This window comes from Rattus norvegicus, chromosome 13, assembly GCF_021556685.1.
Source record: "Rattus norvegicus strain SHRSP/BbbUtx chromosome 13, alternate assembly SHRSP_T2T, whole genome shotgun sequence".
NCBI lineage: Eukaryota > Metazoa > Chordata > Mammalia > Rodentia > Muridae > Rattus > Rattus norvegicus.
This window is the reverse complement of record NC_141546.1, coordinates 81,115,011-81,252,701: the sequence shown is the minus strand read 5'-3', so window position 1 is coordinate 81,252,701 and position 137,691 is coordinate 81,115,011. Positions and strand designations below refer to the sequence as shown.

At 44.3% G+C, this 137,691-nt stretch overlaps 2 protein-coding genes across 7 annotated transcripts; both read right to left on the bottom strand.

The window, feature by feature from the left end:
* Nucleotides 1–55,571: 55,571 nt before the first annotated feature.
* LOC148001743 (uncharacterized) lies at nucleotides 55,572–65,585 on the bottom strand. Of its 2 annotated transcripts, none has more exons than XM_087581988.1 (4): nucleotides 65,444–65,585; nucleotides 63,156–63,256; nucleotides 61,702–61,796; nucleotides 55,572–55,815 (listed from the first exon to the last, which is right to left on the bottom strand). In XM_087581988.1, exons 1-4 carry the CDS (start codon nucleotides 65,583–65,585, stop codon nucleotides 55,653–55,655), a joined length of 501 nt encoding a protein of 166 aa, XP_087438114.1. In that variant the 3' UTR covers nucleotides 55,572–55,652. The 2 variants fall into 2 exon arrangements, with proteins under 2 accessions (XP_087438114.1, XP_087438115.1); XM_087581989.1 differs by lacking the exon at nucleotides 55,572–55,815 and adding an exon at nucleotides 61,036–61,465.
* Nucleotides 61,036–122,949, bottom strand: Ildr2 (immunoglobulin-like domain containing receptor 2). Of its 5 annotated transcripts, NM_001447355.1 has the most exon segments (10): nucleotides 61,036–67,135; nucleotides 68,196–68,892; nucleotides 69,765–69,978; nucleotides 73,935–74,048; nucleotides 82,074–82,250; nucleotides 83,256–83,402; nucleotides 86,491–86,547; nucleotides 105,026–105,145; nucleotides 106,009–106,341; nucleotides 122,556–122,746. In NM_001447355.1, coding segments are annotated over 10 exon segments (1,941 nt in total). In that variant the 5' UTR covers nucleotides 122,602–122,746; the 3' UTR covers nucleotides 61,036–67,099.
* Nucleotides 122,950–137,691: the final 14,742 nt, after the last annotated feature.

The following is a 137,691-nucleotide window of genomic DNA, read 5'->3' as shown; positions in this document are numbered from 1 at the left end:
GGCTCTTCCAGAAGGAAGAGCTCAGGCCCCGGAGTTCAAGCAATAGCCAATGTATCCTCTTGTCCTTATTTTTGGCGGAGCGCTCACCACCTATTGTGACTTTTAGTTGTCCGTCTATCTCGTTGTCTGCCTCCTGCAACGAAAACGAAAGTTCCCAGAAGGCAGGACTTGTGTTACTCAAGTTCTGAACATTCACTATTTACTGAGCAAATAAAATAATTCCCAAGCAGGACACGCAAAGCTCCTAGGGGAGGTGACAGGAGAAGTCTCGGCGGCTAATTAGCCTGACCCACAGAGGAAAAACCGCAAAGATAACCATTTCAAACCAAGTTCAAATGGAAGGACCCACAGGCTAGCTTGTCCTCTGACCTATGCATGCTCAAATTCACACGCGAATATGCACATATGTATAAATGCTACACTTAGAAGCCATAGATATGTTCAGTTTAAAACGTTTTAAAGCCTAATTTAAAATTTCCTACTTGTGTCTCCCCTCCCCCTTTCACTTCGAGACAGGGTTTTTCTGTGTAACAGCTCGGACTGTCTTGAAACTCCCTGTGTAGACCAGGCTGGCCTCGAACTCAGTGACCCACCTGGCTTTGCCTCCCGAGTGCTGGTACTAAAGACATGTGTCACCATGCCCAGCTTATGTTCTGTTCTTGAAACATGTTCTCTTTGTAGCCCCGGTTGCCCTGGGACTCTATAAAGACTAGAGTTTTATTTTGCCTTAAAATTCATACTTTTAATGACAGCATATTTTTTAAGATTTTAAGTTTAGGTAGATGTCTTTGCGAGTGTATGCCAGAGGAGGGCTCTAGAGTTTACAGGTGGCTATGAGCATCTGTGGAGCATGTTAAATGCTGCACAGATAAGATGTATGCAATGACTTGTTTCCTGACTATTAAACTGTTTTTTCTGTATTAAAAGAAATAGTATAAGAAGTATCTTTATGCAGATTCTCCTCGTTTGTAATTAGGACAGAATCCTGTAAGAGAATCACGGGATCAGATGGCAGGAATCTTTATGAATGGCTTTTCCTTACGGTCAAGTGCCTCCCAATTTTTAAAATAATCCTCCAAATAGTCAAAAGTCAGCCCCAATTTAAACCCAGCAGCCTTCCATGAGCTTGCAGAAATGGTTGGGCTGCCCACTTCCCCCCCCCCCACCGTGCATGGCAGGTACCCATTCCTTCTATTAGGGTGCGTGATTGGGGGCGGATAATATTACTCTTACTACTGGCTGCCTTCTGCAATGTATTTCCATAGGCCAGCACAATACAAAGGAATATTCACACCGAAGTGTGTTTTTCATGGCAGCTTTTAATTTACTATTATTTATTTACTTGTTCACATGCGTATGTGTGTAGGGATTCGAGGGCCAGAGCCCATGTGTGAGGTCAAAGAACAACTTGCAGGACTCAGTTCTGCCCTTCTGCCATGTAAGCTCCAGCCACTGAACTCATGTGATCTGGCTTGGTGACGCTACCCACCGAGCCATTTCACCACCTGATTTCTATACCTATTTTACTTACGCATTTATAAAAGTTTTATCTCTTCTGATTTCTCAGCATCGTTTTGTTTTGGGGTTGCTTTGGCACTTTTGTTTTTGGAAGAATACAACAAGAGATCTGTTCATAACAAGATTTTTAAGTGTGCACCACTGTGTGTACAACAGTGTACAGAAGATCTCTAGAGTCTACGTATCCATCTTGCTGGACTGAAACTATGTTTATCAGTTCCCCATTTCTCCTCTCCCAGTCCCTGTAAACCTTTGACTATGAATTTGATTATTTTAAATTCCTCCTATGAGTGAAGCTGTGGCATATATGTCTTTTTTTATGCTGTGTCTTTGTGTCCTGAAGATGTAACTGTGTGTCACACTTTGTAGAATATACATATATATATATTCTATATATATAATATATACAATACATTACACACACACACACACACACACACACACACACACACACCAGACTCTTAGGCTAGGCCACATCCTAACTTCTGTAACTCTTGTAAGTAGTTAATTTTAGGCTAGGCCACACTGTAAAAGTAACTTTTATTCACCTGATGAAAATGTCTCTGAGGCTTACTGCCTCCATCTGCTAACCTAGGCCTAACCCGGAAGCTTCTAATCTAGGCCTAGAATGTTTTCAGCCTCTGAGATTTACTGCTGAATGAGCTCGCCCTTTCTAGTCTTTCTGAGCTCTGACTGGCTGGTTCAGCTCAGCCGCTCTGGCTCAAGCCCATCTCCAAGCTGACTGATTCTGCCTGGCTTCTTTCTCATGACCTCTCCTGAATTTCCCTCCTTGGCCTTGTACTAACTTTGGCAATGTGCTGTAATCTTTTTGCTTCTTATTCTCTGGTTCGTTTTATGCAGTTAAATCAACTTAAACTTATCCCTGTCAGGCTTACAAATGCATGGGACTCAGCATTATTTGGCTTTGACAATTACTGGGGGGGAAACCCCTAATCTACTCCTCTAACTGCAGGCCTGGATACTTCCCCAGCAGTGCTCCCTAAATACCTGCTGTTTCTCCTGGTCCTGTGCTCATGGCCCATCTCCTCTCATGGTGGTTTCCTCCTCTCTCCTGTGTCCTTCTTCTCACTTTCTCTGCAACTCCCAAGCACATAAACTCAAAACCTCTAATCCATTTTTATTCAACCGATAGTTTTAAATAAAAGAACAAGGTTTGCACAACAAAAGCTGGTAAATATGATAATTTATTTGCAGGCAACTAGAACTTTGGGTACAGAATTTAGCATTACAACACATAGCAACAGACCAGGCCTCAACAGTTCCCATTTTTTGTCTAAATAAAAAGGCTCTTTCCCTTATAATAATAAACAATATACAATAGGAATAATTATGAAACCATCATGAAAATTATTAGGTAAGAGTTACATTTAAAATGTTTCTATTTAGCAACTATGGAGACATGGTCTATTATCTATCCTATCCTGGTGAGTTTATAGTTCTGTATCTAAATCAATTTTCTATCCTATCTTGCATTAACAACCTAAAAACGTCTTCTTAGACCTAGAACATCTTCTTAAATCCTAAACAGCTTGGGTTGAGGCTATCTAGTCTCAATCAGAGATTTGAGAAGGAAAAAATATTATCTGAGTATGCAGGAAACGCAGGGATACAACTTCCAAAAATCACAGAAATGAGAGAGACACTGACTGCCTGGACAGTCCCCAACATTCTCTAAAACATTGGAGCATCTTCTTCAGTCTTCTGGCCCAGAATATCTGACAGAGCTTTTGAGAAGCAGAAATTATGAAGGACTTGCTTGTCTTGGCAGAACTTGGCAGTGGACTTCCTGTGTCTGTTTGTCCTGGACATCATTTTGTGATGTTAGGGCGTTTTCTTTGCCTGGTGGCTTGCCTGACACAGTGACGCCATTTCCAACCAGAGGGCCTTCAGTACTCCTTATCTTCTTCCAAGTCAAATGCGGTGTTGCCAGGATCTGTCATGTCTCAATGTTAAAAAGACTTAAATTAATAAAAAAAAACTTTAAATACCATATTCTGTGAGTCTCTGAGGTTTGTAAAGACCATTTGTCTATTAATAGCATACCTGAACAAGCAAACGTCGCCTGTTTCTAGCTATTTATTATTTGTTTAACCCACGATATATATTTCTGTGATAATTCAAACTAGTATCTAACATGACCATTAGTTTGACTGACTGACCATTAATTTGCATTTCTCAACCATCCCTAACAGTTTGCAATAGCATCTATTAAAAGGATTGGGATTAAAACCTTACATTTTTCAAGTGATCTGCATAGGCATAACTCCATATAATATAGTTGAAACATACATATATTACGTTGTAACAAAATTAATCTAAAATTTTGCATCACTAAACAAAGATTCATAACAATAAAAAACCTTAAACCTGTATCAATATACAATAATCCATATCAATGTAAACAAGAATAGCTTCATTTGAGAATAGCAATAGCTCTAAGTTGAAGAGTAGATTCAATGATCTACCCTTTATTCTATGATTTCTATATGATAATTCTATGTTCCCCCTGTTTTTCTCAACCCCCTTCCTTTTCTCTAAGAAAGAAAGAAGGATAGAGAAAAGGAAAGGAAAGATAGAAATTCTTGAGTCTAAGCTCCCTATTTTGTTTCCTCCCATCCAAGACCATAACTGTTTGTAATCATTCCCTAAAACGACAACATATCCATAATTCATAATGACCAAAACTACCCATTCCAACTTAAGGGACTGGGACAATGGTCTTCCTGCTGATGTTAGACATAGAATTCTTTTTGGGGGACTCAAGAAAATTAGAAAAAATGGTCAGTCTTAAAAAAGCTAGCAGTAGGGGTTGGGGATTTAGCTCAGTGGTAGAGCACTTGCCTAGCAAGCGCAAGGCCCTGGGTTCGGTCCCCAGCTCCAAAAAAAAAAAAAAAAAAAGAAAGAAAGCTAGCAGTAGCATTTGTTGTCCAGAAAGTGCAGGGCTTAGCTGAAGTCCTCACTGGATCAGTCTATCATTCTGGATCAAGTAAACTAGCTGTTTTGACGTTGTTCTGAAAGCAAGTCTTTAGAGGAAATAGCACTGCTGTAATCTGACGTAGGGCCAGGCAGGAAGCTGGAACAGCAAGTCTCAGCACCTCAGTATCCCCGAGGGTGAGTCTTGTGAAGGCTGCACTCTTGGCCTTCCATTCTGCAACATGCAAACTTTTACAGAATACTTGTACAGAATGTGCCGTGCCCACAGATCAGTTAAAGATGATTTTCTGCTCCTTGTTTGAACAGGAGAAAGACTTTGGTCTTTTCTAGTTTGGATTGTAACTGACATTGCAATAAATCTCCATCTATGCCATAAAAAAGGATAGCAAAGATTTGCTGGCCATGTATAGCTGAAGTTATGGCTGGAGACATTTATACGTCCAAATCAGTTTCTGATTTGTTCCTTTTAAGGGACCAGCATGTACATTGACTGTCTGGGGCCTTTAGATTTTCTTCTTGTCTGTAGTCAGGGTCCTGAGGAGGTCTTCCTCTGTCATATCTGATTTTTGTCAATTTGGAAGGAGCACATAGCTTTTCTTTTTCTGTGGAAATATAGATATAACCTCTCCCCCAGCATAACAAAATTCCTGTTTTCCACTCTGAGGTTAGGACATCTTTGAAGTAAACAGGCTGGTTTGGTTCAGCAGTTTTTCCCATAGTCAATGTCTCTCAGCAGCTCTAATTTTTGTTTGCTAGCATTCAAAAAATTAAAGTTAACAAAGCATTCCGGGGGTCTTTGTTATCCCTTTTTGCAAATTAAGCATCTCTTTTAAAGTACTATTGGATCTCACTACAATGCTTGTCCTGTAGGAATATGTAGTATACCTATAATACGTTTTATACCAAAATATGTAAAACAAACAAACAAACAAACAAAAACTTCATTTTATCAGATACATATGCTAGAACGTTGCCAGTCTTAATTTGCACAGACATCCCCACAATGGCCATAACTTCTAATGAATGTGTAATTACAGAATCTGCCTCTTCAGAAGTTAAAGCAGTTTCCACGGAAACCTGAATAAGTGTCTACAATATAGTGCACATGTTTCAGTTTACCAAACGCTGTGAAAGGAAACACATCCATCTGCCAAATTTCATTTCGTTGGGTGCCTTAGGGTTACTCCCTGCAGGTTATGGAGTTTGGTTATCTGTAGAACAAGTTGGTTGTGGCTTTACAATCTCCTTGGCTTGCTGCCAAGTGATAGAAAATTCTTTTGTAAACCTGTTAACATGGGTTTTTTAAATTGAATTCTGTAGCCTCTAGCATACTTCCTACAGCTGACCAATTTCATCTTTACCTGTGCTAGAAGATCTTGTAGACCTGCATGGGATCTGATATGTGTTGTATAATGGATGGTTTCTATTTCTGACCACGCATTTAGCTTAATAAACAATGATCTCAATTTGGAATCATCCTGAATAAGCTTAACAATTTCTATATGCAAAACAACTCTGCATATTCAGGGTCATTTAATGTGGTAAGAGAGTCTTAAAGACCTAGTAACCAGCGACAGGCCCAATGTGGGTTCCAGCTCAAGGGGAGGCCCCAAGACCTGACACCATTACTGAAGCTATGGGGCGCTCACAAAAAGGAACCTAACATGACTGCCCTCCAAAAGACCCAACAAGCAGCTGAAAGAGTCAGATGCAGATATGTGCACCCAACCAACGAACAGAAGCTGCTGACCCCTCCAGTTGAATTAGGTGAAAGCTGGAGGAAGCTGAGGAGGAGGGTGACCCTGTAGGAGGACCAGCAGTCTCAATTAACCTGGACCTCCTAGATCAGACACTGGATCACCAACCAGGCAGCATATACTAGCTGACATGAGGCCTCTAACACATATACAGCAGAGGACTCCCAGGTCTGGGTTCAGTCAGAGAAAATGTACCTAATCCTCAGGAGACTGGAGGCCCCAAGAAGTTTAGAGGTCTGACGGGGTAAGTGTAAAAATAAATAAATGAATAAATAAATAAATAAATATCTTATAACAACATAAAATGCATACAACTCTGATTTTTGAACTAAATTATAAGGACTCTCAGCCACCTTATATTTTCTGACTTATATCCTGCCTTTTCCAGTTTATTTATATCAATGTAAAATCTAGGGGCTCCAGAAATTGGCGTTCCCTCTTATTATATGAGGGAGAATCTAATTAGTTCTTTTTATAAACTAAAGTCACTTGCTTTGGGGGTATTTATTGTTAATTACTCCTAGCTCTTTGCCAGTTCTTATCTTGTGCCCATAATGAGGCAATCACTGAGTTAGTAAAAGGTACCACAATCTCAGCTGGATCTGTCCCAGCTAATTGACAAAGTCTCGTTTTTCCTTTTAGAATCCGTTCAGAGACCTTTTCTATATAGGACTTTAAATTTCTTTAACTCCCTTTGTGTGCTAAAAAAAAAAATGATTCCTATAAGTTATAATCTTCACTCTGCATAGGAATTCCTGTGGGAGAATGAGTGAAAGACAAAAGTAACTAAAATACAGGCCATCTTTGGGTCAATACAATCTACGTGGACATTTTGTAATTTCTTTTCTATTAGAGTCAGTTCCTTTTCAGTTTCAGCTAAAAATCTTCCTGGACTATTAAATTCTTTATTACCTTGAGGGTTTGAAATAAATTACTCAGCTCTTGAGTGGTTCAACCAATTGTAGGCTGAAGCCAGTTAATATCACCAGTAATTTTTAAAATCATTAAGAATATAATTAATAGAATATCCTCTTTATATTTTTTCAGTAGCAATTTGTAATCCCCAGTAAGGCAATTTTTTTTGCTTCGTTAAACATTTGTTCAAAGGTATCTCTATTTGAATCAGCCAGCAAAATATCATCCATACAATGGTAAATTATGGATTGAAGAAATTGTTAACAAATTATTTCCAATGGCTGTTGTATAAAATATTGGCATAAGGTAGGACTATTCTTGTTTTATTGTTAGGAGCAGCTCAATTTTTGTTAAGTGGTTTAATTGACTTTTAAGCAGCTCTCTTTATCCTATCAGACCTTGCATTTTTTTCACTGTCTTTCAGAAATACACTGCCTTAGTGGAGAGGCTCACGGTTTCCTTGAGCCTTTAGTTAGTTTTCCAAAATTAAGGAATTGCCTCGTATATCTTTGGATGACCTACATTCATGAGTCGTATTTCTGTTCCTTCCCCATTGTCTGCCTTTCACAGGAAAATTTCTCCCAGAATCATTACCATTGTAGAAGGATTTATCCTTAGGAATCATTTGGTTACCGTTACTTAGGGAATGACTTGATCTTTCACAGCCGCAGCAATGGGTACGGTGCTTTTCTTTATCTCCTGTAATTGTTTGTCCAGCCTTAATTGGATTGTGAGCGTTTGTTTCTGTGCCTGCAGTAGTTTTAATCCATTTATAAAGAGGTGCAGATCTTGCTTTTAATGGTCTAATAACCTTTTCGCATTTGTCATTAGCATTTTCGAAAGCTAAAGATTTAATTAAGATTTCTTTAGCATTTGGATCTGATATTGCTCTATTTAGAGCTATGGTTAGTCTTTGTAAAAAGCCCATGAAAGTTTCATTTGAACCCTGGGTTATCTTTGTAAATGAATTCAGCTCACCCCTGTTGTTCAACCTTGTCCCAAGCATTTAAAGCTACTGTATGACAGTGGTCCAGGACAGCATCCTCAGGGGCAATCTGTACTCCTTACTCAGAGTCCGGGCCTTCACCTAGTAACGGATCCTTGACAACATCAGTGCCTCTAGTCCTATTGCGCTGCTCCATAATTGACACCTCATCTTCCCATCCTGTCAGCTACTGTAACTGAGGGCCAGGCTCTAGAATGGCTGTCATCAGATCTCGCCAATCTTTTGGAATGAGTCAGTGTGGCCCAGTTGTTAAGTATCTGACATGTGGTAAAAGCCGTAGCTCATTAACCCTTTTAAATCCTATGCCTCTATAGGTTGCCATTCGAATTCTTGATAACCCTGTGAATTTCTTCATCTTCTTCCAATTCCCTTATCAAGGCTGGGAAAATCATTTTAGTTTTTTTTTTTTTTTAACAGAAATAGACTGCCCTTTCTAAGTCTTGTTTTAAGGTGATGCTCTGTGTTTTGGGCCTCCTTTCTCTATCTCCATCTTAGTATAGACTTCAATTTTATTTAAAATCTTTTGTAAATTTTCTTCTAAGACTTCTCTCCCATTTTTATTACTTTCCTTTTCTTGTATCTTCATTATCTTAACCTCCCCCTCAATTTTCCTTATACATTCAGTGTACTCCTCAATTTTGTTCACAAATGTGTCGAATTTTTTCTCTAATGTCTGCCTTCATATTTCACCCCTTTCCTGTCTCTTAGAAATATGAACGGTCTTTATATTCTTTTTTTTTTCTTTTTCTTTTTTTCGGAGCTGGGGACTGAACCCAGGGCCTTACGGTTGCTAGGCAAGCGCTCTACCACTTAGCTAAATCCCCAACCCCAGTCTTTATATTCTGATTTATAATTTTCAGTTTTCTCCCCTCTATTGTTTTGACATTGGTTTCATTCTGTTTCATGAAATATTTAATCCTTTTTCTAAGGCTTGTGGGTTTATTGAGGCCCTGTTTTTGGAAAAGACATAGCAAACTAAAATGCTTATTAGGATAAGAGTGAGGCTTAACATTGAATAACTATAACTAGCAAGGTGACAATCTCCTCTAGATCCGTCCCTTTTGAACTGGTCAAAATAGTATTAAAGTCCAAAAGGTCTTGGTTGTGTTTTTCATCTTTACGTGTCTATTTCTTTTTAAAATAACAACTTCCAACCCTATTAATTGATTCGGTATTTTGTGTGCCTTTGCTTGTTCAACTGAGGACACCAAGGTGGTTTCTGATTCTTTTACTCGTAAGGAGGAGCTGGTTGTAGAAAAAACCCTTGTGGTTTTTATGCTCCTGAGATGGTTTTGTCTTCTGTCTCCTGTGCATATCCTGTGATGGCCTTTTCTCTATTGGAAAAATGGTGTGCGTCCAGCTCCAAGCCTTGGGTGTGGCTGGATCAGGATGTGGACGTAAACTGCAACCCGCAGCTTGCTTACCAATTCACGGCTTCAGCCCCTCAGTGTGGGCAGTGGGGATAGGCTGCCCAGTGTCCTGCCTAGATGTGGGTACATGGGAAGGAGAGCGAGGGCAGGTTGGGGTGCCAAGCTCCAGATCTCTGTGCCAGTGAGAAACTTGCATTGACAGCCAGCCTCAATGCTGCATTTGGAGCTGTGTCCCAGCATGCATTTGCACCTTGTACTGGGAGGGATCCTCCTGGACGCTCTCTGTAGCATGAACTCCGTGAGACCATGCAGCCTTTGGGAGTACCACACCTCCCAGGTTGCTGCATTTGGTTGGTTCCAAGAAGTGTCTGTCTTTTGTCCTGCAGTAGCTTCAAAGCTGGGTTTTCAGGGAAGGGCTGTGCCTCTCTACCCAGTAACTTGTCTCAGATAGTTTGGTTCTATGCCCCACATAAGGTGTGCCAAAATGTACTTGAACCAATTTAAACTTATCCCTGTCAGGCTTACAAATGCATGAGACTCAGCCTATGGTTATTTTATTTGGCTTTGACAATTACTGGAGTAACCCTTAATCTCCTTTCTCACTGCTGGCCTGGATACTTCCCCAGCCAGGCTCCCTAACTACTTGCTGTTTCTCCTGGTGGTGTGCTCATGGCCCATCTCCTCTCATGGTGGTTTCCTCCTCTTTCCAGTGTCCTTCTTTTCCTCACTTTCTCTGAGACCCCCAACCATGTAAACTCAAAATCAGCCTACCTCTAATCCCTTCAGTAATTGGCTGAGCCATCTTTATTTAATCAAAGAGTTTTAAATTAAGTAACAAGGTTTGCACAACAAAAGCTGGTAACAGGAGAATTCATTTGTAGGCAGCTAGAACTCTGGGTATAGAATTTAGCATTACAATACATAGCAACAGACCTAGCCTCAGCAGTTCTGTCTTCAACTGTGTCTACCTTGCTCTCTCTTCAATCTGTCTTTGTAAACAACTCTTCTGTAAAACTGCCTCCTCTTTCTCCCTGCACTGCTCTCTCTCCAGTAGCTTCTCTTCTCATGAGGGTTGGGCATATCCTATTCTGTCAAATCTTTCTCTGATTGGTCACTTTGTCTGCCACTCAATAGACATCACTTTCAAACATGGGTGCTTCCCTCCACAAACTAACTTTATCCTCATTGTTTGGAATTAAAGGTGTGTGCTAAGGCCTGAGCCGTACCACAACAAGAAACAGATTTTTTTTTTCAGTAAATAACACAATCTTGTGCTAGGCAAGCGCTCTACCACTGAGCTAAATCCCCAGCCCCACAGTGTGATTGAGCATCCTGAAATACCACGTCCTAGCTATTGAAACTATTGTTAAGTAGCTTCTCTTAAGCTAGGCCACACCCTAACTATTGTAAGGAGTACCCTCTCTCTCTGAGCACTCCATTTCTTCAGCTGTTTTGGCTAAATGCCCAGATTGTTAAACCATATGCTACTTCTATAATTAAATGTTGCAGAATTTCCAGCTTCCCACCTAGCTACACCATTTTTACATTTACACCAAAAGACCGAGATTCCAGTTTCTCCACATTCTCACCAACACTTGCCTTGTGATTGCCATTGGTGGACTGGTGAGCTGGTCCAGCTCTGGAGTCTAACAATGATAATTCTCTCTCTAAGAAAGGCTGCTTGGTTTCTTTAGACCTGGTTAGGAACCATTGACTCCTTTACAGTTCCTGGCACAGGAGAAACAAAACTCCCCATTTTCCACACATCACCGCTAAGTGCGTGGACTGTTTCCATTTCAGACATCGGCATCTCTGCTATATAGAAGAACCTCGACCAATCAGCTGTGATGTTAACTGTCATTTGAAAGACTTACATGGTATGCTGCAGCATGCATGGCACATGCACGTGTCAACTAAACATATGGTGTCTATACATAAGGTTACATAGTGTTATTTAGGGACTCATACTCAATATAAATGCCTGGTAAAAGTCAAATGTATTAGAGGACTTTTGTATAATGTTCTTTACCGTCTGACTGCATCAAACAATCGAGTCTAATATAGTTGAAAGTTATAGATTTGAGTTATATTGGCCCCTAGTAAAATTTATGGTTTACAAGTTGAGAGACATATCAACAATAAAGAAAGAGGTCAGAGGAGGGGTTGTTTTGGTTTTGTCTGGGGTTTGTTTGGGTTTCATCTTGGACCTTATTGGCAGTCTGGTGATGCCTTTGAAGTCACTCTAAGAATAATTTTTTGTTGTTGTTGTTGTTCTTTTTTTCGGAGCTGGGGACCGAACCCAGGGTCTTGTGCTTCCTAGGTAAGCGCTCTACCACTGAGCTAAATCCCCAGCCCCAAGAATAATGTTTTTAAATGCCTACATACATGTGTTTACACTTAACACAGTTCTATTGAAACAAGTTCTGCCTGCAGACCCTTTAGAAACCATGTGCCTTATGAAGCGTGCAGACACTTGGCTTGAACTGCCTAGGCTACTTGCCAGCATCCCAAGTGGCTTGGATACTGGAACCCTGACTAAGGGCAGGGAGGGAATGACAAAAGGACAAACACATGTAAAGTCTGGGTCATGATGATTCCCATACTGTCGAAGGCTAGAAGTCCAAAATCAAGAGGCTAGCAAATTTGGTTTCTGTGAGAGCTCTGTTCTCTGCTTATAGATTTATCTTCTTCCTGGGCCTGTCTATATTTGTATATAAGTATATATGTATGTATATATACACATACATGCGTGTATATATACACATACTATATGTGTATATGTGTATCCATCTATGCATCTATGCACATATATGTGCATGCATATATGCATATGTACACATATAAACATATATACACACATACATATATACATACATATACGTGTGTATGTGTATGCATACATACATATTTTCACGTGTGTGTGTGTGTGTGTGTGTGTGTGTGTGTGTGTGTGTGATTGCTCTTTTAAGGACCCTGTGCTGGTTGGATTTTTGTCAACTTACAACAAACCTAGACAAATGTAGGAAGAGGACCCTCCGTTGAAAACTGCTTCCTTCAGATTGTCTACAGGCATATCTGTATGGTATTTTCTTGGTTAATGATCAATATAGGAGGGAGGTCCCAGCTTGTCATGGGCAGTGCATCCTGGGCAGGTGGTTCTGGGGGATAGAAGAAAGCAGACTGAGCAAGCCATGAGGAGCAAGCCAGTCAGCAGCATTCCTCTGTGGCCTCTGCTTCATTTCCTGAGGAGATGCGGGGTCTTTGTGCTCACAGATAAGCACTAGTAGAACCTGTAATCTTAAGCACACAGGGTTGTTCTCTCAAGGAAGGAATGCAAAACCTGTTATCCATCCAGAAGGCTTGGAGCAGACATGTTTGCCAGCCTGGTGACCGATGCTTTACTGTGTGGCCAGAGACTCTTCCAGCTCCAAACCTTCCCTAGACTCTTTTCGTAAATTTGTTTTTCTCAGTAAATCTGTAGAACCTTCCTTCGTGGATTTTACAGAGTTTCAATGTAGTCATGTCTGATCTGTATTTAGTGTACTTTGTTCCTCAAAGAGATTTATGTACGCTTTGTTGTGAACACAGGCTTGACTTAGTTATCAGCAGGATAAATTTTTACCTAATTTGTGCTGTGCTTAAATGTGCCTAAAATAAATTACTAGGGGGTCAAACTCTCCCGCTAGCCCAAGTGTAATAGATGAATTGAGAACAGACCGATGCCTCCATAATTGTGAGACAAAGTAATATTTGGTGTTTGGTGCAGTGTCAGAAAGCTGATTAATATACCGACTGTAATACCCTTCGGTCTCCCTAGACAGTTTCTATCTGGTGAAGTCAATCTCAGAAGTGGCTTTCTGTCCGGCTTCTCACTATGGGAGGGAGCCTGGCAGCCAACATCTCCTTGGTCCTACCTGGTAGTAAAAACACCACCATCTGCAACGAAGCAGAACAGATGGCTTAAAGAGCTCCAGGTAAAGGTAAAGTTGTCCCCGGATGTGATCGTGGAAGGTATTTATGCGGCCTTTTAAAAAACCTGTTTCAAGTGTGAGCTATTAAACTGCACCTGTTGGGAAAGAGCCCTTTTCTGCCTCTGCAACCTTTGCAGCGAGCTAAAACTGGGATTTGGAGGAAGCAGAAAACTCTATAAGCCCTGCTCGACACGTGGCTGGGAGCTACAAGGTGCTACGCCTACGCATGCTCTGTGTGGTGATGGTCACGCATTCAGAAGATGTTCCGCGCTGTGGCAGGGAGTTGGGGGATGACCGGGCTTTGAAACTGGCACGGGAAATGCTCGTGATGTGGGGAGACTCTGCTGGGAGCAGAATGAGCTTCTAAAATGACCTCCCAGAGAAGGGGGGAGGGGGGGAGGCCTTGTTGGCCCAGAAAGATGAACTGCTATCTGGTGTTCCCAAGGAAAATCTGACCTTGGGGAAGGAACGTGGTAAATGAGTTTTACAAGATTTGGTCAAGGCTTATCGGCTGAAATCAGGGAGGCAGTTTGCTGCCTGGAGTCACAGCTCTGATTACCCGGAACAGCATTACCATCTACCTGCTCCGTCATTTACTGTGTCCTTGGGAGCTAGAGTCAGTCTTACATCTCATGTTGCCTTACTGCCTAATTTCTTTTCTTTTCCTTTCTTTTCCTTCTTTCTTTCTTCCTTTCTCTCTCTCTCTCTCTCTCTCTCTCTCTCTCTCTCTCTCTTTCTTTCTTTAAATCGTGTTGTTTCTGTAAAGATGTCTTCTTGTCTGTCTGTTACTTTCTTCCTTCTGTTATCCTGCCCATGTTATTTCGTTAGAGTTCTGGAATGCAGCGGAGGGAGAAGAGCATGGTGTTAAAGACTCAAGTCCAGGGATATTTTAGCTGAGGTTTGAGTCCAACTCTTCCCATCCTCACTTAATCACTCCCTCTCAGTAACCACATCTGCAAAGTGGAGATGTAATACTGCTTGCCTAGGGTTGTTGTAAGAAATTATTCTGACAGATAGCATTCATGAAAGTTCTTGAAAATAAGAACCAACATGTGGTACCGGTCAGATAGCTCAGTTGGTAAAGAGGCTTGCCACCAGGCCTGTGGACCTAGGTTCGATTCCTGAGCCCCACACGATGGAAGGAGAAAACAGACTCCCTCGAGTTGCCCTGCGCCTCTACACAAACGCAAGAGTACGCATGTTCGCGCACACAGGTACATAGGCAATAAATCAGGTAATAGAAAAGGAATCGTTATGTAACCCCCTACTCTTTTATTCTAACGTTCTGCTGAAAATTTTCTGCGATGTTTTATGTGGTTTATTTACTGCCTGCCAAAAAGAAAAACCTGTCCTGGGCGGGAGTGAAGGGGTTAACAGGTACTTCCTAAAAGGGCAAGCTGACTCAGACTTTGTTTCCTGGTCCACAGTCCAGTGCTGGGGTGAACAAACTTCAGGGACACAGCTCCGACTGGGCTAGCTGCTGTCTACCCTGCAGCCACCAGAGGGCAATGCTTCCTCACTTTTGCTCCAGGATGCTCAGCCACTAGCCAGAATCGTAGATCGTTCTCCGGAGCCAAAATGGCTCTAATGGCCACCAGGCATCCCAGCTAGACTCTAGGAAGCCCTGGCCTTTGGACTAACACACCAGGCAATCCAAAAATGAGGGTTTTTTTTTCAGTCTGTCCAAAAGTAACCTTTCTGAACTTTAACTCAAAAGTGAATTCTACAGGAAGAAATTGAACAATTTGGAATAGGCTTTAGTTGACTGAGTGATGAAGTCAGGGGAAGCCTTGCATATGTCGTCCCTCGTGATGGTGGGAAATAGCAGAAGCCTTTGAGAGGGCTCTTTCTCACCAGGCCCATGAATGATGAATGCTAACAGGTACTGAATGCCTGCCTAAAACACTGTTCCCTTTAACTCCAACTGTACCGCCCTGGGTGTAAACTTCTTTTCTCTTCATGCCATAGATGAGAAGACTGATGCTCATAAAATTTAGTTGCCCAGGATTACAGAATGACTGACAGAAGTAAGGTGGGGACACTCAGTCCGAATGACACTTTGACATTTTAACCAAGCCAATAATGGTTCATATCTGCCAAGAACTACACTGAACTCTGTCAGGGACAGGATTCCTACACACATCAAAACTGGGAATGAAGTCCTTTGTATAAGGTAAAATCATATTACATGTAACTAATATACATCCATATACATCCACATAATAAGCTTTAAATCTGGATTCCTTGTAAGGTGTAACATAATCAAAATATTATGTAAGTAGTTTTCCTACTATGTTGTTTAGGGGGGGTAAATAAAAAAATAAGAGAATGCCTTTGTTAAGTGCAGTTTTTTTGACATCCCTCTCCTACCCGTGTTTGTGTGTGTGTGTGTGTGTGTGTGTGTGTGTGTGTGTGTGTGTGTGTGTGTTAGAAAAAGAATGCTCCCTTCCCCCAATAAACTCCTATGTTTAAATGTTTATTCTTTAGGGAGAGGTGATACTTGGAAGGGATTAGGAGATCACAGCAGGAGGTGTGACCTTATTGGAGGAAGTGTTCCCCTAGGGATGGACTTTGAGGGTTCAAGGACCCAAGCCAGGCCTAGTGTCTCTCTCCTTCTGCTGCCTGCAGATCCTGATGTAGAACTCTTAGCCACCTCTCCAGCACCATGTCTGCCTGCATGCTGCCCTGCATCACTCCCTGCCACGAAGACAATGAACTAACCCTCTGAAACTGCAAGCCAGCCCTAGTTAAATGGTTTTCTAAGAATTGACATGGTCATGGTGCCTCTTCACAGCAGAAGAACTCTGACCAAGGTTCTGTGTGTGTGTGTGTGTGTGTGTGTGTGTGTGTGTGTGTGTGTGTGTGTCTGTCTGTCTGTGTGTCTGTCTGTCTGTCTGTCTGTCTGTCTGCCTGCCTGCCTGCCTGTATGTGAATGTGTATGTTTGTGTGTCTATGTGTGTCAGTGTGTATGAGTGTGTGTAAGAGTCTGTGTGTGTATATGAGTGTGTATTGTAAGAGTGTATGTGTTTGTCTGTATTCATGCCTGTGTGTGTGTGTGTCTGTCTGTCTGTCTGTCTGCCTGTATGTGAATGTGTATGTTTGTGTGTCTATGTGTGTCAGTGTGTATGAGTGTGTGTAAGAGTCTGTGTGTGTGTATGAGTGTGTATTGTAAGAGTGCATGTGTTTGTCTGTATTCATGCCTGTGTGTGTGTGTGTGTGTGTGTGTGTGTGTGTGTGTGTGTTCTTGCCTGCATGGTTGCAGAAAGTGTATTTAGAGCTCATAGGTCGATCTCAGATGTTTTCCCTCAGGACCCTCCCACATTGTTCTTAAAAACAGATTCTCAGTGAGACCAGAAGCTGCAAATGAAGTTGTGCTGCCGGGCTAATGAGCCCTGTGCTCCTCCTGCCTCTGCGTCCCCAGTGCTGAGATGACAAGCACAGGCCGTCATTTATATGAGTTCTGGGGATCAAACTCAGGTCATCCTTACTCAGCCAGCACTTCACATGCCAAACTACCTTCCCAGCGCATTTTAAAATTAATTTTTCAGCTCAGCACATACAGCAACAGGCTTCATTGTGACGTTTTTCCTACATCCATGTCATTATATTTTGCTTTCAATTGCTCCCTCCATCATTGCCTTCCAGGAGTCTGTCCCCTGCCTGAATCTGCTTCCTCCGTAAGTGTTCCCTTCTGCCTTCTAAACACCTGTATTTATTACAGTCCCCATCTTAGAGCTCTTCCCCCCACCCCAATCCCCTTTCTAGTTTGGTGACTTACACGCATGGATACAAAGGCAAACACACATAATTTTAAAATGAGGCCCTGCGTATAAGATTGAACATGTGGTCCCTGTCTTCTGAGTCTGCCTTATTTCACTGTACAGAAGGATTTCCCGTTCCATTCCTCTTGCTGGGCATGTCATGATTTCATTTTTCTTTACAGTGCAGAAAACGCTATTGTGTACATGGACCACATTTTCTTTATTCATTCATTGATGATGGATATCAAAGCAGATTCAATTTCCTGGCTATTGTGAACAGTGCAGCTGTAAGCACAAATGTACAAGTGTCTCTGTGATGTATGGACTCAGCCCTTCTGGCATACGCCCCAGGGTAGTATAGCCATGTCAGGTGGCCCGTCTGTTTCCAGTTTTCAATTTCCAAAAATTGCCAAGATGACTGCACAGTGTACATTCCCATCATCAGTGAATAGGGCTTCCTTTCCCCCTACATCCTCGCCAGCACTTGTAGTCAGCTGTTTTGTTATGGTTCCGTTTGGTTCGGTTTGGTTCGGTTCGGTTTGGTTGATTTAGAATAGCCATTCCGACCAGGGCGAGACGGAATCAAGCAGTTTTAACTGTATTTCCCTGACATCTAAGGATGTTGAACCCTTTTTAAAGTACACAATTGGCCTTTTGAAAGTATATAATCTTTTCAGGGCTGCCGGTTCAGAGTATCAATCCATCCTAGACTGACTCACTTGGGTGGGGGTGGGGGTTGGTTCTCGCAGTTTTTTCTCTAGGGGGCGCTAATCCCCTTCGGATGTGTAGCTGGCAAAGACCCCATCTGGAAACGTTTAGCCCTAATGAACACTGCTGCAGACTGTCTTCACTCTGCTGAACCTTTTTAATTTCATAGCAAGCCGTTTGTCGATGCCCAGGTTTGGAGTCCTCGCGTACGCCGATATCTTGAGCTGCTTTATCTGTGGTTTCCTGTAGCACAGCGGTTCTCTACCTTCCTAATGAGGTGCCTCTTTAATACAGCGCCTCACATTGCGAGGACCCTGAGCCATAAAATTGTATTCACTGCTAACTGATAACTGTAATGTTGCTACTGCTATGAATCATAATGTAAACATCTGATATGTGAGGTCTGATATGCAATCCCTGTAAATGGGTTGTTCAACCCCCAAAGGGGTCGTGACCCCCAAGTTGATAACTATTGGTTAACAGCTTCAAAATTCCAGACCTTTAGGCTATTGTTTCATTGTTCATAGATTTTTGGAAGGCTGAGATATGGGTGTTTCACTCTCCTATAATCCAAATCCTGTTTTCCCAGCATCACTTATTACACAGGTTATCTTTCCTCAAATATATGTTTAATTGTTTTTGTCAAAAATTAGGTTGCCCAAGGCTGAAGAAATGGCTCAGTAGTTCAGAGCAGTCAGAGGACCTGGGTTGGATCCCCAGCACTCACATGGCAGCTTACAATTGTCTGTAACCCCTGTTCTCAGGGATCTGACGCCTTCTGGCTTCCAAGGCACGCACACGATGCATAGCAGGTCTAGGCCAAACCCTCAGGCACATCCAAGTCAGTTTAAAAAGCAGGTTGTTACAGCTGTGTGGCTTCTCGCAGAGTCCTCCGTTCTGCTCTATTGTTTTGCGTGGTTTTGTGCCAATGCCGGGATGGTTTTGGCTCTGAGATGTGATTTGAGAGCAGAGGCAACCCCTCCAGTCCTGGTCTCTCTGCTAAGGGTTGTCTTTGCTGCTTTAGGTACCTGGTGTTCCCACAGCAATATTGCGATTGTCATCTCTAATTCTGTGAAGGTCGTCAATGGGATTTGACGGGGACCATACGAATTGTGTGAACCAGTTTGTTACCTCACCTACTTCATTAACTCTATTCCCAGGAATTGTGTTTTTAGCTTATCGTGAATAGAATTTCTTTCTTCCTGATTTCTGTCTCTCATATTGGAACATTATTGGGACATAGAAAAGCTACTCATTTTGTGTGTGTTGCTTTTGTATCATCCTACTAAAACTGATTGTAGATCTAAGCGTTTTCTAACTGTGTCTTTAGACCAATATCCCTGATTAATGCAGACACAGAAATTATCAATAAAGATCTTTCTTGCAAACCAAACTCAAGAACACATTAAAATCATATACCAGGACTCAGGAGTGAACCTACTACTACTATTTTGCAAATGGAAACAATATCAAATTGCCCTCTAAATTTATATTTCTCTTTCTAAAAACATTTATTTATTTGATGTACGTGACTACTCTCACTGTAGCTGTCTTCAGACACACCAGAAGAGGGCATCGGATCCCAGTACAGATGGTTGTGAGCCACCATGTGGTTGCTGGGATTTGAACTCAGGACCTCTGGAAGAGCAGTCAGTGCTCTTAACCACTGACCCATCTCTCCAGCCCGAAGCTGTTGTTTTATGGTCTGTCACATGACACATCCTGGATAACATTAAATATGATATTTAGAAGAGTGTGTGTTTGTAGCTGGTGGGCAGAATCCTTGTAGATGTCTGGTAGGTTCACTTTGCCTAGATGTAATTATCTCTGGGGTATTGGTTTTCTTCCCGAATGATCCATCCACAGTGATGGTGATGTGTTTAAGGCCGTATTGGTATTGGACTGGAGTTTATCTTTCCCTTCAGACTTATTGGAAATTTCTTAGATATTTTCATACAATCACTAATGCCTGTGGCTGAAGCCACACCTCCATCATTAGATAAAGAGCCTCCTGTGTCCTCTTCATACAGACTACATAGTTGTTTGTAGTTTTTAAAAACCCATTTAATCACTCTACATCTTTTAATTGGAGATTTTTATTCACTTACATTTAAGCTAACTATAGATAGCTTATGTATTATTATTGCCAGTTTATTATTGCTCTCTGGTGTATTTATAGTTATTTTCCCTCCCCCTTTGTAGAGTTTCCGTTTGAGGCTAAGTGATTTCTCTCTAGTTGTGTTTTTATTTTTATTTTTAAAAATTTGTGTGTGTGTGTGTGTGTGTGTGTGTGTGTGTGTTCTCTTGCAAGTATGTTAGTGCAACATTTTGTGCCAAAAGATGTCTACAGAGTCCGGACAAGGCAGTCAGATCTCCGAAACTGGAGTTAAAGATGGTTGTGAGCTGTCATGTGGTTATTGGGAATGGGATTTTGGACCTCTGGGAGAGCAGTCAGTGCTCTTAACCCCTGAGCCATCTCTCCAGCTCCTAGTAGCATGTTTTGATTACGGGTTTTTTACCTTGTAGATTTTTAAAAATTTATTTATTTCATGTTTGTGAGTACACTGTCACTGTCTTCAGACACACCAGAAGAGAACATTGGATCCTAATGCAGATGGTTATGAGCCACCATGTGGTTGCTGGGAATTGGGTCCTCTGGGAGAGCAGTCAGTGCTCTTAACTGCTGAGCCATCTCTTTAGCCCCTACCTTACAGATGTTTAATATTAATTCTACATATATTTTTATGTCTTAAACATATTATTTATATTCCTTTTTGATCTTCATTCTAAAGATATAATATATAGGAAGGTAGAGATGTTAACGTTAGCGGATTTCAGGGGCAAGAACTTAGTTTTGTGAGGGCTAAAATTGTTTACTTATAATAATATTTACCTTTTTAACTCTGCTTTTCTGAGACCAAAAGCTGTTGGTTTCTGGTAATAAACTCTTGCTGGCAGCAGCAGGGAATTAAGAAAAAAGGAACCTCCTGCTGGCCAGGCAAGAGGCTTGTAGCTTGGTAACCCTTCATGAACCAGAGAGAAAAGAAAATGGAGAAAGGGAGACTTCAAGCACACACATATACACACACCCTGGTGGGCCCCACCACCCGTCTCATCAACCTCACAAGTGTCTTTGCATACTTACATATGTACACACATACCTACACATGCATGTAGCAGCAAACAGACATATACATGTATACACTTAGTGACTGGGGCAAAGCCCCCCAAGCCACACTTTGATCCTTCTCTCTGGCCTTCTTAAACCTTCTTAGACTAAAGTTTTTTTTAATCTATCTTATAGGTAAGTTTTTAAAAAAATTACCTCACAGATAAAATGTTACACAAGGGGGAGTTACAGAAGGATGTCAGTAGTAAGTTCAAAGCAGTGCTTCATTCTGTAAGCTCATTGTAAGTTCAAAACAACAGTTTCCCATGGCCTTGCTTTACCATAGCTCACACATGTGGCTTCATCCTTGGACCTGACCGAGAATTAATGGTTTTCCGTTGTTGTTGTAAATCTGCCCGATCTTATCTGCTTTCTTATCCTAGTGCAATTAGTTTGTGACACATGGACACATGTAGGTTTACTGAGCCCTATTTTCAGCTTTTCACAGAGCTGGAAGTTACTTGTATACATTTAGGAATTCTATAAAATCATTATCAGGAATTATGAAATCATCAATTTGTCTGCACAGCATTACTACATGATAGGATATCTTTATCGATCTGCAGAAAATCTAATAGGGTAGGCTAATGCCCAGGAATCATTAGGCTATGTAATAGTCACGGGAAGGGCATATCAGCAGCAAGAATCAATCCTAGGATAAAAATCTCTGAAGCCCTGCAATTCAGAGCTTACCCCTTGCAATATAGATTCCTAAAGCTGTGGTTGGTATAGTATCAATATATCAACACTAGAGGGCACCCCAAAACTATATTTTGCAGCAATCATTAGTTGACGTTTTTCAGGACGGACTGACTGGGTTTTAGAATGATTTCTACTTATTGATTTAGACATTTTTAAAGAGGATGTATCTGGGTTGCCAAGATGGCTCCGTGGGTAGAGGGTTTTACTGCCAAACCTGAGCACCTGAGTTCCACCCTGGGACCACATGATGGAAGGAGAGAACCTACTCCCTGAGATTGTCCCCAGGTCTTCACACACACACACACACACACACACACACACACACACACACACACACACACACATGCACGCATGCACACACACAGACACACACACAGAGTAAGTGAATGCAAAAAATAAAATGAAGATTTTCAAATATGAAATATTAATAATTAATATTTCAAATATTAAAAAGTGATGACTTTATTTTCAACCCAAATATCAGACGCTTCAACGTGAGTAGCTGTGCAATGAGAGTAGCTGATCACTAAGGCAGCTTATTTGAAACAAGATCTTCAGATGATTGTGAACGGCTCTCAGTCTGAGAATACAGACACCTCTCAACCACTCACTTTTGCATTAAAACTTTTTCTTAGCTGTGCGGTGTTGCTTTGAGACACCCACAACACACTGTTATCCTTCAGAATTCCTATAAACAGCAAAAAGAGCGTGCTACTAGGCCAGTGCTGCTGGACTTACACATGGCTGCGGCTCCTGCAGAGGCCGAGGCTCCAGTCTCAAAGACCTGGAGCTGTTCTCTGCCCAGTAACAGCTGCCAGAGAAGGTGGGAGACTCGAGGAAGGGCTGGCATCATCTCACAGCCGCACTTCACAGAGGCTATTATTATCAATTACTGACAGGAAAGGGGAACAGAAATGGGAAGTAAGGGATCCGGGCCAGAGATGGTACGATTAGACTTTTTTTATTCCCAAAGACAAGTTTTCTCCCTTCCTATTTGTACTTGGAATCGGCACATCACTGCTCGCAGTGTTTCTTAAGTCCTTTTGCCTCTGGTCGTTGTTCTATCATCTTAAGTTTGTTGGAACATTTTCAGCTTTTGGAAATGGCCCAGAAATGTAAAGTGCTGAGTAGAGGCCGGATGTGACGTTCCCATTTCCCCTGAGGAGGGTTTTCCCCACACTGATACTGGCGAGTCAGATGTGCTAGCACTTTGATGATTCGGGACACTTGGATATCTTTTTTGACTCCTACAATTTGTGCTGTTTTATAGATAAGAAAGCTGACATGAAGGTAGATTAGGTGACCTCCCTGTGGTGACACCAAATAGTAAGAGACAGATGTGGTCCTGACATCCAGCCACCTGGCTCTAGCGCCGCTTTAGCGGGCTCCACTTTCACCGGAGGGTGAGGGGTTCTACCCCTGGCGTCTAGTCAATCTCCTCAGACCTGTCTCTCCCCTTTCCTAAGTTTATACATCTGAGAAAGGTGCCTTGGAAAAGAAATAAGACACAGGGCCACGACCTGAGCCACAAGCCGTGCAGAGCAAGGAGGGCTGAGGGCCGAGAGCTTCCTCTGCTCTTCAAACAAAGGCTGGGTGTGGGAGACAGATGAAAAATTCACAGTAAAAAGGAAGGAAGCAATAGAGAAACTCTATTTCTTATTTGTTATTTGGAAACCACTCCCCCAGCTCTAAACAAATTAAAAGTGGGATCGTTAAGAATAACAAGGGCGTTACTCACAAAATGTATATTTTTTAGATTACAAAGACTCCGGGCTTCAGAATCAAGTACATCAAACCTCCAATGCCCTCTCCTCTATCTTGATCATGGAGAGATTACCCCTCGCCTTTCTAACCTCACTTCCCTGCTTTGTGTAAAGTGAATAAGCCAGGGGGTCTGCTGTGTGCTGAGTTTCTCCCACAGTGTCTATTACACACAAATACTCCCTGGAAAAACACAGAAGAAAATCAAGAGGGAGTAAGACAGGGGGACACGAAAAATGTCCAATGAGAGGTTGCTTTAATAGAAAACTATGTCTGCGCCATAGTGTATTATTTAGCAGCAATTTTATATGTTTTCTTGAATTTTGCTATTTTGTATTTTTGATAAATATACATATTCTTTTTTTTTTTGATTCTTTTTTTTCGGAGCTAGGGACCGAACTCAGGGCCTTGCGCTTCCTAGGCAAGCGCTCTACCACTGAGCTAAATCCCCAACCCCATACATATTCTTGATTATATAAATTAATGAGTTATCCTTTAAAAAATAGCCTGCAAAATCCCATGATCATCAAGAGGAATACCTCTCTCCCACAGTAGAGGAAGCACACCATGCCTAGTGTGTGAACCCCACACCGAAGAGCACTGTCTGTCCTTACTAACCTTGGTCTGTGGAAGGCTCAGTAGAGCCAGGAGAGGAGGAGCGGCTTTTTGGAACAGGTGACATTTGGTATGAATTTGAGCACAGAGTGTAAATAAGTAGAAATAAAATGAGCAGTTGGTGAATTAATCTCTGATTATCCTTTGGTCAGATCTAAGAAAAGGGTCTGTGGTTAGAGTGCCTAAGACAGAAAATAGTATTTGTGAGCCCTGAGGGGTAATTCAGGAGCAGTTCATGAAAAGAGCCATTCAGTGTGAATAGTTACAGTTACGACTTATAGAAACTTCAGAATATTTGAGAGCTTAACCAGTACACACAGTCTGGTATTGTAGAACTCTGTCCTGACATGGTCATTACTCCTGAAGTCAGGGCAACTTTGATTACCATGCCAGACCCTCACAACATTAGGTTTGTTAACATTTCATTGTGGAAGGGCCACATGAGGCCCCACAACTTTCGAGATATAAACATGATTAACAACTGTGGGAGGGGGAGGAGCTGTTCTTTGATGAGATCAACCTACGAGTTGCTCATGATCCCTAAGAAACCCTGAGAAACTCATTGGTTCATCAAGCTAGACTTGCATGAAATCATTTTCTTTTTTTAAAAATTTATTTACGTATATATATTTGTGTGTGTGTGTGTGTGTGTGTGTGTGTGTATGAGTGAGTGAGTCTGTATGTGCATGTTTCTGTGTGTGTGTGTCTGTGTATGTTTGTATATTTGTGTGTGTGTGTTTGTGTGTGTCTGTGTCATGCATATGCATGTGTGCCACAATGTGCATGCAGAGGCCAGAGGACAATCTACATAGTTCATTTTCTCTTTCTCCCATGTGGCTCCCTAGAATTGAGCTTGGGTCTTTACGCTTGGCAGTAAGCACATTTCCTTGCTGGTCCATCTCACTGGCCCTGGGGTGGAATCAGTTCTTTGGTTGGTTGTGTTCCTCCCTGTAGTGAAAAAAAAAAAAGCATTTGTCTGCATGGAGTGATACCGTAAGCCTGTGATCCATTGTGAACTGTTGGGCTAGGAAAATAAAGTGTACGTTGGGTAGATTCCATTGTAGCTCAGTGGTCCTCAGTGTAGACGACAGGCTGTTGGCATCTGTTTTCCATTAATAATGGATTCGTTCAGTGGATTCTCAGAAGCTGCACAGTGTCCCTGTTATCTTTAAAAGGAAGAATAGAAGATAAGGCTAAGTCCCAGAGAGAACTATGCCTTCTGGGAATTCCGAGCCTCTTGGTGACTGAGCTTTTTCTAATTGGTGATGTGGTGAGTGCTAAGAAAGCTGCTAATGGGCACCACTCAGCACCCGAGGGGTGAACTCATGAGGCCGCAAGTGCTACAGCAGCAACGGCATGGCAGACAACCCCATCCCAGCGTCTCATCTCTCCTGCCCCTCCTGCCTCACAAGATGGCTTTGCTATAACTAGGAGATAAACCAAACTTACAGGCACAGATAATCAGACCGGTATTATGATTACTATACTTAAAAAACCCTCTTATTGATTCCTTGTGAATTTCCCAGTCATCTCTGTAGAGAGAATATCTCGTGTATTTTGTGGTTGCATCACTTGTCAATGAAAAGGTATGGCCCATGGCTTAGGCAGGAAATAGAAGGTGGGACACCCAGGAGGAGAAAGAATTCTGGGATAGAGACAGGCTCGGTAAGATCTGCCTGCGAAGATGTGAGGAGACAGACGCATGGTTCCTGAGCACAGGTGACCACCCAGGTGGAAGAATGTGGGTGAAAATAAGTGGGTTATCTTAAGTTATGATTCTAGTCAGAGAAGAGCCTTGCTCTATGGCCAAGGTATTTGTAAATATGTTTTGAGTTTGAGCTTTATTTCTGAGAGCATGAGGCTGGGAGGAAGAGCCAGGCCTAACTATAACACATCTCTCCTGTCCCTTTATTTCTGCCTTTCGCCCTTGCAACCTCTCCACAAAACAAAACAAAACATTGCTGTGGAAGCTGCTATATGTCAGGTGTTACACAGTATATCCTGTCTGTCCATACCCCGTCTGTCCAAACAGCTTTGCCTGCAGATGCTCATTGTGTGGTTCAAGGCTTCTGGCTTTTGCTACTCAATGCTGGACCCTCACCGGGGACTCCTTTTGGATATCCTTTTAATGCTCAGTGTCATGGAGAACTTGCAGCTTTGGATATGCAGGGCTGGCCCCTTTACATGCTCCAGCAGTTCATGGATGGCGTAGCTGTTGGTGTGAGCCAACTCAGAGTCCTGGTTCTGGGCCTGGGTGGAGCTGAGCTGGCCAGCCCTCTAGCTCTCCTGCACCTGAGCCACTAGGGCTGGTTCTTCCACTTTGTCCAGGTGAGAGGCAGGGACGCTTCTGATTCTAAGTCCTGGGACCAGCTCACCTGCATGCCACAGGTGTGTGTGTGTGTGTGTGTGTGTGTGTGTGTGTGTGTGTGTGTGTTTTGCAAAGAGTGTTTAATATACTTTATTTAATTTTAATTTTTAAGTAGTTTGACAAGTGTAGTTCATCAGTTGGCTTTCATGAGTTGGCAAAGCATTGGGGCCAGAATTAGGTGTTGGATATTTATGGGAAAAGTCGGTTTGGCATTATCTAATGTGAATAGGCTTTCTAAGAAAGGAAATAAATAACTTTTATGTAGCCACTTAAACAATGAAGAAAACTTAAACAATCTAGTTCCACTACACTTGTTAGGTTAGTGAAAATTTTCTTAAGATCTATCACTGTCTTCATCTCCCTCAGCCTAGGACCAATCCTTATTGAATAGTTGTTTTGGGAAAGATAGTATATATATTTATGTGTGTGTGTGTGTGTGTGTGTGTGTGTGAAATATATATATCTATAATATATATTATATCTATATATTATAATTTTCATACATTTACAACTTTCACACACACACATAGGCACACATGCACACACATACCATTTTAAGGGTGCAAATGCTTTAATGTATCTTCTTTAACTTCCTGAAGAAGCACCTGCCCTTTTCTCACCCCTAAGAAAAACTAAACCAAGCACCAGGCTGATTTGGCTTCCAAGTTAACAACTGCTCAGCCACATTCCATAACTCAGTTTTCTACCCCCAGGACAATCAGGACTCATTTACCATAAAGTGGTTTCCTTTTGTATTAGCTCGAGGCTGGAGGTGGAGAGGCCCTGGCAGAAGGACAGAAGGCTGTAAGGTGACTGGTGAAGCTGTCTGTGTATCCGTGATCTTTGAATTCACTCTGCCAATGGGATAACTGACAGCCGGGTTTGAGGAACTGATCCCCATCACGTTCTGTCCTCCAGCTTGAGGGCAGGGACAGAAAACAAACCATTGATATAGCTGAAATTAACTAGGAATTTATACATTAATCTCCGGAGCATTACATCGATATCATTAGTCACTATTATTCACTCCTGGCCTTGTTTTCCAGACGATGCCATTGTTTGGGGAGGTTGCACAGCCTTCGGAGCAGGTGAATCTCTGAGGTGGCCTGGGATGCAGTGAGGTGGGGTTGGGAGGGAGGTGTATCCTCCTTTCTGTCCTCTCTCTGCTTTGTAGTCTAGCGGCCTCATGCTTCTTCTTGCTTCTGTTTTTAATCATTGGTTTTAGAATTATCTATTTTACTCGGTGCATATGAATGTCCTGACTGCATGAAGTATGGCAGTCCTGTTAGATCCCCTGGAAATGGGGTTCCAGATGGTTGTGAGTCACCTTGTGGGATCTGGGACTCATACCTGGGTCTCTTACAAGTGCTCTTAACCTCTGAGCCATCTTTCCAGTCCCCAGCCTCATGCTTCTGGTGCCACAGTAGAGAGCTCTTCTGGCCACCATGCAACTCCTGAAATGTGAATGCAAATAAACCCTCTGTCCCTTGCTTGTCAGAGCAACAAGAAAACTAATTTAATAGATCCCGAAATCTCTTGTTTTAAGAATGAGGCAAATGAGGCTTAGAGTCAGTTTCTCAGCCGGTTACTGGTAAATAGGTATCTCGGTCTGCAGTTACGCGGTGTGGTGTCTTCTGCTGATACACCAGATATTCTGCAGGGTCTTGGAGTGATGGTGGGATGAAGAAAGGAAACCACACCTGGAGTAACAATTTAGCAAGGACAGTCTGCTTCCTCTTTCACAGAGCACAAGGTCTGAGAAATCATTGGTGAGATCATCAACTCACCAATGAAGAGTTCACCACTCCCCTCTGAGCCACCTCAAAGCTCGGAGTTGGCCTCTGCTCCTGGCCCATGAGCATCCAGCAGGAGCAGGAGCTAAAGCTGTGTTAATGGGAGGGGCTCCATACCATCGGTTGGGTCTATGTACAGCACCCAAGCCTGGACCCCATATTCATCATAGACCCACTGTATCAGCAAAAGGCTCAATGGGGAAGGAACCTGGCCATTGTATGATTGTGCGTATGTGAGAGAGAGAAAGGGGGGTAGAGGTAGGGGTAGGGGAAGAGGGAGAAGGAGACAGAGAGAGTCCTGTGTTGGGCATCAATGTGAAGCATGGGGCTCTTCATGGCAATTTTAATGAATCCATCTACTTGCCTTTTCATGATTTCTTGGTTTCTAATCTTGTAATTTTGCTTTCTCTGGGATCCAGACCAACCAGCTAATCCACTGTCTACTGCTCAGGAGTGAAGGCGGATTCTATGTCTCCTTCCACACAAGGTAAGCAGTGCACAGGTCTGCCTACCAGGAGTAATTAATTCCCAGACAAACTATCTTGGGTCCAGGGCTGAGTGTTCTCCCTCTATCAACTGGATGTAGCTTTCATCCATGAAGTAAAATGAACGACAGATGTCAGTGCATCAGATCGGGTGACTCTGAGATTGAGGATGTTCAACTGATTTCTATTCTTTTGACATTTCTAGGTTAGATTTAAGTGCTGGATTTTTCTTGTACCAGAAGTTGGCTCTGTGTTGTGAACATCCTCACTCAGTGAGTTTGACCATTTCTTCTTGGCTTGTTTAAGGACAGTTTCTGTGCCGTATCCAGTATATACTGTTTTCACAGCAGAGGGCAGAGAGAGATGCTAGAGGCTCCAAGAACCAGGCGTGCACATTTAGAATTGCTAGTTAGTCCAAACGCACGCATCCCACTTGCTTCCATTATCCCAAGCAAGTCACCTGGTCAAGGTGGTAGGTGGGTATGTAATCAGTATTCTTGTTGTTGTTGTCATTTATTATTATTACCACACACAGTTTCTAGGAAAAACATAATTCATGAGATAATCAAATGATTTCAGCTGCCAGCTGCTATTTTTTTATTCGTAAAGTACATTCATTATAGTACCTAGTGTGCCCACATGGTTATTAGAACTTAACTTTTTCCCATGCCATGGTATATCACAAGGAGGCAGAGCACTAGAGGGGCTACAAATGATCATGCCAGACTGGATGGAGAAAAGTCCACGAGGCCTTAACACTCCACCGAGAACTAAGCTACTGAAGAAATCTCAGAGCAGGACAGGTCTTCCTTAGGGAAGAGCACACGAATTGGTTGTTCAATGACAAGTAGTCAGCTCTAAAACATACACACAGATAACATTATACACACGGAACAGACTATGTTTAGGAATATATACATATGTACATATATATACGCACGCAAGAACAAGTAGTGAAAAAAGAGGGTATGAATTTGAAGAAGAATGGGGAAGGACTATATGACAGGCTTTGGAGGGAGAAAAGGGATTAGAGAAATGTAATCAAATTATAATCTCAAAAAGGAAAAACAGGCTACTAAAAAAAAAGTCACCTGGTCAAGTTGGTAATTGGGTATGTAATCAGTTTTTATTGTTACTACTACTACTGCTACTACTGCTGCTGCTACTACTACTGCTGCTGCTGCTGCTGATACTACTGCTACTGCTACTACTACTACTACTACTACTACTACTACTACTGCTACTACTACTCCTGCTGCTGCTGCTGCTACTACTACTGCTTGTACTAAGTTGGAAGGCTATGGCTGTAGTTCCATTCCGTGAATGAAGAAGCATAGAGAAAACAAAAATCACGCACTAAGCTCTCATGGCGACGCACCAGTCTTGATTCGTGCTGGGGAGTCGGGGCAGAGTCGAAGCTCGGGCTTACAAGAGAGAAGCCGCAATGTTCTTAGGCTGAAGGGGCAGCTGAACACTGTAGAGACAGTGCCAGCAATGACAAGGGCAGAGACCACGGGGGCAGCAGGGAGCATGTGAGCCACCTATGCCCTGGAGTTGCTCAAGCCCCTAGTGGCCCCCAAAGTGAGGTTTCCAGTGAAGGGAGGGAAGATAAGGGGGCAGAAGGTGTTATTATTTGAACATGATAAATGTGACCTCGCTTATATTCATAAAAAAAATAAAATCTGCCACATAACAAAATGACCAGTATGCATGTCCCACCTTGGCCCGGGGGCTGTTTGGGTCACTGTCAATGTGACCCAAAGTAATCTGTAGATGGTAACGTGTTTTTGCAGTGTGAAAACGTTGCACACTCCTGCTAATTCAAAACCTGATCAAATTTTACCATCGAAACCATGCCCAATATGCAAATGTGTCAGTTTCTTCTTGGCTTTAAATGCTGGGCAGAAATCTTATGGTTGCTGTAGGAAGAAAAATGGAGGGACATGTTTTTAATCCCATCCTCCGAGAGACAGAAGCAGGCAGATCTCTGCATTGGAGGCTAGCCTGGTCTACAGAGCAAGTTATAGACAGCCATGGCTACAGGCTACCCAGAGAAACCCTGTCTTGAAAAAAACAAACGAACAAAAAACCAAACCAAACAAAAACAGGCTCTCCATTAAGCAGCAGGATCAGAACTTCAAGGCGCAAGGACACTCACTGACTATGTCCTGTACAATCTATGGTGTGGCAGTTCTTTGAGTCAAAAGCTGTTTGTTGTTCCTTAGCTGGGACAGTCATGAGCCACACCAACTTTGTCAAGCTGGTGCGTGTTTATAATCTACATTGGTCTTTAAGTAGCTCCTCTCTAGTTTTCCCAAAAGAGAACACTGAGGAGAGGGGAGACGATAAGCCTTAGTCTGGCAAATGAAAGCCTGGTTTTGAAACATCTATGGCATGCCTGTGTACCTTTTTCAAAACCTCACCAACGATGTCACACTCTCGCACCAGCCATAATTTCAAGCGTGGTACCTCCATGGTGATGGTTCGGGCTCTCGTTGCCATGGTGATTTTTTTTCTGCGGTCTAAATCACTTCAGTCAGTGGCTCTCTTAATTGCCATCGCCAGTTCTTGAATCTGGGCTTTTGTTATGTCATCAGGACCTAGTACTGCACCTGATTAATTACAGGTGGTGAGTGTACTGAATTAACGCCTCTATCGAAGGAGACAGCCCCTTCTGCCTCCCGGCTTCATCCTGTGGGTCATAACCCCTTCTTGTCTCTCTTGATTTACTGGACGTTGTTAAATCACAGAAGCAAATGCAACACTCGTTTTAGAAAACAGAAGCAATAAAAATGCCTACAAAGTTAAAAAGTAAATATTTCTCTCCCTACTAAAATCAGTGCTTAGCGGATTAATGATTTAAGCATAAAATACTTCAAACCCCAGGAATTTATTGTCTGTGGTGAAGAAGTTGTTCTAAGCTAGAAACAAAATCTGAACTCTTAAAAAATATAATCAATGCATTTGTTCATCTAGACTTTCAAAAGCTACATGGGAAAATGCAACAGAGTCAAAAGACTGAGGACAGACTGGAATGTCGTGTGTATAAAATAGAGTGACATAGTGTCAAACTTCAGTTCTCAAAGAGCCTTTACAAGTCACTGTGAAAAGGATGCTCGGTCCAGGAGGAGACTGGCTCAAGGCCTCTGTCGGAGAAGGAGGAGCATGATCTCACTCACGGTCCATCAAATGAAACTGTGAACAAAAGGATTTTTCCTTGCTTCTCAGATTGACAAACACAGCTGTATGATAGCATCCAATGCCACAAAGCTGAAGGGGGGAAAGCGAATGCTCTCACAGATTGCTGGGGGGGGGGGGATGGATACTGGTGTGGCCACTCTGGGGAATTCGGCCATGCGTGTCAGAGTTTAAGATTCATGTATCCTCCTACAGAAGTTTACCTGGTAGATATAGTTGCGTATGATTAGCCAAAACATATTCACAAGAATGCGTTTGCTTTACTGCTTTTGAGAAGGTGAAACGCTGGAAACACCCAGCGCTCACTAGCGGGGACAAGTTGTCGAGCAGAAAGTTCAGAGGGTGGACTCACCGTGTCTCTGTGGGGACGGGGAGTCGGCTCTTAATCTCCTAGAGGCAAAGGAATCATCCCCAGTATGGTGACGAGGAACAGAGAAACAGATGTACAACTGAGGTGGCTGTGGACATTGCAACGGCTTCTGAAAGGAGCGACAGGAAGCAGTCATCAGAGACACAGAAGCTGGTGTAGAGAAAGAAAACAGCCTTCATGTTGGATCTCTCATTCATTAATATCTCATACACGCCTCCATGTGAGCATTTCGGAATCGGCCAGCAGGTTTCCTTCCCTCTGCTGCAGTAGCCAGAGATATTCTTTGCATTCGTCTTTTCTCTCTGTGTATATAATAGAGATGCAAATTTGTAGCTTTGATTATGCATAATTATCATTTTCATTGCTATGAAATGGAACTATCTATAGTTCTGGAAATTGCTTTTCCTGGTTTACACCATTCACATCTCTCCATGTAAAGACATCATAAAAAGACATAGTAAGAATATGCCACAGCTTATTCACCTTTCTTCTGTTCTTTCTAAATTCTCACCTCTGCAATAAATTCCACAATAACCACGTTTTGCGTAACTTATTTGTGTATTTATATATTTCAACCTACATCAGTATTATGTTGAATCCCAATGTGGAACCCTAGTTAAAAACATAGATAATGCAACCCAAGGAGATCCAGTTAAACCATATACATCATCAAAAGTTTCAACTCTTACATCATCTTGTATCTTACATCTTTTAACCTCACATTGCATAACACAGGTTACATTAAAAATACAGATTCAGTAGCTTAGGCCAGCCATTCATCCATGACAAGGGCAGGAGATTTTGGGGTATGTAATATAACCTAACTTTCCTTTTGTAACGATGTTTAAATTAATATTATTGGTGTCTGTGATGATTTGAATAAGAATGACCCCCATAGTCTCATATGTTTGAATACTTGGTCCCCAGTTAGTGTTACTATTTGGGAAGGATTAGGTGTGACCTTGTTGGAAGAGGTGTATTAGTGGGAGTGAACGTCAAGGTTTCAAATCCCCATGCCAGGCCAAGTGTCTCTGTCTCTCTCTCTCTCTCTCTCTCTCTCTCTCTCTCTCTCTCTCTCTCTCTCTCTCTCTCTCTCTCTCTCTCCCTGTCCTGTCCAAGGATCAGGATGTAGCTCCTTCCAACCACTTTCCCTAGCACCATGCCTTCCTGCTACCACCTCACTTCCTACCATTATGGTCATGGACTACCCTTCTAAAGCTGCAAGCAACCCCCCAATTAAATACCTTTCCTCTATAAGCTGTCTTGATTTTGGTGTTTCTTCACAGAAATACAACAGTCACTAGGACAATGCCTTGTTTGTATCCGTAATATCTTCCTGTATAAGCCAACATGTTCACCATTTAAAAAAAAAGCCTGACTTTCTTCAAAAATCAAAACAGTTAGTCAGAGGATGAATGTAACATGATGAAGGGCCCGTGTCCTCAGAAGCAGGAGAGGGAAAGGGGGTTGGGAGGGGTGGGGAGTAGGTCCAGATTCTTCACTTCTCAATCAGGGAGCATTTGTTCCTACAATCTCCAAAACAATCCCGGCTGCAGTTGAGCTCCAGTTGTGTGAAATAGCAGCTGATGGCAACCTTAACATGAAGTTTCTGGATATGTCAGGTGATACAGACTCATATAGTGTTTTGCCACGGCTGACTCACATGTTGTTTTGCTAAGGCAAGACCCATGGGAGGACACGGGATGATTGAAGAGAATAGAAATGGAACTCAATGGACAGTGATGGGATAGAGATTTTTAGGGTGAGGATTGGTGGAATTTCAAATCCTGAGCCTGGGAGAGCTCAGGAATTGGGGGTTCTCCTTTTCAGGGATTGGTGGCTATTGCTCAGATGTTTCGCCTAAAATCAACATAATCTTGAAAGGGTCCTGCCAAGGGTCTGGGATGACCTTTGTGACCGTTCGAAGGCTAGAAATGCTATTATGACAGTTGGGGAGGTCTGAGGAAGGGGGCTGGCCATTTCCCTGCCTTGAAGGTTGACAAAATATTCAGAGTTTACAAAGGGAGTCCATGACAGGGAGAGCCTTGTCTGCCACTTAAAAGATGTGAATAGCCAATGGTATCATCTTGGATTTAAGGTTGACACCATCAGAGTTTGGGATTTTAGGGTTTGAAGGGGTTTTGCTTTTGTCTTAAGATGGGAATCTCACTACAGGTCTTAGAAGTCCTGATTTCAAGTGATCCTCCTGCCTCAGCCTCTCAAGTAGCTTTGATGACAAATATACCTTACCGTGGCAAGGTAGGATTGGTGGTCGTATAAGACAGGGAAAGGGAGATTTGAAACAGACCACACACAGGGGAAAAAAATCTGAAAATGTAGGCAGAGACTGAGGCATCTACCAGCCAAGGACTGCTGTAGGTTGCCAACAGCCGCCAGAAGCTTCGAGATATGGCACAAAGTCTTCCTGAAAGCCTCCAGGAAGAGCCAAAAACCATGAGCAGCTTGACCTTGGGTTTCTGATCTCCCAGGCTGTGAACATAGCAAGTTTCTGTTGTTTTAAGTCACCTAATTTGCAGTAATTATTAGCTATGGCAGCCCCAGTGAGCCAATCTAGTGGGGAAGGCATGGGAAGACACACCTCTGGTCGTAGGCTCAACTTCTGCTCAACCCCAACAGCAAGGAACACTGAAGAAGCAGCCCCTTAAGGAGAAAGGCACACAGTGGTCTGCAGTGGGGCACCCTGAGCACCAGCCCCATGATGAAATAAAAATTCATTGTCAATGACATTAAACAAGTGGATGCCGGGAACCATAAGGCTTAGCCGATCACCTGCTGTGATGACGTGCTAAAGGTGCGGACCCTGGAGTCTAAAACCAATTCCTTTGCCAAGGATTTTGCTATGTCACAATGGCAAAGAGCACATAGATGTTGCCATACTAAGCGTGCGCTCATTTTGTTCACAGAACAGCAGGCTGGCTGCATTTGCAGACTGGTTTACTTCCACGGCATCAGAGGGTGAAAGACCTTGGGCTGACAGGAACTCTCACTGGCTACTGTGTAACTGTTTGAATTATGGATGTGAATTATATTGCAAAAAAAAAAAAAAAAAAAGCTGTTTGCATGAGTGTCTACAAGTAACTTCTGGGAGCCCGCCCCCAGTTGGTTCTGATTGGTAAATAAAGATGCCAACAGCTGGCGAGGACAGAAAGAGGAGGGATTTTAGGATTTTACAGGCTTGGGATTGGGAGCGGGGTGAGACGGAGGAGATCAACCATGCTGGGAGAGAATGGAGGAGAAAAGAGCCGCCATGCCCGAGAAGAGTACAGGACAAAGAGGCATGGCCACCATGTGAAGGAGAGGGACGGGAGAGCGCAACCCAAAGGGCTGCCCAACTGGGTCCAGGGCAGCCAAGATAGAATGTAGAAGTTAGTTAAGTAGTAACTTGGAATTATCGGCGAGAGGTAGATTCTAACAGCAGTGGAGGTTAGACTACTGTGCTGTTTAAGGTATATTAAAATAAGAAGGCTGTGTGTATGCGTCTTTCATTCAGGTACATAAACCTTTGGGGCGGGTAGCGTCCCTGTGCCGGGATTTATTATCTGGATTATTATTACTACACTACTGTAATACTTTCTCCTTGCAGAAATGAGTCAAGAATGGTACCCTACAGTATGCTGTCTCCACTCTGTGCTATCTCCATGGAAAAAGCTCTTTTTTACAGATCACCTGTCCTGAGGAACTCAGCATACCCCTGGGATCACGCCCCATCGCCATGGCTGAACACAGCACCTGGAGCATCAGGCACCAGTGAGGGTACAAACTAACGACCACACCACACAAGGCATGCAGGGTCAGGCTGCACTCAAGCAGTCTGCCTGGCTCGCAACCGATTGGGCACATGTTCAGATTCACTTCCTGTGCACATGGGCAATCAGGACCACCAACTACCAGGCCTTGAACCAAGCAATGGGCATGCGATTCTTTTTGCCCATCTTGTGACGCGGGCGCAGAGGGTCTTCTGGGTGATGGGGCATAAGGAAGGCTGCTTTCTCTTCAATCACCACAGATGTTTACAGACAAATGCTATTCTCATTCTGTACTGTCTGTCCTTAGTCTTTAACAGTCTTTATGTTCAGAGCAGTTTTCGGAGTTCCCTCTTTTGCTCATATACAGGTAACCCCCACACTGTCACCCTGTCCCAGCAGAGCTGCCCATTTATTGCAACGATCCTACAATCCATGGCCCACAGTCTACATTAGTGGACATTCATTCTTCACATTCAATTCTGTGGGTCTGGGCAAATGTATAATGGTAAAATCCACCATTGTCTTACAAAATGCTTTCCCTGCCTTGAACGTCTTCTGTGTCTGGCCATCTATTTCTCCTTCCAGACTAACGACGCCTGGCAATTACTGGTACAGACATCTTTGTACGCTTGCCTTTTCCTAGAATGTCCTGTTAAGCTTGACTCCTACTGTATGTAGCTTCCAGATTGGCTTCTTTTTCTTACACCGTTGATGTGCCCTCTATGTCTTAATTACTTAAGCTCTACCCATTTACCTACTGACAGCATCCTGGATGCCTCTGGGTTCTGGCAATTATGAACAAAACTGCTATAAACATCCGTGTGCAGATTTCTGTGTGAATATGTTTTCATCTCATTTGGGTAAACACCAAGGGATGTGATTGCTGGATCATATGGTAAAAGTATGTTTAGTTTCGTAAGAAACAGCCAAGCCACCCCCCAAAGTGGCTACATTATCATACATTTCTAAAATGATGTATGTAATCATTTTACCAGGAAGTACCTACATGAGGTATGCTTTGAGTAACTCCAGAAAACCTCTCTGCTCAGCCAAATTCTTCCCTCTTGTCAGACGAGGCCTCTCCTGCACTTCCTGTGCCAACTTCCCATAAGCCTTTGAATTCTTGTCAAAATGAAAGGCTTGTGTGGTTGGTAATCATTTCCATGGTCATCAGTTATGTATATCTTGAACAGAAATAAACAGTGTAAGAGTATCTTGGAGCAGATGGAGGAAAGGTTAGTAATAAGAAGAAAGTGTATAGGAATTAATGTAATAAGAATAACAGTGTATGTAGCTGGTCTGTATTCTACTTCTCCATGGAGTATCATCAGTCGGAACACATGTAGTCCATCTAGTAAGTGAGAAAAGCGTTCATCAGACGCTTTCTGCTTAGGCATGAAGACCTGAGTTCAGATCCCTAGCAACTGTGAAAGCCAGATATGGCTGTATGCATTTACAGCACAGTCCTCGGGCTGGAGCGGGGAGGGGGACAGATCCCACGAAGGTGGATTCTGGAGGCTTTTTGTCCAACCAGTTCAGGGGAAACGATGAATCTCAGACTCAATGAGAGACCTCGTCTCAGAAAATGAGATAAAGAAGTGACTGGGGACAACTTAGCATCAACTTCTAGCTTCCAAACATCATGCCCACAAAAGGAAGTGTACCCCTCAGCACACACATGCATATGAATATAGAACACATGCATGCACTCGTGCACGCACACACACACACACACACACACACACACACACACACAGAGCAGGAAGGGAGAGGGAGTTGGAGCTGGAGACAGAGGCACTGAACTAGAACATGGGATTTGAAGGTGAGGAGAAATACACATGCCCTTGAGAAGCTCACCACCCAAGCATGTGCAAACACAATTCAGTCTAACACGGTAAGTACTATAATCACAAAACCACTTTCCCTTGATTCTCAAATAGTCTGTCTGGTTGTCACTCACTGTGTCAAGTCATGTGTTGCGATCTTTGATGCAGAAAACAACAGTTTGCTGTGAGGAGGCACTGCTGCTCCGTGGAAGCGGAGAGGCGACTCTGACAGATCGAGCCTGCGGGGCCTGGGACGTGTTCACAGAAGAGATCAGCCTGGGACTCAATGCCATATGAGATGGGAGAATACTTTTTCTCTCCAATTTAGCCTCAGAGCTGAGGACGTTATAGTGAAAGTCAAACTAGAAAGAGAGAAATAATAGCCCAGCATGGTGGTACACATCATTAATCCCAGCCCAGGAAAAGTAGAGATGGGCAGATCTTGGCAAGCTTGAGACCAGCCTGGTTTATACAGCAAGCTACAAGCTGGACAAGACTAAAGAGTGAGACTCTGTCTGGGGGGTGATGTTTAATATGCTATATGAACATGGAAACTTTCAGGAAATAAGGGGAAGCCTTAAGAAAACAAATATGTTCCTTTTATGGCTAGATTTGATGACAAGTAGACAGTTGAGAAATATAACTGGAAAAGGAGATGGGATGATTTGACTGACCAACCAAGAGACTTAGCAAAGCCTGTATGTTCAGGTTCCTCTTTGTGTACACATATGTCCATGTCTGTGCACATTTGTGTGTGTATGTGTGTGCCTGTGTATGCATGTGTGTTTGTGTGCATGCATATACATATGCCTGTGTGTGCATGGGTGTACATGTGTGTGTACCCGTGTGTATTGGTCCTCTTTAGATCACTGTGATGGGACATCTGAGATAAATAACTTAAAATAAGAGAAACTTTGGTTGGGTTCATGTTTCAGAACTTGTAGTTCACAGTGGGCCCTGTGGCCTTGTAGCTAGGGGATTTTATAGTTTTACAATACCAGACATGAATTCCTTCCTGAGTATAGGCCTCAAATCCAATCAGAAAATAACGGGTTATCCCAGTACTCTTCATACCATGTATACCAGTGGCCAGTGTCACCTGGCAGGTCGGTATTACAGCATCCTGGATCCAGCACTACGTAAGACCATTGACATGTTTTCTTCCTCATTAGCCTGTGGCACTTGCTGGCACTAGAAAGCTAAATAGCAGGGAGGACGTTTCCAGTAAGGACCAGATTGATTTCTCCATGTCTTACAACCGAAGTGTGTGATGTCTTCAGCAACAGGGGCTTTGGTCATCTAGCCATACTGGACAACTAAGTACAATGGCAAGAGCCTAAGCCATTTTGGGAGCATCTAGGGTCTCTCTTAACAATAATTCATAGGGAGATATCTCATGTCTGCTGGCACTGAAACTTTCAGTTAATATCCCATGTCTTCTGGGAGCAGCACTGTCTATTCCTGTTCATCTACTGAGGATGCCATGAGACCAGTTGTTCCAAACACCTGCCATGACGATTTCCTCTGGAATGATAGACTATAACCTTGAATTGTATGCTAAAATAAACCATTTTCCCCTTACATTAATTTTGCCTGAGTATATTATCACAGTGACAGAAAAGATTTCTAACTTCCCTAAGTTCACTGAATTGTAAAGTGGCAAATATGGGATTTAAGCATACTGAACATCTCAGAACTATACACTACCCCCTCGTGCTGGCATGAGAGGGAGAGACATGTGCTGGGATTCCTGGGACTCAACTGAACGGAGCCACTGAGGTGAGGTGGAAGTTTCTTGCAGGCTTAGATTTTTCAAAACCTACTTTTTTTTTCCACGTGGAGAGATTTAATGAGAGAAGAGGAGAGGAGAGGAAAGGCTGGCCATAAGCACGTGGAGGGAAGGGGTGGGGGATGAGGAGAGAGGGGACAGGGACAAAGAGGGCACAAAAGCAGAGAAGAACAACAAAGAGAAAGCAAGAGGGAAAGGAATAAGAGTCAAAACCTACTTTCAATATGGGTTCTTAAATGCTTTAACCTCCCTTCTAGCCCACCACTCGCCAAAGGGAGTGGAAAGTAAAGCTTGATAGGGCAAAGGAGGATGTGGGCCTGTTTAGAAATATTTCTTTTGAGCAAATTCATTCTGTGTTATCAGGATATCAGCAGTTCAGTTCACACAAATCAGCAGTGTCAGCTCGGTCCACTTGTTTTTGTTTTTTTTTTTTCCGGAGCTGGGGACCGAACCCAGGGCCTAGCTCGGTCCACTTGTAAACACCATTCACAAACCAGCAATAGCAGGTTGATCCAGAAGAAACCAAGATGTTCTGCCAACTTGCCTAAGTCAGCCACTGGAACACCACCAGAAATTTTTTGATGCATTTCTCTCTACAAGGTCAGGACAAACTATGACCAACAAAGGTTGGTAAGTCATACCAATACCACTCAGTGTTGTCAGCAAAGACCAGCATCAGCAAAGCCAAAACGATAACCAACGAAGAATGGCAAGGCATATCAATACCATCCAGCACCGTCCACTGTCTGTTGGGCTATATTTATAACCTTTCTAAACATCGAGTTCTTTCAAGCATCTGCTCTAGCAAAACATCACATGTCTTTTTTCCAGGCTTCCTCTAGAAAAACACCACATGTTTGTTCTTAGCAAAACATCTTCCCACGTGTCTGTTTCAGCAAAAACATCCTCTCCTAAGACCATTTCCAGAAAAACATCACATGGCACAACTGAGTCTCCAGAAATTTCCACTTCAGTTTCTGGTTGTGTCATGGGATGCAGACACATGTGGTGTTTTGCTGAGGCAAGACGTGTGGGAGAACTTGTGATGTTTAGAGAGAATATAAATACAACTCAACAAACAGTGACAATTTGCTTGTGTAGCTAGCTTTGCAACGCCTTGTTGGTCTCACATCTTCGATGATCTTTACTTCACTTGAGAGAGGCAGGATAGAGAACTTCTAGTGTCCTCGGCTGGTTCTGGTCATTCCTGCTGACTCATGCTGGTTTGGCAGAGGCCTGGCTGTTTCTGCTGGATTGTGTGCTGCCACTGCTGATTCATGTTTGGTGTCCTCGAACTACTGAATTACTGCTGGTATCCTGAAAAATGGAGATTGGAATCATCCTAAAGAACTACTTCTAAACAGGTCCACCTCCCCTTGTCCTATTTACCACATTTTCTCCCCTACCTCTGAATGGTGGACTAGAACTGGGGTCAAAGCATTTGATAACCCCTACTAAAGTAGGTTTTGAGAAAACCTAAGCTTACTGTGAGGCCACAAAGAGAGACAGGGAAAAGATGTGAAAGAACAGATCTTTGGTGGGATAATATGGATTATTCTATTTTACAATCACTCACATGTCAAAACTCCTAAGTTCTTCCTTTTTAAAATATTATGTTTAAACGTGTGTGTGTGTGTGTGTGTGTGTGTGTGTGTGTGTGTGTGTGTACACGCACACATGCGCATGAATGTAGTTGCCCACAAAGGCCAGAAGAGGACATTGGACCTTTGGAGCTAGAGTGATAGATGAGCTGCCCATCTTGGATGTAGAAGACCGAACAGGGGACTCTACAAAAGCAGTGCCCATTCTTAGCCACAGAGCCCTCTCTCCAGCCCCATAATTCTCAAGTTATTCCTAAGGTTATTTTTTTTAAATCGCCTACTTTCCATTTTCTAATTTCTTTGTCCTGCCTCCTAACAATTAAACCTGATGTTAATTGTTTTTCGTAAAGAGAAGGTATTTTTTATAATGCAGGCACAGAACTGCTACCATAATGTTCTTCAGTGAGGCAGAATTGTCGCTTCTGACTCTTTAAGGTCAATACTCTAAACTCTGCGGGAAGAAGAGACAGTTGAGGAAGAAGAGGAAAAGCACCCGGGCAAGCAAAGGCTATGCTGATGGCTGCTCTGAGCATTTAATTACTGTTAATCTCAGGACTAAAAGAAGTTCAAATTCTGTATGTCTGATAGAAGCTAACTGGATAGTTCCCTAATGTTCTGTGCCTGAGTTTCCCTGTCGGAAACATCCACAGTGGCATAAACTCTTCCCTTCATCTTAGGCTAAGGTCCTAGCCATGACCCACATTAACCTGGAGCCATTCGATATTCTGGGACGATCATGAAGGACTGAGACCTTCATCTCCATGCCTCCAACCGTAAACAAATTTGAAACCTTTTCTTATCCACACAATGACAAACAAGAAAGTTGCCCAGCCGGGGAGCCACCCCCCTGGCAGATCGGCGAGGTGAGCGTTTGATGACTCATCATCACCATCACTGCTGCTGGCTGTTTCTTATCTCCCTCATCCTGCCTGGACCAACTTCCTTTGCCCTCAATGGCACTGTCCCAATTTGCTTTTCATATTCAAGGCCTGATTTCTCAAAATGTCACAGAGCTGACTTACAAAAGGGAAACAGTTTTAGAAACCTTTGTGATCAGTCCCAGCACACGGAAACCTACATCTCTAAAGCACAAAGGCCAGGAGCAGCAAGGGTTTTTATTTGGCTGTCTTCTGCCCTGGTTCCCTGCAGAGCTGCCCAGATTCATCAGTCACAGACAACACACCTGTGTCACCAAACATAGTCACTGGCTCACATTGGCTCACATTGGCTCACCGGTACTGCATGCTTGTAATTTGGGTCACTTCAATGTGAAGCGCCTCTTTATTGGTACCAGTGAAAAATTTTCAGGAATATTAATTTTTCTTCTGACAAACACAAAATCTCTCTGTGTTCCTTCTCTTCCCCCATGGCTATGCATATATCTCTTTCCCAGACCGAGACAGGCTTACATAGCTCCAGCACTGGGAGGATGAAACAGGAAAATTGGTAATTGCAGACCTGCCTAGGCTACTTGGATGGCCAGCCTAGGCCATGTAATGAGAGCCTCCCCCTCAAAAAACCTGTCTTGCCTTGGAATCGTTTCCAGCATTCCACAACTCAAAAGAAAAAGAAATCAGCAACAGGAACATAAACGCCCGTGTAAGGGAAAAGTGTTTATGTGTATGTGTGAGTGTGTGAGATGGTGTATGTCTGGATATGTGTGTTGTCAGCGTGTATGAGTGTGTGTGGGCATGTGTAGAAGTGAGTAACTTTGTGAATATGTGTTCATGAACATGTCTAAGTGTGTGCATGAATGTGTGTCTAAGGGTGAGTCTGTGAGAGTATATGTGCGTGTGTAAATGTAAGTGTGCAAATGTGTGTGTATGAGTACATGAGTGTACATGAGTGTGTCTGCAATTGTATGCAAATGAGTAAATGTATATTAGTATGTGAGGGTGAGTGTGTAAATGTGGGTATGTGAGCATGAGAGCTTGTGTTATTTGTGTGATTGTGTGTATGTGGGAGTATAAATGTGGTTGAATCTGAATGTGAGATTTTTGTATGCGAGTGTGTGAACATGTGAGAGAAAAAGCATGTGCAAGTATGATTTTGTCTAAGTTTGAGTATGTGTGAGGGTGTCCGTGTGTGAGTATGAATGTGAAAGTGTGTTTGAATCTGAAAGTCAGAGTTGGTGACTGTATGAGTGTGAATGTGCATATATGTGTGTTTGAATTTGTGAATGTGTATATACAATAGTGTAAATGTGTGAGTTTGTATGTGTTTAGGTGTGTAAATGTGTGAGCTTGCATGTGTTTTGGTGTGTATATCAGTGAGTGTGCATGAACGATTTGGGGTGTATGAATGTATCTGAGTGTGTGAATGTGTGTAACTGAGATTGTGAGTGCAAGTTTGTGGGTGTGAATTGTGAATATGTGGGGTTTGGGAGTGTGCTCTGAGTACATTTGTGATGTGAAATAGTGAGAAATCTGAGTGTGTAAGTGAGCAAGTGTGTGAGTAGGTGCATGGATGTGGGTGTGTGAGTATGTGGAAGTGTGGGTATGTGATTGAGTGTGAATGTGGGTCAGTGTCGAGCATATGTGAATGTGTGTGAGTGTATGTGTGTGACTGACTGAATATCTGAGAGACTGTAAACTATGAGAGTCGTTTGTGTCTGTGGAAATGTATAGGTGTGTCTAACAGAAGATGTTCTCGAATGTAAAAGTGTGAGTGTGTTTATGTGTGTAAGTCAGAGATGAGTAAAAGTGTATGTGTGTCTGGGTATCCATGAGTGTGCAGGCATATGTATCTGGACATATGTGAGTGTGCAAGTGTGAATGTAGGCAAGTGGTAAGAGTGTGAGCATGTGAAAGTGTGAACATGGGGACGTGAGTGTGCATTTGTACGAGTATTGTGTGTGTATGAATGGGAACATGTGAGCATCTTTAGCAGTGCAGATGTGAGCTCAGAGGCGGGTGTCATTGTGAGAGCCTGTGAGAACGAGTGTGAGTCTGAATGTGCATAAGTGTGTGAGAAAGTGCAAGCATATGAGTTTGAGTGTTTGAGGGTAAGAAACAATGAACGAGTTTATGTGAGTGTGTTAGCAAGTAAGTGTGTGTGATTGTGAATCTGATATTGTATCTGATTGGATGTATGCATATATATGTTCAGGTTTCTGGAGAACTTTAGTGGGTGAATGTGGGTAGGTGTGTATGGTATAGAATGTGTCAGGATATGCAGTGTACCCAAGTGTGTGTAAGTGTTGGAATGTGAGCATAAGTGTGAGAATATATATGGGGAAATGTATATGTGTTAAAATTCATTGTATGTGTCCAAACATGTCAGTGTGTCTGTGTATGAATGTGCCAAGTTTGACAGTTGAATGTGTGTGAATGTGAGAGTGTGTGTCTAAACGTGTAAGAGTATATGTGCATACATCTGAGTTTATGGCCTGTCTCTGATTGCATGAATGTGCATACATGTTTGCATGTGTGTGCTAGTGCATGAACATGTGTGTGCATGAGTGTGGAGGCCCAAGGTTGACATCCTGGGTTGTTTTCCACTTTAGGTGAGAGGCAGGATCTCCACTGAACGTGGCGCTCACAGATAAGACTAAGCCAGCCATCAGCTTCCTCTCGCTGTTGTGTGTGCCAGTCTACAGCTAGTTTTATGACCTGCGTATGCATTCTCTCCTCCTGCGCTCAGTTTCCTGCACTTCAGAAAATCCCACCACAGTGTCACCAGTCATGCGAGGCAGAGACCTCAGAGTCACAGCTTTTCTCTTCCCTTCCCTCTCCAGCAATTTAAGAAATCAGCCAGCCTACTCGTTCTGCCAAAATGTTCACATTCTCCCCAGCATCTCTTCCTCTACTGCCGCCATCTCAGCCATGATCTCACACAGCAGGGCTGCTCCCTCCTTCCACTGCTGGCTTCCTGCAATCTGTTCTCCATACAGGACTCAGAGGGTCTTTTTGAAACACAGGCCACAGCAGTCATCTGTTTGAATCTTTCTAGCAGTTTCTAGCTTCATAAAGGACAAATATCTTATGGGTTTAATTATAGGAAGAGCTACATTATTGTAACGAAGGCCTCAAAGTACTGGAGTTTAAATAAGATAATTTATTTCTCACCTAACAGTCCAGCCTGGTATTCTATTTTTATTTCTGTTGCTATGATAAAATACTGTGACAACAAGCAGCCTAAGGGAGGAAAGGGGGTTTTTTTTGGCTTACAATTCTAAGCTACGGTCCACCATTTTTTGGGGAGTTCAAGCAGCTAGTCACATCACATCTGCAGTCAAGGGCAGAGTGCGCACAGGTGTCCTCGTTAGCCTGCTCACTTGCTGCTAGCATTCTCTAGTCATTCACATGTTTAATTTATTTTTATTTTATGTGTATGGGTGTTTCCCTGCATGTATGCCTGGCGATATGTGCATGTAGTACCCACAGATGCCAGAAGAGGATATCAGATCCTCCGGAACTGGCATTATAGACAGTCATGAGCTGCCGTGTGGGTGCTAGGAATCGAACCCATGGCATCTTCGAGAACAGCACCCATCTTAGCCACTGAGCCATCTCTCTGGCCCAATTTTCTTTACTTTTAGGCAGCTCAGCACCCAGCCCATGCAATAGTGTTGCGCACTGTGGGCAGGTCTCTCCACCTAATCTAGACAATCCTCGAGTGAGGCTATCCTGTCGCATGGTTCTAAGTTGTGTTGTGTTGACAGTTAGAATGAACCATCACACATGGCAGAATAATTCTGTATTGTCACGTGGGAGTGAGGTCCCTCCCATCTTGACCTCCGTTCCTCTGCCTTGCACACTGTCTTTATTTGAATGCTTGTCACTCCAGGCAGGAGTAAGACAAAAGTTAAACACAATTGCCCTTCAGTAAAATGAGGGTCTTCTTACACGCATCTTTCCTGCTCACATTCCACTGGTAATAGCTTTTGTCATGTGCTTTCACCCCACCGCAAGGAACTCTGGGAAATTCAGTGTCTAAGTACCCAAATAAGTCCTTTACCAAGGAAAGAGAAGGATTGATTTGGGGAGAGTGGCCAGCAATCATCACCATTGTTCCAACAGAGCCCAATTACCTAGACCCCAAAATTCCCCTGGCAGAGCTTATGTCTTTCTTCTTCCCTGACTCTAAGGTATGGTGGCTTCCCTTCTGTTCCTAACACAGCTAAAGTCATGCTTACTGCAAGCGTCTTACTTGCTCTCTCCCTGGAAGGCTGCCTGGTGGTCCTTAATAGTCCTCATTTTTTTCCTTTAAATAACAGCTTGAAAATGCCCCCTCCCTAAAGAGGTCTTCTCTGGCCTGCCTCCTAATGCCATCCTCTTCCTTGTGAGCCAATGTCTTTTTTTGTCACCTCACTTTGTTTTTTATTGGCACTGGATTTCTTATGAAACCATCCATTTATTAGCTAGCTACTCACCAGGGGCTGAGGTCTGCATGGCAGGTTTTATTTGACCAATTCTTCTTCATGGCAGTTACCTGAGTGCCAAGAACACTGCACAGACATGGTGACTGCCCAACAAATACTTGTGAAGACAAGTTGAACAAAAGGATTTGAACGAATATATCCACATCTTGTCCTCGGACTATTTTATCATAGATGAAAAAAATCAGACTTTCCCTCAACACCTCCTGATTTCACTTGTCTCGTTGTTCCAGTCTCTAGATCTCTCTTTGGATCTGATTCTGGTCCCACCCTCCGTCCGTGGACCGGCAGACTCTTCATATCTCTCACCATTGGCAGCTTTGTGCTATGTCAAAAGGGATGCAAGGTTCTACGTTTCTTTAATTGGTGGTTCATTTGCTGTGACAGCCTTTCATATTAGCTTCTATAACCTCTGTATCTGCTTACGTGGCATGGATTTAGTGTAAGGTGGTCAACGGAACTAAGAATCAGATGTAGATGCTACCTCCAGTTCTACTCAGTGCTAAAAGAAAAATAGTAAACTACGCTTGGGAGAGCCATTCCCCCGCTTGTGGTATTGATTTTTCTCATCTGTAAACCAGAGATGGCCGCTCTCTCAGCTTGGCTCAGAGGACAATGCATAAGGATATTCTATGGAGCAACCTTAAAATCCTATTGAAATAAAAGGTAGAGCCAAGAGTAATTGGGCAGATCCGGGGGCATCCTCTAAAGCTCATCGCTGTACAACGGAGCATCCTGACCCCCTCTATTGTTTGAGGCTGAGTATAGATGCCTCCTCAAAGAAGCTGTGAAAGAAAAAAAAACCTTTAGTGCTAAATGAGAAGACAGAAGCCTCCCTAAGAGGGGGACTGTTTAAATGCTGTTACAATCAGTTTAACCCAAGCGTTTCATCCTGACAGTCTCTCGAAAATCCCTGAGAGTGTGGCATTCACAGCAAACAAAACCTTAAAAAAAAATCTCTTCATGTACCTCTCAAAGATGGCAGCATGAATGGTGTTTATGCATCAAAGCACCCTGCTCTTCATCTCCCAAATCCCCTAATCCGAGGCCTCACCCTCACTCTCCCATACTCTGATGTTTCTGAGTCAGATCAAGTCAGACCAGAGACCTCTGAGAGACCCTTTGCCCATTGTCGTTTGACGCCATAGCTGGGGGGGAGGTGTGAGCTGACTGCTCCCCGGGTGGGGGAGGGGTGTGAGCTGGCTGCTCCCCGGGTGGGGGGGAGGTGTGAGCTGGCTGCTCCCCGGGTGGGGGAGGGGTGTGAGCTGGCTGCTCCCCGGGTGTGGGGTGTGAGCTGGCTGCTCCCCGTCCTTTTTACCTACCGAGATTTGTTGCCTTTTATATGAAAGGAAACCAAAACCAAGTCTCAGAGATGATAGGGAAGAGCAGACTCCATGTCTACCTGAGACTGGGTTTTTGTTGTTCTTTGTTTTGGTTGTTGTTCTTTTTTGTTTTGTTTTGGTTTTTTTTTGTTTTGTTTTGTTTTGTTCTGTTCTGTTTTGCAGTGCCTCAGTAGTGCCTCTCCTCTATCTGGGCATGGTATCTTCCGTGTGGTTCTGAGTTGTCCAACCCTGATGTCTTGAGTGGACAGCTTCTACTCTTCTGTGGTTCTTTTGAGATTGGGAATTTAGGGATAGTAGTTACAAGTCTAGGTGCTGATTTAAACACACACACACACACACACACACACACACATACACCCCACACCACACATACCACACACACACATACCACACACACACACACCACACATATCACACACACACCACACATACACACACACAAACACCACACATACCACACATACACACACACACACACCACACACATACCACACACACCACACATACCACACACACACACACCACATACCACACACACACCATACACACACACACACCACACACAAACACACACACACACACCATACACACACATACACCATACACACACACGCACCACACACACACACATACACCATACACACACACACACATACACACACACATATGCATACACATGCACACACATGCAAAGAAAGGGAGCAGGAGAGAGGGAGGGAGGGAAAGGAAGAGGGAGAGAGAGAATGCACGGGCAAGCTGGCTTTTTATTTCCAAATCAGTTCCACTAAGAATCTCCATAGCTATAAATTCTCAGTTGGGGTGAGAAGCCAAGATGGTTGCTGATACTGCCTCAGGCATTGCCCTGCCATCACAGAACCTCTTGTTTGTAAGAGACTGGTAGGTAAAACTAAGACCCACATCCTGCCCTCTTATGTCACTGAGAAAGCAAACTCTCTTGGCAAGTTCCTTTGAAAACTTTTGAGAACTCTGCCTAGCACGTGCCTAGGATGAAAAGCCTGAGTGTCTGCCATCATCTGTAGTGGCTGAGGTGACCTAGCTGGAAATGTGTCTGGCGATTACCCCCTCTGAGTGCGATTCTGTCAGCCTGTCTAACACCAGGCCTCTGGGATGTTATAGGACATCTTCATGTGGTTTTAGTTGTGCTAGCGTGTGAGAATCTGCTGTGCGCTCCGTACCACCACAGCATGAGATGATTAGTTTCAATTGTGAACTTGACATAATCTAGAATCGTCTGGGAAGGGGCTCTAAATGAGCACTGTCCAGATCAGGTTGGCCCAGGGGCACGCCATCCTGGAAGTTTCTTACTTGGGTTGAGTGATATGGGAAGATTCACATGAATGTGGACAACATCATTTCATAGTCTAGGCCCACATACTAACTACACAAGAGTGAAAGGTGGGCTGGCAAGCAAGTGTGTGCGCACGCATGTCTCTCTGCTCCCGAGTGAAGATGAGAGATGAGTAGATAATTTTTAAATCCCGCTCCTTGACTTCCCTGCTGTGGTAGATTATCCCCTGAAGTTGTCTGCTAAAATAAACCCTTTCTCCCTGCAAACCAAACAAACAAACAAACAAACAAACAGAAAACTTCTTGGTTTATTTTCTCTTTATAACAGCAACAGAAATGAAACTAGAACAAAAATAAGATTACTTTTCAAATAGTGAAGCAAATAAACAAAAAAAGCGTTTTTAACTTGTGTGTTGAACTTGGTGACAGAACACACACTAATGGGGAAATGGCACCGAAACTTTTAGCTGAATCTGGTGGTACAGGACACCCAAACTGAACAGTTCAAGATAATGCTCAAAGAGGGCACAGAAGGAAGTCTGAAGTGAAAGGATAACACACACACACACACACACACACACACACACACACACACACACACACACACAAAACAACAACAAAAAAAAACAAACCAAAACAACAACAAAAGCAAAGAAAAAAGAAAAAAACCCAACAATAGTGTTCACTCGCTATACGTGGCCCTCATGGTGCAGCACAGCAAGGACTAGGAAGAGAAGAAAACTGGATGTAGAAACTGTTGCTGGGGCTGGAGAGATGGCTTAAGAGCACTGACTGCTCTTCCAGAGGTCCTGAGTTCAATTCCCAGCAATCACATGGTGGCTCACAACCATCTGTAATGAGATCTGATGCCCTCTTCTGGTGTGTCTGAAGACAACTACAGTGTACTTATATATAATAAATAAATAAATCTTTAAAAAGAAAAGAAAAGAAGAAAACTGTTGCTAGGCAGTAAGTTCAGGTCACAGAGAACCTGTGTGCACCCTAAGTCACTTACTGTGCCAGACAGGCTGCAGAGGCCCAGACAATGACAAATCAGACTTAAATCTTTGCCAGATTATGTACTGTCAGTCAAACCACTGGTTATTTGAGTTTTCTGTTTTCTATGTAGAAAACACTTTCAATGTTGAATGTCATTGGTGAGGGAAGTTAGGATATGACATGGCTGTGTGTGAGGTTAGGGCCTGCCCTCCTGGATGATGGATGTGGTATTCAAGTTTCTCACCCGCATTGAGGGCCTAGTTACCCATCACGTTAGGGGCATCCGGGGACTGAGCCTACCATGGAACTGCTCCCCATTGCTGCCCTCCTTCTGCTATAAGCTAGTGCTAAGGAGTTGTCGACCTTGAGGTGCTCACAGTGCCCCTCAAGCCTTCCATTTTAAAGCATGGGGTATACTTGATGATACTAAAATGCTATTCCCCTTAAGTTAAAAGAAAAAGTAAAGCATTCGACTTCATTTTGAACATCCTCGAGAAGCTGGCAACATGCATTAAGTGCTTTTGAGTGAGAGGTGCTTTTGCTGGGAGGAAGGACAGTTTGTCAGTTCTCAACGCCATCTCACTGGCGCTGTGCATAGAGCCCTCCAACGCCTGGAGAAGAAGAACCAAGGGACGACTCCCCGGATGGTTCTGAGTGCCTTGCCTTTGCCTCATTCCGAAAGCCCACGTTATTTCTCAGCTATTCGAGTCCGGAGAGTTACCATGGGGAAACGTGTGTTCGTGCTTTTCCCATGGAGATTGCCTTGAGCACAGAGTTCATTTTTCTTGAGGGGATCCTCTCTTAATAAGTGGCCTTTTCCTACAAGAATTGACTGCTGTGGATTTGCAAAAAAAAATCTGTCTGAAATGCTGTTTGAATTTCTAGATCAAATGCTCGAATGTAAAGAAAATGTAATCTTATGGAGAGTGTGGGTCAGGTTAATTTGAGGCTTTGCTTACAGGAAGGAAATGAAAGAGTCTTCGTTATTGCTGTTTGCAACAGGGCTTCTCTGTGTAGCCTTGGCTGTCCTGGGACTCACTCTGTAGACCAGGCTGGCCTCAAATTTAGAGACCACCTAACTCTGCCTCTCGAGTGTTGGGATTAAAGACCTGCACCCCCACCACCTGTCAGATCTTTCCTTGTTTAATTTAAAAGTTGCATCTATTTTAGAAGTTATAGAAGTGATTATATATATGTAATATATGTAATACATATTTCACAAATTAAGTCATATGCGAGTTCAGTTATATTTTACAAGCTAAGCCACATATGTGAGTTGTTACAATTTATTAAGACATATATGTGAATTCAGTTATAATTTACGAGTTAAATCATATATGTGAGTTCAGTCCAATGGGAGGGAACTCACTGAAGGACAAATCCATTCCCACTCTAGGAGTTCCCATAACCATGTTAGAAAACAAAGCTTTGGTCTAAAGCTGAGACACATAGGAAGAATTCTGCCCAACTGTTCCGTCCACATGAACAAAGGAAAGCACGGGGTGTGAGTTGTCTCTGAGAATTAAAAATAGAAGGATCTGGAGCCAGAAAGGGGGAGGTGGGGCGCAGGGTCACTCAGTTTGACACTGGGAATGTAGCACAACAAACTTCATATTCTCGTGAACTCAGGATGTCTTTCCTACTTGTGCTGAAAAGACAACACAGGTTGGTAACTATCTTAGTCATTTGAGGTTTCTGTAAAAAAAAATAATAATCACAGATTCTACAGCCTAAACTTTGTAAATTTGTTTCCCACAGTTTTAGAACCTGGGAAGTCCAGGGTGAAGGTGTTACTTCATTCACTCCTGGTGAAGCATTTCTTCCTGGATTATAGATGGATGTTCTGCTGTTGTGTCCTCCCCATGACAAAGAAACAAAACAAGCTTTCTCCTGTCTCCACCTTCATGACTTAATTACCCCCTGTCCTTGCTAGCTTTAATTGCCAACTTGACCGAGCCTAGAGTCATCAGGCCAGGGATCGGTTGGTTTGTGGTACATCTCCGGGGAATTGTCTTCTTCATTAATTGCTGCAGGAGTTCTCGGATCGTGGATGTCACTTGGTCGGGTGTCCCTGCCCTGTATAAGGAAGCCAGTAAGATCCTGACAGTGATCTAGAGAGCAGTGTTCTTCTGCGACTTCTGTCTCCAAGCTCCTCTTTAGAGTTCCTTTCCTGATTTCCCTCGGGGATGGACTGTGATCAGGAAATATAAGCAAATAAATTCGTTCCCACCCTAAGTTGCTTTCTGTCTGAGAGCTCTGTCCCAGCAGTAGGGAACTAGAACATCGCTCAAAGGTCTGTATATCTGAAGACTGCAACCATGACATTCAGGATTAGTGTTCCGACCTGTGAAGAGAGCACCAGGGTTGGGGGCACAAACGGTCCACAGAACCAGAGACACAGAGAATTCTCCTGTCCTGTGAGACTTGCAAAGAGGGAAGGCACCTTGCCCAACAGTCAATATTTTTCTCAAAATTATCTAGAACAGTGGTTCTCAACCTTCCTAATGCTGCAACCCTTTAACTCAACCTTCCTGATGCTGCAACCCTTTAATACAGTTCCTCATGTCATGAGTTCCCCCAACCATAAAATTATTTGTGTTGCTATTTCATAACTGTAATTTTGCTACTATTATGAATCCTAATATGTTTTCAAGATAGAGGGTTGCTGAAGGGGCCGAGACCCACAGGTTGAGAACTGCTAATCTAGAGATTAATAAAATGCAGTAGGAGACGATGCCTGTGGTAGGAGAGGAGAAATGAAGACACTGGAGCAATCAAGGGAGGAGATTAAATGTCTCTTCTAAGGTGGCTACACAGATGGCTTTCTAAATCCAAAACAAGCTTTGTGGAACCAAGAAGGTGTGAGGATGCACGGAAGGCTTTGGTGGGATTTGTCACTGAGACACAGTGAAAATAGTCTCCCTGGTGCCCCCAGTGAGGATGTTCTGTCTGAGCCAGGAAGCACAGAAATGCTAAACACCCACAATTCCCTGAGAGGAAACACCCCTAAAGATCAAAGCAGACATTGCCTCGAAAAGTTCTAGTGCCTCCCAGTAGTTCCAAAAGCATTCGATACCAGAGTCTTTGGGTGACATTCCTGGTTCTAAGTGGATTTGGCTTTTTCCAATCACAACGATTATTTAAAACACGAGCATGAGACTCAACATGGGTAAATCACTGACCAGGATTGCTCTTTTAAGTAAAGTCATCCTCCTGTCCGGTTAAATACATTTGCAAACAGGTCCTCGTGGACTGCTTGTGGCCATGTTCCTGCCTTGAAGAGAAAGACTGCTCTCCCTGGAGGAAGGCATAGATGATGTATAGATGCAGGAGGTAAGTAGACATAGGGGATAATGCCCTCAGTGAGCCTCACACCCAGCTCCTACAGACCTTTCATTCTTCAAGTCACTGCAGGTCTTTTTTTTTTTTATATTTCTAAATTTATATTTCAAATGTTATCCCTTTTCCCGGTTTCCCATTCATAACCCCCCATCCCATTCCTCCTCCCCCTTCTTCTATGAAGGTGTTCCCTCACCCAACCACCCACCGCTTCCAGCCTCCCTGCCCTGACACTCACCTACATGGGGGGTGGGGGATCCAGCCTTGGCAGGACCAAGGGCTTCTCCTCCCCTTGGTGCCCAACAAGGTCATCCTCTGCTACATATGCATCTGGAGCCATGGGTTTGTCCATGTGTACTCTTTGGATTGTGGTTTAGTCCCTGGGAGCTCTGGTTGGTTGGTATTGCTGTTCTTACGGGATTGCAACCCCCTTCAGCTCCTTCAATCCTTTCTCTAACTCCTCCAATAGGACCTCATTGTCAGTTCAACGGTTGGCTGCAAGCATCTGCCTCTGTATTTGTCATGCTCTGGAAAAGCCTGTCAGGAGACAGCTATTACAGGCTCCTGTCAGTATGCACTTCTTGGTGTCAGCAATATTGTCTGGGTTTGGTGGCTGTATGAATATGGGCTGGATCCCCAGGTGGGGTAGGCTCTGGATGGCCTTTCCTTTGGTCTCTGCTCCAAACTTTGTCTCCAAATCTCCTCCTGTGAGCATTTTTGTTCCCCCTTCTAAGAAGGACTGAAGCATCCCCACTTTGGTTGTCCTTCTTCTTGAGCTTCATGTGGTCTGTGGATTGTATCTTGGGTAATCTGAGCTTCTGGGCTTTAGGATCTTTCTAATAAGCCACTTATAATCCTGCCTTAAAAATAATTTATGTTTGTCTGAATTGGCTTTCTGCCATTTGTAGCCAAAAGATTTCTTATGTTCCTTTCTTTTAATTGAAAATAGATTTTTTTATACAATATATTCTGATTCTGATTTCCCCTCCTCTAGCTTCTCCCACATCCTCTCAACTTCCTACACAAAGCCATACCCTTTCCTCCTCTTTCTCGTTAGAAATTATGCATCTAAAAAAAAACTAAACTAAGATTTAAAAAAAAAGAAGAGGACAAATAGAAAAAAAGAGACAAAGAAAAGCCCAAGAAACACATATAGATGCAGACACACAGACATTTTATTAAAACACAGAACTGAAAACCATAATATGGAAGCAAAGGACTTGCAGCGGATAATGTATTATGAGAGCGAAACAACAACAACAACAACACACACACACACACACACACACACACACACACACACACACACACCACTGAAACAAAAGCTCTCCAAAAATACCATTGAAGTTGTTTTGCCTCACTCATGTGCTGGGGAGCACGGGGCCTGACCTTTCGTGTGGTTTGTATACCCAGTGAGGTTCTACTGGGAGAAAGATCTTCCCTTGAGAGTGGTTATCAAGTGGAGATAGCTTCTGCGACGGGGCTCATGTCCACTTCCCCTCTCAGCTCTCCTTTGTTTAGACTGGTGCAGGCCCAGTATATCATCAGCCTGGCTGTGTCTAGAAGGCCTTCTTCCATTGGGGTCTTCCAGCACCACTGGCTTTTACAATATTCAGCTGCCTGAGCCGAGAAGGGGGTACTTAATAGGGAAATCCCATTTAGGACAGAGCATTCCAAGGTTTCCCACCCTCTGCACATTGTCTGGCCCTAAGTCTTTGTATTTGCTCCCATCTGCTGCAGGAGGAAGCTTCTGTATGGATGGCTGAGGAAGGCGCTGATCTTGAGCATAGCAGACAATCTTTAGGAGTCACTTTATTGTTATGCTCCTTTAGCAGAAAAGTAGTACTTGGTTTTCCCCTAGGTTTTCCCTTTCTAGTCTTATGTTTTTGGCCACCTGAGCAGTGTGAGAAAAAGCAAAGGTTTCCTGAAGAGAGCGAGTACCAGTAGCACACACACTGACCAACAATGACTCCATGGGGCTTCATGAAATGGAGAAGCTTCTGCATGGCCAAGGTCACTGTCCTCTGGATAAAGCGGCAGCCTGTAGAACAGAAAGGGAGTTTTTATTAACTACACATAGGACATGGGGGTAAGATCTAATAATATGAAGGATGAAGAAAAGCGGCCATCAAGGAAACAGATAACCCAACTGAAAACAGAGAACGGATCTAAACAAAGCTCTGAAAAGCCGAAACACAGGTGTCTGAGAAACACTGAATGCACAGCATCCTGAGTCACTGGGGAAACACAAATCAGAACTACTTTGAGGTTTCACCTTTCACCAGTTACAATGGCAAAGGCCAATAAAACAAATGGCATTTCCTGTAGGCAAAGACGCCAAGTAAGAGGTGGACATGGAAGCTCGTACAGTTATCATGGGAGTCTGTGTGCAATTCCTCGGGAAGATGGGAAGAGATCTACCTCAAGATCCAACTCCACCACTCTGGGCAAATACCCACAATACACGACCACAGAGACACTGGCTCAGCCATGTTCACTGCTGCTCTATTTATAACAGTCAGACATTGGACAGCCTAGATGTCTGTCAGTGGGTTACGGGAATTAAAAAGAAAAAGCATGATACATTTACACAGCAGAATATTACGTGGCCATTAAAACAAACCCAAAACAAAACAAACAGAAGGAGGAGGAGGAGGACGAGGAGGAGGACGAGGAGGAGGACGAGGAGGAGGACGAGGACGAGGAGGAGGACGAGGAGGGGGAGAAAGCATGAAATTCCCAGGTAAATGGATGGATGCAGAAAAACATTATTGAGTGAGGTAACACAGACTCAAAAAGATAAATATGGTATTGTCTTAGTCACTATTCTATTGATGTGAGAAGACAGCATAACCATGGAAACTCTTATAAGGAAAAGCATTTAATCGGGGGTTGCTGACAGTTTCAGAGGTTTCATCCATTACCAGTATAGCAAGAAGAATGGTGGCAGACACGGTGCTGGAGAGGGAGATGAGAGTTCTACACCTGGATCCACAGGCAACAGGAAGAGAGAAACATGGGCCTGGCTTGGGTCGTTGAAACCTCAAAGCCCATCTCCTAGTGACACTTCTTCCAACATGACCACACCTACCCCAACGAGGCCACTCCTCCTAATCCCTTCCAAGTAATGCCACTCCCTAATGATTAGACATTCAAACACAAGATGCTATGCACGAACACACACACACACACACACACTCACACACACCGCACAAACACACACACACTCACACACACCACAAACACACACACCACACAAACACACACATACTCACACACACTCACACACACAAACACACACTCACACACACTCACACACACTCTCACACACACAAACACACACTCACACACACTCACACACACTCACACACACAAACACACACTCACACACACACTCACACACACACCACAAACACACACACACCACACAAACATACACATACACACTCACACTCACACACACCACACAAACACACACACACACACACACACACACACACGGCAGGGAGACTGGAACAGGAAGATCAAATTCATTTGGGAGGAAAGAAGGGAGTAAAAGTAAGGCCCATTTAAAGAGCCATATGAAAACCTAATACAGTAGAAGCTTCTTGAAATGTGTATATATATGAAATGAATCTAAATGAAATCACCAAATAGCAGGGGAGACAGAGCCCCAACTGGATTCATCTCGTCACCAAATGAAGCTTCCAGTACTGACTGAGTTGTTGGCCAGAAGGTCCCATGGAAACCCCAAACCCAAGCTACTACTGAGGCTACCGGTTGCTGACCACAAACTGATGATAAGATCCTATTGCTGAAGACAACACTTACTGAACGATAACTTATTGAACATGGAGAAGAAGTTGGGCTGGTGCCCACCTAGAGCCTTCCTTCCCATGACCTCCATGGTACTGGAGGACGTAGCATTCTGGAGGAGAAACACCAACCCAGCTACAAACCCTTCAGGCTACAAACGATGCTCTGCCTGCAATAGTGTCACCTGGACACATGTACATATATAATCAATACTCCAAAGACTCAGTAGGTCTGTGGACATGTGTGCATGTGCATGTGTGGTCATGTCTTGATTTGAGTGCGTGTGGTGTGTATAACAATAATAATTAGAGATCATGAATTTGGAAGGGGGGACATGGGGCCGGTTGGAAGGTGAGGAAGGAGTAGGAGTGATACAGGTACAGTGCTCATCATGTATGAAGGATATATGCAAATTAACGTGTTACATGTACCAAGAACTACTCGTGTGGGGGTTGTAAGCTTCTCCGTGTGAGTTTTGTGTTTAGGATTTTCCGTATTATGTTTTCAAGGTAAACTCTTCTGGGTACTGTGCGAGGAAAAACTAGGCACTTGTGATTAGACAGAGTGTGGGGGAGCACATCATTAAAGGAAACTAATTCTCCCTCTCCTAGGAGCCATGGATGACTTGTAGCTCTTCCTGTAAGGATAGTACACGGACAGCTTTTTAAGAACACCAAGCCCTCCTGCCTCTGTCCAGCATGCTGACTCTGGGAAAGTTAAAAGATTCAGTGATTGCATGCCACTAGGTGGCGTATGAAGCTAATCCCTGCCCCTTGGCTGGACTTGAGAGCTCCTCTACTCCTGCCAGGCTGGGTGAGCCATCTCAGGCTACCTGAAAGGCATCCAGGAATGCGGGAAAGCAGTTCAGCAGAGAATGGTACTGTCACCTCCATGGCATGATCAGAAGCGTTAGGATATCTCTACCAGGAGACCCAGAAATCACCCTGCTTCTTATCCCTTTGAATTAGAAGAATATAAAAGCTCATATTAGATTTAGCCAAAGTGAAGGAAAATGGGTCATTTTGTTTCTCCATATTCCATCTCACTCTTTGGGTCTAGTCTTTCCTTGCTTCCTGAATAAAATCTAGATCCTTAATTTGTATAGTCCCTCCTCACAGTTAATGATCTGCTCACATTTGCTCCCTAAAATAGTCTTATATCAGGTATTTAAATAGCCATTTTCTTGTAAAGATTCAGTTCTGAATCTTACACAAATCAGAGTCTCCTTTTATCTTATTACAAATCTCTATACTTTGGTTTTTTTTCCTCTGCAGCATGTCCAGTTCTTTGCGGTTTCTCCTTAATCTTTGACTTTTTGCTTGTTGAATATATAGATTTTGGGAAGCAGGGTACTTTAAAAATTAGAAAAGGTCTTTCTTGACTGACGCCAACATATCATGATTTTCTATCACATATGTTCAAAATAAAAAAAAAAACATAAAACACAAAAAATCACAAACAACAGTAAGCAAATTAGCAATCTCCAACATCAAAGGCGGAGACAGTATAGGCGTTGAAATATGATTTAATATAATATTGATAGTTCAAAGAAACAAAAGGGAATTGTGGGTAAGAATAAGGTGGCAGCTGCATATGTAGCAGAGGATGGCTTTATCTGGCATCGATGGGGGAGGGGAGGCCCTTGGTCCTGTGAAGGCTCGATACCCCAGCATAGGGGGATGCTAGGGAAGTGAGGTGGGAATGGGTGGTGGTGGGGGAACACACTCACAGAAGCAGGGGGAGAAAGGATGGGATGGGGGTTTTACAGAGGGGAAATGGGGAAGGGGGATAACATTTGAAATGTAAATAAATAAAATAACTAATTTTTAAAAAGGCAAAAAAGAATAAAGAATCAAAATGACTACGTCCAAAAGACAAAATGAAACAAAACAAAACAAACAAACAAAAACAAAGAAAGAAAAGAAAAAAAGGAAAGCTAAGTTGAGCACCAGAACTGAAAAATCTATCAGAATTGGGACTGGAATCAGCTGATGGGGAAATAGGGAATTGTAAGATAAACATGAAGAAATTACCCAGAATAGAAAGCTGAAGACAAAGAGAGAGAAAACACAAAGACTGTATTAAGAGGCACGGAGAGTAGAACAAAAAGATGAAACATTTAATTGGATTTGTCAAAAGAGAGTTTGGAGATGAAATATTTGATGTGTTAATAGCTTAAAGTTTTCCATATTTGATAGAAAGCCAACCCACAGACTGAGGAAGCACAGTCCCGGACGTAATAAATAATAATGATAAAAACCACAGTAGTGTGTTCTTTAAGACCTAAGAACCCTAGAGACAAGGGTCAAAGTTGTAAAAGTATCCCGAAGCACAAAGGAGATGATGGCTGACAAAGGAAAAGCCATCGGGTTGACAGACGTCTCAAAGGCAACCATGGGAATCAGAAGGAAGCGAAATGATGACTTCAGTTTGGTGAAGGAAAGGTGACTTCTGTAGTCAGTGAGATTCTCTTCGGGGGACAAAAACAAGACATTGTGATTGACAGCAACTAAACCAATAGTATATCCCACCAAGGGACCAATGCAAAAAAAAAAAATCCTTCAGGAAGAAAAACAATTCATAGAGAAGATCTATAAAGTAGCCAGGAAAGGTTTAGAGGGGGAAATGGTAGGGAGGGGGATTCTAAATAGACTTGAGAAATTTAAAAATAGTATTTTATAAGGGCTGGGAAAAAATCAAGTCAGAGTTAAAACATTAACCAAGTAGCAGGAAGAGTTATAAGCGTTTAACTGCTTTAGAGTCTATTTTTTTTTAAATTAAACCTACATGGAAATGTTTTAACAGAACTACTAAAAGAAGTGAGTTAAGCCCTAACGGTTCAAACAAAGACAGGTTTTCTGGAATCTCTTGACAGGGCCTGGCCATCAAAGAGATTAATAGCTCCACGAGGTACTCACCACTGTTTATGCTCACAAAGGCTTTTAATTGCCCTCCCTTAATTATGGTGCTGAAGAATTTCCAAATCTCTTCAGAAACTAAAATGTCCTCCCACGGAATGGCTGCCCTCTCCCTTCTCCAAAGAGTCAGGCAAATGCTCTCTTCTTGAATGTGAGCCAGGTACCATCACTGTCCAACTCCCACATCTACCTTCTGTCCTGATGTCATAGCGAGTGTCAACGGAATTCACCCAGCCTGCAGCTCATTAAAGTCTGCTGGGACACACATTTGCTGCCAACGTCTACCTCTACAATACAGTACTTAGACCATTCTTTGGAGAGTGTGTGCATTATTATTATTATTATTATTATTATTATTATTATTATTATTATTATTAGTGTTGCTATTGTTTAGATAGTGGTACTAAATACTAAGCTTCATAAAGCCAGTCCCATACCTGGTCACTTCATATGATTTTTTTTTTAATCTTGGAGAAAGCACTTACTGTAAGACTGTAATATAATTAATTGAGTTCTTTATCACAGAATTAGATGAAATGCTTTATTTACTTTAAAACATTACAACCAAATGCACTTTGTTTGTCCGACATAGGAAAATAATCATGAGTGACAGTGATATAAACATTTGCGTTTTGACGTCACAGACAAGGCACAAAAACGACGGGGCAGGTGACTCTCGTGAAGTAAGCAACTTTGCAACCCAATGTTTTGATGTTGTGGTCTTTACTTTCACAAGGAAATATCTCACGGAGAAGTGTCTAACATCTTTATTAATAAACATGGCAAGAGAGAAGCTATGGGTGTCTCCCAACCTTCTAGATAGAAGGAGTCAGACCACATTTACTCCTGTCCACTCAGCCCCACAGAAAACTCAAACATGGCTTTTTAGCTCAACTGCCACAACTTTATCCTTCTTGTCTTCTTTATCCCCCTCTAGATCTGGATCCCCAGTTTTACCTAAAAAAAAATAAGAATGTATCTCAAAATGTAGTGAGGACGACAGCCCCTGCCCTCAACTGTGGAATTCCGAGCCTGGCTGCATTTGTAGCTTGGCTTAGAAATTCCTCTTTGAGAAGAATGCAGAGAGTGGCAGCACGTTAGTCAAAGCCTTTCTCCCTCACCACTTGGTGCTGAGGATGGAGATCCTCCCAGCAAAGGCCCCTCCCTGTCAGAGTAGACTTCAAGGAACTCACGTGGATAGATGAAGTGGCCAATACCCATCTTCGTAGCTTCTCCTCGCTGATGACCTGTGAGTGAATATCGACTGGGGGCTCTCCCCACTCTCCACCTGGTTGTGAAGAGAATAAGTGGCGGTCTGGGCCTGTGATGACTGCAGGAATTGGGAAGAACCCTAGACAGTCAGAAGGCCATTTAAAGACTAAACGCTATTTGGCAATAAGTGGTCACTTGGCATATTTAACCTCAGCTCCACATTGTGTAAGGTGGGAAAACACACGGTTTGCTGCAAAGAACAAATGTGCCCCATCACTGCCAACCTCAGGCTTCAAGCAACTTAGCCTCTTAATCGCCTTTGAGCTTCACTGGTTGCCCCAAGTGCCGAGGAGGTAGGGTCCTGGCAGGGAATGCTAGGCACCATTTTGCTTCTTAGATCTTAGAATCTCCAGGGATAATCCTTACCCTGTATGCATCACTTCTAAATTCCCATAAGATTCTGGCCACAACTAAATCAATTTTGGAAGGGGTATATTTTACTATTTTTCCTCCACCCACTTTTGCTCCTAACATAAAAGTTATGCTATTAGCAAAGCCGTTCATTTGTACCCTTTAGAAATGATTTACGTTTGCCATTTTCCCCGATGGCTTTCTTTCTATTCACGAGCTAAGTTTTATTCGGGATGGCAAGGGAATAAGAAAATTACCTGTAATTCTTGTTGTCTGATCTCAGCCTGTCACAACACATCACTATTCTGGGAGTTGGAACATCTCAAGGAGTCTCCTGGGGGAGGGCTTCCAACCCTCTCCCTTTAAATGTCTCCTTTCTGCTGGACTCTGATGAGCCAGTCTCCAGTGTCATAGCTGGTGCTGCACCAGTGCCAGCCCCAAGGGAGTTAGAGGGACCTCACCATGACATTGGAATAAAATAATCCTGACCAATACAGACACGAACAATACCCCTGGCCAGCAGATAGGGGTGCACCAGAGGTACGATCCAGTGTAACACCACCCAAACACATCTACCACAAGGCTCTCTGCATATGTTCAGAGTACAAATCTTTACTCCAGATCCACCCACCCGTTCTCCAAGGCACAGCTCAACAGCATCTTTGACAGAGGCAGACAGTAATCCTTGTGTTTTTTAAAAATTGTTTTTACTGTTTGGTTCTTAAAATAATCATACAGCCCAGGCTGGCCTTGAACTCACTATGCAGCCAAAGGTAACCTTGCACTTCTAACTCTCCTGCCTTTACCTCCCAAATGTTGGGATGACGTGCACGTGCCACAGCCCCTGGTTTATAGTGCTGGGGATTGAACCAGGGCTTTGTGCACTCGAATCAAGCGCTCTACCAACTGAGTGGCATCCCCAGTCCCACATGCGATTATTTTACCAAGTGTTTTTTCAAATGTTTTTTCCTTTTTTATGTGTGTATTTTGCCTTCCTGCGTGTCTGTCCACATGTGTGCAGTACCTGCAGAGGCCAGAAGAGGGTATCCGATCCCCTACAACTGGAGCGGGGAGGTTCCATGTGCTGGAAAATGAGTGTGGCTTCTCTGGTACAGTAGCCAGCACCTGCAATCACAGAGTCACATCTCTAGATCCTTTCATTTTCGGGTTTTAACAACGTATTTATTTTTATTTTGTGTGTCTGAGTGGTTTTTATGGCATATACGTGTATCGTGTGAGATTCGTGCTCCCAGATGCTCTACAAGATCAGTGGGTCCCTGGGATTGGAGTTAGCGACAGCTGTGAGCATTGTGAGGTTACCGGAAACCAAACTCAGGTCCCCTGCTAAAGCAGTTAAGTGTTTCTGACTGCTGAGCCATCTTTCTCCAGGCCCTAAGCAAATAGTTCCTATGGCCAGGCAGTTTTGTAAAACACAGATCCAACAGGAAAAGCCTATAGACGGGGAATGTAAAGATCTAACAGGTTTGGGACTCTGCAAACAGGGATAATGGTTTCTCCATCTATTTTTAAAGGGATGGAGAGTGGATGAACCAATGCAGTATCTGCTACTCCACTCCTCTCAAAGGCTGCCTCGGATCTAACCAGATTTTGATATGTAGTGCCAGCCTCCCCTCACCCTCACACAGGCCTACACCGTGTGCAGAGTGAGGATCGTGAGAAGAGATGAGGTTCCCTACCCATGTGAGGTGCTGCTGCACCCCAAGCTGTAGATACAAGTGCCTGGAGGACTCCATCCTGAGCTCCCCTGGGCTTGCTTGGATGAAAGAACTGAACACTGTCTGAGTCTCCTAATGAGTCTATACACGTCCTAGAGAAGAGCTCTGAGCACCAGGGGACCCCTCCCGCCACCCGCTTCCACGCTCCCTCTCCAGCTTGTCCCTGACTCAGCTGTGAGTCACAGGCAGAGACAGAAGCTCCTGCAGCAGGCCTCTGCCCCCTCCCCACCCCTGCCACTCATCTCTCTCTGTTCCCCTCACCACTTCTCAGCTCAGACTTCTACAGCCTGCCTTTGCAGATCGCTGAGCATGTCCTAAAACTGGGATGGATGGACAAACACACAACAGTTAAATATCAAAATATTCCCATTTAAGTTTTTTTAAAAAAATTTTAAATCTCTGAGTTTATTATAATTTATCCATAGCACTATTTCTTTTCATATGCATAAAATATACTCATTCTTTCTTGGGCATGACTTATCTTCCTTCTTAAATTGTAGGGAATCAGTGGATGGAGATCACCTCTTATATGAGACTTTTCTTTATGCCCTAGGAAAACAGGAAAGGAACTAATACGTATAGGCACTTCCTGTGCGGGACACAGTATTTGGAGAAGAAACAAAGGGGTGTGTAAAGAAATGTCGAGGGCAGGGAGAGCATCCGGCTTAGCCTTGTCTGTTTAGCATCTTCTCCTACCCACGTACCCAGAACCCACTGCTCCTCCTCTCTACTGGAGGTCTGGAAGCCATGCGATTCATGCAGCCCTACAAAGAACAATCTGTGTTCCACTTTCCCCCAGTTATTTTGAAAGCCTGTTATCTTCTATACATTGAACTTAAAAAAAAATGCCAGCCTATAGACTTGTTGTCTTTAGAACTTGTGTTTCCAATTTTAACTTTTTTTTTTTTAATTTATTGCTCCCCTCAGCTTTCACTAAGCTCATACTTGCCCCTGGCTCTACAAAGCAATGTATTTGGTCTCTGTGGCCTGTGCGACGGGGCTCTTTGGTGGTAAGAAGCCTGACACAGTGCTCAGTATAACAATAGCTACTGCGGCTATCCAACATTCTTCAAGAGTGCCTGAGCAAGTTGAAATCAAAGGCTGGTGATTAAGGAATGATGTCTTTGCCATGTGGATTTAGAGCCCAAACAGACGGATCAGACCTAGGTTTTCTGAAGCCAGGGACACTAGCTAAACTAAGTCTAAAACTCAGCACCAGAGTTATGGCTTTTGTCTTCCAGCCCTTGGAAGTGCCAGCATTGGGCTGAAGTATCCTCCTGATCCATCTAGGGCAAGCCAAAGCAACCATGAAGTCCTTTGGCAGGCCAGTTCTCCTCCAGGCAATGATTCTACCCCTCCAACCCTCGCCCAGCAGCTCCTTACATCACACATAGAGGACTTTTTCTGAAAAAAAATCTCATGAAGTACAATGGATGCTAACAGAATGGACTCTGGAATTCCAGTCAGGTGGCCGGGGAAAAAGTCAGAGGAAATGCTGACCAACCTTCTTCAGAGGCTACACATAGATCAATAAGTAGAGAATTGACCACCACTGGATTAGGGAAGCAAGCATCACCTTGCTCCAGATACTTCACCCAGTCACGAGTCTCACCACCATGACGCAGATTGAAACGTCTGTTAACAAAATCGAAGGTTGTGTGACACCCAAGGTTGGGTGAGTGACCAATCAGAGCCAAATATTCTGATGAGAGGTTCATCCTTGATAAATGAACACGTGGGGATACCAAACGTCTCCTCTCAAGTAGGAATCCCCAGTTTGGGCTCGGCTCAGCTAGGCAGTTCTTTTGTTGGTCGTGGCTAGATTTTCTCCCATGTCTGTTAAGATGGGCCCAGATAATGGCCGTGGTGACCAGGCTTGTCTCTCACCATGTAGGAGAGTTTAGGTGCATTTGGTAGGGTCTGTGGTAGTGAGAGGACAAACCCCTTCACAGGAAAATGAGAGGGGAAGCATTTGTGGCCATTTTCTCAGTTTACCTACAAAAGTCCAATTTGGGATTCAGGCAAAACCATTTTTTTTTCCTTTTGGCAAGGGTAGGAAGAGGAAGTGCTTCTTGCTGAGGAAGTGGTATCTTTCTCTTCCCCAAAGCACTATAGTGGCAGGCCAATGAGGCCAAAAGATGTGGACACCACATCCCTGGTATCCAGCAGCAGCAGAAACAAGATGGTAGAAATAACTGTTAAATGAAGTACAAATCAAAAAAAAAAAAATATCTGAGTGTGTTTGTGGGAAAACAGCCCACATCTGAAAGAAAATGAGACTACACGAGACTACACGTCCTTTCCCTCTCAGGTCCTTTCCCCTTCTTCATCTTGCATCACCGACGTCTGCTTTCCTCCTCTCTCAAATGTGTGTTTCAAACACCTGTCAAAGGCACCTGATGTCAAGCTATTCATACTGAAGTGTGGAGTGAAACACTCTCAGAGGCACCAGCCCTGAAAAGACCAGGAGAGGGAAGGAGGAGAGAGACCAGGGAGCGGGGAGCCTTAGGAGTTCAAGGCTCGCGTGTCACTGTGCAACAAAAAGATGAAAAGCAGTTTGTGTCCTCCGGATGGAAAAAAAAGACCACTTAAGACAGTGTTTCAAAATGCTATCCTCTGCCGGTCCCAGCCACTTAGAGTTGTGAGTCAGAGCAGCAAATTGAAGCCATTTCTGTGATTGCCCGGGAGGTCACTGCCGCTAAGCTCACTAAAGGCCTTCTGATTTTAGCATAACAAGACTCATTGACCAGTGACTGGAAGCGATGGGGATCCAAGGTACATTTTACCTTGACGTTATCTCTCTTGTGAGCAGAAGGTCTTCTAACAGTAATAATAAATTCCTCTGTCTCTAAGCACAGAATAGCACTCGTAGAAAAACATACTGCAGGCATGGGTAATTTCTAGAGACCAGGGGTCCAAAGCTACCTGCTTCAGAACTGGACAGAGTCTTGTTTCTGCTCAGGAAGTGGGGGTGGGGCAAGACAAACGTGGTGTGTTATTAGGTGATACGTTCTCTCACATCGTTTTCTTGAAAGTTGTTCAAGACAGATGGGCACTAAGATTTGAAATCAGCCTCCTTAAAGGGGAGTCCCTTGGCAAATCAGAGATCCGCAAAGCTTCCAAGATGGTTGCTGGCCAGAAAAGGTTCTAGGCTTGCCGGCTTTCAGATTTGTGTCTTGTCTCCATTGTCTGCATCTGATTTCCAGTAATCCAGAGAGGTGTCTTAAAGGTATCAGACTACAAGGGACATCCTGGTTGGAAAGTCGCCCTAGGGAAAAGCAGAAAGAGCCCACCATTAAACCTCAGACTGAGAAAGCAACAGATACAACCGAAGGCTCATCGGGCAGAGCTGAAAACCTGATCAAAACCAGGCACTCTTGACTCTAGACTTTGTTAGATTTCTGGTGATGATTCCAAAGCCCAGGACAATGCATAAAGCCAATGTACATAAGATAGAACTCAGTTGCATGGCCAAAGACTAACTTCGCATTGTCTCAAGAATACCGACATGTGGGTGGTGTACCATTAATCTGAAGTCACCCGAGAGTTTCTTCCTCACTCAAGGTACCTTCCTTGGTCATTGCATTTCTCTAATTAGTTAATGAACAACAAAAGACGCTTAGGTGCTTGGGGGGGGGGATTAATATAACGTCAAACACCTACTTCCTGTTCGTTGCCCTGCTCTCCACATTGCATAGTAAAACTTGCCCAGAGCTGAGGATGTAGCTCAGTGGTAGAAAGCTTGTCTAGCATGGGCAAGGCCCTGGGTTTGAGTGTGTGAAAAGGAATAAAGGCAGGGAGGTACGCAGGTCAACCCAGCCGAGAGACAAGAAACTAGAATGCAGTCAGGTTACAAACAGAAATTCTCGAGCATGGAGAGTGATATCCGAAGTATACAGTGTGTGCGGTGAGGAGGAAGGGAGGGCAGGAGTACTTTGGTGCCCCCCTGTGGACATGCAACTGTTCCCCCAATGTTTCTAAAGTCCGGAACTCTTTCAGGGGCTAAAGGAAGAGTAGACTTCTCTTGAGTGTACAGAGAAAGCAATGAAGTCTGTGTGTGTCCATTTACAAGAGAACTGAGCAGAAGCAAAGGCTCCCTACACAAGCACACGCGCGCACGCGGACAGGCACACACACACACACACACTCATTCACTCATTCAACAGGAAGAAAATAGGCCCCACCCTTACTTCCTCCACCTGACCCTGGACAGAGGGAAATGGATGACTGTGCCTCCACGCCCATATTGCCCGCCAGGGGGCCTTGCAACCCCACAACTCCCCCCATTCCCTGACCCAGCTCCAGAGAGATCCCGGGTGCGCCCTCACAGTTTTCTTGGCGGGCTCCTTTTTCCTCCTCTTCTCCGAGTTGCTGTGGAAGGACAGGTCACGCCCGCGGTAGGACGGGCCCCGGCTCAGTTCCCCGCGGCTCAGCTCCAGTTCGCTGTAGGGTGGTAGCGCGTCCTCGTCGGCAGCGTCGTCCTCGTCTTCGCCCTCACTGGCCCCAGCCTTGTAGGTGGCTGGCGGCGACCAGGCGTAGTAGGATGCGCTGCGCGGGCCAAGCTGTGCGCCCAGCTTGGATGGCGTCTCCAGGCTGCCCCCGCGGCTGTTGCTCTCAGGCCGCGCCTGGCGCTCCAGCACGCTGCTCAGGTACGAGTGATCGTACTTGGGCGCGGTGCCCGGGGTCCGGCTCACCAGGCGCGGCAGAGCCGCATCGTCCGGCGGCCGGCGGCGTGCGGGAGCGGGGCTGTAGGTCCAGCCACGCTCCCCGTCTCCTGGCGGCTCGCGACTGCGCCCGCGTCCGTAGTACTCGTCTAGCGAGCCGTCCTGGTAGAAGGCACCGTGGGCCCGCGACTCCGAGCGCTCGAAGCGGCTCCCCGCTCGGGCCTCGTGGCTGTTGCCGTTGGCACGCCGCGACCGCTGGCCATAGGAGTCTGCAAAGGCCGCCAGCTCGTCCATAGACACGGCCGGCACGCCAGTGGCAAAGTTCTTCCGCGACAGCATCTCGGATTTGGAGCGCGGCTGGCTGTGGGCAGATGGTCATTGGTTACTGACTCTGCATGGAGCCCTTGCAGCGCACCCCTGGAGTTCCAGGGGCCCAGCCTCTACCCCTCCGCCCAGCGGGATGAATCAACTTTGTCACCTTTCATGCTGAGGGTCCAGCCAGAGCAATCCTAGCTCTCTCATGAATTGGTATGGAAGACGAGAATGGAGTTGTGTATCTGAAAAGACCTTGTGTAGTGCAGAAAAGCACAGGCCAGTTTCTGATCGTGATAAGACCCTTGGGTGACAGTCACACGAGTTACTCCAACCACCATAGCAAACAGCAACACACAGCTCTGGTCCCAGGAGACAGGGATATTTGGTGACATAGAAAGGACTGTCCCTCTCTCTGAGGCAGGGACCAAGTTACCAGTTAAGTCAGGAGGCCTGAGACCTCTGCAGTGGGTAAGGGAAAGATAGGGGGGTCTACTGTCCTTGGAGGACAGAACGGGTGCAGGCCATTCAGAGATGAAGCTGCCACACAGATTATTAAATGTTGGTTGGACTTATCACGCTGGGCAAGTTCCTTGGCATCTGCAACTTTGTTTCCTCAGCCTAAAATAGAAACAATAGCAGTGGCGCTTTTTAGAAGTATAAGGACTAATTATGAGAGATATGGAATGATTACTGTTCTTATGATCAGGGCAGTGGACATGGTGGGCGGGAACCTTTAAAGGTTATAGGATAAAACAGATAAAGAGTGTCTGGATTCGTTACAGGACACTCAATAGGCTTGAATGACTACTTCTCAGACGTATCACAAGGGTGTCATGTAGGTTAAGAGAGAGATATTCCACAGGCTCTAGAAACAGAAGAACAGACACACAGTGGCCCCTTCCCACTCATGGCAGTCACCTGTGCCTGAAGCTCTCACGGTCCTCTTTGTTATACTCCAGGGCTGGCCCTCTGTTGGTCCCACTGTTGCCTCCCATGACACCTGACCAATAGTCAGGATTGCTCTCCACGTCCCCAGACATGGGGAACTGCTTATTCCGCATCTGGTGGTAAGACTGGCGGAAATTGCTGTCATCGTCATGCAGGGAGCTGAGTTCTGAGATGGTGTTGTTATCTGCAGGGACAAAAGCAAGCATCACAGTTTTCTAAAGGCGAGTGCTACTAAGGGCTGAGTTCACATATTCTATAAGCTCCCGCCTGGGAGCCTTGGTCCTGATCGGTTGTGTGCAGTAGACTGGCACAGGTGGTATTTGTGTTACTCAGCAGGAATTGGCTCCAAGCCAAACCCAGCTTGCTTACAGAGATGGAGGCTTCCTACATGCTGTTCTTGGATTGGGAAGACAATTGCCTCTGTTCTACCTAAGGCAGGCTTCCTAGAACTCAGGCTGTCTGCAGCTGGCCTCCTGGTACATTTCTCTTGTTCAAATGTTCTTCTCTGTCCTATATAATTTCTGTGATGAATTTCAATGACCCAGGCCATATTGGGCCAAAAGAAACAAAGAGAAAAAAAAAGCCATTACTAATAACATCTTCCCTACGGCTGGCCCAGTCCCAAAAAGGGGTCTTTAGAGCCAGTATGAACACCCTGCTTTTAGAAGAGGCCCATTCTGCTCCCCTCAGCCATTCTGTTCTCCAAAGAGTTCTAAGTCAAGGCATAGAGGACATATACACCTGGTTTCAGCACACTTACCTTTTAGACCGTGATCGTGCTGTTTAATACCCTACCCAAGGAGCACCAGATCTAAGACCAGGCTAGAGCTGTTCCCCTCCCTACCAAGGGATTCCAGGTATTTGTGGTCACGAGTGACCAGGCCAGAAGTTTGGAAGATGGACTCAGGCTTTGGGCTGTAGCTTGAACTCTGGCCCCTGCCTAAAAAATATAAAGGGTGTGGTCACAGCTTTCTCGTTTCCTGGCTTTGTGAAGTTCATAAGAATCACTTATGAACTAGGACCAGAATTATGATGTAGGCTAGAAAAAAATAACAGAAATGTTGATTATTTTAAAAACTTAGAAATGTATTGGATTTGTTTTACTTAAATCTAGTGATCTATTTGTAATGTAACTGAATCCACTTGTTTTCTAAATCTTTCCACTGAGACTTCAAAAATACTATTAGAGACAACATTTACTAGTCCTTGCTGCTGGGTGAAAGGTAAAGCCAAGAGTAGAGGTGGGAGGCAGAGATGTGTTTTCTTGGATTCCCTCTGCCTTCCTTCCATCCCCTGTGGGAATGGGAGGGTCGGAGGAATTTTATACAACAGCAGGACCTCCTAGTGTTGCCTTAACTGAGAGCACACAGGGGTGACAATTTACTCATGGGATCATTTGGTATTAAATTATAATCAAAATTTAAACATAAACCTCTTAAAGAGAAAGATGTGGTGTGTGTTGGTATCTGGAAGCCTGAGGACTTTACGTGTTCACCTAATTCTCTCACTGAATTTGGAGCTAGGCTGGTTGGTGTCTCTACCCCTCACAGAGCGGGAGTTACGGGAAACTGCAACCATGACCAGCTTTTCACATACATGCCAGGATCTAAAGCCAGGTCCTCATGCCTGCACAGCAAGCACTCTTCCCCACCGAGCCACCTCTCCAGCCTTTATGCCCATCTTCGAAGAAAGCAGCTCACAGACTATTGGTTAAAATCTAGAATGTTCCCTCACAATCCCCACGAGTTACATCGTTGGCTCAGATCTTTCTCTAAATTTTAAGGAATACTTGACCCTTTTCATTTTTCCTGATTGTAAGAACTGTCACCATTTGACCACTCATAGTAACAAGCTGTCCAGGGTGTATGTTACACTAAACTTTCTGCCAAGTAGAACATGACATCAGCGCAGCCCTTGACAGACATAATGCCAGTGTGGGACGGGGATACACTAACGCTTTCTGTAAAGGACCAGCCAGGGAATAAACATTTCAGGTTTTGTGAGCCACACTGGTTAGAACTATTCAGTTCTGCCACTCAAGAAGTTATAGGACATAGATAAGCAAGTTATCCTGGCTGCGATCCAATAAAACTTTAAAAAAAAAACCAAAAACCAGAAATTGTTATCTATACGTGTGTCCAGGAGATATTGTTTGTAGATTCTTGTTCTAGACATCCCAAGAATGTAAGCATCTAGGAGTGATTACCAAAGGAGAACCACAGTGGCCAGCAAATTCAAGAACCTGGACGTCACACCCCCAATTCTTACAGAATCTGTGAAACCAAGGTATCTATTTTATGAGATTTTTAAAAATGGCCCCAGTCCTTGATCCGCCCTGCTCTTTGGAATAGAGCCAACCTTCAGAGTAAATTGTTCCTGTGTCCGTCCACACAACTGTTGTACTGTCAATCCACAGGTACTTGGTGGTCTGAGTTCTAGTCTAGGCCCTGGCCACATGCTGGCACTGGTTATATCACAGTGAGGAGGCCAGTCTAGCCTTAGCTCAAAAGCTTTTGTGCCTGAGTCACGAGATTGGGAATCATCCCATCTGAGTTCTTCTAATTCTATCGATATACTCCCTGAGCTTCTGCTTCCTCATCTGAACACTGCACAAGCTGACATGGAGCAGCTCTCCAATCCCTTTCAACTCTGAGGCTCCACCAGGCTGAGACCAGCCAGTTCCTGAATACCTTTCAGGTCAAGGTAGTCAGCCCAAGATAAGCCACATACACTCAAGTGCATCCTTTTGATCTCTGTCATTAACTTTTCCTCTAAGCTGTGATACTGGTAGATTTCTTGCCTGGCTTCTCCTTGATCTAGGGCTCTCTCTGTCTCTGTCCCCTTACAGAGATCCATGACAACACTGTTACAACCAGCTTGTCAAGTGTGGTGACATCTGCATTCCTGACATTCCAATCTGGAGATGGTCTTTTTATAGTCCACGAGGTGGGAGGATGCAGCCATGGCTGCAGCCCAGACAGGATGAATTTAGAATTGTAAAACTGGGTGGAATATGTTGTCCTTAATCTGAATAAAGTTCCTCCAGTCTGGGACTGTTTCCCCAACAGCTCCATCATGTCTCTTGTTGGTTCCAAGAAGAAGAGGGTTCAAAGAAAGTGCCTAGTGACCTCACTAGCAGGCTTGCCAGCACCTCTTGATAATTAGCCCATCCGAGTCAGACCTGCCCTGTTCTGCCTCCCATGATAGACAGTAATTTGGAACCCACTCTAAAGAATCGGCAGTGTCAGCTGCAGCCTCCAAGGGCTTTGGATAAGTTAAGGGTTGGGGCCCTGCCACCGACAGACTTACTAATTAAACGGTTCTTTGACAAGAAGTGCAGTCTCTTTGCTCACCCTGAAATCTCTATGGTTTGGGCATCTCAGAGGGAAGCCAGCCTCTTTCCCCTAGATTTATTTACTAGATTTCTTCTTTCACATTCATTGACCCCTCCATGTGGTAAGTCAGCCTCTGGGTGGTTCAATACTAGGGCCTTTCAGGTTGGAAGAAGCTGATAGTGAATGTTCACTTGAGTGTGCATGTGTGTCTGTGCACATGTGCATGTGCTCATGTATGTAAATGCAAGAGGTTGACATATCTTCCTTGATATTCTTGACCTTACTTTTTGAAAAAGACTCTCTCACTGAACCTGAGTTTGCTGACTGAGTAGAATGGGTGCCCATTGAGCTCCTGGGATTGGCTTGTCTCTGCCAGCTCTGGGCTGGGGCTAGAGATGTCCTCTGTTGGTCCGTGGGTCCTCGTGCTTGCACTAGTCTGAGGAATCTGAGTTCATACTCGCTCAGCAATGACTGTACTGCTTGAGCCATCCCACGTCTTGAGTAACTGTTTTTTGAGGATTGCTTATAGAGTAATATAAGGGGACTGTTCGAATGAAACATTATAAAGCCAGGATTATGTCGTTGTCATAGCAATGGACACAGACTGCCCCCACAACCACATGTGACTACTGCACACTGCCACTAGAATCCCCTTCTATTCCCTTCCGTGTTCTTAGAGGTACTTTTCGGGGGTAGTGTCAAGCCTACTGGCTCACAGCTTCAAATCCGATGACCCTCCCCATCTCCTCTTCGGCTACCAAATCCTTAATGAAGCCCTGATCACCCGAAACGAACAGATGCTCACATCTCCCTCTCATCCTCCTGGCTGGATCAAACTGAGCCAGCTCCTTCTCGACATAGTACAGGACCTTCATGGAGTCTCTCTCTTTGTCAGCTTGGATCCGGTAACCTTTGCGAACTGTGGAAGAAAGCACAGGAGGGTGAGCTAAAAACAGAAAACGAAAAGGAGGCCTCCACTCATTTTTACCAAGCAGAAACCACAGTTCCCAGTCAGAACAATCACCCAGAAATAATAAACCACAGTTTATACACGGGGGGTACACTTCAGATCCTCCATCAGAGGACGTCATCGGGACGTAGATCCTGGAGGTCAACAAGCAAATCCACCGCAGTGCGCTTTTCAGTCATTTGCTAGTTTCCCTCCTGTCGTCTGAACCTCTACAGCTATGCTAAAGGCTCCTCTCTGCATGGCTTTTGAGTTCCAGCGGAGGAGCAAGCTCACGCTATCCAGAAGGGAAAGAGACCCCATTCTCGGTTGAGGGCACATGTCAGTCTCCAGCGTGAAGTCCTTACCTTCGCTTGGTAGAAGTGCACTAACTTTAAGACAGACAGATCTCCAAGCATCCCAGACTCCCACAGAGGCAGGCTGAAAGCCTCTAGTTGCCTGGGAGATGGGGGGGAAAAATCCCTTAAACTGGATGGTGCGTGCCTAAGAGCTAATATTAGATTCTAGACTACATACACAGAGGCACAAAACAAGCCGCACAACAGAGAGATTTCTAATCACACTTCCAGCTTATTTCCTTAGCATTTTCCTTTTAGGAAAAGGGATGCCACATTTCAGATGTGACTAATTTAACTCGACCTGCTGCTCTGTGGTTAGAAACAGGTGGGTTTATTTTCCAGGGCTTAATAAAATCCCCCCCCCAAAAAAAGCAGGGGAAATAATCCTATCCCCTAGATCTCCATCAGTTCCCAACCTGTTAATGCCCTGCATCACGTAAGTCTAGCCCCACACCAGCCCAATGGGTGACAGGACAATAGGCATAGCAGACAAATAGGAGGAAATGAGGATGAGGAGGGGGCATGAGGGGCAACCAGACAACACATACAGGACACTGACAATGTGCCCGGTGCTCTGCTGAACCTTTACCAGGATGGCTGTTCTTCATGACCACACACGTAGGGACTGTTGTCCCTGCACGTAACTTTAAGTTTTAAAGGAGGTTTAAGTAGCCATATTTTGTGGTTGAAAACTCAGGCAAAGGAGGAGTTTTAGGGCATAACAAGAAATACTTGGCAGCACGGAGTTGTGTGGTCTCACTGGCTGAAGCTTAACTGGATTAGGGTGTCAAAACTCTCTAAAGTGTAGAGGGAGGGGCAGGGTTTGTTTTTGGTTTTGGTTAGTTGGTTGGTTGGTTGGTTGGTTGGTTGGTTGGTTGGTTGGTTTAAAAGAGGTAGATGAAGAAGGCAAAATAGTGAAGCCGAAGGAGGCAGCAGACATAGTCTTTAGACCACACCAGGGAGGGTAAGGTCTGAGGCATGGGCCTTTCTTCTGGCCCCCAGTGGTGCACACACAGAATGCCTATGCATTCAATAAAAGAGATGTTTTATGTCTCTGGATGCATAACTGTGGACAAAGCCCTCTGCCCTCAAGTTCTTTACATGAAAGATTGAAATATAAAATTCTACAGGGCTGTAATCACATCCCAAGCACTGAAGGAAAAAGCCGCCCACACATCTTTTTGCAGGTGCACGGACTTTCCACGTGAGAGAATACTGGGCAGGCCGCGTCCATCTCCACATGTGAAATGACTTACAGAGAAATTAATGAGTTCTCAGCTCGTACTTTTCAGTGGCACCTTCTCCCAGAGCTGAGGTCCATCCATAAAACCTACGCAGAAGGAATTATTAGCAGAAACGACTTTATTCACCAAGCTACACACCCTTCCACCTCTGCAGAGGCGTTTACGGAGTAGTACAGACAGTTCAATTAAAATGCAATTATCCCACAGAACTGCTGTGTCTGTAGCAAGGTAACCATGTCTGATGGATGAGGTGCAGGGCTGAGAAGCCGGGGTCTGGGCGTGCCGGGGCTGGTTTAGTGAGGGACCTCCAGAGAATGAAGACCCATCAGGACTCAGTTTCCATGTAATTACTTCAAGAAGAGAGACAGCTAAAAGCAAATTGACGGGGCACTTGAGTGCTAGGCAATGAATTGGGGTATCTTAAATGCCACCTCTTCCAAGGAACGTCCTTTGGTTCTTATAATTCATTCTCTCTCTCTCTCTCTCTCTCTCTCTCTCTCTCTCTCTCTCTCTCTCTCTCTCTCTCTCTGTTCCAATCTTTTTTTCCCTAACTTAAAAATCATTTGATGTGAATTTGTATTATAGGCCTTAATATATTCTCGTTTGTTCCAAGTTCTTTATATAGATGCCTGTAATCTTCTTAAAAATTTTTGAAGACATTATAATTTAAGATTTCCATGTGCCTAAGACTGTGTTTTATATATATAACGAGTACTTAAAGATTTGGTGAGTGTCTCCAGCCTCTGGAGGGGGTTCATGGCCTCCTCAGAAAGTCTACCATTGGCATTTAATCCATAGCCTGTAATCTCCCTGAAGACAATCACTAGATTTCTCTGTGGCCTATGTAACTCTAGTCTCTAGCACAGACCCTGGCACATTTTAGATGCCCAAAACATGCACGTTCAAATGAATGGATGGAGGCTTAAATGGGTGAATGAATGAATTAATGAATGAATGAGTGAATGAAATCTGTGACTAGCAGTGTTTTGTGGGTTACCGAGTATGGCATAGGAGGCTCTGTGGGCGGTTTACTGGAGAATTTTAACCAGGAAGGGAAGGATTTGAATGGTAGCCTGGGGAAGCAAGAAGTTTTGTGTCTGTCATGATCGATGGCCATTTTCTAAGGGAGGAATGTCAGCATGGCTGTACTTAACATGGGGAGCACTTTTACAGCAAATGCGTAGTGATGCCAAAATAAAAGCCACGGGTCAGAGAGGTTGTTACTATCTGTGACCAGGTACTAGCTGTTTCCCAGGAGACGGGGCTGGGGGGAGCATCTATGCTGAGCCACATGGAGGAGCTGGGAGTAGAGTTTAGATTGTTTCCAGTGTCGTTAGAAAAAATTACACTCCTTGTTATGATACAGATTAGATTGTATGCCTAGGTTATCAATCTCCGAGAATATACCGTAACTGCAGCCCCGTGGGAAGAGAACAGTTTCAGCTTTCAATATTCATTAAAAAGAGACCCCGCTGTGACAGAATATTTCAACTTTGACCTCTCCTCCACCTTTGACCTCAGAGATGTAAATTCTTCTAATTTGTCAAAAGACAGAAGCAAATGATTGCTCTTCAGACGTACGAGCATCATCCGTTCGGTTTTAGTTGCTAAAAATCAAAACAATTCTCCCTTTAAAGGGTGTGGATATTTTTATATAAAATTATAAGCTGCAAGTTTGATTGTGGAGCACACTAAATTCTTCTCGCATTTCCATAGAATCTGGCTCTGTGTCTCATACGTACTCAAGAGCATCTGAGTCACCAGAGAAATCTTTCCTCACCCTCTCTGACTTTCCTTTCTGACTGTGTTACAGTTTCTTCATATACTCCTCCGTATTTCTTACCCATTTTATTTCCTTTAGCAAACCTCCAACAATGATACTGATAGACTACAATTTTCTAATTTCTTTGAGAGTGGGAACATTCATAAATCCTTTTGAAATGGCTGGTTTTGAACTTGCTGTGCAATCCAGGTTGGTCTCAAACTTGTGGCTCCTTTTGCCTCCGTTCCTGAGAGCTGGGGTTGTAGGTATGAGCTACCAGCACCAACTATAGATTATCCCTCGATTTGCAAACAGGTAGAGCTCTGCATTGTGGCACATGCCTATGGCACCAGTACATGGGATACTGAGGCACTGAATTGGCGCTAGCTTGGACTACATAACACATTTGAAGTCATCCAAGGTCATCTAGTTTGTGTGTGTGTTTGTGTGTATGTGTGTGTATGTGTGTGTGTGTATGTGTGTGTGTGTGTGTGGTGTGTGTGGTGTGTGTATGTGTGTTTATGTGTATATGTGTGTTTATGTGTGTGTGTTATGTGTGTATGTGTGTTTATGTGTGTATATGTGTGTTTATGTGTGTGTTTATGTGTGTGTTATGTGTGTATGTGTGTGTGTTTATGTGTATGTGTATTTATGTGTGTGTATGTGTGTATGTGTGTGTATGTGTGTGTATGTATGTGTGTGTGTGTTGTGTATGTGTGTATGTGTGTGTGTGGTGTGTGTGTATGTGTGTATGTGTGTGTTTGTGTATGTGTATGTGTGTGTGTGTTTGTGTGTGTATATATGTGTGTGTGTGTGTGTGTGTGTGTGTGTGTGTGTGCATGCTCGCGCACATGCATGTATTAAAGCAAACTAACCAACCAAAACCCTGCCTGAAACTGTATCAGGTTGTTGGTTATCTATCATTTAAAGGCAGGAGAAAGCTTTGAAGTGTGGTAGTATTTTAATAAAAAATGTCCTAGACTGTTGGCTGAGGCCCAGCATATTTAGAAAATGACTTCTCCTGGTGGTGTTTCAGCTCAGGGTCGTGGATGATTTATTTCTGTTTTCCAGATAAGCCAGGTCCAAGTCCTTTGGATTGTGTATCTCTTCATGCCTCAGCCTCTCTCTCATTACTTTTCTAATTTTAACTTTACTAGAGAGAGGACATTAGGAAATTACCCGACATGCTAAACTATAAGCTAAAAAAACTTGTCATTTAAGCTGCTATTTTGACCTAACTAAGGTTGGATTTTTTTTCAATCAATTTCCCCATTTATAGGCTAGATCTGACTTATAAACCTTGTGCAGGCGGTCTCCCAGGTGTACTTCCCTGGATATAGGCTTGTTCTTCCTGTCCTATCCTAATGAGCTCAGAAAGGCTGTTTATGTGCAGGCGGTCTCCCAGGTGTACTTCCCTGGGTATAGGCTTGTTCTTCCTGTCCTATCCTGATGAGCTCAGAAAGGCTGTTTATGGGTGATGGAAGAGCTGCCAGATTCCACCCCCAGGGTGACAGCAGCTCAACTGTGGGAGAAGTGAGTCTTAAAATTTGCATATTCTGTGTACATACAGTAGGCATATATATAGACACACATCTCTATTAATTTTAAAATGACATTTCAAAAACCCTACTTATCTTGCCATTCTCTTGCCTGAATGGAGTCCAGGTATATTCAGATAAAATGGACGAGGGCAGGGCAGGAGTAAGGGGAGGAGCTGATTCAGTAAGCAAGGCAGGAGGAAGTGGGAATGAGGACCAAGATAGTTAGGGTAGGGATGGAGGGAAATGAAACAGTTCAAGGTTGAAATATATGCTGATGGCCTTGGTGACAGACTGGACAAGAGGAGTGAAGCTGCTAGGCGGATGATGATGCCACCGACCTAGATGAGTTATGTAGACTCTGGTTTGAAGTAGAAAAGCAAAGAAGCGGGAGGGGGAGGAAGGGTAGACTGAATTCCTAGAGGCTAAGGTTTAACCGCCTGTAAGACATCCGGCTGGAGACATTCAGAAACAGTTGGCTATAAGGGTCTTAGCTGCAGAAGTCTAGGAAGTCGTGACTGGAAATCAGCATATGATGGTGGCTGAAGCTATGGGAGTAGATAGGACTTTGCAGAGAGCAGACCACAGACCAAGCAAGAACACCAATGCCAGGAAGACGTACAGAGAAAGAAAGAGGCACTGACTGTCAGAACAGGTAGAGAAATGAACAGAACGTCGAAATGAATAGAACGTCGAGCCAGAAAGGCACAGAGGCACAATTGCATCAGGGGCAGCCAGGGTTTTAGAGAAGAGAGGTTGAGGGTTGAGAAGCAGCAATCAGACAGCTTGGCAAGAACAAGAAGGAAGTTAGCTCAGTTGGTGAGAGGGGAGGAAACAGAGACATTGACTATTAAAAGCTCTTTCAAGGAGTTTGGCTGAGAGGAGTGGAGGACAAATGGAGAAGCGATGTTGGGGTGTTTTACAAATGGCTGTACTCCTACAGGAGAGACACCAGCATGTTTTGAATGGTGAAAGGAAAGAGACACCAAGACAGAAGGTCAGAGCTGGGAGGTGTAAACCCGATGAAGTGTGGATATTCAGTCAACACCCTGAAGGGGATGGACCCAGATCAGCTGGGGAGAAGCCCACCTTTTGTCATAGCAACAGAGAAGGACTTGAGGAACAGCTGTAACCGGTGGGAACAGGAGTCAGGGATCCTTATTTCCTCTCTCATGTGGCAACTGCAGGGCTCTTTTCTACATAGCTCATCACAGATGCCTTTCCTAACTATTGCTGTCATCAAGGGGACCAGCCCACAGGATGAAGCATGTGCTAAAGAGGACAGCGCAGTAGAAAGAAATCTGTCCTGCACGAATGCTACCAGACCGTGTGAGCAGCCACGTCAGCAACTACTGAGTCTTGGGAATTCTTGTCCTAACACATTTTTTTCCTACTTCCAATTGCAATTGGTTAGTCTGATGGGATGGGGCCAAAATGATGTCCAACTGCACCAAGCAGAAAGAGAGGAAAGATTAAGGCCAGCCTGGTCTACACAGCAAGTTTCAGGTTAGCCAGAGCCCCTGTTTAAAAACGAAAACATAAAAAAGAAAGAAAGAAAAAGAAAAACATGGAGAGAGGAAATACTTGCTAGCTTATTAATAAGACAGTTTATTATGATAATCCATTAAATGAAGAGTAAGGTGAAGGAGTCCTGCTGATATAGAGAAAAGAAAAGGTGGGACTGGAAGCCTGCGCCATGGCGGTCCAGTTGGCCTCCTTTGCCCACTCCTCCCTCCAGGGAAATGGACTATGCTGTCTGTCTCTTGCTTTCCCTGCACATCCTTGATCATTAGCCTTTCCTTCTCAGTTTGTGACTCATCCTCAGTCTCAGACGTCAGAATTCTACTAATAGTTCTAGGGAAGAGAAAAAAAAACCACAAATACCAATTACTCACTGAGGATACCTACTCCTGCCATAGCCAGGCACTGGAGGGTCATCATGTGGGCTGGGCACCCGTTCTCACCTCCCCCACACACAAATTGTCAACCACGCACAGCCTCACCCTTCATAGCCATGCAACACTGTTCAGATGCCTCCAGGTAAGCTGTAATTCAACATGTCTCTCCTCTCCACCCTGCTTTGCCCCTTGGCCTCTCTACTTATCCCTAATGAAGCTCACTGCCCCCTAACCAGCCCTCTTGACCAATGATCTAATTTCTGCCTCTGATCTGTAGTGTTGGATAACTTGGGGTCATCCTGAAGTCTTCTACCCTTGCTTTATTTCTTAACATCTCTTTTTCTTTCAAAGTATTTCTCAGGTTCACTTGGAATTGTGACTCCCACCGTCTCCGCCATAAGCCAGATGCTCATACACCTGAACGATGTGTTCAGAGCTTTGTTTTCTGTCCCCGAGCCGCTCTCCCACCTTACCGCCTGCCAGCTCTCCTCTGAACAATCTGCCCGGAGCGGCTCTCACTTGGTCTTTTGGACAGGCATCAAGGCCGACTGTAGTCTCCAGCAAACCCTTCTGTCTTCTTCCAGGCAGCCTAACAGGCTGCACACTGAAACGTTCACATTCTGTGCTCCGGGATTCCACTGTACTACTGACCTTCCTTGGCTGGGACAGTCAGCAGCCACACAGTTTTCCTAAATATCTCTCATCCATCCCGGTCCAGTTCAGATCTCATCTCCTCCAAGAAGATGCAGTAGAAATTCCAGCTCTTTTATCCTTGGAATCTAAGTAGCCATATTCTTCAGCATTGAACTGTCTCAACGATGGTCCATTCCCTCCTTTGAGAAACCATAGTCTACACATTCTATTGCCCCTCACACTCCCTGATATAGTCCTGGACACTAGGTGGACGTGAGATCACTATTAACCACCTGATTGATCGTTGTTTAAGAAGCAAACTCCTCTCTTTATAGTTCTGGTTAATGAGAACATGAACCGGAAAGCGAGACTCAGGGTGTGTTTTAGCCCCTGGGAAGTCTGATGTGCACCCCAAAAGATATCTGCCTCAGGGCCTGGTTTCTGGAATGGAGATCACTGTTTTCCCAAAGATACATCTCGGAAGAACTAACTGTCCTTATCAACAAGGAATGAGGGAAGGGCCCAAGTCAAGTATCGGGCGGGGCAGTCTGGGACTACATTTACCACTGTGGCTTCCTCCAGTGGAATCACTTGGTGCCAAGGGAGGTGGATGAGGCTTGTCCGTCAGCATGCCAGAAGAGGGGGCTCCTCCCAAAGGGACAGAGGGAATGGAGTAGGGGCCAGGGACACCGGAGACAGAGGGAGGGTACCCGGCCTTGGCTGCTTTCCCTGCTTCATACACTGTGGAGGGAGATGAAGAGCAAGAGAGATTATGTAGCCCCACCCTCCTCAACCCTCACACCCAGAATCCCTGAGGTTCTGTTCTTTCAAGGGAGTTCCTAAACAAACATCTGTTCCTTCTTCCAGGACGGAACTGGTTCACTGGAATCACTGGAACCACTCCCCTTGGATTCCTCCAGCTCCATGAGAAAGGCAGCCACGTGAGAACGGCAGTGTTTAGAATCTGGCTACTGAACAACACTGAAATGGATCTAGGAGCCATTGTTCTCCACTTGGAACTGTCCTGTCTAGAAGCTACCATGGTTCCCCCAGAGGGGGTTAGCAAAATGGTCATCCAGGGATGTTTCCAGGAGGCAAAGCAAGCACTGGGTACACACACAGCCCCCGTCTTTGTTTTTAAAAACAGAGACAGTCACCCAGGCCCTTCTGGAACTGTCTCATTCCTAAAGGTTCTCAAGATAGAATGTGCCTCTCTCTTTGAAGATGTATTTGGTTTATGGTTGGGATGTCAAACTCAATGCCTTCATGGGCTTGGCCAGTAAGCTAACCATGTGCATCCCCAAATGCAGACGGATCCCTGTGGGGGCCTTGCTTGTGTTATGGGTAAACGGACTCATAGGTGTCTGCTGGATGGTAGCCAAATGTCACAGTTTTTATGCTCCACTTATAAACGGAGGGTGTTCCCTGCACCGAAGGACAATGACCAGTGTAGGTTTTCTCTGTTTGAGTGCTCCAAGGAGAGGGCGCAGCTTTACCCCAAACATCTCCATTCTGACCCTGCCCTTCCTTTAGTCTGCAATATCCATGAGCAATAGGAATGCATGACATGTGGATACACCGCATGCAGAGAGACTGACGTGCATGGAGGTGAGGCGGAGAACAAGAACGGCCTTCCCTGAAGCTAGAGGGACGGGGTGGAGGAGGAACTCAGGGCTCATGGCTGTCAGATGAAGAGGTGACATTTCTTCAGATGGTTCCAGACCTCCCCACAGATTCCCTACTCACAGGCCTGAGGGCAGCAGCAGGAATCTGGGCAGCATGGGCAGCGGACGTAGCAGCAGCAACTGTGAGGGCAGCACTGGCACCAGCAGATCCCCACCAGCACGAAGAACAGGAAGATCCCCAGGATTACCAGGCCGACAAACACCCACTCTGGAAGGATGCACAAAGAAATCTACTCGAGGTAGCCCCCCTTCAGGACACGGCATACATGGATGGGTGTCTACCTGCAAAAGTGGTGAGTGGGGAGGATCTGGGGAAGAAAGGACATCTAACCGGGATATAGGGGCCCCAGACTCATGAAGAACGTAGAATGAGAAATGCTAGGGCACTGAGAAAAGAGAACCAGGTGACCTATATCTCTTGGGGCGCATCAAGCCCTGTGACTGGAGACTTTGGGGTTCCTAACCGGGACAAAGGTAGGACAAAAGCTGAGGGGCGGGATCCTGTGTGCTGGGCTCCTAACTGGTGGGTCCTGTAAATCATGTCTTTTATAACGAAGTCAATCTTGCCTTACATAGTGGGCCACAGTTTTAGTTCTAGCACTGAGAAGGATGAGATAGAAAGATCAAAGGGGCCTGCATTACAAAGTGAGACCCCACCTCAAACAAACAAACAAACAAACAAAAAAACCTGTAAATCTCTCAGCTGGAGTAGGCCTGTGCACCTCCATGGCCTATGTAGATGACCTTTATGTGGTCCAGGCTCAGAGTGCATTCATCTGCTTCCCTGGGGTATCTTTCCTGTCATTTGCTCCAGGGCAGAGGTCCAAACTTGCTTATACTTCAATAACTATCCAATGTTAGTGGGGTGGAGGCATAGGTTCAAATAGAGATATAGCCCCCATCCCCAGGGTATGGGTTTGGTATGATCATACTCAAGATGGCTGTGCCAGCCAGCCAGCCAGCATAGCCAAGAATTTAGTGACTCAAGAGCTGGTGAATAGAACAGCTAATGTGTTTGTCAACTTCTATAATTTTCCTAACTCTGTCTGAGTCTGAACATGAATTTCCTTCAATTTGCTCATTCAAAAGATTTAAAAGGAGGCAAATTATATCCGGCTTACATAACAGTGACTACGACCCTCGGGTGACTTGTCTCAATGCTATTGGGCTTGGGAATAGCCCACATCTTTCCTGGAGACTTGGACACTCTGGTACGAGCCAGGCTTCCCTTAAAAGCCAAAAGATCAAGATGGTTGAAAGCCATCCACTCAAAATCCCTCCAAAATAAGCTTCAGTAGCTATTGTTTTTCTTTTTTTTTTCTTTTTTCTTTTTTTCGGAGCTGGGAACCGAACCCAGGGCCTTGTGCTTGCTAGGCAAGCACTCTACCACTGAGCTAAATCCCCAACCTGATATTGTTTTTCTTAAAGTTTGGTTATTAATTGTCCCTCCCATTCAATGAATATTCATTTGAGGACCTGAGAATGTGACTTTTACATGTAAAGAGTTTTGGGACAGTTGTTGACTCATTTGACCTTTGGTTGGGGCATCATTTCTTCGGAGAGAAAACAAACAGCTCGACATTTTCTGAATGGCTCCCTCTTATCCAACTTCAGTACATTGATGTCCACGCCAACCTTTCTAGAGAATGAGAAAACTCTGTGTCTGTCTTGAACTGTGTGGAGAACATTCTTGGAGAGGATAACCAATAGCAAGCAACCCAAGCCTTGTAAGTAAACAACTTAAGAAGGTTTATCGGTTTATCGCTGAGGTTTTTTGGGTCAGCTGGAGGGAATTGAAGCAGTTAGGGATAAAGGACTACCAGATTATATTGAGAAACAAACGAATGCTGTCTGAGCTCCATTAGGCAGATCCTGCCTGTAATCTTAGCACTTCCTTAGCTTTCTTCAGAAAGAGGATTGCTGGGGCTGGGGATTTAGCTCAGTGGTAGAGCGCTTACCTAGGAAGCGCAAGGCCCTGGGTTCGGTCCCCAGCTCCAAAAAAAAAAAAAAAAGAAAGAGGATTGCTGTGAATTGAAAGTTAGCCTAGGCTCACAGCAAGTACCAGATGGGACAAGCCTACAGTAACAATAGCCCTTCTAAATAAATAAATAGATAGGTAAATAAATAAACAAATCAGTGACGGGACTGTAGGGTCAAAGAGAAGGAAACCGAGGTGAACACAACTGGATATAAAATACAGAAACTCTTGCTTGCACTTGGAAGATACATTTTTTTTTTTTACTTTGAAACATTGTATGTGACATTTTTATCTGTGTAAATAAGTGCTTAAAAATGGAGGGAAGTCTTGGTAAGAGTGGTTACAATGTCTCTCTGTGTCCTTGACCGTAATAGCAATGAGGAAAAGGTCTGAGTTTGGTTGGCCAACTAAAGGTAAAAGGCTGGATTAATTCATAAAAGAACAATTAGTGAGGCTGGACTTTGAAGACTCTGGACATTTCTTAAAGTTTTAATCAATCCAAAACCAACAGGCAGAATTATTTCACATCTCTCTGTTGCTATTGGGAGGACCTTAACAACAATGGCAGAAATCAAAGCTAATTATACCCTCTGCTATTCCTTTTATGGGTGTCATCCTTTCTATAATTCAGTTTCAGTTCCCCCCTGAACCTCCTTCAATTCCAAGTTAAAGTTCAGCACCAGATTGGTGTGTCTGGCTGGTACCTTCACCTGCAGCTATATGAAGAGATGCAGATCTGTATTTGGGTTAGGGATCTTGACATATGGTCCATGGATGCCTAGGAATTTCCAGAGTCTAAATATACAAGTATAGGTCTGGGAATGCATGCTTTGGCCGGAAAGAAGACACGTCTTTCCTAAGTTTAAAAAAAAAAAAAGACTTTTGCTAATGTTACAAAAGGCACGTCCTTGTAACATGTTTGTAAAATAGTGAATGGGTAAGAATATAATTTAGGAAAGGAGGAATACAGATAAATAATATTTAAGGACATATAAATATCGGGGGACACATGAAATACTGAGGTGGATCCTGAGATAAGCAATGAAGATGCACTGGGGGGACTGGGTCCCCATCTCCACTTACTCTTAATTCTCATTATTCTTTTAGGACTTAGAAAAAGGAGGTATACAAAAGGCTTATCCAAGGGGATTAGTTCATCCTGGGAAAAGACAACCAACATTATACAGATAAATGCACCTCCCCCCACCAAATCCTAACAAGTAATTCGTGACTAACGCAGAAGCAGACAGATGGAACGACAGCAAATAAAGGGTTAAATGATGGATGACAGCAAATAAAGGGTTAAATGGTGGAATACCTGGCATAATCTCCACAGCAAAACTGGGCAAGAGGTCAGCAAGCAGCCCTGTCCTGCCTAGAGGAAGCAGAAGGAAAAGAAGAAGGAAGAGGTTACTCCAAAGGAAAACACAGCCCTGTTCCTGGCACTCGCTGGTGCCAAGCCAGCGCACAAGCTCTGTACACTCTGTGGTAGGAGAGGTACATCAAGGCTGGGCCTGGTCAAAGGGGATGGCTATACCAAGCACTTTGGGCGGCCATCCAAGGGGAAGGGTGCACCTACCCTAGGTGGAAGCAGAAATGGGGCCTTGTCTCTGACTATAGGAAGAGGAAATCTCGCCTCCACGAGAGAAACCCTGCTTGAGCAGACTGACACGCTCCAGCCCCGTGCTTTCACACAGCCTTCTCCACACACTTCAGTGGAAAGTCAAACCCATCTGTATCTAAACATTCAATCTACATTTTCATACAATCCATACACAGCCCCATGTCCATATCAAAACAAAAGTACATATTTGGTTTTAACTTAGAATTAACTAGCTACATGGTTCTATTTATGGCTTGAAGATATCTCAATGATTAAAATGTTCAAAGGCGATGAAAAGATAACGCTAGACTGGCTACACACTCCTCTACACTCCTTCTGGCTTCAGAAATACTCTGTACATATGTATATGGTATGGTTTTTCCATATGGCACCCACAGCTGGCGTCGTATGTGCAAAAGTGCCTTCTGTGTGATATTGCATAGAAACTTCAAGATTGGTGTCGGAACAGGTGCTCCTCGGGGACTCTGGGAATTGAAGAGCTGCACAGGAAACACGGCGCTAAGTGATTTGAAGGAGGACGTGAGTCTGACTTACAGAAGATACTTTGCATGTTTTCACCATAGCCTGAGGTATCACTACCACCCTGGAACTTTGCTAACAAAGTAGGACGCTCTGCTAGGATGCAAATAGCAAACGTCCCATCTGTCCTGGGATGACAAAAGGTCACTGTGGTACATGTAAGGCATGCACCTGAATCCTTCTTGAATTCAGAGTATGGCGAACATCTCCAGAACAGCACCATCCAATGACAGTGCAATGCTAACTGCATTGGTAACTTTAGCTTTTCCAGTAATAGCATTAAAAATGTACACACAAACGGAAATAATTAAATCATTTTTTTCACTTATGCCAGTATCCACAGCACATTGTCATTTCCAGGGCTCAGTAGCCACATGTAGCTGTTGAACATCATAATTCCACGGGTCCAGAGGGTTGTAGTTTTAGACCAAGGATGACTTTCCATTATGAACCTAGTTAATGACTTGGACCACAACATATCTAGAGATGTTTATATAACACTGGTGTGTTTGAGCTCTAACTGGTAAACACAAATGAATCTTCTCATTTAACTAGATGTAGCAAGAGGTATATTTGGAAGTACTACTAATCCAGATTGGACACACACACACACACACACACACACACACACACACACATACACTCATCGTATACCACACACCATACCTTCCCATCCATCCATCTATAGTCCAACTTTCATATGAGGAAAAAAAACTCATGGGTTTTGCTCATTTAGAAAACAACTTTATTGCTTCTCAGCCTTTTGGCTAGGATCAAGTGTAGAAAACGAAATGTGTGGTTTACATTTTGAGTCTAGAAGTCACAGCTAGTCACTGGTTTCTTCTTTTATAAGGAAGTCCACCAAAAAGCAGCTTTGACAAAGGTCAAAGGTGGGAGGAAAGGCACCTGGGACACTAGGAGAGAATCCAGCCGCTGAGGAAAGACAGTGGTGAGTAGGGAGAAAGCGACTGTCGCTTGCTCTGTTCTTTGACTCTCCACAGGAGCAGTTGAGTACCATGGTAACGTGCATCCTGGTCAAGCCTCCTGTAAGGGCAACAGGTCCTTTGGAAAGCTACGTGCATATTCTAAAAGAATATCATCATTGGCCGATGCTTTAGGCCAGCTCTGCTATAGCAAGCCTTGGCAAAAAAAAAAAAAAAAAAAAAAAAAAAAAAAGCTCTTCATTTTTGCACAGCTGACATGGGAAGATGCTTCCGGGGCTTGCAAGGTCTCTTCGAAGGAAAGCCAAATGGGCATCAAGAAAGGCATCCTGCCTTGAGAACAGAGCATACAGAATCAACCAAACAGGGCTCATAGGGACTCACAGAGATAGAAAAACAATCATGGGACCCTACATGGGTCTGAGCTGGGTCCTCCGCATATGCCTTATAGTTGTTATAGCTGGGTGTTCTTGTGGAACTCCTAACAGTGGGAGTAGAGGGTGTCTCTGACTCTTTTGCCTGCTCCTGGGGCCCTTTTCCTACTGAGTTGCCTCATTCAGCCTTGATGGGAGAGTTCGCACCTGGTCTTACTGTAACTTGTTACGTGATATCCCTGTTAGGCCTGCTCTTTTTGTTGAAGGGAAACAGAGGAGGAGTGGATCTGGGAAGAGAGGGAAGGTAGTGGGGAAGGACTGGGAAAAGTAGAGGAAGGAGCAACTGTGGTCAGGATGTAGTGTATGACAGAAAAATAAAAGAAAAAAGGGAAGATGTCTTATAGAGGACTTCCTTCACAAAACACCAAGAGGTGCCCCCAAGGCACAGTGAGATGAGATGGAGTTTGGTACCAAAATCTGAGCTCGTGATTAAAATAATGATCTCATCCAGAGTGTTCTCTAAAAATATGTCTTAGAAATGAGGGAATAAACAGATGGTCAAGGATTTAAGAAATTGGGATCTTAGACATCTCTCACACACTCAGTGTTCATTTCCATATAATAGCCAGTGACCAAGACAGGAATGAACAACGTTTGTTAACATAACAGTCATCAGATGCCTGGCAACTGCTCTCCCAGGTGGGCTATGAGCCACAAAACTAATTGGAATCATAATATAAATTTACTCTTTATATAACCTACCAATCTGTAAGCAGTTCCATGACATTAGCCATATTATTTATAGATGATAGACAGGTATATGTGTGTGTACAATTTTTGTCTATTCACTTGATCCTTCATTAATTTGGGTTTCTGGAGACAGAGTCTTGCTATGTAGCCCAGCCTAGCATGCAACTCACGATCCTCCTCCTTCTGCCTTTTGAGTGCTTAGATTACAGATGTGCCGTCACCACATCTGGCTATGATATCAATCAACTATAAGATATCCATATGGCCAAAGAGGAAATGGCTTTCATACTTATTCCACTTGTTATGCCATCAAAACACTGGGGTAGGGGTCACAGCAGTAGGGAATGCCTTGCCATTGACTTGTGTGGTGACTACTTCAGGCACATCCCTCTCTTTCCTGGTCTCAGTTTCCTCATAGCAGATGGAAGGACTGGGATGTAATGGTACGCATATCTTTTTTTCTGAGAAAGTCCTGATTTACGCCCATGATCTTGATGCAATTGTTATAGGCACCAACTTTTGCTTGGAAAATATCCTCATTTGGACACCATGTTTAGTTCTCCAACCTGATACTCAGCGAGTGGTACTTCAACCCCAAATGTCCGTCGGAGCTCGCTGGTGGTGCAAATGTGCACAGATGGCTTCTGTGAGACAACTAAGAGCATTGGGTGTGACAAATGGCAGTATCTTTACAAGGCCACCGCTGTTGGACTCAGCCAACTGTTGCCCAATGGAGATGATAAGATGAGCCTGTACTCAAGTTCACCAGACCCCAGACTTGATCGCGAAATACTGTAACTTTAAACATGTTAAGCAACTTAATTCATATATTTTTAAATAGTGGAGAAGCCAAACAAAATATGTCTGCGGGCTGTACAGAACCCTGAGATTGTGTGCTTGCAACCTCCAAAGGGTTTCTGTACACACCAAAAGCTGGATTCCTCCACAGGCTGTTTGGGTTCCCTTGACAGCATTCTAACATTGCTTCTAAATGCTGAACGACAGCTCCGGTTACCAGCGTTCAAATCAAGATTTCGAAGCAACAGTACAACACATCACCTCTTAGCCTTTCTTACTTCTGGGGATGCGGAATAGGCATTGAAGGGGAACAGACCAAGGAGGGGACCTTTGTTTTGCACCCTAGGCTTTTTCCTTTTTTTTTTTTTTTCGACTGGAAACTATAAACTAAAGAGGGAATGTAACAGAAACGTGGAGAGAAATGCACACATTTTGACACTCTAACTTCTCATTTCCCCTGAAGCAACAGTCAATAACGGGTGCTTCCAGAGGTAAAGGCTTCCCATAATGCACTTGAGCGCAGTCAGCCCCAGGGAGGCATGGGTGAGAGACTCTTGCAGTAAAGTGGGTAAAATGAAATGTCTTTAGAATTCAGGATGTAGTAAGATTTTGGGTATAAGAGACAACACCACTGTATCAACCGCACAAACGTGGCACTCGCTGCTTTTTGCACCATGACTCTGATTTCATCGGAGTTAAAGGCCTTTTAAAAATCGAATTTATGCTGCAACCTTATCTTTCTGAAAACCATTTTGCTTCCAGCTCCTTCCATAACAATTCCTAAGAAATGCTACCATCAGTTAGAAATGTGCTATCGTGTCTTCTCTTCTATGGCGTCCAGCAAGGGTCTGATCCTGGAGTATGGAAACAATAGCAGTAAATACCGCCTGGGTTTCAGTACAGCCTGCCCATGCTTGTGAATCACTGTTATTCTTCCAGAATTCAGCTTAGGAGAGGTAATTACAAGCAACTTTAATGTCTAAGGGAAAGAGAGGAAGCAGACCCTGTGGATAGAAGGGCACATTTACTCTTTTCAAATCATAGCTCAAACTATCAGTAGAAAATATGGCTTTCATGTAAGCACTCGGTTTTCTGCAAAGCTTGCGAAATCCATTACTTTAAGGAAATTTCCACATGAATAAGCCAAGAGCTTAAAGCACCCTAAGAGCTCACACATCCAACCATCGGTTTCCTAGCATGCTGGCATACACTCCACAGCCACACGTGGTCCTGGGATTGAATGCTCAGAGTAGGAGCATGCACTGTGAATGCATGATTTGCATCTCTTACCTCCTAATTGTCAAATCCAGCTGTTTCCTCAGACTGTCACTTTCAAGCTATCCCCAGTTGAGCTGTTTCTACATATTCCTGAAATTCAGCTCACTTTCGGAATGTCTGCTGCCCACTCATCCATTCATTCACTCAGCAAAGACATGAATATTCTGTCAGGTGTAGACAGAAGCAGGAACAGAGGTAGGTCATTTATGAGGCTCATTCTAGCCACGCCCACCCACGCAGCTCAAACACCAACATGAGAACTCCAATTTAGTCACTTGGATTTTCTTCCTGCTGTGTCTGTTTTTGTCAACCTCCTTTGACTGTGTGTGTGTGCATGATGTGAACGTGTAGATGCATGTTCACATGTGCTTGGGCTCATATGTGTGTGCAGGCTTCTGTGCATGTGTGTACACACATGTAGAGGCCAGGAGTTGGCATCAGGTATCTTACTCAATTGCTCTCTATCTTAATTTTTGAGGCAGGGTCTCTCACTTGAACCTAGAGCTCACCTATTTAGCTCATCTAGTTAGCTAGCTTCTGGTGTCCCCTGCCTATGACTTCTATGTGCTGGGATGATAGGCAGTCTGTCCAGCTGGCACTTAACAGAGACTCTAGGCCCTTATGCTTACCCAGCAAAGTGCTTTCACCCAGTAGCCATCTCCTTTGCCTTTCGGACATCAGGATCCCTCTGGTCCTGGAGTTTTAGCCGGAGACAAAGTTCTTGCCACACTTCCTACTTCTCCATCCCATAGCTTAGCATTTGCACACTTCCTAGCAGCATCTCTCCCAAGGTGCTAATCTCTTACCTTAGCATTCAGAGCCCTCAAGGTAGTGCACCTTGTTCTTTAGCAAAACACATGTTTGAACTGCATTTGTCGAGTACTTATTGCTTGGTCTACAGGACTCTAAAAATATGTTCTGACAGAGCCCTGTGTGGCTGCTACCAGAAGATGTTTCCTCTTCCAAGCTCCCCAAGGACACTGCACACACCTATGTGCACAGGCCTACGTCAGCAGGCTAGAAGTCCCATTAGAGCAGGAACTACACCCTAAGCTCAGCGTCTTAGCAGCCTAGCACCTGAAGGCCCCTCATTCACCCGTCAGAACTTTCAAGGCTTTCCAAGAGTAAATGCCCATGGTTTGGTAGGCCGTACCTCTAACTAGGCTTCTGACATGTTGCTCATCATAGAATCTGCCACTTAATCCAGTAGACTCTTAATAGGGAAGATAAAGGAACTGTTCGGTGGTCAGTCCCCGCATGCATCAGTTTTCAACATGCAGCAAAGCAGTTAGCATCCTGGAGTTGGCGTTCAGTGCCAAGAATGTACCCCAGGCAACAGACCATCTTGCCACCTCACTCGCACCAGTGAAAATAAACCAGGCTGGTGTATGTTAAAAGAATCTGGGGCTGGAGAGATGGCTCAGCGGTTAAGAGCACCCGACTGCTCTTTCAGAGGTCATGAGTTCAATTCCCAGCAACCACATGGTGGCTCACAACCATCTGTAAAGAGATCCGATGCCCTCTTCTGGTGTATCTGAAGACAGCTACAGTGTACTTATATATAATAAATAAATAAATCTTTAAAAAAAAAAAGAATCTGTTATAGAGATGTAATTTGAATATAAAATCTACCCTAAGAGATTGCTTTTGTCTATGCCCTTCAGGGTCTGATAGTTCAAGCCTTCAAAGTGTAAAGGTACGTGAAATTCTAGATTCCATACAAACTTGTTTTCAGGGACTAAACCTGGCCCCTTAGCAGGCAGCAGGCAGAGACCGAGTGTTGAGAAACTCGTATAAGGGTGAGATGAGAGCATTCCTTTCATCCTTGCATTGCCTGGAACACAGTTATTTCTGTCCATTTCTCTGAGTAGAATAACAGGAGACACATTTCTCTGAGTAGAATAACAGGGCGTGCCAGGGCACCGCGTGAGGGAACCTTCTCCTCAGGAGAATGGCGAACGCCTTCCAAGTCCTTTGCAATTCCAAGTTTCCCCTCTGTCTAATGTACATCTCAGTGTCCTCTGCTTCCAAGCTTTCCTCAGATGCTCTGGATCCATCTGCAGGACTGTACTGTATCCACCCTCTGAGCTCACTGCTCCCAATCCTCGAAATATCGCATCCCTGCGTCTCCAAGGAGAGCAGGAGCCTTCCTCTGGCCCTTGTCCGTACGTGTAAAGAGGCTTCTAGGACCATGCTTGGAGGGTTGTTTCTATGGCTATTTAAGATACCAAATATAGGTGGAAATCTCCCAGGGGCGCACACATGCCCAATTTTATTCTATATTCCCATGGCAACCATGCTTCCAATAAATACAGTTTATGACTCTCTGTCACAAATGTGGATAGAGCCTCCCCTTCCTTCACATATATTTATAAACTATGTATTTAAGCATTTCTTGTGTTTATTTTTTCCTTTTGTGTCTTTTATATTTTAGCTCACTTTAAATTACAGACTTAGAGGAGAGTAATTTCGACAGTGAATTCTCTCTATAAAATGACTACTGGATCATCTGCTATTGACTGTTAATAAATGCTCCCAGCTCTTTGACAGTGGATTGTGAGTTTGGCCAAAGGGCTTGACTTCTTTTATTTACACATTTTTAAATCATATTTTTATGGCTAAATAGGGACCACGAAGGTCAGTTCACACCACAGCCCCCGCCCGATGTCTTCGGAAAACCAGAGAGATTAAGAATCTCAAGGAGAGTTGTATAACTGCCTAAAAATCAACGGAGGAATAGAACTTGGGTCTCCTCACTCCAGCTGTCTCCCCTCCCACCTCCATTACGTCATGGTGCCTCTTAATCTCCTGGCATTTGCACTGAATGGCTGAAATCAGCTTATGCCTCTGGAATCCCTCCACTTACATAATGAAACTATAATTTCTGAATGTAGAAAATGTTGGAGATGTTGAAAAAAAGAGTCTCAATACCTCTTGCAGTTGCAACTAGAAAATGATTACTGGATACGTCAGGACGCAGTGTGATCTAATTAAAAGGCATCCGCCGCTGGTACAAACTCATAAACAGTAATAAAAAACGATTGCGAGGGTATTTAGCCTGTGCAAAGTGCTATAGTGATCCAACCTCCGGCCCCCAAAGAGTGAATGGATGGAAAATATCATAAGTCATATAACATGCTTGACTTGGTCTGAACGCAGAAGAGAGCCAGACTGACTCAAAATTGATGAGGACGGTGGGATGCCACTGAAGGAGGAAATTGGGTTTGTGGGGACCAGGGTGCTTTCTTGCATTTTATTGTGCTGGGTGAAACAGATTAGCATAAAGATATTCACCAGACTTGATCCACTATTCAGGGACCACTACTTTCCTTAATCAAAAAAAAAAAAAAAAAAAAAAGACCCTGGGGTCTCAGGCAGGCAGAGAAGGGTATACCGCTCAAAAGGTCATGCAGGCCAGAGTTCCTGCCCTTCCTTTAGCGGCCAGCCCTCTTGACGTATAAAGGGCTTTCTATCAGGGACCCTTTCCCAGGGCCCTCTTTGGGAGGCCAATTCAACCAAATCCGAGGCACCGTCCCCGTGTGAACTAAACCTGCACGCTTTTGAATAGTGGCAGCTGGCTTTGGAGAAAATGGAACCGTCTCCTGATCCGCTTTGAGGGACTGCCATTCTTTCCTGGGGGACTGAGCCGATTTCCCGGTACCACCCACTCCAGCGCGCTGGCCCTGCGTCCCCTCCCCGCGAGGGCTCTGCGGACCACAAAGACAGTGCGCCGGTTGACCCAGCTGCTCCTGCGCCACCCAGGGTAACCATGGCAACCGAGGTGGTCAGGAATGCACGCTAATTGAAGGCCGCGTTCCTCCCACAGGGATGAGCAACAAGTGAGGGAAAAATAGTGAGCTGGGCTGCCTGTGAGGAGGGAGGGGAGAGTAAGTTGGCCCCATCCTGAGTTGGAGTAGCTGAGGGAATGGGCACCCATGAAGAGAACCTGCCAGACTGTAACAGGTCAGAAATCTTTGGATATATTTTCCAGCCAACTACTATTGTGTGAAGGCACCCTTCTTTCTCTGGGCTGGAATGCTTGATTAACGTAGTTGAAGGGAGCTAGCTGTACATCCCTAAGTCCTCAGAAAATGGGTGTTTCCAATAGCAACCAAAAATGAGGTAACGCAAAGACGAGAAGGGTCTTGGGTCAAATAAACTCCAAGTTTAACACCATCAGGAGGATTTCAAAGGCAGCTCAGGTGTCAGTGAGAAAATAGGAGTTTATTCCTAATGGTCAATCACACGTAGCCCATTAAATCTGCTTAAGGAAAACCAACCATTTAGGAGTACTCAACATACATTTCCTTAGAGGGTTCCCTGAGATCAGGGATAACACACTGGTGGGGTATGGTGGAGAGTGGCAAGCGGTAGGAGGATCTAACATTTTCTGTTTTGTTTTGTTTTGTTTTGTTTTGTTTTGTTTTTTTTAACAATCAGCCTTTGGGATAACTTTTAAGACCCTCTCTTCTACAGATTGGGAAACTTAGCTCATATTAGTTCACCAAGAGCTGTCTGTCCCCAAGCCTCTATACCATGTTCACACTGGATCATGCCCAGTATCCAAACAGACTTACTCTGTTGGGATGTGTGCAGTAAGAGCAGTGAGTGTCTGAGTTGGTCTGTAGTGAAGGAGGCTCCAAAACCTTCCCAGCCTCTACTCACTGGGATCCTAATTCCTGGCCAGTGTGACAAGCAAAACAGGCCTCCAAACATTGCCAAAAGTCTCCTAGAGGGCAAAGCGCCCTCTGTTGAGCACCTGTGGCATAGATACTTAGTATCCAAGCACAGTTCTAATCTTTCTTTTTACTCTTCTTTCTACCAAACCACAACTTTTACCTTCACAAAGGACACAAAATTTTAATAGGGACACAATGATGCCATTTATGTATTTTGTATCTTCAGTTGCGTGGGATTCCAGTACAGCTAAAAATACTCATTAAAATTTTTCTATCACAGTTTAAATATAAATCAGAACGGAAGCGATACTGACCTACTCTGGGGTGTCTGTCAGTGAGCAAGATTAGGATTCTGCCATGAGTTCTTGAAGCTAAGAGAAGCTCTGGCAGAACATCAAAGATTTGGCTCCACATCTTGGAAGGACTCCTCTCTTCTCCTCCTAGCTACAGTTTCTAGGGGGAGTTAGATGCCTGGGTAACTCCTCTAGCTCTTCTTTCTCCTTTCAATACATTTTCTCATTCTTCATTAAAAACAAAAACAACAGAGACGGCTAAGTAAAGTTGTGGGCAGACCAGGCCAGGGGGGAGAGCAAAGAGATTGGAGAAGAGACGTTAGAGCATTGCCCAGACATTAGAAACGCACTCATTTTGCCACTTTTTTCAAGGGCACCTTTAGGATTATCTCAACCTATCTAGAATTCTGAATGTGTGCATGCTGAAGTAGGACGTTTTCACCGTGCTAGGGATGAGCCCAACCGTGAAGCATGGTCAAGTCTGCAAGTGAAATGTTGGGAGAGAAATGCAGAAAATTGAGACGTTCCCAAGGTTCTCTCTAGACTCTCTAGCCAGAGTGTGGCTCTTGTAATTCATTTTTTTCCCCTCTCTCCCTTCTGCCAGGAGTAAACTTCTTTTTTTCTTCCCCAATTCTTTTACCCTTCTTCCTCTGTTTGTAAATCTTCCAGAGAGAAACAGCAGCAGCCACTCTCTGAGATCAAAGTTTTAGCAGGCAACAAAAGACCTCCAAGGAGGCTGTTGCCATGGGAACTCTGGGAGCTGAGGCCCTTCTAATAGGCAAATCTCCCTGGTTAGCAGCACCAGGCTGTGGCTGGCAAAGAGAGAGATAAGGGGGAAGGGGAAGTCTTGGCAACAAGTACCCTTTCTGAACAGCCCGAACTAAAATCACTGGGATGTGGGGCAGGATTCAAACCCGAACTGCAGGAATGCAGAGGTGGGCGCTAGGGCATTTCCGCGCAATCTTAGGAAATACTTCCACTAAATAGTCCTAGAGTCACCTGGAGGGAGATATCCCCTCCCCAAAATTCATTGATTACTTATTTGGTTCTTAATGGCTTTTAAACATACCAGTGAGCAGAGATATTTATTTCTACCAGACACAGGACTGTGAATAGCTTGAATTAAGACCAAAAAACAACACCACGCCAGCCCATTCTTTTACTTGTCTAGGTAATGTATGCTGTACTCCTGGGTACGTCACAGGAGATGGAAGAAAAAAATAGGAAAAACAAAGGTAGTTCTGCAGCACTGTATTTATAGGAAAGAACCAATCCCAAATTAGTGCCTTCTCGCAAGGACCCGCTGGGAGCACACCTATTTCCGGCCTCCTCAGTTAGCACTACATTTGGCCCATAACGAGGCAGAAACTGATGATGAATTCCACAAAATGTTAGCAGTGTGTGTTTTTGCCTGCCTGGCATTCCCTTCGTCTTCATTTGGGAACAACTGCCTGGCTTCCTTCAGGAAAAGGCTGCTTTTTCCTTTGCAGCAAAGGTGGGGGTTGAATGCCTCCCTCCAACAACAGGGCTATTACAGGGACTATGCAGACAGACAGACAGACAGACAGACAGACAGACAGACAGACAGAGCTCTAGCCTCCTGAGGCAGGGTCCTGTGCAAGTCCTCAGAAGAGGCCTTGCCTGAAAGTGGAGATGAGGAAAGAGCAGGAGGCAGAGGCAAGGACAGGCCAGCTCTGTGACACACTGATCTGCCACCAGAACTCATTGATTAAATCTGGGCATGCCCTGGGGTTTGCCTGTTACGGAAGCCACAGGACGCACCTCATTTGGAACCTCCATCCCTTAGATGGCTGTGGAATTGTGACAACTCGAAAGAGTGGGCTTTGCAGGGGTAATTTCTTCTCTACTCTCCTGCTTGGTTCAACGTGTGATCAACAAGCAAAAAAATCTTTTCTTTCTGAGAAACAATATTAAAACAAACCACAGCAGCGGATGGCAATTTGAGGAATGCCTTCTAATGGAGAATTAATTTTTAAATCCAGGGGCTTTTGAAATGAATTTTTTAAAAAATCCCTGAAAGGCCTGTGGAAAGCCATATTGTTTTCCTTGTATCTAGGCAACCCGGATTGAACTTGTTCTATGTGCTAAAGCTCATCAGAGAAGGAGCTTCTGTGATTTCTCCCAACCACCTATAATTTCAAACTTGAAAAAACCTGTTATTTTACCATTAGCTTGAGCTAAGCACCCTTTGGCTCAGGTCCTCTTATTGGAGTGGAGGCAGGGGTGTTCACATCCTCGTCTCCACAGGGGTCCCTGTCCCCCCTTTAAACATCAAGCTATTACGAGGGACATCAGAATGAGAAGGTCAGGCCCTTATATGGTACATAGGAAGAACTAAGAAGAAGGGAGGCTGCTTTTAGATTTTAAAATAATAACTTCCCTGCCTGGCCCTTCCTGCCAGCCGGAGCTGCCCCTGGGAACTTTATTCCTACCCAAACAGTCACATGTTCACAGCCAATCCTTGCTACCAATCCCAGACCAATGTCTAATCCCAAGTGGCAGATCTTTGGACACCCTGCCTTCTGTGACTGCCTGTCGTGCTGTCCTGCCTGCATCCACTCTGTCTAAATATTTCCCAGGTATCTGTCATGGCCGTCTCAAAGCACCAAAACACCGTGTGCTCTTCCAACTTCAGAATGACTTTACTTTCTGAATCATCAAAGGGTGTTTGGATAGTTTTCCTGTTTAACGTTGAAACAGCGGTTGTCCTCCCGTTTCTGTGAATCATGTACCGTTGGCTATTTCTGTAACCTCTGAACAAGCTGCCATAGCCTCTGAGGTTCAGACGTATGGGGTGGAAGGAGGGGTGACTCATGCTCAGTGGGGAGATATTCAATCTAGACAAGAGCCACTGTGTCTTTGAAGTGAAGGCCTAGGTCAATGGTTACATAGAGTTTAAGGAAGAAATGCAGGGAACCAAGGAAGCAAGCCTGGGGCCCCTAGCGGCAACCACATTGTTTAGGACATAGCTTAATCTATAGCGTCTCGGTACACATGGGACCTGTGGTATTGAAACAGATATGAAATGTGGTATATGAAAACAGATAAAGTTAGGGATTAAAAGCAATGGGGTTTAATCACTGACACCTTTTAAAACCTGGAGTGCAGTCATTAGAGCAGGGCACTGGTTTTCTTTAAGTTGGAAGATGGGGGGGGGGGAATAATTGCTATTCTCCTACCCCATAAAAGTATTAAAGGAAAGCATTGTGGATTGCAGTTTATTTTCAGTGTGAGTGGGCACAGTGCTGGCATCACTTCAGATGACATTTATCTGGTGTGCATGTGTGGTGGGTATTGAGGTATTCATTCTCTTTATATCGGTGGACGGTCCCCGAGAGCCTCTGGCTTCCCAGGGCTAAGCAGTGGACAACTGACCTAATTGGGCCAATTGGGATTTCTCTCTTAAGGCTAATTTTGTTGTTGTTGTTGTTGTTGTTGTTGTTGTTGTTGTTAGGACACTACAAGAATGGAAAATAACATTTATGTTTATTTTTTTCTACCAAGGGAGCCCTAAAGATATTTTTTCAGCAGTTTCCACAGCATAAAGCCAGGAGCCCCGAAGCATCTCTGACAATGCTGAGACTAACTACTATGTTAACCGCTGTTATTTTCTTCTATTTCTTCCAAAATGACTAAAGAAAAGACCTACAGAGTCAACTAACCTGGGGCCATGGGGACTCATAGAGACTGAACCACCAACCAAAGCTTATTCAGGGGCTGGACCTAGCCCTCTCCCTCCACATTTGTAGCAGATGTGCAGCTTGGTCTTCATGTGGGTCCCCTAATAACTGTGGGGGGGGCTGTTCTGACTCTTGCCTGACGTTGGGTCCCCTTCCCCTGGCTGGACTGCCTGGTGGGGGCTCAGTGGGAGATGCCCTTGGTCCTGCTGAGACTTGATGTATCTTTAGAGGTACCCAAGGGGGGCTTCACCCTTCTCTGAGGAGAAGGGGAGGGGGCAATGGGAGGAGGGGCTTGTGATGGTGGGACTGGGAGGAGAGGTGGAGACTGGGCTGGATCGGGATGTAAAGTGAATAAATAAATTAATGAATGAAAAAACCCTGACTATGGAGTATTCTGTGTCACACTAGATCCCAAGAAGCCCCCGTTGAGCGTTCGTATATTTATCCATTCTCACCCCATCCCCACTCCCCTTTATCTGGGAGCAGAAGTCCAACACAGCAGAGCCAAACAAAAGAGAAGCCTAGAACCTCATGCCACCCCTTGGAGGGGAACTATCCGTCTGACTGGCAAATGTAGAAATAAACTTCTGGGCAGAAAAAGATCACTGAGGTTAGGAGATATTTGTGTAGAGGCTAATGAATTCTTTCCTAAAAAAAAAAAAAATACACTCTTTAGGTCGCCTTTGGTTTTGATACCCTCCAATGCATTCTTTTTTTTTCTTTCCCTTAAGTTAATCAGAACCAGGGCTTTCGACCATAGTTTCTGATAAATCCTACTAACACTCACTCATTACCTAGAAGAAGATTACGACCAGTGAGTGTGACCTGGTAAGTATATTACTTACTTCATGTCATCTGTTTATGTCCCAATGAAACACAGCCCCTGGAGGCCCATTGGTGTCTCACAGACATCTTAAATTCTACATGTTCAAAACCCAACTCATCCCTCTGCTTTTTCTCTAACCTGCATTTTCACCCTTGTCCCATTCTCAGTTAGTGGGATGCCTGGTTAACCGCCTAGTTAGAAATCCTGTTCGACTCATCTCCCCTGCTTCCTTCTATACATCCCCACGATCAATTGCTTTGGTCGCAGAACTGTGGTTAAGGTGTCTGCATTTCCTAGTCTGGTTCAGAACCTCATACCTTTCGTCTGCGATCCTGGACCAGCCTCCATATCCAGCCCTGCTCCAGGCTCCTCCGCTAATGAACCACCGGCCAGGCATGGAGTGTGTTTCCAGTGCCTCTTGTACAAACCCTCATTCCAAATATGGAAGACACATCCCCTGGTCTTTAAGTCCTTTTTTTTTTTTTTCACTAAAATGAATCCTCTAGCCATTCCTCACAGAAAATTTAATACCACTAGTTAATGGTGCTGTAATTAGTAAACTATGAACCCCCAAAATCTTTTCAGGGCACCCCATTCTTTGGCAGAGAACCCAGAAATCAAGTTACTTTCCTGGTCTCGCAGAAAAAAGACTATTAAGCAAAATGGTCTGCAGAATATAACAACCAAACAACTCTAATTTCTTTTTAATGTGACAGTATTTTGAAAAAATGTATAAAGGGATGCCAAGATAAAGATTCATTTGGCACTTAGTATTTTAACGTGCTCAAAAAATTTCATAGATTTCAATCAATTCCTTTAAATAATTGACATAAGTAGTCTTGCCCAAAGTTGTCCATGGCAAATTATCCCATTCTGCACATTTCTTTTTTTTTCTTTTATTGGATATTTTTTATTTACATTTCAAATGTTATCCCCTTTTCCAGTTTCCCCTCCAGAAACCCCCTATCCCATCCCTCCTCCCCTTGCTTATATGAGGGTGCTCCCCCACCCACCCTGCCACTCCCTTCCTCCTCCCTGCCTTGGCATTCCCCTATGCTGGGACCTTCACAGGACCACGGGTCTCTCCTCCTATTGATGACATCTTCTGCAACATATGCAGTTGGAGCCATGGGTTTCTCCGTGTGTATTCTTTGGATGATGGTTTAGCCCCTGGGAGCTCTGGAGTTTCTGGGTAGTTGATATTATTGTTCTTCCTATGGGGTTGTAAACCCCTTCAGCTCCTTCAGTCCTTTCCCTCACTCTTGCATTGGGGACCCCATTCTCAGTCCAATGGTTGGCTGCAAGCATCTACCTCTGTATTTGTCAGGCTCTGGCAGAGCCTCTCAGGAGTCAGCTATATCAGGCTCCTATCGGCATGCACTTCTTGGGCATCAGCAATAGTGTCTGGGTTTGGTGACTGTGTATGGGCTGTATCCCCAGGTAGGGCAGGCTCTGGATGGCCTTTCCTTCAGTCTCTGCTCCAAACTTTGTCTCCATATCTCCTGTGAATATTTGTGTTCCCCTTTTAAAGAAGGACTGAAGCATCTGCACTTTGGTCATCCTTCTTGAGCTTCATGTGGTCTGTGCATTGCATCTTGGGTAAACTGAGCTTTTGGGCTAATATCCACTTATCAGTGAGTACACACCATGTGTGTGTTTTTGTGATCGGGTTACCTCACTCAGGATGATATTTTTCTAGTTCCATCCAATTTGCCTAAGAATTCCATGAAGTATTTGTTTTTAATAGCTGAGTAGTATTCCATTGTGTAGATGTACCACATTTTCTGTATACATTCCTCTGTTGTGGGACATCTGGGTTCTTTCCAGCTTCTGGCTATTATAAATAAGGCTGCTATGAACATAGTGGAGCATGTGTCCTTCTTATATGTTGGAGCATCTTGTGGGTATATGCCCAGGAGTGGTATAGCTGGGTCCTCAGGTAGTACTATGTCCAATTTTCTGAGGAACCTCCAGACTGATTTCCAGAGTGGCTGTACCAGCTTGCAATCCCACCAACAATGGAGGAGTGTTCCTCTTTCTCCATATCCTCGCCTGGATCTGTTGTCACCTGAGTTTTTGATCTTAGTCATTCTGACTGGTGTGAGGTGGAATCTCAGGATTGTTTTGATTTACATTTCCCTGATGACTAAAGATGTTGAACACATTTTTTAGGTGCTTCACAATCATTCAATATTCCTCAGTTGAGAATTCTTTGTTTAGCTCTGTACCCCATTATTTTAATAGGGTTATTTGGTTCTTTAGAGTCTAACTTCTTGAGTTCTTTGTATATATTGGATGTTAGCCCTCTATTGGATATAGGATTGGTAAAGATCTTTTCCTAATCTGTTGGCTGCCGTTTTGTCCATTTCTAATTAGCATAGAGCAGAGCAGGGCTATACTCATTCCTCAGGTGTATCGGTTTCGTGGTCCTGCTTTTATGTAGAGCTCTGACTTCAGTGTCCTTCATTTGTGGTCACTGCTCTTCTCAGTGCTGATCTCTGCTCCTCATCTCTCCTCCCATCACTGGTGACCACTGTCATCTGGCCTTCTGTTCACTCAAGAAGGGCCTCCTCAACCCACAGTTAGCTTTTATTTGATCCAGAGGAATGTGTACATCCTCAGATGACAAAACATTCCCCCCACATCTGCTGAAGTGGGACCAAATTATCTAAAGAGGTTTTTTACCTGGCCTCTTTCCCTCCATACCCAATTATTTCCCTCCAGATGGCTGCCTCGATCCAATAGCTGTGCTCACAATTACCTAAACGCAAGCTCAAACGAACTTCTTGTTACTGCACGCTTGGCTATTAGAGTTCTAAGATTAGGCAAAATAAGAATGTATCTCTCAGACTGTCTGATTTAAAAAGCCACAACACAGTTCACGCCTTAACTCTCTGTGCTCTTGACATTGTCAATACATCTTTTGCTCCTATAATTTTCTTTGAATAATTCATATCCCCCCCTTTTCTACAAACCACAGCAGTTTCTGTGTTGGCCCTAAGGATTAAGTCAGCCTTCTAACAAGGAAGACCAAAATTACCTTAGTTCAGCTTGTAAACTCTAAGACTAAGACACGAGAACTATGGCTTTGCCAAAGTCATGACAGAACCTAAAAATTCTAAACAGAAAATGTCACTTTATCCCTAAGTATTGAGATTCTCATGGAGGGGGGATATCAATCTTAACCTTCATTTGCATTTCAATCAAGGCATTCTTAGATGTTCCCACAAATCAGTGTCAGCTAACTTTTGGAGGCTACAAGAAAAACAAACGCAAAACCACAACGTCTCCTGAATATAGTTTAAAGGGTATATCCTCAATTATTTTTTCCTTACAATTGATAGAGGGTTTTTCTTTGTTTTCTTCATTTTTTTACTGTAAGTTGTTTTTTGTTTTGTTTTATCTAACCAACATTTATGAAATGCAAAATACGCACTCAATTTTCAAAGAGAGCACTGACCAGTAACATTCCTCCAATCCACAAGAGGGACAATAGCCAAAGCAAGGAGTTTTCAGTTACAAAACAGTTCATATTAATAAGGATTACAAGTATTTGCTTGAGAATAACTCAGCATACCTCTAAATAGCTTTTCTCACTGGATGCATTTTATTACTAGACTCTCCAGCTTACAGACACCTTGCTCATGGTTATCTTAAATAGAGACAAATTAATTGTTCAATAAAATGCCAAAGGCCTTTGAATTACGGGTAGAGACTAAAGAGAGATACAGCTCATGGCTCCAGGGATCTTTTCTCCCCATAATTAACTATGTAACCATGTAAAAAGACAAGAAAAGGGTAAGGGAAATCAGGACTAAAGGTGAAAGTAGGAAAGGTAAGGGCACTCAGGAGACCAGAAACATTTCTGACAATGCTCCAAAGAGAGCCACAGCCTTCTGGAAGCAAGACACAATGGACAGAGCTACAACTCAGAGGGAGAACATTCTACAGCAGGCTTGTCTGCGCACAGAAGATAGATATCATGTATGCCGTCTGCTAATGCATGCAGGAGAAAATGAACGGGATGCAAGCAGTCTACGAGGTAAATGCTGTCCCTGGTTTTCACTCACCCAACACCAGCAGTTCCACCGACTCCTCATTTTTGCCTTCCAGGTCATCCGGGGTGGTGATGATACAGTAATAGAGCCCACTGTCTCCCCACATGAGCTTTCCAATCTGAAGATCTGCATCTGTTATCACAAAAAGGAGGGTCCAGTCCTAAACCTCTGTCCTCTGGAAGAAAGGCATTGAGCATGGGGCCTGGGACAGGAGCACCCTTCTGGGACATCTACAGAATTCTGTTTCCTTGCCCAAATACTGACTGGAAATTGCTTACTTTGTTTCAAACAAAATAATACAAACTGGCATCCTTAAAGCAAGAGAATGATTAGGGTACAGCAGCGCAAACAGATGTAGTTCTAGCCCACTTTCAGGAGCAGTGGATGTCTTTGAACCAGGTCTGCAGGGACACCCAAGAACAGGGTAGTTTCCCAAATAATTCTGGGTTCCTAGAAATAAATCGATTCCTTCAAATAATTTAATGAGCAAAGAGGTCATGAGACTTGCAACTCACTTTGCAAAAGACATGTGATTTTTCTTATCTAAAGCTTTAGGGAGCCGGAGAGAGGGTGGAATGGATCCATCCTCCTGGCTCTGTAGCTTACACACATCCCTTCTCCAGGAAAAGGGATTTTTAGCAAAGTCCATTTTTCAGGGTCAGTAAAGAGGCAAGAAGGGTAATATCTAGGTATGGTACGACTGCCTCAAGTTCTTCCACTAAAACTAATCTCAAACAGTTCTGACAATAATCCCTGAGACTGGAGGTCAGGCTCTGAAAGGCTATTCCAGTGTTATCCCTGTGTTTCCTACATGGGATGTTGTCAACACACCTGCCTGTCACTCAGAGCAAAATGCCAGGGCTCTTGCTACTCCGATCTCCCACAAAATCAGATCCTCGAGAGACTGAAAGGACAAGAGGTTGACTCTCCCTTGTGTCTGGGAAAACCCTGAACCTCCCTCCCGCTCTGTAGACTCAGAACCAGGGTGTCAGTACCGTGAACTATGGTGATCTCTCTGCCCCGGTAGAAATCCCCCAGGGTAACAGTGGAGCCCTGTTTGGAAGCTACCACTCGGACGGTCCTTCTGCTGTCTAGACAATCCAAGTAGGGGTCCCATTCCAGGTTCCTCTTGCTGAGGGCTTGGGCTCTGGGAGAAGACATGCCCAAGGATTCTCCCATACGATCCTGGCAGTAGGATTTGAACTTCCATTGTACCACAGCAGGCTGGTGGGATGACGTGGAAAAGTGGCAGCGAAGCACGGTGGGCTGGAAGAGCATGGCCACCTTCTTCTTGTCGGGCACTGTGACCTGGAGGCCTTCAACCATGGCTGCAAAACAGAAGGAACAGGTCCGAACAGTATCCATACCTTGGACCCCAGCCCTCACCGCACGACATCACCTTCCCTTCTGACATCCTTGCTCTCATTTATTCTGGCCCACAGTCCCAGGTTACAGTCTATCGCGTAAAAAGAGAGAGCAGCGGGAGCTTGACGCGGGCAGTCACACTGAACCCACGGTGAAGAAACAGCGTTATGAACGTGTGTGCACAGCATTATGAACGTGTGTGCACCGCTCACGTTCTTCCCTTTACGTAGTCCAGGTTCCTAACCCAGGGAAGGAGTCTACCCACAACGAGCCCGTCTTCCTGTCTCCACCAAATCTACCTAAGCCCCACAGGCATGCCCAGAGGCTATAACTCCAGTCATTGTAGACCTGGCCAAGTTCATAATTGAAACTAACCACCATCTTCCTCAAGATGTTCCAATAGTTCATCATCTAGCTTCTGGCCCCCTGCTTCATCCCTTTGAAATAACTCCATTGGAGCACCAAGCTCAACGAAAACCAAAAATGTAGAGTTTCACCGAGTGACCCGTGTTACTCCACGTCTCTAGGTCACTGCACATGACGATCCGTCTTCAAAACCCAATTCTAAGGCCTTCTTTGACCAGGGGGTCCCTTCCTTCTTTGTGTTAGCCACATGCCAAGCATTCTCCTGTTCACAGTTAATTGTGACAATTCTGTACTTCTTTTCATGCCATTTCAGGAAATGATAGTATGTTATCTGGATTGTGAAGCCCATGGGTTCTGACCAAATACTTGATAGGAAAGCAATGAAATCAGGAAGTATGACTTCAAGACAAATTGACTCCCTTTCCAGATGGTGACCAAGCAAAGAAGAAATGGAGCAAAGACGTCTCTTTATGAAAGGGAGACCCCAGCGCCAAAGCACTACACTGGGTTGAACGGCTTTTAAGAGCAATCAAAAGAAGAAAAGAAACTAAAAACCAGAAGAGGAGAGCTGTCGGCTGACTCGATCAGGGAGAACAGGGGATTTTAGTGAGCAAGATACCAAGGGGAGTCTGAGAGGCAAAGGCCCGGGGACTTGTCAGTCGGAGTCTAGAAGTTCTAAGCTATGGGAACACCATTTCCTAAGGACTAGACTTTCTAGCCTAGAGACTTCTGTTGGAAGCAAAAGCAGAATTGTGACGAGAGGCAGAGAAAGGAACAGGAAGACAGATTGGAGAGCTTCCGAGCTGAATTCCAGGTTGGCTTCAGGTAGCTTGGAGCAGAAGGCTTTCGGTTTGTTTCGGTTTGTTTTGGTTTATTTTGGTTTGGTTTGATTTGTGTTTTGTTTTTTGAGACAGGGATTCTCTGTGTAACCCTGACTGTCCTGGAACCCACTCTGTAGACCAGGCTGGCCTCGAACTCAGAGATCCACCTGCCTCTGGCTCCCAGGTGCTGGGGATGAAGCATGCTTCACCCCACCCAGCGTGGGGCAGGAGGTTTGGCTTTAGACCAGCAGGGACGGGTGAGAAAGGGGTGCCAGGTGCTCACCCTCAAACTCAAACACACACCTCGTGGGAACACGCCTCTTTACTGAAGCAGCCTTGGCAAGGACAAGGTGTACACACGTCCCCTGATTTCCAGAGCAGCATCCCTCCTCCATGAAAGGCGCAGTCAAAAACACAGGTCCTCATTCTTGTTGTGAGAAAATGAATCCTGTATTCCCCGGAACGTGGTAGTGAACACAAGAGAGTGTTTTGGACCAGCCAAGTGCTTGGAGGCTGCCCATGAATAAATACAGGGACGGATGAGCAAATATAAGACTATTAGTATGAGAGCTTTAAGGGCTTTGCAGAGGAAAGTGGGAGGTGACTCATAGATTGCATAGTATATTAAAATAGTGTTGGCACCAAACAGGAAGGGCTTGGAATATCATCTGGCAGCATACTAGTGGCAAGGCCTTAAAATCTGTGTAGCAATCTGAGATCCATTTTCCTCACCTACCCAGGAAGTATCAATGCTCCCCCACCCCCAGGAACACAACATGAAAATACTACCTCACCACGCTCCTTCAGGGAGCAGACTCCACAGAGTTTCACTGAGAGGTAGATCTCACAGGACACCCCCACCGCCATTTTCTCCTCTGTCCCTCTGCTCCCTTCCGCACCTACTACACCTCAACGACCATCTCCTACCACCAGGTTTGATAACCACCATATTCTGTAGATCGGCCCCATCAAGGGGCAAGAAATTCTGTCAGGAAACTCAGCTGCTATCTCCCACCCCAAATGTTGATGTCGCTAATTCCGTTCTCCCTGACTCACGCACTTGCAGTAGAAACGTGCCTTACGTTACAGTTCCTCCTTAAACGATACAGCGCCAATTTTCTGCCCTGTAATTCTTCAAATCTTTGCTCATGTCCCAGTTTTCCAGGTGACGTAAGTGGATCAGAGAGGTGAAAAGCATTCAATTAATAACAGTTGTGTCTGGGGAACGAAGCATGGGCAGTGTTCCCAGGACATATCATGCACTTGACCATGCTAGGTCCCTCTGCCCTGTGCCCCGCTGAGGCTCTGCTTGGGAAAATCTCACTTCCCAGCCTCTCCAGGGTAAATAAAATCATCGAGGGGGGAAAGTGCTACATAAAAGCGTTCTTGAGGTTTCAAACATTATTTATTCTTTTTTTTTTTTAAAGAGTCAAATATGGGTTTTGGTTCATCAGATGATTGCTGAGAATAATCTTGTCACCAGCTCTGTTCTCTGTTAATGAGATTAGCCATTTGAGGGAGGGAAGCCATTGAACTCTCTTAATCAATTATTAATAGAGGTTAGTCAGCTCTCGGCTTCCTCCATTACAGACACACAAACTCGTGCTCCAAAGAGTAAGAAATACGCTCTCGGAAACGTTGGCCTTTCCACAGCACGACGGTTGGTTAAAGGCTGGAACTTGGAAATCAGTCCTAAATTAGAATCCAGCTACAAGGCCTTAGGCAAGTTACTCAGCTCGTGAACTTCAGATTTCTCATGAGTAAAACCATAATAATAGTAACAGTCTTATGGGGTTGTTTAAAGGTTAGATGACATTTCATCCTAAATACTTATGGCAACCGCTGTTGTGGTTGCTGTAACTATCGAGAAGCATCTTGACTTCTGTGGTGCTGTGGTCCCCAAGCCAGGCAAGGGCAGTCAGGCATGAGATGCTGGCCGTGAAAAGGGAAGAGCATGCTGGAGCTATGTCAGGAGTTCCACAGTGACGGAGTCTCGATGTGTCATTCACCAATTCAATAGTGTGTCCTTGAAGTCAAAATGGAGAGTGGCATATGTGAATGCACATGCATGTATGCGTGCACTGCGTGTACACGTGCGCACTGGATGGGCACAGATGCAGGTATGATGGGACCCTGCACTGAGGACAGAGCTGGATTAGCTGAGAGGACATGGCCAGGAGTTCTGAGTGTCCATTTACCAGACTTTTTGAGGACCATGACCACTGAGATTTAAAATGAAAATGACAATCTCTGTCTCCACTTTGTCGGTTTCCAATGGTAAGGAGCATTTGATTTCCAAAGCCGCTCTGACTCCATCAGAAACCCAGCTTCCAGGGTCTACAACTGCTCATCTGGCCCTAACCCTATGTCCAGGATGAGAGAGTAGATTTCTTGTGCCCACGTGACAGCATCTCTTGTTTTTATCCTGTGTTTGCCTCATACAGAAACTGTTCCCAATTTGGTATGCTAATTTGCAATCTGGTAGCCCTGCCCAGAATTTCAGCTCACTTTTCCCACAACCCAGCAGCAGTCCCTTCTCAAAAGGATGGGGACATGTTTCCTATAACTCCTCATGCACAGTTGAGTCAAATCTGAAAGGTTGATGGTATTCACTATGAAGGCATTTCCACCATGCCTTCCCTTCCATGATGGGTTGAAACTATAAGTGGGAATAAATTTTTGTTTCCTCCATTTAAGTTGGCCCTGTTTGGAACTCTGGTCACAGTGAGGCAAAAGTAACGAATACACCCACTCCAGGCCAATGCTTCGGCTGCGATGACTTGCCCACTGCCTTTGATCCCTCACTTGGATTTTCTCTGTTCCCACCATCACCAGGTTTCTTGTTCACCTTCCCAGATAATAGTTGTATGACCTTACATGATAAGCCTTTCTCCTATGGCATTTTAGTGAATTCTTTCAAAAACATATGAAATAGGGGTTATTATCATGCTCGGTTTACGTATGGGAAACTGATGTTCTAATAATATGCATACCCTGCTTAAAATATCAGTGTGGCAGGTGACAAATGTGCTGAGCCCCAGGTTGACTGGCTCCAAAGTTCTTAACCATCACCTTATATGGCTAGCGTTACCCCCTGGATGTGAGAGCTGTGTACTGAGTAACCATACACACAGACACTTCTAGCCCAATCGATACGCAACATTTTTCTAGAGCATTCTTTTTAAAAACCTGTGATCAGGGGTTGGGGATTTGCCTAGGAAGCGCAAGGCCCTGGGTTCGGTCCCCAGCTCCGAAAAAAAAGAACCCCCCAAAAAATGTTTCCTAAAAACCTGTGATCATCCCATCAGTTCAGTGTCTTGCCTTAAATGCTATTCATTCCTCATTCTCTCCAGGATAAAATTCCCAAATCCCAATGCCTTGGTATGATGTAAGACCTCATTCATAGGTCTGGAGAGAGAGCTCAACAGGTAAGAGCACTGGCTGTTCTTCCAAAGGACTTGAGTTCGGTTCCCAGCACCCACGCTGGGCAGCTCACAACCACCTGTAACTTCAGCTCCAGATGACCCGCTGCGTCTTTCCCCCTAGGTGCACCACATACACATGGCAGACATACACACATAAACAAAATAAGATTTAAAGCCAGAGCTTATTTATGATTGGGCCCATATACATTCCAGCTATACATTTGCATCCATTGTCTAGAGGGACATATCGCTGAAAGGAGTCAGAGAGGAACGCTGAGGAGAGGTGTGGCAAATGCAGGAACAAGTACTGGCACACAGTGGGAAGGCAGGAATTCTGAGATCAGTCACTGGCACACATTAGGAAGACAGGCATGCTGAGCTTGAGCACTGGCCCACAGTGGGAAGTCTGATGTTCTGAGTATGGGCACTGGCTGGTACAGAGAGCTGACATTCTGAGCTCAGGCACTGGTGACATCTTACTGAACATGAGTTTTGAAGTTTTCTTAATCATTTAAGTGATACAGAAAGAACTTGGTCCATTCTTCAAACTAAGGTAGGTAGCTATTACAGAAAAAGAGGTAGAAGCAGAAAAAAGGCAAATAAATAAATGAAAGGAAGAAGGGCAGTGCATTGGCTGGTTTTGTGTGTCAACTTGACACAAGCTGGAGTTATCACAGAAAAGGAGCCTCAATTGTGGAAATGCCTTCATGAGACCCAGCTGTGAGGCAGTTTCTCAACTAGTGGTCAAGGGGGGAGGACCCAGCCCATTATGGATGGTGCCGTCCCTGGGCTGGTAGTCTTGGGTTCTTATAAGAAAGCAAGCTGAGCAAGCCAGGGGAAGCAAGACAGTAAGATACATCCCTTCATGACCTCTGCATCAGCTCCTGCTTCCTGACCTGCTTGAGTTCCAGTCCTGACTTCCTTTGGTGATCAACAGCAATGTGGAAGTGTAAGCTGAATAAACCCTTTCCTCCCCAACTTGCCTCTTGGTCATGATGTTTGTGCAGGAACAGAAACTCTGACTAAGACAGGCAGTGTGTGTGGCACAGAACACACCTGTAAAGATCAGATCTCCTTTCAAAAGTTAATCACTGACTACAGGCAGCACTGTAAGCTATCGAAGACCACAAGTAGCTCATCCATAGAGAGAAGAGTCATCATCTTAGACCAACTATTCTTTTTTTTTTTTTTTTTCGGAGCTGGGAACCGAACCCAGGGCAAGCGTTCTACCACTGAGCTAAATCCCCAACTCCTAGACCAACTATTCTTACACATACTTTTGGCTCTCTGAACTCTAGAAAACACTGACCTTTGTTATTTTAACTCTGCCAAAACCTATTCAAAACACGTCATTAAATGCTAGTAACGCAAAGAAAAGGCAAATTCCAGATCTTGGTACATTTCATCTAAACTTGCTTATTTGTATTACCCTAAGGTGCCTGAGGTTAGTTACCAGGATTTCCTTGAGCCTACATCCCCAACATCCAGCAAAGCCATAGAGTGTAGCTGAGGTCTAAGAAAATGTGGAGTAAATCAACAAATGGACGTACACAGGAGCCTGAGAGTCTGAGTGGCTTTCTTAGCAGGGGCGCCTCGGTGCAGAGCATGCATTCTGGCCCAAACCTGAAGAAGTGACCTCAGAATAGCAGCTGTCCTCCTGGATTACTTTCAGACTAGAGAAAAGTCCTCTCCAAGTGCCTGCAAATTAGGGTCCCGATTTGCCTACCCCAATTCTCATGTGAGGGAAGGGATTCTCCATATGACCAACTATATTCTCGTGGAAGAAACACAAGCAGTTTCTAAAGCAAGGCTGTTCTTATTTTAGCACCTTCATTTCTTTTCAGAGCAAGTTCCTTTCCCCACTTGTTGACAGCCATTCCTCCAGCATCTCTGAGAGGCAGTTCTATAAGCACCCTCCGCCCACTTTAGAGAAGCAAGATGCTGCTAAGGTCACAAAAATATCTAGGGACAGGCATCTAGAAGCTTTGTATAAAGCTTACCCATCCCTTAAGTCTACAAGTCCCCAAAGCAGATTTGACAAATTCCTTATTCTTTATTCAATATGTGGATTCAAACCTTCCTTCTCCTGCCTTCAAGTTAAAACATAAGAAATCTATCACTTGTTTTCACACTTTAAACATGTTGTCTCAACCTCCCAAGACGTTTTCGAGACAGCCAGTGGGCAAGCTTTCCAAATGTAGACAAGCAAATAGAAGGTATGCACATATGGGATTAGCCTATGGTCCAACCAAGTAAAGAAAGACTGTGTGCATCCCTGAGTATTCAGGATGGGAGCAAAGCATTTGCCCCATGTCTACCTACAGGTTAAAGGTTTAAAGACAAAGAAAAATGCAGCTTGACAATTTTCTTTTAGAAGTAGAAACAATCTCCTTGATCAACTGAGGTTCAAAAAAAAAAGTCTTTAGTAAGAATAGTAGACGTCACCTTGGTGCCTGCCTATTTTCTGAGCCTTGTTCTCTACATTTCCCATTGATTCCCAAGTTTATCAAACTCTTTGAAAAAAAGATTTCTTCCATGCTTAAACTGGCTAGAACCATGGTATCGTAGTAATTTATTGGGGGGTGTCCTGTGCCCCCTTTTGTTCCCAGGTTTCTGCAGAGCATTTCAACACCCACTTTAGCCTGTAAAATTTGCAAATAAAAAACACAAGAACATGGTATTTTTATCAACAACCTTTAAGTCTAAACTGGGCAGATTCTGAGCTATTCTATCTCAGCCATAGATCCTATTTGCTTGGTTCCACCTGTGTCCTCAGGGCGACCTTCTTCTCCTCCTTTGACCCTTCTCCCTCGTGGTCCCTACCTGAGACCCCTAGTCGATCCGATGCCCCGTCTTCCTCTCCCCCTGCCCTGTCACAGGCTCTACTTTTTACTTACCAATCAGAGATATTGGGGATCATTCCTTACAGCACATTGGTCAACACAGTGCCCATGTCTGTGGGAATGTAGAGGCCAACCTTGTGAAGGAAAAGAGCGTGAGGGAGAGTGAGGACCACAGGCTCCTGAGACTGCTCAGAGAGTCCCGATCCGCTGCACATGGCATCAGGTCTAAGATGGCTCCCTTTCTCCTAGCTCCCCCGCCCCTGCCCCGACACTCTGAGTAACCTCATCAGCAGGGCTTTCATTGGAGCATGATGTTGCTGTGGCAAAATATGATTGGTCAAGATTTAGGGGCTTGGATTGACTTGAACACTGAATATAAGCTTATGCACTGCTCAATAAACTCAGATATGCACCCCGATGCTGGTCTCGGGAGTCTGATTCCCAGGATTCATCGTGTGACTCCATCACCTCTCTCCACCACCCCCATCCTCGCTTCCTGTTCCCACACATGTCTAGACTGCAACCTGATCTTGTCATATAGAACTCAGCATCTGAATGCACTGCCCACAAGACCAATCTAACACTAAGGTCTCTTCTTTGTTGCCCCAGTACCTGAATCCTTTATCTACATTACACCTAGAGTAACCAGATAGACCATTTGAAGACCATTTTTTTAATGCTAGCATCCTAATATGTTTTCCATCTCAAAGTACAACACCATGTTCCCATTTCAGATAGGAGTGTGGTCAATGACACCCACATAGGCTTGGCCCATAGCCTAGTTATTATTGGCAGCCAATAGCTCTGATGCCCGTTGCACACAAAGCTTGCCACTCATTGAGCATAATTCCTATGTCTCCAGCCGGGCCATGTTTTCCTATTCTGCAACCACCATGTAGATAAAAACCAGATATATCTATCTGACTTGTTTCATCATCCATAGATCCGAGCTGAGTTACGGGTGACGTCTAACTAGCTTGTGTGCTAGTCCAGTGGAACCAAAGCAGTGCTGAAAGAGGTCATTCTTTACCCTGCAATGCAAAGGGACCTTAGAAATCAACTCCAGTCATTTAGACAAGCAAGGGAATATATAAGAAAGTTCCTATCTCCTATCAACCTTTATCAACTTGTCTGTGTTTCTTGTCTGGATCTCTCCTGAGCTCCAGGTTCAAATACATAGCTTTACTCTCTATTTTGGTGTTACATAAACATATTTAAGCTCATTCTCCTAAAGAGGGAGACACAACCATTTCCTCCTTTTTAGTAATAGGATATCCCAGGTTTTCATTTGGACAGACAAACCATCAGGATCTACACATTTTCTGGACTCTCTTGCAGCTAGCTATGGCCCTGTGACTACATTTAAGCAGTGAGAAACTAGGTGTACAGCTTCTAGGTCACCTCTCTGCCAGCAAGCTGTTTGCCCTCAACTCTATTTTCCTTGTTCCTCCTGATGAGAAGAGCCTACAGCTAGGAACCACATGTTAAAATGGTAGCTGTAGCACCACATATCCAAACTGTAATGAGAAAGAAAAATACAGTACTTTATATTAGTCACTAGGCATGATGGGTAAGATCATCAACTTGATAAGACCAAAAACTTAATGAGGAGGTAAGACTCTGGGCATATCTGGGGTGAATGATTAAGATGACGTTAAATGAGGTGGGAAGAACCAACCTCCATGTAGACCGAATCATGCCATGGGCTGGAGTCCCAGACTACATGAAAAGGAGAAAGTACTGAGCCAAACATTCAACTCCCTCTGCTTCTGACTGCAGACACATGTGATGGGTGCTTCAGACTGCAGACACAGTGTGATGGGTGTCTCAGGCTCCCACCACCAGGACCCGGGTGAGCTATAGCCTTGAAGTGTCAGCCAGAACAAGCTCTTCTTCCTAAGTTGCTTTTATTGAGCACTGCATAAAATCACTAATACAGTATGGTTTAGCATACCTTAATTATAGCAGCCTAGGCTATAATGTAATTAGGAGAAAGAGACAGTGCGAGATGTCCATGTCCCTCCTTTATGTGTTTCCCCTTTCATATTAATCCATAGCCATGGATTCCTAGAAATCCCAGACTAGAAATCAAGATGCATCCTTAACATTCCTTCCCTTTCAACCTCTGCATTCAGCCATTCCTACTTCCACCATGTAAGTCTGTCCACGTCTGTCTGTCAGTCTGCCCTTCCATAATTGATTGATTATGTATACAGTGTTCTGTCTGCATGTATGCCCATATGCCAGAAGAGGGCATCAGATCTCATTATAAATGGTTGTGAGAGGTTGTGGGGTTGCTGGGAATTGAACTCAGGACCTCTGGAAGAGCAGCCAGTGCTCTTAACCTCTAAGCCATCTCTTGAAACTCCATGTCTGTCTCTTATCTCATTGTACCACCTAGGTACAGGTCCCATCATACCTTCTCCTACAAGGCTCCTTACCAACATCTAATCTATTCACCACCTTGAGCACGAATGTTCTTTCTGAAATGCACACTTGATCACAGCATGCCCCTGGCTCTGACTCTTTTTTTCAAGACTCCCTTTAGCCTTCTGGAGGACAAAGGGGCTTCTCTTTTCTGTGCTCCTGCAGCACTAAATGCTTCAAGCACAGATAAATATTTGTAGTTTACAAAAAAAGTATCACATCCTCCCTGGGTTCTCAGCCGTTACATAGCCCGTTTCCTCTGCACATTTCTTTATTCTTTATCCCCGTAGCTCCCTTCCCTTCTAACTCCTACTTATTCTTCAGGACTTCCTCAAGTATCACTGTCTCTAAAAGCTGCCTCCAGCTCTCAGCACAGTACACAGCAGAATCCCATTTCCTCGCCTGAGAATTTCCTATTCAGTCATCTGCAGCCTTTCTTAACAATAATTCCATTCTGCAGGGTTCTGAAGATTCTGCTACATGGTAAGGACAAAGATTACAGTTGTTAGATGACTTAGTCCAACGGATGGATTTCACTGTTCCTTCCCTTTCCAGTCTTGCATTGGAAGACTCTGCAGGCACACATACCGGTCCAACTCCACAGACCGTACACTGTACAACAGGATTTCCTTTGCCCAGCATAATATGAGCAGATAAGTCACACGGCGTGTCCAAGTAGAAATTTAGAGGCACTTGTGTGGTATGGCACTACACGCTGCCTCTGTACTCCCACCCAATCCTCCCAAACCCTTGCCCTCCACTGTGAGAGCCACATAACCAGTTAGTGTCTGTTCCTTCACACTGGTAAAGGACAACTGGTACCGAGTCAAGTCCACCAAGCCAACACTCAGTTACCCACAACTAACTGCAGCTTCCATGGGACATGATTAACTCAGTGAGCTATGGAGTTTGTTTCTTGATGCTGCTTGCTAATGAGCATGCCTAGTTTGGTTTGTGAGATGTAATGGGCTGTCACTATCTACTGAACGTTGTTCGGGGAGTTTTTACATGGTTTAATTTTAATTATTTAACCAGCACTGTGAGGCGAGTGAGCTTTGTATGTCTAAGTCAAAGGAAATAAGATAAAATACTAAACTAGCATTCAAATCCAAGTCAGTTAATGCTAACCCTACCCCTTAACACTTGCACAGGCACACACACACACACACACACACACACACACACACACACACACACGTACATGCACACATAAACTGCAGCCTGTGACCTGCTTCTCCTCTGTATTAGCCCCATGGAAAGGCCAGGTACAGAAGGAGCAATAGTGTGTCCATTCTGCTCCTAAGGCAGATCACTGCATCCTGTAAGCTCCAGACACAGAAGGCGAACAGAGGAAGTAGCATGTTCCTCTGTGCTCTTTCTTGTTTCTTGGCCCACAAAGAACTCCAGTCATCCAAAATGCTTTCTTTTCATTTTCGGAGAGCCAAAAGCCTATCTCCGTCACCGAGATTCTAAGCATGCATACAGCATGGCTACATCTTTCAGGGCTCCTGGGTGTGTAGCACTAACACTTAGTCCCAAATGCTATCCCGAGGACACAGCCCCTGCCTTTCTGAAGTATTCCTTATACACTTTACCCCACACGCACACCTCAGGACTTAATTTAGGGGAAACCAACAGCCGATCTCTCTCATTTTCCCCTGCACTGTTTCCCTGAATTCCATGAACTCTAAGACGCCACAGTAGTCATCATGTTTATTCACTAAAGTCAAGAACTACAGTTTGTGCCACCTTAACCAAAATAGAATGGTTTCCGTGGATCCCGGCGCTTGAGACGGCCAAGTTATGCCAAAGTGCTGACACACCATATCTCATGAATTTTTTTAATCAATAAAACCCCATAGACAGATCAGTCCTTTATTTCTTCTGAGCCTTGGGCTTCTTGGGTGTGAGTAGGTAATAATGGCCTTACTTCAGAAGGATCAAATGGGATAATGTATATGAAAGCCACCAACACCAAGGGAAACAGCACAGCACAAAAATATCAAGAACAACACCAAAAGCCATTACCTTTCTGTATGCTTCCGACTAGAGAATAGGAAGTATGAATGCCCAAAGAAGGGAGAAGTAGGTTCTGGAAATTGGAGGAATCCATGCTGGCCTGGATTCAGCCACCTAGTTCAAACTATTCGACTCGTTCTACCTAACCTGACCACCCAACCCTGTGTCCCAAAAGCTGAATGCTAATCATTTGTTCTTCTGAAAATCTCAGCAACAGATCTCCTTTCCTAGCTGGTGGTTTTTTGTTTTTTGGTTTTTTGTTTGTTTGTTTGTTTGTTTCATTCTAAACATCAATTAGAATGAAAAACACTGAAGAAAACAGATTTACTCAGTTTCCTTCACCAGGTGAATTAGCAGGTCACCAAAACTAGGTCGAGAAAACGCTCAGACTCAGAATCACAGCCAAAAGCAACCCTAGAAATCACCCACCTAGCAGACTGTAAGACCAAGGGTTACACAGCTCTTCACAGAAGACCTAGTCCTTGAACCTAACCTTCAACTCCCAGGTTAGGGATCTTTCCATCCACCAAGTTCCCATACTAAAACTAACATTAGAGCCAGCACCGAGTACTTGGACTAAAACCTGCTAACACATAGAAGCACAGAGCTCACTATACTCAAACCTTTGGAGAGCAGCCACTCCGCATGCTCATGTGTCCAAACTGTGGGCCATGATAAGGATACTAAAACAACCACCTTCTAATCCAGCAAGGAGCACCCAGGCTGGGGATGGTGTGCGTGGGGACAGCTATGATAAAATATTGAAAGAAGTTCTGGTGTAAACAATGTCCCTTCTGTGGAAGAAGGCAGAACAGAGAAGGGAGGGAGTATAGGCACTGTACAGAGCATGAAAGGGGATAATGGAAGTTAAGGTACCAGCAATCTCTAAAAGAAAGTCTTCCTTTCCCAGGACTGATAACACCCTAAGTCTTCATATCACCATCCTTACATGGTCATCAGATAGCAAAGTGGCCCAGGTAACAATCATGCCCCAACACCACCCTGCCTCCTCCACCCTGGGTTAGGAGATTTTCTGAACCACCTCACAATACTTAGGGAAGATTTCTCTTACTGCTTTTGCACAATGCTAAAACTAGTGTCTACTGGCTGCTCCTTGCTGGATTAGAAGGTGGTTGTTTTAGTGTCCTCATTCTTACTAAGATACAGCACAGTGCGTAGGACAAGCCAGCGACTCCCTGACTGCATGAAAACTGCATTCTCAGTTCAGCCATCACTTCTTTAGGAACTTCATTTCAGGGTTAGTTTGGGTTAGAGTCCCCTGTTTTGGATAGAGTTTGCCTATTCCAGGCACACAGCACCTATGCAGCTCGTACAGAACCATCAGCCATTATGACAGATTCCCCGAGTGCTAGTTTGAATCACCAACTAGGCTGGCCCTTCTCTGAGGGTCCATTGGCACCTTAGTCTCAGTACCTATAGAAATCACAGGGGTTGAGTATGAGCTTTCAGTGTGGGTTGATAAGGGAATGAAAGGGTTCCCACCCCCCAGAAAAGCTGAGGGAACAACTAGACTCCACCACAGAGACAACGGTCTCTAGGAAAACCTATCGCTAGTCCATAGAGTAGGCTCTCTCGGAGTAGAGCCACTGTTTCTCACAGCCCCTGCTGCCAGGGAAGACTGAATCCGAAAGGCCTCCAGGGGAGGGACAACGACTGAAGGAGCCCTCTTCAAGTCTCATTGCTAGATGGCACCTGTTGCTAAACTAGCAGCTGGTAGGCATTTTGTTTTGTTCAGAACATCAACAACACCACCAATCTATTGCAGGAAGTAGCATTGCAGTGACAATGAGAAATCATGTGGCTAAATCCGTAGCAGGAAAAAGTACTGGATTTCAGTAATGGAAAGACAAGGAAGCAGCCATTGCAGCCTGAGGAAAAGAACCCAAGTGTTGATTAGAAATTACTCAGCCTGCCTTAAAGCAAAACAGGGGAGTAGAATGGTGAGCGAGGGAGCATGGGAGGGGAGAGAGGGAGGGAGGGAGAGAAAAGAGGAAGGAGGGAAAGGATGAATGTGGTTTGTTCTTGGCTCTGTCTCATTTTTAATCTGCTTTTTGTCTCTCTCCCTCTCCCTTTTACCTTGTCTCAGGAGAGAATCTATTGATTGGGCTGGACCAGAATGTCTTACCTTTCCTCATATGGTTCCTGTGTGAGGGATGAGTCTAAATCCTGCTCATCCTTGACTGCACCTCTCTCCTCAGGCCCCTTCCCCCGCAGCAGCCATTGTTAGTGCCCTCATACTGTGGAGGGACTGAGAGGCTCCTTGTCCATCGGCACCTCTGACAGCGGGGGGGGGGGGGGGGGGTCAGGGGATGGCAGAGGGTAGTCAGTGGCATCCCAAGGGGCAGCCTCCCTTGCACATCACCCCTGCCATCTGACACTGCTGAGACTCCCTGACAAGTAACCTGTTGCCTGTTTCCAGGCAGAGCCAGCTCTCCAGGTGCAGAAGGCAGAAGGCACAGACAATGCAGCACCTCCCTCCATGCAAAAATAAAGCACCAGAGCTTCCCACCAGAAACCCAGGGAAGCAGGTGGAGCTGGTGTACAGAAGTCTGGCTGGGGCCCTGGGGGACCGTAGTGCACTCCAGATTCAAATACGCATACTGTCCCTCTGCACCAAGGTGGGGCTGAGCTAGATTTCCCATGGTCCCCCCACTAATAGGTTTCCATTTCATAAGAACCTGTTAGCCATCTAGAGAGACCATATGTTTTTCTCCCACTCTCTCTGAGTGGGCAGACCCAGTATGGGGGTGGGGGTCATCCAGAAAAGCATCTCTGACTCATGGACCTCCTAAGATGCCCTCCTGACTTCAAAAGCCATGACACAGGCCGCAAGTCCAAGTCCCCTGGAAGATGGTAACTGAGAAAGGGGTAGAGGCAATTCCGAGCTAGGATCTGTGAGGGCGGCAGTGGAAAGCACTGGGAGGCCAGAGAAGGCAGAAGCGTGGATCAGCCAAACCCTGGAATTAGATGATTCATATTTGAATAATGTGGGAGGGATGAACTCAGAGCAGCCAAGATAAGAGGCTAACTCTGTTGAGGGTGCCACCCCCCACCTCATCCCAGCTGGGGGCAAGAGCGCTGTTAGGGCGACGGGGAAAGGGCGACGGGGAAAGAAATCAGACAATTGATAATTTCATTCTGAGGGTAAAAGAAGAGGGAGCATCTGCCTTCCTCCCGTTCCAGGGATTTGTTTCAGCTATTTTAAGCTGGATCCCATTTTCCTAGTGTCTCCATCTCACCCCACCTCATCTCACCCCACCCTTCTGCATCCCTCTGGAGCTGGTGGATACCCCAGAGGAAACAAACTTTTTTCTTCTTGCAGCCTTTTGCTCTCTTCTCTTCTGCCTGTGACTGACCGGATCCTATCAAGCGTGACCTTTTGACACCTTATTCTGTTTCCTCCACTGTCTCTTTGGTTGCCTCTGACTCACCCCCGGCCCTCCGAACCCTCCTCATCCTGTCCCATTTTCCCTTCAGCGGGGCTGTGAATCTGTGGTGGCCACCCCAGGGCCACTTGTTCCTTAACCCAGAATTGCAGAATTGTACACAGTGTTACAAACAAGGGCTTCTCCTGACACCAGAAGATGGGAAGAAAGTTCACAAAAGGAGAGGTGCACCAGAGGCATCTCCAAAGTTACCTCAGAACCTCCATGCAAATTAACCTTGTTGGGGGGAGGGGCGTTGTCGTTCTTCTTCTCCAAATGGCTCCGGTAAGACTGATCAGGCCTTAAATTCCAGGGCCAATCAAGCCTGTTCTTCATCTTCCCAAACCCCTTCCCCTGCAGCCGGAGAGCCCCAGAGAATGCCTCTGGGTCTCCCTCCTTCTCCCGGGAAGTAGCTGGAGAGACACTCACTCCCCTACCCCCTCCTCCAGAAAACCAGTGCTGTTAATGAATCAACCCCTTCTGAGCTTTCCCCAGGCTTTGCCCAGGACTCGAGCCTAAGAAACTCGGAGAAAGAAGGAGGAAGAGCCATTGTCTGGAGGGGAAATAGACATCCCAAGAACAGCCTCATAGCGGTAGTGAGTCAAACACCTGCATCTCCATCCAGTTCTTTGCCTCCCCCACCATCCATCCATCCACACACACACACACACACACACACACACACACACACACACACACACACACACACACACAGGCTAAGCAGCGCTAACACACCGTCAAAAAGGAGGAAAACGAGGCTGGAGTGGAACACCACCACTGTGGGAATACATATAAAGTTATCCGTCTCTGTAGCAAAGGACTCTTCTTACCTGTTAACCAGAAGACAGCGGTCCACCCCAACACGACCCTATCCATTTTCCCCAACTTCCCATTCAGATCCAGAGTGGGGAAAGCTGGCAGCGGCTGGCACGCTAGGATCTCGATGACCTCGCGGCAGCAGGCGGCGGCGGAGCGCGGGCCCAGCGCGTCCCTGGCGCAGCAGCCCTCGGGGCTGGCCGCGCAGCCCGGCCCCGGGCGCTGAACGCCGCCGCCTGCGAGAGGCGCGCTGCCGCCAGCTCCAGAGTCCGCTTGGGCTGCGGGGGCCGTTCCCGCACGCACAAGCAGCGCGGTGCGGGGCGAGCGACTCCCCGCAGCAGAGCTCGCCGCGCGGGGGAGCTCGACCGCCGCGCCGCCGCCCGCGCCGCCGCCGCCCGCCAAAGTTTCTCAGTCACGTGCTAGGGGCTAGTCCGGGGGCTAGGAGGTCAGCGCCTCCTGTGGCGGGGGACTGCGGTCCACACTCTACTCAGGCCACCATGCAGGACTCCATGTCTCCATCTGCTCGTGGCAACCTTACCTTTAGGGACAGAAAGGCTACAAGGACTTGGCATAACTTCTCCTGGGGCTCAGACCTACGTGGGTTTTGTTTGTTTGTTTTCTGTGTATGGTTTGTTTTTTGTTGTTGTTTTGTTTTGTTTTCTGTGTCCTATCTGATGCATTCTGGTTCAAAGAATCAAGAGGCCTCAGCCAAATTGGAATCCACAGGGGAGAAACCCACTAGGCAACATTTTTTTCCTGTTAACAGAAAATGGGTTTTTAAGAGAGAAAGAGAGAGAGAGAGAGAGAGAGAGAGAGAGAGAGAGAGAGAGAGAGAGAGAGAGAGAGAGAGAGAGAGAAGAAGAAGAAGAAGAAGAAGAAGAAGAAGAAGAAGAAGAAGAAGAAGAAGAAGAAGGGGGAGGAGGAGGAGGAGGAAGAGGAGGAGGAGGAGGAGGAGGGAAGGGGAGAGGAGAGGAGAGGAGAGGAGAGGAGAGGAGAGGAGAGGAGAGGAGAGGAGAGGAGAGGAGAGGAGAGGAGAGGAGAGGAGAGGAGAGGAGAGGAGAGAGGAGAGGAGAGGAGAGATTGAAATGGCCTACACCTATATATTCGCCATTTGCGAAGCACATTTCCATGGGTTATGCCCACTTTTAAAATGGAGTTGTCTCCTGTCTGTTGGGAAATACTCACAATACATTGAGAAAGCGCTGAGAAACGCTTGCTTGGGTTAGCAAATATATACGAAGGTTCTCCTAGGCTCTAACAACTAAGGCTACAGGATGAGTAATGGTGTAGGCTCCGTGTCCTTGAGGAGCCTCATCTTGGGTCCAGGCAAGGAAGAAGGCCAGACTATGGGGTTGGAGAATTAGCTCAGTGGTAGAGCGCTTGCCTAGGAAGCGCAAGGCCCTGGGTTCGGTCCCCAGCTCCGAAAAAAAGAACCAAAAAAAAAGGCCAGACTATTAGAGGCAGGATGCATATTCGCTGTAAAAATTGTGCCAGTGTCATCTTGGGAAAGACAGGGAAGAGATCGGGTGGACTCAGGAAAGAGCAAGTTAGTGCCAGGGGTGGGGCTGATGACCACAATAAAAGAGACAACTGCGTTAGCACTTGAAAGATGGGACAAGATTTGGACTGTTGCGAATTGGTAGCGCTAAAGAAGCAGGCACCCATCTTCTGGCTAGAGGGAGGGAGGAAGAATGCCCGAGGACCGAAAAGTGCGCGCGAACTGGGAAACAGAAATCCCTCAGCCTAAGAACTGATGCATGTGAAAGCGGGGGTGATGTGCACGGGGTCACTTGTGGAATAAGGAGAGGGCTTGATGGTGGCCTCTCACCAGGACTTGCCTTCTGGGTTTCTTTTGCATATCTGGACAGTTCCAAATACAGAAAGAAGCCAGAAAGTCTAGTCACCTCTTGACTACAGAAGCTGGAGGATAGGCTCCTGGCCCCAGCATGGCCAGGGTGACCTCTCGTCACTCGTAGGTTTCTCAATCTGGATCAAGTGTCGGGCACAAGAAGTAGGGGCACTGGAGAACCAGTTTTGCCCAGAGGTAGCAGCAACATCTGGGGCCAGGGCCAGGTGTGTTGGATGGAGACCAAGTGGTCACACTGTGCAGGGGTGTGATCTGGGCTGCGGTCCTGGTGTGGTCTCTCTAGGTTCCCACTTGTCTCCTGCATTTGGATCTTCAGGTTTCTAGTAAATCTTAGAGCCACTCACTGCGTTTCATAGACGGTCTTTTCACTTAATCTGAATGATCTGTATACCAGTAAGAGGCCTGAGTAATAAGCTCTATGAGAGAAATTTGAGAACTATATCCTTTAAGCACTCCAAAAAAATTAGAAATTAAGATGGTTTCTTATTAGGATCTAAGCAAGTTTGTGGGTGTTTTTACTAAATTCTTTGTTTAATCCTAATGAGGAAACTTGGATATAAAGATTGTCGTTAATACCTTTGAGATCAAGAAGCCAGTAAATGGTAGAGCTAGAATTTGATCCCAAATCATCTGGCTTCAAAATGTATGCTTTCTACTACAAAAAGTATGTCTGCATCAAAGGGCTGGAATATCAATGTATTTGTACTATGATCTGCTATTTATTGAATGCCTATATTTGTACATACAACGTCTGGTTGAGAAGTTTGTTCAAAACGTAGACATATGAGAAAATTATACAGAGGGGAAATATGGAGATGGGCTAATTTAAAAAGTGAATGTCCACAGAAGTGACCTTTGAATGTGTGTTATGTGTATGTCAACGGGAATCAGAAGTCTTGCAGAAGAACTATATCATAGTGAATCCTAGAGTGCAGGGGGCCTGCCTGTCAGCCCAGGAACTGTTTTCAGTTCTGCATGTTATGGTACTGCCTGTTTACTTTACAAATAGACAGATGTAGTGATCTATCCCGTATGATCCTGAATGGGTAGGACCCTGAGCTACATTCTAAATTGAACTATGTGTGCCTCCTAAATGCTCCCTCCTATGCACACCACTATGGTCCGTGCAAAAACACTAAGGCTACCCAGTGATCCAAAATGTACAGTCCAAAGGATAGAGCTAGGAGGATGCTGTGACAACGGAATTGGATTTGTCATATTGGCAGTAGATAGTAGAATACAAGACCCCCAATATCTTGTTGCCTTCTTTTCTTTATTTTGGACCTGGAGCAGCAGAATTTCTGTACAGTGCCTGCTTAAAAGGGAGATTCCAAGTTCAATTAAAAACAATGAGATCAAAGCCACCACGTAACCTGGAAATCTGCATTTTAATCCCTTCCTTGAGTACTTTCAATAAAGTTTAGTCTTTAAGAAGTAATATTTTTTTCTCTTCCTAGAAAGTTGTCAATATTTGCAAATAAGCCGGTGGTGTGGCTAAATTCTCACTGTCCATTTACACTAGCCAAGCAGAGCAGGACTCTGGGTAGAGGTTGGTTGATCATAACAAAGGGAGAGGCCTGCTCCCCAACATATCACTCTCTCTCCTGCAGTAGGCCCAGCATGTCAGAGCAGAGTAGGAGTCTCAGAAAGTCACGACTAGGATGGGGTTTGGTGGGGAGAAAGGACGGGCAAATAGTCTACTTTCTTCAAAGCTGCATGCTTTAGAACAGAAATCAGGACACAGAGAATAGAGACGTGATCCACCACAAGGAGACATGCTGGGAACCGGGAGCTTGGAGAACACACAGTTATAAATATGAGGCAGCTGAATCCTCTTTAAAACCTGATTTCATTGCAGACACACAGGCATGCATGCACAGGAGCCCTGCTTAATGTGGTCTTTTTAAAGCGCACAGATAAAAATCGTATCTCTGCCTCTTTCTGATCTTTGTTTCAGGAGGAATAGATGAGGTGGGACTTTAAAGCAGATGCCTTTTTTTTTTTAAATCTAAGTTCGGTTCATCCTTCCTTTCTTTGTGCTACCTATTGGGTTTGTTATCCTCCCCATCCTCATATTGACAAAACCATCCCCAGTGAATTCCAAGTTCAAAAAAAAAAAAAAAGAATCTAAATATCTAAATCAAGGACGCTCCTGAGAATGGACGAATTTTCAATCTAGAAGCTCTTCTGTAAATGAGGGATATTTTGTTTCGTGTTTTTTTTTAATAGTCTTAGAGACTAATATTGTAAACGTAAAGTTCACAATGTCTCCTCCATGTCAACTGCCAAGAACTGTGGTAAGTACATCATAAGCAAAAGACAGAGTGACAATGCTACAGTTCCCTCATTTGTGCTGTGTTTAATCTTAGGGCCTGCTCTCTCAGACTCCCACTTTGGGTGATGCTGGATGCTGAATTAAATGGTACCTTTGTACTCTACCTGGGGTCAGAACCCACTCTCCTTCTGAACTAGCTCTCTGAATGCCTTTCCCAAAGGTCCCGTGCAAGGATAATGTGTAGAAAACAAGAACAAAACAGCATGATCTCAAAAATGGGGGAAGATACATTTTAAAAAGACGAAGCAACAAAAAGATAATCTCTGGGTAATATTATAATTCATTTGTGCCTTCTTTATAATTTTCTAAACACCGTTATTTCTACAATGTGGAAAAGTTTTTGACTAAACATATTGCCCCTCCCCAAATTTATTCAGTGTCTGGGATTACCCTGGGGGAAGGAGAAAGGTAGAGGAGTGGCAGGTGCTTTGTCAGGCCTGTATTTTTAGCCAGAAACAAAGCTCCCAAACGTACACCTGCTCTCATTATGTCTCAATTGTGATCTACTAATCAAGTTAATTATGAGGATTTGAAGCCCTGGGAACACTTACAGACTAATACTTCAACTCATAAATTGTTTGTAATTTACAGGGCCAGAGATGAAGTAAGGCGATTTCTCTGTTATGAGCCCTCATTCTGATTTTGGCTTCTGTTTCTGTTTCTGTTTCAATTATTAGCATTTTTTTTGGAAACCTGAATAACACTGGCAACTCCCAAAATGGGGAACAGAGCAATTCTGATCCCAGGGATGGAGCAATGTCTGACAGCCCAAAAGAGAAAGAAGAAAGGGGATATGGGCAGTTGGCTTTCACAAGCCCAAAGTGCCTAGAGCACTGGATCATGACAGGGTGAAAGGTTCTTGCTCAGAGGCCTAAGAAGATTTTTTTCAGAGGCCTTCCCTGGTCCCAGTCATAGACAGAAAGAACCCAAGGGATAGACATGAACTACAAAAATACATCATCTGATGACCTCACTCCCAGAATCATCTGATGACCTCACTCCCAGAATCATCTGATGACCTCACTCCCAGAATCATCTGATGACCTCACTCCCAGAATATGGGGAGAGGCTTCATCCAGCATAGCTCCAAGGTCAGACCTCACTAGGGCAGTGAAGCAATGGAAAAAATATAGCATGCAAACACACATGGGCAGAAATCTTGGATGGGCTGGAATAGGCTGTGTGATAGAGAAACCTTGGCACACTGGAAGCTTGACGTGTTTATTATATACAGTTAAGCACAGAGGCTGAGTTCTTAAGTACAAACAAGAAGGTAGGGCTCATGGCTTTACTGCTGGATCAAGAAATCTGGTTTGGCTCAAACAAGTGAGAGTGGAATTTGCTTCCCACAGAGTGTGTTTACATGAGCAGAGAGGCAATGATGCCAGAAGTAGGATGAGATCAGACATGGGAGATTGGGCTATGAGGTCTGGATTTGGTAGGAGCAGACTCTGTAGGGGAGCGGTCTTTAGACTCTAGATATCCACGGAGAGAAAGCTATGAGGGACATTTTCTGTACACACTGTTAATATCCACACACGGACCACAGGAAGGCTTTGCCGTCCCTCTAAGCCAATGTCAACAGCATACATTCACTCGGGGCTTCCTCTGTTTCCCACACACAGGGATGGTGAGACGAAAGACAAAGGCAGACACTGAACATTGTGAAAGGACATAGACCGAATGAGCAAAGGGTAGGTGAAGTCGCAATGACAGTATTAGAGAGCATCCACTTTGACCTTCATGTTGGAATTGTGGGGTAGAGATAGTTCACACAAGTGTATGCACTGTGCCCCTCTTGGCCAATTCTAGATGCCTTCCACATGGAGTAGGTATTCATTTCCATCTGCTCCAGAATATTCACCTGCCTTTTACCTTCCTCTCTCTGCCATGAAATCAGTCATTTATTGGGCACCTATAATATCTAAAAATTTAAGACAAATAGGAATTCAAAGATGAATGGGTCACAGCCCATCAAAGAACTTATCACAGCTGCGTGTATGGGAAGGGAGGCGAATATGATGGTGTGACAGGGGCCACGTGAGAGAATGTATCAGGTATGATGTGGGAATAGAAACAGAGAGAACGGATCATCTGTGTGACTCAGAAATGTTTTCATAGAAAGTAACCGCTAGTCCAAATCTTAAGCATCACTGGAGCAGAATCTCTTAGGACAGAAAGGAAACCAGAGGTACACAAACAGAAGCAGCAAGCAGAAGTGAGACCGGGGCTTGCTTCCTAGAACATGTGCTCTAATGGGCAGAGGGGCAATAGCACTGAGATCAGACAACGGAAATTGGGTTTCCAGGTCTGGACTTCAAGGCAAAGGAACTCATGAGAACTTCTAAGAAAAGGAACGTCAGTCAGCCTTATATTTTGGCAAATTGTGTTTCTGGCCACAGAATACAGGATGAGTTAAGGAGAGGAAAAAATAGAAAGAGGCCTTCTTCATGGGGGAGTTAATTTTAAAAGGCCAGGAAGGAACAAATCACCCAAAGTAGGCCACAGAACACCATGAGTAGGAATTGAGAGAAATATTACAGGACAATACAAGAGGCAAAATCCACGTGACCAAACAAAAGTGTGAAGGTATATAGACTCGGTGGGTACAAGGAACTAGGCAGGTGGGGTTCATTTACTCAAACACATTCAGTAATGTCGAGAAGAAACTCAGAAATTCCTGGTTTGCTTTTGTAAGCTTTCAGATCATAAAAACCTTAGAGGATTTGTGATAAACATTTTGTTATAAAAGTGTTAAAGGGTCGTGGGATCTCATAGATCTCAGGGTCACGGGCAGTGTCAGCTTAGGGAAGTCAGTTTTCTACTCTATACTCCAATATCCTGGTCTACGAACAGGACTAATGAAGGAATCTGTCTCTCCCTGTTGTAAGGGAGATAGGGATTAACTCTCATGGAGTTTTTAGGAGTGGTCAATATAATACCTTTTTTTTCTTTCTTTTTAATCTTTATTAACTTGAGTATTTCTTATTTACATTTCGATTATTATTTCCCTTCCCGGTTTCCAGGCCAACATCCCCCAACCCCTCCCCCTCCCCTTCTATATGGGCTTCCCCTCCCCATCCTACCCCCATTACCACCCTCCCCGCAACAATCACATTCACTGGGGATTCAGTCTTAGCAGGACAAGGGCTTCCTCTTCCACTGGTGCTCTTACTAGGCTATTCATTGCTACCTATGTGGTTGGAGCCCAGGGTCAGTCCATGTATAGTCTTTGGGTAGTGGCTTAGTCCCTGGAAGCTCTGGTTGCTTGGCATTGTTGTTCATATGAGGTCTTGAGCCCCTTCAAGCTCTTCCAGTCCTTTCTCTGATTCCTTCAACGGGGGTCCCGATCTCAGTTCAGTGGTTTGCTGCTGGCATTAGCCTATGTATTTGCTGTATTCTGGCTGTGTCTCTCAGGAGAGATCTACATCCAGTTCCTGTCAGTCTGCACTTATTTGCTTCATCCATCTTATCTAATTGGGTGGCTGTATATATATATATATATGGGCCACAGGTGGGGCAGGCTCTGAATGGGCATTCCTTCAGTCTCTGTTCTAAACTTTGCCTCCCTATTCCCTGCCAAGGGTTTTCTTGTTCCCCTTTTAAAGAAGGAGTGAAGCATTCGCATTTTGGTCATCCTTCTTGAGTTTCATGTGTTCTGTGCATCTAGGGTAATTCAAGCATTTGGGCTAATAGCCACTTATCAATGAGTGCATACCATGTGTGTTTTTCTGTGATTGGGTTACCTCACTCAGGACGATATTTTCCAGTTCCATCCATTTGTCTATGAATTTCATAAAGTCATTGTTTTTGATAGCCGAATAATATTCCATTGTGTAGATGTACCACATTTTCTGTATCCATTCCTCTGTTGAAGGGCATCTGGGTTCCTTCCAGCTTCTGGCTATTATAAATAAGGCTGCAATGAACATAGTGGAGCACGTGTCTTTTTTATATGTTGGGGCATCTTTTGGGTATATGCCCAAGGGAGGTATAGCTGGGTCCTCAGGTAGGTCAATGTCCAATTTTCTGAGGAACCTCCAGACTGATTTCCAGAATGGTTGTACCAGTTTACATTCCCACCAACAATGAAGGAGTGTTCCTCTTTCTCCACATCCTTGCCAGCATTTGCTGTCACCTGAGTTTTTGATCTTAACCATTCTCACTGGTCTGAGATGAAATTTCAGGGTTGTTTTGATTTGCATTTCCCTTATGACTAAAGATGTTGAACATTTCCTTAGGTGTTTCTCAGTCATTCGGCATTCCTCAGCTGTGAATTCTTTGTTTAGCTCTGAACCCCATTTTTAATAGGGTTGTTTGTCTCCCTGCGGTCTAACTTCTTGAGTTCTTTGTATATTTTGGATATAAGCCCTCTATCTGTTGTAGGATTGGTAAAGATCTTTTCCCAATCTGTTGGTTGCCGTTTTGTCCTAACAACAGTGTCCTTTACCGTACAGAAGCTTTGCAGTTTTATGGGATCCCATTTGTCAATTCTTGATCTTAGAGCATAGGCCATTGGTGTTTTGTTTAGGAAATTTTCTCCAGTGCCCATGTGTTCAAGATGCTTCCCCACCTTTTCTTCTATTAGTTTGCGTGTATCTGGTTTGATGTGGAGGTCCTTGATCCACTTGGACTTAAGCTTTGTACAGGGTGATAACATGGATTGATCTGCATTCTTCTACATGTTGACCTCCAGTTGAACCAGCACCATTTGCTGAAAATGCTATCTTTTTTCCATTGGATGGTTTTGGCTCCTTTGTCAAAAATCAAGTGACCATAGGTGTGTGGGTTCATTTCTGGGTCTTCAATTCTATTCCACTGGTCTATCTGTCTGTCTCTGTACCAATACCATGCAGTTTTTATCACTATTGCTCTGTAATACTGTTTGAGTTCAGGGATAGTGATTCCCCCTGAAGTCCTTTTATTGTTGAGGATAGTTTTAGCTATCCTGGGTTTTTTGTTATTCCAGATGAATTTGCAGATTGTTCTGTCTAACTCTCTGAAGAATTGGATTGGTATTTTGATGAGGATTGCATTGAATCTGTAGATCGCTTTTGGTAAAATGGCCATTTTTACTATGTTAATCCTGCCAATCCATGAGCATGGGAGATCTTTCCATCTTCTGAGGTCTTCTTCAATTTCTTTCTTCAGGGGCTTGAAGTTCTTATCATAGAAATCTTTTACTTGCTTGGTATTTTATATTATTTGGGTCTATTATGAAGGGTGTCATTTCCCTAATTTCTTTCTCGGCTTGTTTCCCTGTTGTGTAGAGGAAGGCTACTGATTTATTTGAGTTAATTTTATACCCAGACACTTTGCTGAAGGTGTTTATCAGCTTTAGTAGTTCTCTGGTGGAACTTTTGGGATCACTTAAATATACTATTATATCATCTGCAAATAGTGATATTTTGACTTCTTCTTTTCCAATCTGTATCCCCTTGATCTCCTTTTGTTGTCTGATTCCTCTGGCTAGAACTTCAAGAACTCTATTGAATAAGTAGGAAGAGAGTGGGCAGCCTTGTCTAGCCCCTGATTTTAGTGGGATTGCTTCAAGTTTCTCTCCATTTAGTTTAATGTTAGCTACTGGTTTGCTGTATATGGCTTTTACTATGTTTAGGTATGGGCCTTGAATTCCTATTCTTTCCAGGACTTTTATCATGAAGGGGTGTTGAATTTTGTCAAATGCTTTCTCAGCATCTAATGAAATGATCATGTGGTTTTGTTCTTTCAGTTTGTTTATATAATGGATCACGTTGATGGTTTTCCGTATATTAAACCATCCCTGCATGCCTGGGATGAAGCCTACTTGATCATGGTGAATGATTGCTTTGATGTGCTCTTGGATTCGGTTTGCCAGAATTTTATTGAGTATTTTTGCATCGATATTCATAAGGGAAATTGGTCTGAAGTTCTCTTTCTTTGTTCAGTTTTTGTGTGGTTTAGGTAAAAGAGTAATTGTGGCTTCATAGAGGGAATTCGATAGCGCTCCATCTGTTTCAATTTTGTGGAATAGTTTGGATAGTGTTGGTATGAGGTCTTCTATGAAGGTCTGATAGAATTCTGCACTGAACCTGTCTGGACCTGGGCTCTTTTTGGTTGGGAGGCCTTTAATGACTGCTTCTATTTCCTTAGGAGTTATGGGGTTGTTTAACTGGTTTATCTGTTCCTGATTTAACTTCGGTACCTAGTATCTGTCTAGGAAATTGTCCATTTCCTGCAGATTTTCAAGTTTTGTTGAATATAGGCTTTTGTAGTAAGATCTGATGATTATTTGAATTTCCTCTGATTCTGTAGTTATGTCTCCCTTTTCATTTCTGATTTTGTTAATTTGGACACACTCTCTGTGTCCTCTCATTAGTCTGGCTAAGGGTTTATCTATCTTGTTGATTATCTCAAAGATCCAGCTACTAATTTTGTTGATTCTTTGTTTAGTCCTTTTTTTCCTACTTGGTTGATTTCAGCTCTGAGTTTGATTATTTCCTGCCTTCTACTCCTCCTGGGTGTATTTGCTTCTTTTTGTTCTAGAGCTTTTAGGTGTGCTGTCAAGCTGCTGACATATGCTCTTTCCTGTTTCTTTCTGCAGGCACTCAGCGCTATGAGTTTTCCTCTTAGCACAGCTTTCATTGTGTCCCATAAGTTTGGGTATGTTTTACCTTCATTTTCATTAAATTCTAAGAAGTCTTTAATTTCTTTCTTTATTTCTTCCTTGACCAGGTTATCATTGAGTAGAGCATTGTTCAACTTCCATGTATATGTGGGTGTTCGTCTCTTATTGTTATTGAAGACCAGCTTTAGCCCGTGGTGGTCTGATAGGACGCATGGGATTATTTCTATCTTTCTGTATCTGTTGAGGCCTGTTTTATGACCAATTATATGGTCAATTTTGGAGAAAGTACCATGAGGTGAGAAGAAGGTATATCCTTTTGTTTTAGGATAGAATGTTCTATAAATATCTGTTAAGTCCATTTGGTTCATGATTTCTCTTAGTCTGTCTATGTCTCTGTTTAATTTCTGTTTCCATGATCTGTCCATTGATGAGAGTGGGGTGTTGAAATCTCCTACTATTATTGTGTGAGGTGCAATGTGTGTTTTGAGCTTTAGTAAGGTTTCTTTTATGTATGTAGGTGCGCTTGTATTTGGAGCAGAGATATTTAGGATTGAGAGTTCATCTTGGTGGATTTTTCCTTTGATGAATATGAAGTGACCTTCCTTATCTTTTTTGATGACTTTTAGTTGGAAATAGATTTTATTCGATATTAGAATGGCTACTCCAGCTTGCTTCTTCCGACCATTTGCTTGGAAAGTTGTTTTCCAGCCTTTCACTCTGAGGTAGTGTCTGTCTTTGTCTCTGAGGTGTATTTCCGGTAGGCAGCAGAATGCAGGGTCCTCATTGCGAATCCAGTTTGTTAATCTATGTCTTTTTATTGGAGAGTTGAGACCATTGATGTTGAGAGATATTAAGGAATGGTGATTATTGCTTCCTGGTATATTCATATTTGGATGTGAGATTATGTTTGTGTGCTTTTCTTCTCTTTGTTTTGTTGCCAAGACGATTAGTTTCTTGCTTTTTCTAGGGTGTAGCTTGCCTCCTTATGTTGGGCTTTACCATTTATTATCCTTTGTAGCACTGGATTTGTAGAAAGATATTGTGTAAATTTGGGTTTGTCATGGAATATCTTGGTTTCTCCATCTATGTTAATTGAGAGTTTTGCAGGATACAGTAACCTGGGCTGGCATTTGTGTTCTCTTAAGGTCTGTAGGACATCTGTCCAGGATCTTCTTGCTTTCATAGTCTCTGTTGAGAAGTCTGGTGTGATTCTGATAGGTGTGCCTTTATATGTTACTTGACCCTTTTCCTTATTGCTTTTAAATATTTTCTTTATTTTGTGCATTTGGTGTTTTGACTATTATGTGACGAGTGGAGTTTCTTTTCTGGTCCAATCTATTTGGAGTTCTGTAGGCTTCTTGTATGTTTATGGGCATCTCTTTCTTTAGGTTAGGGAAGTTTTCTTCTATAATTTTGTTGATGATATTTACTGGTCCTTTGAGTTGGGAGTCTTCACTCTCTTCTATACCTATTATCCTTAGGTTTGATCTTCTCATTGAGTCCTGGATTTTCTGTATGTTTTGGGCCAGTAGCTTTTTCTGTTTTACATTATCTTTGACAGTTGTGTCGATGATTTCTATGGAATCTTCTGCTCCTGAGATTCTCTCTTCTATCTCTTTTATTCTGTTTGTGATGCTTGTATCTGTGGCTCCTTGTCTCTTCCTTTGGTTTTCTATATCCAGGGTTGTTTCCCTGTGTCCTTTCCTTATTGCTTCTATTTCCATTTTTAACTCCTTTACCTGTTTGATTATGTTTTCCTGGAATTCTTTCAGGGATTTTTGTGATTCCTCTCTATAGGCTTCTACTTTTTATTTATGTTTTCCTGCGTTTCTCTAAGGGAGTTCTTCATGTCTTTCTTTAAGTCCTCCAGCATCATGATCAAATGTGATTTTAAATCTAGATTATGCTTTTTTGGTGTGTTTGGATATTCAGTGTTTGCTTTGGTGGGAGAATTGGGCTCTGATGATGCCATGTAGTCTTGGTTTCTGTTGCTTGGGCTCCTGTGCTTGCCTCTCGCCATCAGGTTTTCTCTGGTGTTACCTTGTTCTGCTATTTCTGACAGTAGCTAGACTGTCCTATAGGCCTGTGTGTCAGGAGTGCTGTAGACCTGTTTTCCTGTTTTCTTTCAGCCAGTTATGGGAACAGAGTGTTCTGCTTTCGGGCGTGTAGTCTTTCCTGTCTACTGGTCTTCAGCTGTTTCTGTGGGCCTGTGTCCTGAGTCCTGTCCGACCAGGCAGGTTGATTGGAGCAGAAAAGTTGGTCTTACCTGTGGTCCCGCAGCTCAAGTTGCTTGTGGGGGGCTGCTTTGAGCTCTTGGTGAGGGCAGCAACCAGGAGGGTCTGTGCCACCTTTTCCCGGAGCTCCGGTGCACCGTGGTCCCAGATGGTGTTAGGTGTTTTCCTCTGGATTCAGAAATGTGGGCAAAGTGTAGTCTCTTCTGGCTTCCCAGGTGTGTCTGCCCCTCTGAAGTTTTAGCTCTCCCTCCCATGGGATTTGGGTGTAGAGAACTGTTGACAGATTCCCTCCATGTCTGGGCAGTGTCTGGACTGCAGGGGGTCTGCCGTAAGAGTGCCCCTATCTTCCGGTTCCCAGAGGCTGTATACAGTTTCCTCTTGGGCCAGGGATGTGGGCAGGGGTGGGCAGTTGGTGGTCTCTCCCACTCTGCAGTCTCAGGAGTTCCCACCTGTCCAGGCGGCAAGCTCTCTCTCCCAAGGGGTTTGGGAGCAGTGAGCTGTCGGTCGGGATCAGCGAGGCTCAATATATAATACCTTTCAAAGAACATTAACTGTCATTATTTTATCAGAACAGGGTGGAGTCTGCATACAAACGATATCAGGCATTTAATACAAGCCATCATTAGGGAAAACTCAACCACAGTTTCCAAGAACCCACCATAGCATTCTTTGGTGCTTTTTACACAGTTAGCTGAAAATTATACTTTCTATATTGTATTTAAAATACGATATATCCCACGTAAATTTTATTGGCTTCCCTCATCTTGACTAAAATCTAGGTCTTTATGGTGTCCTTGGGTAAGTCCTGCACAGCTTTGCTATCCTATGTCCACACCGGCCACCATATTCTCATTATAGGAGCAGCTTTGCTGTCCAAACACCACTAACCCATCTTGCCTGAGGGTTTGCTGTTCCTCCGACCTTGCAATGATCTCTGGAAATGTTGTGGTTTGGCTTTCCAGTTGCTTCGAGTCTGTTCAGGTTTTGTTGTCTTATCCAGGGACTTTTCTGACTGCCCTAAATTTCAGGCTCTGCCCGTTACTATTCCTCTATCCTGTTTTTCTTCATCAGACTTTTCCAATATGATGTTCTGACATCTAATTAGAAAAACATACTTATTATCTCTTCATTGCCCATTTTCCTTATTATAACCTTTGTTTTATCCAGCCTACTCTTCTGCCTATAACAGAATGGGGTACTCAGAAGGCTCTCCTTTGGGTACGGAGAGATGTGGCACAGCCTTAGCTTCAGGGTGCAGATGGAGACTGGAAGGTGCATGTCCCTGGCTGCTCTGCCATTCCTGTGCCCTGTGGGCTCCTGGCAGGTCCCTCTTTGGCCAGCTATTGGAGCCAAAGTGGTGGTCTCACCTGTGAACTTAGGAGTAACGGCACTCCTGGGAAACCAGCTCTCTCCAGGCTCAGTACTGAGTACTGAGTAAATGAACTGCTGCCTGCTGGTGTCTCCCATCCCTCCGTTCTCCTCATTTTCTTCCTACTTCCCCTATATGCCTTCTTATTCACCTTGGCTTGGGCTTCTTCCTATGGTTCCTAAATGCTTGTGTTCCTCAGTCCTTCATCTTGGGTCCTTTTCTCCCTGGGTTATCTCACCCATTTCCACGAACAGAAAAGCCATCTTCATGTGACTCACTTCCAAACATTATCTCAAGGGCAGACCTCCAAGCTTATATGGACTCTTGGCCACTTAATATCTTCACTTGAATATAGAATAGGCGTTAGAAATTAATGTATCCATAATGGTGCCCTTAATCTCCAGACTATCTCAATCAAAGTCTGCCACCTTCTAAAATTTCTGAATGGCATAATTGTATCTGGTTGAAAGGAAGATAAAGTTGTGTTTATTAAGGACTTGACTTAAGAGTGGGGACAAAGTGTATCAGAGGATGAGGGAAAGAGATATGAGAATATGGACCCTCCTTGGCACCAGCATTTTCTCCCTCTACCCCCAGGTCCTCCAAACCTAGTAAAAGCACCACTTGCAACTTGGTAACTCACACACACATTTAGGTGACTCCCATTTCTCTTGGTTTTGCATGTGACCTGTAAGTTCTGTTTTTCCCTGCACTACAATACTAGCCATTCCTTGCTTT

Bases quoted from the DNA above. Each gene is read 5' to 3' on its own strand.
- LOC148001743 (XM_087581988.1), bottom strand. From the start codon at position 65,585: ATGAACCTCTCATCAGAATATTTGGCTCTGATTGGTCACTCACCCAAC. The intron at 61,797-63,155 runs GTACTGCACACA...CTTCACAACCAG, and splicing joins CCCTCTTCTGGCCTCTGCAG to GTGGAGAGTGGGGAGAGCCC. The intron at 55,816-61,701 runs GTGAGTTCCTTG...TCTGTTCTACAG, and splicing joins TGGCCACTTCATCTATCCAC to GCTGCCGCTTTATCCAGAGG.
- Ildr2 (XM_087581649.1), bottom strand. From the start codon at position 122,601: ATGGATAGGGTCGTGTTGGGGTGGACCGCTGTCTTCTGGTTAACAG. The intron at 74,049-82,073 runs GTAAATGTAGTC...TTTCTTCCACAG, and splicing joins CACTGGAGGAAGCCACAGTG to TTCGCAAAGGTTACCGGATC. The intron at 67,136-68,195 runs GTGAGGGCGCAC...GCTTTTCCCTAG, and splicing joins AGGAGCCCGCCAAGAAAACT to GGCGACTTTCCAACCAGGAT.